The following is a 116,024-nucleotide window of genomic DNA, read 5'->3' as shown; positions in this document are numbered from 1 at the left end:
AGGACGCAGGTAGCCTATGGCATAAGTTATCGAATAACACTTTAGTGCCTACTTGGTTATCAGGATTTTGGCTCTAATGTGTGTTAAGTGATATTCATCCCTCCACATCTTGCCCCAGTCCAGGTTGTGCTGGGAAAAGACAGATGCAGCAGACACCAACCAGGAAGCCCTAGGGGGGACCTGTAGCTTTTGGCTGAAATTCTGTTTGTCTGTATATTCTGGTGAAGCAAGGAAAAATAAAAGAACAAAGGTCATTGTTTAAGATAATCCATTGTAGATGGGAATGAAAGAAAGGATACTTCTAAGCTCTTTTCAAATCAGATTAGGTTACACACTGTCACTGTGCACACCCTGCTTCTTTCCTTCTTGCCCAATACCCACCAGGCTCATCTCTGCACCCAGGTCACTGATGGTCACCTGCCTGGAATGCCCTTTCTGTTCCCTTCTTTCTAGGAAAAACTAGTTTATTAAGTTCTGGCTCAAAAATCCTTCTTGTTTTTGGAGGCTTCCCTGACTGTTCCTTCTGCATAGGTCTCTCCTGACCATCCTTATAAATGGTATGCTGGGAGGCAGATAACCCTGTACATAAAAAAGACTGGGAGTCTGGGAGCGGAGCTGGAAGACCTGAGCATGCATGTCTGATTTATAAGACTCATGTCGTTGGGCAAATCGCTCATTTTCTCTGAGCCTCATTCCTTCATCTGTAAAGCCCATCTCACAGGGCAGTTATGAGGAAGGAAGGAAGTGGTACCAGCAAAAGGTGCTTTGTACATGTTGTTGATGATGTCACTGCTTTTGATTACAGTGTTAAACTTTAGTAGTTTTTACCTATGGAATGTGTAGTTTTTATTTGATAAAAAACTTGATATTCACCTTGAAAACATTATGCTAAGTGAAATAGCCAGACAAGAAAGGACAGCTATTATATGATTTATTTACTTGGAGTACCTAGACTAGTCAAATTCATAGAAAGTAGAAGGGTGATTACCCAGGACTGGGGGAGAGGGAGGAATGGGGAGCTGTTACTTAATGGGTACAGAATTTCTGTTTGGGATGATGAAATTGTTCTGGAGACTGACAGTGGTGATGCTTACATAACACTGTGTATGTACTTAATGCACTGAATTGTACCCTTGAAAGTAGTTACAGTGGAAAATTTTGTGTTATGTATATTGTACCACAATAAAAAAAAATTAAAAATTTGATGTTTATAGGAACACTATTCACAATAGCCAAATGATGGAAACAGCCCACATGTCCATCAACAGATAAATGAATAAACAAGTTGTGGTACATACATACAATGAAATATTACTCAGCCATAAAAAGATATGAAGTACTGATGCATGCTGTCACATAGATGAACCTTCCGAACATTATGCTTCTCCATGGCTACCAGAGACATCAAAGGACTGGAATAAGAAGAGGAACAGCAAACAAACAAATAAACAAACAAAAAAACTATTATGCTGGGCTTCCCTGGTGGTGCAGTGGTTGAGAATCTGCCTGCCAGTGCAGGGGACACGGGTTCGAGCCCTGGTCTGGGAAGATCCCACATGCCGCGGAGCAACTGGGCCCGTGAGTCACAACTACTGAGCCTGCGCATCTGGAGCCTGTGCTCCGCAACAAGAGAGGCCGCGACAGTGAGAGGCCCGTGCACTGTGATGAAAAGTGGCCCCTGCTCGCCGCAACTAGAGAAAGCCCTCGCACAGAAACGAAGACCCAACACAGCCAAAAAAAAAAAAAAAAAATAATAATAATAATAAAACTATTATGCTAAGTGAATCAGACGCAAAATGTCACATATTATGATTATATGAAATATCCAGAATAGGTAAATGCATAGCGACAGCAGAGTGGTGGTTGCCAGGGCCTTGAGGGGAGGGAGTGGAGGAGGGAATGGGGAGTAATTGCATAATGGGCATAAGATTTTATTTTGGGATGCTGACAATATTTTGTTGATAGATAGAGGTGGTGGTTGTACAACATTGTGAATATAAGAAATGCCATTTTAAAAGGATTATTTTATGTGAATTTCACCTCAGTAAAACAAGTATTTATCTGATTACTACTCTTGGATTATGCCTTTGGGTGGAAAGATCTGGGAGGTTTGCTTGCCCTAAAATTGGTATCAGCTTAATTTCTTATTTCGTTATCAAATAAGTTAATGTCATTTTATATAATGCCTGGTCATATAACTCTGGTTTAGAGGAGAGACAGTTCCTAGAACATATCTTTATTTTTTTCTTTCTTTATTTTTTTCCAGTGGTTTTTCATGGATTTTATTAATTTTTTAAATTTATTTATTTTAATTTATTTTATTTTTTACCAAAAACCTTAAGTAGTGATTTTTTTCCCCAATTTTTATTTTATTTTTTTAAATAAATCTTTATTGGAGTATAATTGCTTCACAATACTGTGTTAGTTTCTGTTGTATAACAAAGTGAATCAGCCATATGCATACATATATCTCCATATCCCCTCCCTCTTGAGCCTCCCTCCCATCCTCCCTATCTTGTCCCTCTAGGTCGTTGCAAAGCACCAAGCTGATCTCCCTGTGATATCTTTAGAAGTATATCTTCTTCATATATCTTATAAACACATGAAAGAAATTGTATTGTACTCTGGGTTTCTTGTAAGAACATAAACAATTTTTGGTTCCCAATCAGGTACTCAGACATGGTAATCAAGCTCTGCGGATAAGAATTTCCTGAACCCATACATTCTAAATATGTGAGTTCCACTGCTAGTAATGGCTAAGATCCTGCCAAATAGACTCTCCTTCAGAAAACTAGAGTAAACTTCAAAAAGCAGCTATCTGAAAGCCCCAGAGAGTGACGAGAAGCAGGAAGATTTGGATGAGGTGTCCACACTCAGAGGAGGAAAATTGTTTGGAGTTCCCTGTTTTCATTGTTTTTAGTTTCAGGACAGTTGAAGTCAACTGTGTATGTGGTGTTGGGTGGCAGGGGAACTGCAGTGTTTGTGGCATAGAAATCCAGAGGACTGATGGCTGGTCAACTGCAGCTATGAGAGAGTGGGGTGAAGGGAGGGGAGTTCCTTTCTTGGAAAGGAAAACACTAGAGAGGGCATCCCAAATCCTGTTTGCCCATACCTCTGATTGATCCCTGAATATGTTCACATGCATAACGCAGGTGCAAAGCAGCTAGACCAAACAAAAAAAGTTGACTTGAGATTGGAGCTGGAACACAAGAAACAGAGTTTGCAGTCCAACCCAGTTATTTGCCTGCTAAAACAAAAGAGGCCATATTCATTGGTGAAAAATAAGAGAATCCAGTATTTTATTTTATGATGTACCGACAGCAATCCAAAATTACCTGACATAAAAAGAACCAAGAAACTCTGGCCCATTCTCCAAAGCAAGGGTTAGCTAACTTTTCCTTTAAGGGGACTGATAGAAAATATTTCAGGTTTTGTGGACCACATATGGTCTCTGTAGCATAAGCATTTTTTAAAACAGACCTTCAAAAAATGTGAGAAATCATTTTTAGCTTGTGGGCCATACAAAAACAAGATGTGGGATGACTTTGGCCTCTGGGCCATAGTTTGTTAACCCTTGCTCTAAAGAAAGAACAATCAATGGAGACCAACCTTTTTGAGATTTCTCACCTGATTAGATTGAGGAGATAAGAATTTTAAAGCATGTATTATTATTATTCTCAACTATATAAAAAGAAATTTACTTGCTATAAATAAAAATACATAGAAATAGAAACAATACAAAAGGACCATATGGAAATTGGAAAGCTGCAAAAATACAGTATTTGAAAGAGTTCAGGAGAGAATTAATATCAGAATGGAGATGACAGGAAAAAGAGCCAATGAACTTGGAGATAAATCAATTATCTAATGTTTGAACAGAATAAGGAAAAAATTTTGGGAAAGAATTGAACAGAATCTCAAGACCTGTTAAATGGTAGCATCTTTAGGTATTATCTCAGAAAGAGAGGAGAACTTGAGTTAATAATGACTGGAAACTCCCCAAATTTGCTAAAAGACCTAACTTTACTGATTCATGATGCAGGAAAACAATTCAAGCAAGAAAATATGAACAATCATGCTTATACAAATCATTGTCAAAGTCTTGAAAGCAAAAAATACAGAGCAAATCTTGAAAGGAGAAGGAAAAAAATTAAGCATTCCAAACAGGGGAACGATGATTTTGTTAACATTTTACTTCCCATAAGAATCTATGGAGGCCAGACAAGGTGAAATAACGTCCAAAAGAGGAAAAAAAGTCAATAAGAATTATACTTGTGGAAAAAATGTCCTTCAAGAATGAGGACAAAAATGAAGACAATCTGCATCGAAGGACATCTAAGAGACTTTGTTGCACTACAAGAGGCAAAAGGAAGTTCTTCAGGCTGAAGAGAAATGATAGTTGGATCCCAGGGAAAGAATAAAGAACACTCAAAATGGTAAATAATTGGTAAATAAAAAAACCTCCTTGGTTTTTTACAACTTAAATTCTTTATAATAAATATGTCTGTTCAAAGCAAAAAAGAGTCTACATTGTTTTGTGGGGTTTGTAATGTATGCAGATGTAATACATATAACAAGTTAGCATAAAGGATGTCAAGAGATTATAGACTTGCATAGTTGAAAGACATCTGCATTTTATATAACGTTATACAATGTTAGTTCTAAGTGAAAAGTTCTAATATGAAGAATTAAAAATGTATATTGTAATTCCTACAGAAAACAAAAAACAAGATATATATATATAAAGCCAGTAGAAAAAATAACATGAAATCTTAAAATTATTTAAGTAATTTAATTAAAAAGGCAAGAAAAGGAAAATAAAGGAGCAAGAAAACAGAGGGGATAAAGAGAGAACAAATAATAAAATAGGCCAAAACTCAGCCATATTAACGATTATATTAAACATTAGTAGACTAAATACTCCAATTAAAAGGCAGAGAATGTCAGATGGATAAAAAAGTAAAACCCATGACATGATTTAAATGTAAAGGGGCAAGGACTTCCCTGGTGGCGCAGTGGTTAAGAATCCGCCTACCAATGCAGGGAACACGGGTTTGATCCCTGGTCTGGGATGATCCCACATGCCACGGAGCAACTAAGCCCGTGTGCCACAACTACTGAGCCTGCACTCTAGAGCCCTTAAGCCACAACTACTGAAGCCCGCGCGCCTAGGGCCCGTGCTCCGCAACAAGAGAAGCCACCGCAATGAGAAGCCTGTGCACTGCAACGGAGAGTAGCCCTCGCTCGCCGCAACTAGAGAAAGCCCATGTGCAGCAACAAAGACCCAACGCAGCCAAAAATAAATAAATTTAAAAAAGAGAGAATACATTGCAGTGATAAATATGAATGTGCCTAATAACAGACTCCAAAAGACATGAAGAAAAAGTTGACAGAATTAAAGAGAGGCACCCATTCATGGTAAAGATACTCAAAAAATGTGGAAAAGAAGGGGATTTCCTCAACCTGATAAAGACATGTAGGAAAAGCTGATAGCTATCATCATATTTAATGGTAAATGAGTGAACACTTTCACCTTAAGATCGGAAACAAGAGTGTCATCACCACTTTGCATCAACATTGTATTAGAGGTTTTAGCAAGGGCAGTTAAGCAAGAAAAAGAAATAAAAGACAACCAGATTGTAAAGAAAGAAATAAAACCATCACTTTTCATAGATGACATAATCTTATACATAGAAAACCCTAAGGAATCCAGTAAACAACTACTAGAAGAAATAAACAAGTTCAGCAAGGTTATAGGATACAAAATCAATATACAAAAAAATCAATTGCATTTCTAAACACTAGCAAAAACAATCTGAAAGTGAAGTTAAGAAAACAATTCCATTCACAACCATCAAACAGAATAAAAGAGGAATAAATTTAAGGAGATGTAAGACTTGTACATGAAAAATACAACGCATTATTGAAAGAAACTAAAAGATCTGATGAAATGGAAAGTCATCTCGTGTTCAAAACATTTATGGGTGTATGTCAAAGGTGCATAGGAACAAACTGAAAGTGCTTGCAGTGGCCAAAGCTGGAGCTATTTGAGCAACAAATTGTGTTGGATTATAACTCAAGTGTAGTGTAAACACCCATGAGTCTACACTGATTTAAATTAATGATTGAATAAATAAACAAATGGGGAAGAATAGACAAATCTCCTGTGCAGAAGAATTTGAAATAATTGATGTAGATACTCTATCCTCAAGGAGAGTGAGACTAACTCCCTACTCCTTAAGTATGGGCGGTGCATAGTGAGTTCCTGCCAAAGCATACAGCAAAAAAGAATAATTTTACAGTGAAGTAATCTGACTAAACTATATCAGCCAGGTTATCAAGGTCAACGTTAACGGTACGTACTTTCATGTTGAAAGTATGTACCCTTGATATGATGTGATGAAAATGGCAATTTAACTCTTTTGTCTTCCTTTCCCAAACTTATGACCTCAGTCTAATCATGAAAGAAACACCAGACAATTTGCAATAGAGGGACATCTTACACAATACCTGGCCAGTAATTTTCAAAACTGTCAAGCTTGTCAAAAACAAGGAAAGTCTGAAAAGCAGTCACAGCCAAGTGGAGCCTAAGAAGACATGACAACTAAAAGTAATGTGGTTTTCTGTATGGGATCCTGGAACTGAAAAAAGGACATTAGGTAAAAACTAAGGAAATCTGAATAAACTATAAGACCTTAATTCATAATAATGTATCACTATTGGTTCATTAATTATAACAAATGTACCATACTAATGTCAGATGTTAATAATAGGGGAAACTGGGTGTGGAGTATAGGGGAACTTTGTATTATCTTTTGGACTTTTCTCTGAATCTAAAACTGTTCTTTAATGTTGAATATAGTTAGCTGTGGGTAGCATAACTCGGGAGTGTGTGTCTCCTCATTTGGGGGAGAAGGTGAGATCTTTTTTAAAGGATAGCTGCATCTTATTAGATGGAAACAGTTGTTTTTTAGTTGCTTGAATGGTCAACATTATGTAGAAAGATAAACACGGAAGTTGGGTAGAAAAACGAGTGGATAGTGCCAGTTTAATGCTTCATCTTTATCTTCATCATTTAATGCTTCATCTCCAAATCCACCCTTCTTTGCCCTGCTTTGTGATGTAAACATTTCTTCTTTGCCAGGTGAAGCAATGTTAGCCTTTGCCAGTAGAGGGTACTGGAGGGATGCTGCATGGCAACAGCAGCAAGAAGGCACCTCACTTCCGTTTTCCAGCTTTCCTTCCTTTTTACTGAGCACAGGAGCCAGTGGATTGGTGTGTGGATGGTCCAGACTCACCTCAGCAGCCCTGACTGAACGGCTCCAGCTTTGCACTCAGACCCCATTCTGCCCACCTGGCAGCCAATTCTGCAGCAGCGCCCGCTTTACCCCCAGGCAAAAGACCAGTTCCCACTTCCCATACCTTCTGGCCATGCTGGGCCACTTCTGCATACAAGCCCTGGTCCATGCCTCATGATCTGCCAGACAGATTCAGGCTTACGTTGCTTGAACCCAACTGGTGTTACACAGCCTCCCCTTGCAGACTACATCTTTCCCCTTCTGAACCACTTATTCATTCATTTGCTTATTGATCACTTACTAGGTGCCAGGCAGTGTTCTAATAAACTTTTGTGTACAAAAACCAAAACCCAAACCCAGTGATTTAATCACAAGGATGGCAGAGCTACAAAAGAATGTGCAGATTTGACAAGTCACTTATGCTAAAGTCAGAAGCATGAAAAGGAAGGAATGGGACCCTTGGACCTGGGATAGGGGTGTTTGTATTAAAGTGCTTCTGAAATTTGACCTTCCAGATTTCCCGGAACATTCCAGGCCAGCAGAGGAGCTCTTTCCTCCTAGAGAACAACTGCCCCTTGCAGACAACTCATCTGAGGCTGATGCTCTCCAGGTAATGCTTGCCCTCATCAGGATCCGCTTCTTTTACTTCTCATTGCCTCCACACTAGTAGCTAAGATAATTTCATCATGGTCTCACCAGGGCAATTCAGTGTTTTCCCAAGAGAAAACAGACCATTCACTGAAAGACTTGGCAGGACCTGGGTAATTAGCACTGGCACGATCCAGGGGAAGATATATTTGAGTGGATTTTGAGGGTGTTGGATGGAGGGCAGTATAACAAGGTAAGGCAGGAAATAATTGGTATGGGAGTATTCTCCTTCAAATCATGATTTAACATCCTGGCAAGAATACTTAGGAATGAAATGTTGTACACTTTCTTATTATGTTTTAATATTAGTATTCTAACTTGTTTACAAGAATTGGTCAAACATTAGATCAGATTTGTGTTGAGAATTTGGGAAGTCCTCCATCCAACAGTCTTGGGTCATAATCAGTCATTGTACCCTGGAGTTCACATTGAACTGAATGAAAGAAAAGATGATATTTCAAGAAAACTGAACATATTGGTTATCAACTGTAAAGTCATGTATGCTATCAAGATAATCCAAATCCAGTCCCCAAATATGAGGATAATTATTGCATGCACCTTTAAAATGTATGCAAAGAGTTTTAAGTCTCAATTGAATTGGTCCTTAGCAGGAGGATATAGTTGTCTTAGAGCCTTGTTGACTTGGGATGGCATGTTTACTTCTCAGAGTTGAAGATGAATATTTCTGTGATGAGGTGCAGTGGCTTCCTACGATCTTTCAATCTTTGTGTCAGCAAAATTACAAGGTCAGTTAATAAAATATAGTCGGGCTATTTTAAATAACTTTATTCTTAAATTTAACAAGCTCTTATTAGAAATGCTTTGGTATCAATACAATAAAAATATGTTGGTTTTCCCCCCCACTGAATCATGTCAAGTAACTGGAAAAGTTAAGAGTTTGTTCTCCCCAGCTTTTTTGGAATTTGTTTCAAATAATGACTACTGCTTATCCACATGGCTTAATATGGGTATAATCATAATTTTTTGTATCTCAGGAAAAAGAAACAAAATATCCAGAAGAGAAATTTGCAAATGTTTCTTAGTTTCTTCTTCAAAGGGTGTTTACGTAGATGGTACACCTCTCAGATAACTTTTTTCCCCAGCTTTGCCATTCTCATCCTTAAGGCTGCAAAATAAAGAAAAAATAGAGAGAGAGTTATGGAAAAAAAAGCTTTACTTTTCACTCTAAATGACCATTACATAGATTGCAGGAAAGTTTGAAACATACCTCAGATGATTTTATCCAACAATGTGAGCATTGTTTTAGTAGCATAAAAAGATAGTAGAAATAATAAGCTATGGTTAACTTAGGGAAGAAGCAGGTTCAGAACTAGAAGGAACCTATTTCTATAAAAATTAAAAGAGCAAACACAGCATAAATTGAGTAAATACAGGATTAGTGCAGAGTATCACTATTAGCCATAGATAAACAGCTATGGGTCAATGACTATTTTGTGCATATTTCTGAGCTATGCACTACTAAAGAGAAAAAAGCATTGACATAAACCCTAATTCATGATGGTTGGGTTATCTTTTAACTCATCAAACTTGGTTATCCCAAGGGGCTTCATCCTTAGATATAGAATGGCAAGAACAAATTTTTTAAATAATGAAACAATATGAACCAGTATTTAGGAGTTGAAGTCATGATAAAATGTCTTTGTCAAGATATGTTATAAGTACTTTCAAAGGGCAAACTTATCTTTTTGAGAATATTTCACCGCTAATGGTATATTGGATGTAGAAACCATTTAAAAAATGTAGATTTAAAATTCATAACATTCCTCTGATGTTCTGGTATCATGCCATTAATATTTAAGAACAGAGTATAGTTGTCTCAGTCATGTTCCAAAAGTTGAGAGATGCTTTCAAGGCACTGATCATTACAATCATGTGTAATATGGCCCAAGAACCAGCTATTTAACTGTTTGCAAAATTTTGTTTAATTAAAAAAAATCAAAAAGGGAAATCATGTTTTCTTATTTCACAGCCATATATTAGTTGTCTGTCAACAAATGAAATGACCCTATTTCTAAGAAGCTCTTTTTCACAAATACGAGAAGGTTGGGGATCTAATATTGTAAGAAGGCCATGGTCATTTTTATTTTCACTCTACTTATATGAAATGTTTTCATTTAAATGAAGTCAAGGAGCTTTATTTCCCTTGGAATTTTAAGGGAAATGATTATTTCCAGTGGCAGGATCAAGAATATTCCCTTGAACTTAGGACCAGCTGAGAGAATTTCCTTTGCTCTGTAGCCAGGAGGATGGTGTCGATTGCTGGGAGATGTCGGGTGGTGAAACTGAAGGACAGGACTGTGCTTCCACAGCAAGAAGGCAGAAGGCAGAAGGCAAGTCTTTATAGGTTTTACTTTGAGATTTTTGGACCTCTATCTTGCCCATACCAAAAATGAAAGCAGAGGAAAAGTTCATCTTAAGGGACTTTTGAAGGTCTCTTTTAAGGCTGGGGCAAAATCCTCCTCCCTACAGTTACTCATCAACTTAGATTCAGTAAATCAGGCATAGCCAGCGTGCTGTGCATTTTCAATGAAGTTCTTAAAGGACATCCTGGATGTCTGCATCCTCAGGAGTGGGGTAATCCAGTAACTCACTGTCCCGTTTCTTAAGGGGGAAAAAAGAATTCTAGATTGTTAGAGTCTGCTATTCTTTTCTTTAGGCCTACGGTAAGTAGATGGTGTGAGCTCCAAGTAGATGTGTGGGGACACAGCTTTTGACAATGGGAAGGCCCCTTGGTGTAGCAGCTAAAAGACCTGAGTCATCAGCTTTCCTTTTTACTTCTCCTTTCTGTTCTTCTCTGTTCTCTATCTCCTCTCCCCATAGCAATTCAGACGCATAGTTTTGGCTGGTTTTAACTTGAGGGAAGAGAGCTTGCCTCCTTACTCTCAGTATCCCTTGGCTCCTAATGGTTGCCACAGGTTGGCAATTTTGGCACCAATAGCTTTTGAATCCTCTGGAGCTGAGTTTCCCTACCTCTTCATCCTGAAATGCCATTGACATCTGTAAGAGGGGAGAACAGAGCTAAAAGAAGTACAAAAGTAGGTTGGTGAGGATTACCAAAGGGAGTCAACTGTCTGGCTGGTGGGGATAGTAGGGGAGTCCCACTAAAAGCTTACAGGGGCCACTCGTTGGATGCAGCTGGCATTGAGCCAGATACTTTGAACATGATCCTGTTATATTTATTGATACATAAATAAATGGACATAAATTTGCCTAAATTTTCTTGTTGTGTCTTATCCTTTTCAAAGTTTTGGCTAAAAAATCTGATCTTTAGGGTCTCCAGGCTCCACCTTTTCCCATCTTTCTTCCTCCTTCATGTTCTTTTCCAAGTTAAAAATTGCTCTTAGGTCAGGCTTTGATAACAGCATTTACACTAAGAGAAAAGAGACTTACACTTATTAACTATTATGCCTACTAGGAATATTTATATTTAGTAGGGCACCTATACCATAAATAAAGGAATGGACTGAAATGGTGGATTTTCAAGTATCAATATGTATTTTTTGGGGGGGAGGCGTTTAGAGGGAGAAGCTCAACCTAGTTGGTGCTAGTGAAATTGAAGTGCATAGGTGGCTATATATTCTATGAATATGGACATACCCTGAAGGCATATGTCAATATGATATACTTATTTTAAAAAACCCATTAAAAATATCAGTTCTGTAATCCACGTGGTGAATTGGAAAATGGGAATGTAAAATGATATCATAACAGAAGGCAAGGAATTTGGAGCATTCTGTTTATAAGATGATTTGATTGATAGTACAACATTTGTATTGTTACTTTGTCTGGAAAAGGTCTTCCTGTTTTCACTATTTTAGTTCAGTGGCATGATTAGTGTTGTCTGGAAACATTAGTCACTTCCTGTCTTTTTCTCTGGGATATATGTGTTGACATGGGTAGGGGAGAAGGAATAAGGGTGTTCGGGAGGAGCTGGCTAACATCCAAGTTAAAAAATAGGTTTTATAGTGCGTAACGTCACTGCTCTGGACCGTAAACAGCATGCTCCTCTTTTCTAAGTCTTCTGTGTTGTTGTTTAAAAAGTGAATTTAAGCTGCAAAGTTTGATCATTCTCATAACAGAAAGGAGCTTTTAGTTTTATCAGGTTTCCGTTGTGGGGACACACCATTCAACTCTGATTTAGGAAGATAATATAAGTGCTCACTTACCAAGAGCTTAGAAATTCTTCAGATAATTAAATTTACAATATGTCTAAATTTACAAAAGGTATGTCTTTTAGACATACAAAAGTTATGTCTAATTTAACTACTTAAAAAATGGAAGAGGTCCATTTTATTGTATTATTGGCAACCTAAGACTGGGTTTCTCGGTTGCAGAGGAAGAATCCTTCCTGAATGGTGCGGGTACTACCAACAGTTCTGTAGAATTATCAGGTTTTTTGATTGCTGGATTAGCTGGGACTCAATAGTTATTGCTTTTTAATGAAAATTCTTCTATTAGAACATTTAAAATTACTGTTCCTTTCACAGATCTAGTACGTATGTCTGGGTAATTTGATTTATGTCTTTAGCTATTACAATTAATTTTATCAGCTATTATAATTAATTTTATCATATTCTTATTTATTGTTTATAAATAAGTAGAATACAATATTCAAGTGATAATAAAGAATCTAAAATTGATGAGCTATCAGTTTTGTAGAAAAGTGTTATTTTCTATTCAATGCTAAAAAAGCTAGATTGCTCTAAAACTTTACAGAGAATGAGAATATGTGGAATGCAAATATTTAGAAAATAAAAAAATAAAATTTCTAAGTTAGGGAAGATTATGTGACATTAAATGTTATAGATAATGTAGAATAAACTGATATTCTTTTTTAAAATGTAGAAAAGTTAAGGAAATAAAATTAATAAAATTATAAAAGTATAGAGAAACAAGATATAACAAAGTAATAAAATATCACATTGAAAATAAAATTTGTTTCTTGTTTTCTCTTGCAAAATTAAGGCAATTTGTTAACTTATGTAGGAAGTTTAAATCACAGAGACACAAAAAAAGAGCTGGCTTCGATTCTCATGGGAAAAGGTCTAATATTGATGATCCAACATGATAGTAATTCAAATACATTCACATCCATACCATGCCAGAAGATGAATTTCAAGTTACTAAGGTCAATCAATGCAGTACCCAAATAAGGCAACAAATTTTTGTTTCACTTTCTTTATCTTTTGAAGTGACTTAATCACTTTGCTTATGATGATAACAGTTCATATCAGCATTAATAAAAAAATCTTAGCATGTATTAGTTTATGAAGTGGTCAAAAAAAGCTGAAAGCACGAGGGTTTGGTGACAACACAAAGAGAAGATTATCACAGGACTAGACAGCAGTGACAAGCCTTGTCATTTTTGTTACCTGTTAAGGAGGGATCCTCAGTCCCATCTCCTGCTATCTGAACGTCAAGTGGAGAATGGTGGACAGGGCTGCCTAAGCTTTCTTCTTGCTCCTTCAGGGATATGGAATTTTTGTGGGGAGATTTATGGTTTGTGTTTTCATGGGGATTAACTTCTGATCTCTTTCTTGGAAGTGGTGTTGGTTTGGCAGGCTGGAAAACCTGACTGTAGGGAGCTATGGGATGGTAGGATAGTTTCTCAGCTTCTCCTTCACCCTCCTCCTCCTCATCATCAATCACAACCAGCTCAGCATGGATGACCCCATCATATCCCGTCAGAAGATTCTTTTCTTCCTCATTGTCTTCTGCCTGCTGATAACCCATGAAAATCATCGTCACGGGTTCTTTCTCATCCATGTCAGAAGGCAGGGAATGAACAATATTATATCTAATGTCTACCTCATCCTCCTGGCAAGTAGGTGAAGAACCCTGGCGTTCTGACTTCCCAACTAGTGCTTCGCTGGGACTCAGTCCCGCCTTTGGAGAGGGAGCATACCTGTCCTGCATTACATCTGATTCTTCCCAAGGAGTCATCAGCCTCTTCTGCTGGGTGTGGGGTGTCTTCTCTGCTTGTTGAGTCATTGACCGGGGTTGAGGTATTGGCCGAACGGGACTGATGTGATTGAAGCTGTTGCCGCTCTCCTCTGAAAGTCCATTGTCCATGTTGCGTGTGGATCTAGTCACATCATTACCCAGTCCATTAGCTTTAATCTTTATCCTTTCTTGAAAGTTTGGTCCAGGAGTTACCTTCTCTCTCTGTGGAGTTGTAGGTCTGCAAAATGGATTGGCATATACAGGCTCATGATACTCTGTTGGGGATTTAGAATTCCTCTCTGAAGCTTGTCTTAAAAGTTCCTCTACTTCAACTGGTGCCAGGCCGTCGGTGCCGTTGTATGCTGCACTGTGATTAGAGCTTACTGCATACACTGACTTTTGCCCGTCGTCATAAACTTTTATCCCTGTACCTTTAAAGTCATCTGATGGGAGAGGTATTGAAGACAGGACTGTACTTTCTCCGGTCTTCAAGTCTTTTTCAACTTTGATTTCCATGGCATACAAAGCTGTTGAGAGACAAGTTTGATCCCTGATTTAGTTAACTTTTTCTCTTGTAAACTAGCTAGCTTTCACAGTGTTTATTTTTATATTAAGTATACCCTTTGTGTTCTTTTATGAGATGTCTTTTTAAAATTTCTGATTTTATTCATTAATTATATAATGACTAATAGTTTAATGACATGGGTTTTTATGTAAGGATGTATGAAATTACTGAAAAAATGGAAAGGATTGAAGAAGAGAAGCTGATTGGAGAAGAGAAACTGATGTTTCCTAACGGTAAGGCTTTACATTGGGGAACCAGAAGATATCCCCTTTCTAATGAATAAATCCAACACAACAGATTTACATTCTTTACATTGCTCAGGAATCAGATCTTTGTTTTAGTGAGGAAGAATAAGTCACTCTGTGCATTACTGTAGATAAAAGGCCAAGCACTGTATATTTTATTGTTACAGCCTTGTTGCACAGGCCAGCAGCCTGTTGAAATTAGAGAGGAGTGTTCTAAAATTTTCCCAACTGGGAGGTTGTTAAATGTAGAACTGGTATAGAAGAGGGAGGGAGTAGGCTAGAATGACATGCTTCTCATTTTGCCTTATGTTTCTTTTCATTTTCACTCCCATTTTTAAGAAGGGCTAAAAATAGAGCAATATCAGCTATACTAAAACAACTGAACTGGGGAGAACTGGTTGATTTTGGGGAAGTTGAAATCTGCTTCATGTCCCTGGCAAGATCCTGAGGGCTGTGATTTTAACTGGCAGAGTAAAGCTAATGGGATCCTGGGCAAAATGACAACGTTGTACTGCCTGCTTTATTTTGTGTTCCCGCCTTCCTCTTTGAATGCATCTTGCATGTCATCTCTCCTCCATAGCCCAGTGGTTCTTGGTCTTCCCTGGCTACCCAAATAAAACTGCAGCACCTTCACCCACACTTGCCCTATCCCCCTTCTCTGTTTTATTCTTCTCTTTAGCATTTTCACTTCCTAATATATTTTATTTGTTTACCTAATTTTTAATCCATTTCCTCCCTTAGAATGTCAGCTCTATGAGGGCAGAGATTTTTTGTGTTTTATTCATTACTGTATTCTTTGTGTGAGAACTGAGCTTGGCATAGAGTAGGGGGTTCACTGAATATTTGTTGAATGAATGAATGAATGGATGAATGAATGACTACTTCCTGCAGATAGAATGTAGCTTCTCTTTTCACTCTAAAATTCAAAGGTTCCCTCTCTGCCCCAATACAAGCCTTCATTTTCCCTGGGGCTTTGAAGTATTAGTGTCATGCAAATCATTCCCACATGGGGGTAAATAATGCCGAGCCTTCTCAAGGGGAATATTTTCACTTCATTCATTTCATTTCATTTTATTCTTGTGTCTACTACATGGAATATGTTGGGAGAGATATTTTTGAGCAGGGGAGCTTTGCTTTAAGAGCTTTTGTCTCCCTCAGGCCTTTATCTTCCCTGTTCTTACCTAGTTTGCTGGGGAATGAAATGTGTGGAATAAATATTGTAACCCCATTATCCCTACTTTTGTAAGTGACTCACATACCTCATGGAACTTTGTAAAATGGACCATTGCTTAACCTGGAAGGATAGAATGTCACAGCAAGTTGCTAATATTTGATGTTGTAAAATCTGAATTTGAGAACCTACCATTGAAGACAGATTTTTCGTATACCTTTTCTATTTTGTTCATCATCTTCTATTCCTTCATTTCTTTCCTTCCTTAATCTGGAAGGTATGTAGGATTTTGGAAGGTCAGGGATATTAGCATAGATGTCTTCAATTGACTCTGTAAAATTAATATTAATTTAAAATATATTTAGAATATATTTACAATAAAGGGAAAAATTTCAGTGGGCTTATCAAAAAATATTTTAGTTAGACATAGCATAGGCTGCTCAAAAACATACCTCCTGATGTTTCTTCCTTTTCCACCTTCACAGACTATAAGAAAAAAGAATTCTCCATGATTAATACAGTTTAAAAAATAAATTCTAAATGTGGATATACTTTGAAGAATTATATACTGTTTGTGGAATCACTTTGGGAGGGATTCAGTTTTAAAATTAGCTAATGCCTACCCGTATTATGTCTTCTGTTGTCCTCTCAACTGATTTTAGTTTCTTTAAAATTGCCTCTTCATTGGTTGAGATTTGCAGTTCAGCTTTTTCAAGATCTTGGATCTCTTTCTCAAGTCTGAACAAAAAGATATACTTTATATTACTTAAGACAGTACAAATACAGAGCTCTCAAATATATATTCCCCATATACAAACTTTACTTGGAATATTGAATGAAAGTATCCAGATACCTTCTAAGAACTTAGCATCACACCAAACATCACATTAAGTACATAGAAGATACCCAATACCTGACTTTGGCTTAACAATTTTCAATTAAAGTATTTTATTTTTTATTTTTGACAAAGGGGATTCTTAGGTAAAATATTTGACCCTTGGTCCCATTTTCTTCATTGCAACTACTAATGTTACTTCCACATGAAACAGAGATTCCTTTTACAAAGAGACTTAAGTTTAAAGTTGGACCAAAAGGAATGGTCCATCTGTCATTATCCTGTAGATTGCTAATTTTTCTTACACAAGTTTTCATATAAATTGTTTGGAGAAAACATTATAATTTTATTTTCTAGCCAAGCAACACTTTGTAACATTATAATTATTAAATTTGATTTAAAGTCATAGCTATTTAACACTTAAAAACCCTGCATATCCTAACATTGAAAATGACACTTCATTTTAATTTCACAGTTCTCTAAAAGTTGTACCATATTATAGTGAGTAGAGTGAAGAGGTGAGAAATGGACAAAATCTAGTACAGTGGCCTCAGCTGCTGCTGTTTATAGAGACTACGTTTCCTAGAAAAAAAAAATGTTATCACATGGCCTGACAAAGTATAAGGGAACTGGTAGGGACAGAAACAGACATTTGAAATTAGATTGTTGCTTTCTGAGCTGGTATCTAGACTAGTTTAGAGCTGCATGTCAGATTCAAGTTAATTCCAGGGTATGGCATCGTGACCTCTATCCTGGATAAAAACACACAACCACCAGCATTCACAAAGTTAGTAAAGCTGGCCCTGGGCAGCCATGAAACACATGTAGTTTCTCAGCCAAATACTCTGAGCTCTCAAATCAGCTGCCTCAAAGGATGGCTGCTTAGATATAGCAGCTAGTTCAGGAGATGACAGCTGTGGGTATTAGTGTCAGCTAAGATAATTGTCAGTTTTTTTGACTTCCTTCTTTAAGATGGTCATGCATCTGGCAGCTAAAAATTCCTGTGCTACTGTCACACCAGTAAAAGTCCAAGCTATGGTCAAGCAGATCATTCTCCTACTTATTGCTTTCATTTCAAAATTCTGACTCTCCTGCTGCCTCTGACTGTTGGTAGTTGGCTGTTTATAGCTGAGGAGGTTTTCTTGCATATCACAGAACTCCAAGTAAAATGCAGTACCTCCGGTTTCTTAGAAGTTACTGAGATGTGATGCCATTCTATTAAATTCCCTCCATGTCCATGGAGCACATTTGCCCATTAGTAGAGTTGTGGGGATATATGTTGGTTGGTACAGTAGAAAGTGCTATACTGAAAGTGATCTATCTGGATTATTCTGTTTCTGCTACTCACTACTTGTGAGAGCCAATTCTTTTAAATTGCCTGAAACTCAGTTTTGTAACATGTACAATGAGAATATAGCACCTGCCTTACTTTATACAGAAACACGGTAAAGCTAAGAAGCAGTGATGTATTTGAAAGCACATTACATATAATTGATATCAGATGTAAATGTTATTATGGTATAATTATCAAAGGTTTTCTGCAATACACCATGTCTACTCCATGTCCTGTTCTGCAGGGTCCTTTACCTGACAGCATGTTAGAGACAGTCTAATGAGGGGCTGGCTTTTGGGTAGAAAACAAGAAGCTTCAAGTCATTGCTGTATAAAGCTCTGGGACCTCAGGCTCCAGCTGTGGAACCAGGCGGACCTGGGTTTGAATTCTGGTTCATCTGTCAAGTTCCTGGGTGACCCTAGACAAGCCACCAGACCTTGCTAAGTCTCATTGTCTTCATTCATTCATTCAAAATGTTTGTTTAGCATCTACTTTATACCAGGCACTCTCCTATTTGCTGGGTTATAACAGTGAACAAAACAGAGTTCCTGCCCTCAAGGAGTTTACATTCTAGTGGACAACACACTAACACAGAGGCCGGCAAATAGTAAATACTTTAGGCTTTGCAGGCCACATTTGGTTTCTGTTGCATATTCATCTTTCATATTTTCCCTTTTATAACCTTTTAATAATATAAAAACCATTTCTAGCTCATGGCTATATAAAAAGTAGGCCAGGGCTAGATTTGCCAACTCCTCTAAATGTTGTGTGTGTATGACCCAGGATCAAATCTAGCCCTGGACTTTATATATATACATATAAGTATATATATATACATATACGCACATATACATATATATACATATACACATCTCATATATATACTTATAAACACACATATATGCAAATATATATACATAATAAACAAATATGTGTATATGCACACATATATACATTTATTTATGAAGAAAAATGTTTCCATGAAAAAAGTAGCATAAGGACTATAAACAGAAGAATAAGGGAGACGGAGAGTGCCTGGGGAAGGGGCTCTATTTTACAGACTGTGGTGATGGGGAGTCTTTCTGACAAAGTGTCATTTGAGTAGAGATTGAAGGAAATGAGGGAGGGACACACAAGGGTGTCGGGGGAGTGTGCTTCATAGAGAGGGAAGAGTAATTTCAAAACTTGAAATGAGAGGCAAGGGAATAAGGAGGTGAGTGGTGAGAAATAAAGTCAGAGAGGGGGTAGCCGCCAGATCATAGGGTGCCTTCTGCATGGTAAGGCCTTTGGGAAGCCTTTGGGAATTCTGAGCAGAGGAGAAACATGCCAAGACATAAAATTTAAACAATTACATTGGCCGCGGTGTTGAAAATAGACTGGAGGGGGGCAAACATGGAGGTCTCAGTTGTTGAAATAATTCAGAAGATGGCTTAATCCAGGGTCCTTGCTGGTAGAAGAGTGAGAAGTGATTGGATTCTGGAAATATTTCAAAGGAAGAGCTGCCAGGCTATGTTGATAGATTACATATGAGAAGTGAGAGAAAGAGAGATGTCAAGGGTGGTTCCAATTTTTGTAATCTGAATAATTGAAAAAATGTGAATGCAATTGACCAAACTAACCTGGGAAGGAGAAGGAAGGAGCTTGGTGGGGACATGTTAAATGTGAGACGGTCAAATGGTGATATGGAGAGGACAGATATAAAAGTTGGGAGCTCAGTGAAGTCTGGGTTTGAAGATATAAATTTGGGAGTTGGTATTTATAGCCATAGGAGTGGATAAGATTTCCTAGAAAGTTAGGGATTCCAAGGACTGAATCCTGGGGCAATTAAGCATTTAGAGGTCTGGGCAATGTTATCTACTTCGTAGGGTTTAATAAGGAATAAAATAAAAGAAATAGCGAGCACTTGGCAAATGCTAGTTTCCTCCTGTCTCTGCCCTTTTCTATTCCTGGGGCACAGAGATAGAGCTCTTGGTCTGCCTGGGCAATTACATCTCAGGGAAGTATGAAATGCACTGGTATTGGTAGTTGTTTTCCTCTGTAGAGAGGCCCATGCCTAACATAATGTCATGTAGTTCTCATGAATATCTTTAGACTAACATGGTAAGAATATGAGGTTGAAAGCCTGCTAACCTCGTCAGAGTATCTGCTAATGAATGTTTTCGAAGGTTTTCAAGTCCTCAGTGAAAGCTGAATTAATATGAGGTTGTCGTCAAATGACACATCATGATATGTTTGTGAAAACAAAATAGAAACAAACACACACCCCTTTTCTCTTCTTTATGACTTAGTTACAACCAACTCTCTATTAAATAGGTTAATAAGGAAGTATCTTGGTGCTAATTACTTAGAATTGCAAAATTCTGCCAGGAGATGCTTACTCATATAGAGCATTTCTTAAAATTCTCACTTCAGTATGCTATTTTTTATGTTGATTTGATACTTCTGTATATTATTTGTGGATAACATAAATATTATTAAGAGAAAAACGTTAGACTTTTTTGTCTGACAAAGCTTTCTAAAAGATTAGAATGTCAGTGGAAGTAATGGGAGACCTAGGAAATAGTAATTGAAGATAAGGAACCGGCTCCTCTCTAGTCTACCCCCTCAAAAGACCAGAACTCAGAGGGGCAGGCACTGTGGTAGCCCAGCAGTAGAAGAAGAGGTCTCACAACCTCTACACCAGATGATGCACCAAGTTCTTGAGGAATGAGGATTCTTAAGGAACATAAAACAAAAATTACAACTGGTAGGTAGGTGCTATCTTTGTATAGTTAGCACAGTGGGTCTCAACTGATGGCAGTTTCCTCTCTGAGGTCATTTGGCAATGTCTGGACACATTTTTGGTTGTCACAGCTTGAGAAGTGCTACTGGCATCTAGTGGGTAGAGGCTGGGGATGCTGCTAAACGTTCTAAATGCACGGCACAGTCCCCCACAACAAAGACTTATATGGTTCAAATAGTCAATAGTGCTGAAGTGGAGAAACGCTGGGCACCTAATACAGTGCCTGGTGTAGTATAGGTGCTTGATACATGCTTTACAAGGGATTTTGAAATATCTACCTCTGGTATATTTTTACTTTTTCCTCATTATTTTTCTCTTCCATTTAGCTGTAATATAGAATCCAAACTTATTATTTTTTGAATAGAATTTGATCATCCTATTTTTATTTAAAATTATCGTTTGGGTTCACTTGATTTTCAAATCTCTCTCTCTCTATATATAAATATATATTTATTTCCTGGCTCAGTGACCATTCATAATTGAGAGTATACTTAACCCTGATTTGAAGCTCCAAAAATGCAGGGAATTCCCTGGCGGTCCAGTGGTTAAGACTCCATGCTCTCACTGCTGAGGGCCCAGGTTCAATACCTGGTTGGGGAACTAAGATCCCACAAGCCGTGTGGTGCAGCCCAAAACAAAACAAAACCAAAAACTTGCAGGGCTTAAATTAGGGCCTCATATCCAATCCTTTTCCAAAGGTTTCGAGTGGAGAGAAAATTTAGCAAGTATAAGTGAAGAACTGGGGAAATATATATCTATATATCTGTATGTGTGTGTAGGTACATTCATGTATACACATATATGTATATATGTATGTCTGTATTTTTGTGTGTGCATATATACAATTTTAGTTTTACATATAAAAATATAAATTTATGTGTATATACATGCATATATAAAACTAAATTCTTTTTACTTGGAAAGTTTTGGGTAGGTCGCTGGGGGATAACTCTCTTTCACCTGCTTATCTCTCAGCTGATGGGTTAGAATTTCCATAAGTGCTACCACCCCCATCTCTAGAAGGTATTACCTTCCCAAATGGGAATTAAGCTCCTAGAAATGCTGATTCAGTTTGGCGAGAAACAGGCAGCAGAGAAAGAGAAATATCCTTCCTGGTGCCTCCTGGGCTGTTAGGCGGGGTCTGATGGATGAGTTAGTACCTCTGTCAGTTTCTGAGAGATGGTGAGCAGGCATCACGTGCCAATTTAGATAAGCAAAGTACATGAAAAAGGATTTGTAATGCTATCCATTATTGGAATCTTTCTTCTCCTTGCTTATTTGCTGGAGAAAAAGAGGGTTATTTTCAAGAGCTCCCTAGGTGAAAGCAGGTAGCTTTCATTTCATGCACTGTTCTAGTAATAATTTTCCTTAATCATCATGAGATAATATCCCCAATCCAATTCCAACACGCAAGTTATTGTCTTAGAAAAAGGACAGCACATTAACGCTGCATGCGCCAAGAAAGGGTTATTTCAGAAGGCAATTTTTCTGCTGCTAAGGGTCCATTTATCTCTTTCAGTTTTTGGTGGTGTTAACAAGGACTAACAACCTGACGGAGTTTGCTATTAGGCGCTAAACAAACGAGAAATCAAGAGAAAAAAATTCAAAAGTTTATGCCCTACCTTACAGTATTTCAGTTGTTAGCAATTATAACAACATTTAACATGTACTGCGTATTTACACCGTACCAGGCACTGGCCTAATTAGTCCTCACAACAACCCCCATGAGTACTGTTATTAGTTCCTTTCAACAGGTGAGCAAACTGGGCACCTAGAAAGACAACTGGTCCAGAGGCTTACAGGTAGCCTGTGACAGGATGGAATTTGAAATCAAGTCTCCGCCTATAGAGCCTGAGCTCTGAACTCCTTGCTGATTAGCCACCATGGGAACAAAACTTTAAAAAATGGATTCTTATGAACTTACAAACAGCATTCATTTGCTCAACAGTATAAAAGGATTTTTTAAAATTTCTATGATAATAAAGTGAAGATTGAAATGCTAGCTGGGGTCTATCACAATGTAACGGTGCTGACTCATTACCTGTAAAGCTAATATTTCTCTCCTGATCTTCATTAGAGTGATTTTGTTGTGCAGAGAATTTCTCTGCTTAGTGGTCTAGTCAGTATGACCAGGATTAAAGTCCAGGCTTTGTCATTTTTCTCTTTGGCTGCTTGAGTTTGGTTTTTGGTAGGAGTTCTTAGAATAGTCTTTTTCAAGAGTCTGAGGTTTTCTAACCTAGTGCTACTTTATAGAGAGATTTTCTTTGCTTGGACACAAGATTATTGTTCAAAATAATGGAAGCTTTAGGTCTTAAATATAAAGCTGGTTATACAATTTGATTACAACTTCACAATTTGAATGTAATCACCAATGCTATGTTTGAAATTAAATTTATGACTGGCTTTAGATACATACTTTGAAAGTACTGATGAATTAATACTTATGTCTCGGTAACACAAGCTCTCTTATTAAAAGCCAGGACTACATAAAGAGAGTGCCAAATGGCCACTTCTCTGGGATGGCCTGAGTCAGCAGGTCTTAGACCCAGGCTGTGCCACTATTGATGTACCTCTGAACCCAGTCGATGGAAGTGCTAGGACCACCTCTCCAACCCCACCCCAGGCTAGACAAAGAAGGGCCCAGTTTCTTTTTGGGACTTAAAGGCTCTCAGATATGTTTGCCTCCAACAGGGTGTTGAATTCAACATAGAGTTGTAAGTAGTTGTAATCCCTGACTCTTCCCTTGGGCCAGAGATTCTTTCTTTTCTTCTGCACTGAATCTTGGGAGAACAGGATGTGGCTGGTGGTTTACCTATGTTTTGTGAGGTTTTTTTTGGTGGGAGGAGGTCCACTTTTTTCCCCCAGCTCTACCCATGGAAACAGAAAGTAAGCTCATATCAAAGCTAACTCACTTGGCATAATTATTGACCCCCTCCAAGCTTCAGTTTTCTCATTTGAGGAACAATATTCACAAAGGGTTGTTTTAAGGAGGTAAATGAGATAATGTTTGTAAGTCTCTAGCACAGGGCTTGACATAGAGGAATTCCTAAATAATGATTAGTTACTCCTTTCTCTTCCTCAGTTTTCTAGGGAGAGGAGGGCCCTCTCTGACAACTCCAGTGAAAGAGAAAACCTACCAGGTCCATTTTTGGATTTGATCTTCAACCTTGATATCAATGATTTTAGAGCAAGCATGGTGTTAATATAGCATCAGAAACACACCTGTCACCTAGAGAGGTGGGATGGGGAGGATGGGAGGGAGACTCAGGAGGGAGGAGATGTGGGGATATATGTGTATGTATGGCTGTTTCACTTTGTTATAAAGCAGAAACTGGCACACCGTTGTGGAGCAATTATACTCCAATAAAGAGGTTAAAAAAAAAGATAATAAACATGTATAACAGCCCCCCAAAAAATAAAATAAAATAAATGTGCTCCACTCCAAAAAAAAAACAAAACAAAAAACCTGTCCTTGAAAATACTGTTCTAGACAGAACACAAAAAGCAGTGCTCCAGCATTATTAGAATTTTCATAACATTTATGGGGATAGTGTCTATTTAATAAATGCAGTTTAGTAAACAATGTCTATTTAATTAAAGAAAGAACATGCTAGTTTGCTTTGACAACACACTGATTTCTCCCCAAATCCATTCCTCCTGTTCTTTTTAGTAATAGAACTCCCTGAGTTCTATGTGTCTCCCTGCTGCCCTGCTACAGACTATGTTTCCCAGTCTTATTTGCATTGAAATGATGTCATGTGACTAAATTCTGGCCAATAGGATATTAGCAAGCGTGACCTATGCAATTTTCAGGTCATAGCCTTAAACTAGAGCTGTTTGCCCTCCATTTATCTTCCCCTTCCTAAGCTGAAATGCAGATGTGGTGATGGTCAGCTGCCTTTAACCTTACAACCAAGGGCATCCCTTAGCGGGTAGCAAAGCAATAACACAGAAAGAAACAGGGTCTCTTGATCATCTCATGTAATGTCGCTGCTCCCCTCCCGTGAATTTCTCCCAGCTAGGATTGTTATGTGTAGGAGGAAAATGAACCTTTCTAATCTTGTTTAAGCCACTGTTCTTCTGGAGGCTTTTAAAGAAAAAAACCAGTATGTTAATTATTGCATAACCTTATGGAGGATGAATCTTGGTGTGACAAATTTTATGAAATATTTTCATAATTTTTTTTGTTGATTTGCAGAATTAATCATTAGTATCTTGCATTTCAGGCAGTTCACCAGTAACAATAGAATAATAAATCAGTGTTTGCTCCTAGTGGTTAAAGAATTTACATGTTTCTAAATGATATATCAAATCTGACATGGTTTGTGTTGACATTAGCTAGTTAATATTGAATGGCTAAGGTTTGCAATGAAAAAAGGGAGTCATTTTATTTTTCAATCATAACTCATCTAAAAAATTTGCTCTGAAATCGCAATGGATACTATTGAATACACATAGTTGATGACTTTAATCAGGTATCCTTGACTGTTGTGTGTTGATCACATGTAATGGGCAGATACATTATTACTAATGGGTCAGAGGTTATAGATATTTTATCTTTACAGATAATGTGGCCAATGGGAATGTCAAACTATATTTTACAAATAAAATTGGGAGTATGTAATCGGTAGTAGGTAGGCTGTTTTGTTTTATTTTTAAAGTTGGGGTCCAATAACTTTCATCAAACATTTAACAAACTTTTATTAAGCACCTACTACATGTCAGGCACATTTTTTCACCAAACTGAAAAAAAAGTATATCAAAAAAGATGAAGAATGCTCCTATGAGTGGACATGGGACAAGAATTGCCTTTCAATCGGCCCTTGCCGAAGAGCATGTATAATAAGAAAGCTCTAACCCACCAGTGCAAACAATCAAATGCCATGGGTAAGCCTGCCAGAGAATTAAAGGGCATTTGGCATACAGCAAACACTAAGTTTGCCCCCGAGTCAGATCTACTGCCTCTAACCCTGAGCACTGAAGAACAGGACAAGCAATACAGCACAGTAGCTTCAAGATAACTAGAAGCAGAGAGCTGGCCCAACAGTGACATTGAAACAAGTGTCAGTTTGCTCTGATAATTTGGAACAGAGCAGATGTTTAGAAAAGCTGAATAATTTATAGTTACATGTGAGCAGATTTTACAGGGGTGAATCTCATCTCCTAATATAATTGTAAATATTAACAATTATCTTATGGGCAGACAATACTATCATGATTTGAAACTGCCTGGTAGGCATTCAAGAGATTGATTTAGTAGAAAACCAAACCCTCTCATTCAGAATAATATTTTGTAAATTAAGGTATGCATTTGCCATGAAAAACAAGAATCCAAACCGGTTTTCAGAGAATAAGCTATTTTTATGTGCAAGTTACAAATGTAATTTTCAAATGAACACAAATAAACGTACACCTGGGAGGTTGGTGTGATATGGCAAATTGGTTAGTTATGGGCTTCTCAGATGTTCTGCCAGTGACCTTCAAATACTGTCATAGCCAGGTCATGGCAAGTTAACTGCAGATATGCTTATCCATGATTTTGGAAAGCTTTTTTTTCTTAAAAGAAAATAAGTTGTAGGGGAAAACTATTTTTAGTGAATATACTACTTGTAACCATATTATGAAATGACAAAACATATTCAGTGATGTATACAGCCAGTGACTCTCTCCATTCAGAAATAATTACTGGCTTAGTGTCTTGTAACTGTTAACATTTATCTCTAACAGTATTATAGAGCAGCCACTATATTTTCTGCTTTCTATCCACTTCATTTTGACTTTGCGCCTAGTGTTAATTGTTCATATTTGATGCCAAGAACAGGACTCTTATTATTTGAACACCAAAAATATAAATTCCTACCTCAGTATAACACAGAATAACCAACAAAGACCAGTTAGCCTGGGGTGGTCTAAATGAACTAAGTGACAGTTGCTTTATGTCAGACAAAAGATGCATTGCAAGGGGGTGGTGTGGAAGTTTTCTGAGCTATAAATTTAGTCTCTGGGGACTCTCCTGGGGAATGGGGAAGCCTAGGCCCTATGGCAGCACAGACTCTTTCTCTAACACAATGAGTCTCTGCTTTTGAACATGACCGCCACCTGGAAGATGGATCACTGAAACGAACTCTCCTCCCACTTTCTGGATTGTTCAGTTGTTCCTTTTTTCCTTCTTTACTCATGCCAATACAGCCAAAGATCTATGACATCCCTGTTAACGGCCTTAAACTTGTGTTTCAAGTTACCGAATATTGTTTTGAATGAGATATTTAATGTAAAAGTACATTGAAAAGTTAAAGGATGTAAAGAGAGGTTAACAAATAAAAATTTGCTTTGAGGAGTTTATGATTCTTAAATCTCCTCTAGAAGAACAAAGACTTATATGTGGCGGGTTCTTAATAAATGTTCATTGAAATGAATCAAGAATAAGCAGGGTGAAGCATGATGGAAAGGGTCTGGAGTCAGAAAGATCTGTGTGTGACTTATAGGTCAGTTGTTAAAAGGTTCATAGCTTTCTGTGCTTTAGTGTCTGTATGTGTAAAACAAGGCTAATTAGACTCCGCTCAGAGAACTGTCATTCTCAAAATAATGCTTAGTACATAATATGTACTCTGTAAAGGATAGCTGTTGTTACTGAATTGCAGTAGGGTGAGGAGAGGACTCTCAGAGGTTATTCTAATCTACCTTTCAGCTTACCATTGTGGTGGGGGAGTGTTTATTCCAGGTAACCATTTAATCCTTATTTCTACTAACATATAAACAAGATTGGCAGGTATGAGCAAGAGAGAATGCTGGAAGGCAGGGATAAGGAAATAAAAAGAGCATATGAAGAAGGGGGAAAGTGAGAAAGTAAAATGATGAGATGGTAAAACAGGCTATCAACAATTGCCTCAAAAACCAGGGGCACTATAGCCATGTAACTTTGCCCTTGACTCAAGATAGTTGGGTGTTTATTTTTTATTTTTTAAAAAATCTCAAGACATTCCTTTGCAGTTTATTAACATTCAAATCACTGTCTAATCTTCATCTGGTCTCCTTAAATATGTGGTATTTTCAAGTCCATTCATCCATCCATCCATCCATCCATCATTCATTCATTTATTAAGCTATGTAGTCATAGATACTCCTACTATGTGCTAGGAATTGTATTTTTTTGTGGGGGGAGATAGATTTTTTCCCCCTTTTTTTATGCTGAAAATTTGGTTAACTTAGCTCTTTTTGTTAAATTTAAAAAGCTCCTGAATTAAAAATAATCAGAATATCTGGGAAATTAAAAATAACCACAGATGAACTATTACAAATCTGGTAAACGAGTTAGTCAAATATGGGCAGTGAAAAACATGCTTGGAATGATTTTGACTGAGATAATTGCCTCAGAATAATTTCTTGTGTGTTTCTAGGCAACAGCAAATTTAAGAAGAAACAAATGGTGGGGTTTTTTTCTCCCTTTTTGCCTTTTTTCCCTTTATCTTCTCTTATGTTGTCACAGAAGAGCAGCTTGTCTATCTCCATGCAGTGTGATGTTAGATGTGGCTGGTTGGGTCAGAGCAGGAAGACAGAAACATTTAGCCTTTGATATTTTCCATGCAGCATGTGCCACTGTGTTTGATGAGACATTATTTTCACTAAGGTACAATTGGCTTGTACAGGTAGATAAGAACATTAGGTAGCAGTTAAACTTGGATAGAAATATTAATGAGCTAAACTTTGGTAAACCATAACCAGCAACAAAGTCATTTAAGCTTTATATTTCTACATCAGTACTTCGGGTTCCTTTTTGAAATTGAATCTTGCCTGCTATCTTTTGAGTTAACTGAGTAGTTTATTGCTCTACACGCTGTTGAGCAGAGTGTATTTTCTAGTTGTCCATCTCCACTTGTGGAGGGATTTCCCTTAAGTGATGTGAGTTCGCTATAGCTGCTATAACAGCCCACTATCCAGCTTTTCTCATGACATACAATCACATAGAAATCCAAGCTTCACGTGCACCTTCCCATGAGTACGATACGTGGAAGGCAGTTTCTGCCTATTTGGAGATGAATGAAAGTGCATTAAAGAAAGGCAAAAAAAAAAAAAAAAAAAAAAAAAAAAAAAGAAAGGCAGAAGGTCAGAAGGGTACTTTGGAATATTAAAAAAAATTCTTACTAGGGAACATTTAATCAGAAGTAGATAATCCTTCTCAAAGGGAATGCAGTGTATTTGCATCATTCTCCTTGGCAGTTAACCTTTTGCATTTTATGCTTATGACATTTCTTTCAGGCACTCTGTGTGCTCCAATTGAAGTCAGAGGTCTTTGGACACAGTACAAAAAGTAGCAAGTATCTGGAAGGGAGCTTGATGCAAGGCAGTTTGGCAGAGGGAGTCATGGAGAACTGCAGGGTAGCTAGATAGCAAAGAGGAACCTAGCAAGTGAATGACATAGCTCCCTTGGACACTTCTTAGGGTGCTTGGGGTGTCTTTTGGGTGTAGGTATTGGATGGAGGAAAGCAGCAGAAGTGATAGAACAGGATTTCTAATTCAGCCTATAAATCTGTGCACATGGATATTTGGATTGAGAAGTCAGTGCTGGATTTGCCCCTGCGCCTACAATCAGGAAGTAAAGGGTTCACTGGTCACACTAAGAGCAAGGCTCATTTGGGAGGCAAATTGAAACTCTAATTTGAGCAAAATGATTCAGAAGATGTTCAATACAGTTTTCCTCCTGGGAACGTTTTCTCCTAAGGTATTAATCAGGGCACAAGTCAAAGTGCTCACTAATATTGTTCCAGAGCTAACGTGTGACTCAGAAACAAGAACTATGGAAACCCACTTAGTTTCTGAAATGTTGCCTCTCTTTGAAAGGAAAAATGAGAGGATAAATATGAAGGCATACTTTACTTAAAGGTTATGTGTGAGTCAGGGGACCTCTGAGTGTTTTTAATATGATAAAGAGTCATATGAATGTCTCTATAAAATGATGCATATAAGAGTGAAACGATAGCATGGATTGGAAATTAAAAATCTGTAGAGGATAGCTTTTATAGGATTTAACTTTTGTAAAATTTTGCTATGGATCCAAGACACAATTTACTTTTATGATTAGGACTTTTAATTCGATTTTAAATTCTGGCTCTTAATTTTTTAGCTGTATGACATAGGGCAAATTAGCCTCTATAAATGTCAGTTTTCTCACCTGTTAAATGTTATCTCCCTCATAAGATGGTTGTGAGAATTCACGAAATAATATATATGAAGTGCTTAGTACAGTGCCTGGTCTACCACAAATGCTCTGTAAAAATTAACTGATATTATTAACATTTTAGTCTTCAAACCATAAAGAAAATCCATCAATTATTTTCCATATGGAAAGAATCTTAGTTGGGGGATAACCTCAGATTACTCAAAGAAAAAGATTCTTTGTACTAGCATAAAGGAATGAGAGATCTTAGCCAAAAGATGAAAATCTCCAGATAAAGCTCTAGGCAGTGTCCTTCTTTTAATTATTTTTGATTCCTTATAAGAAATAGTATCTAATGTTTTTTGAACACCTACCATGTGTCAGGCACTCGTGAAGTTGTTTCACTCATCCCAGTCCCGTGAAGTGGCTTATGATGGTCCACTATTACAGACAAGGAAATTGAGGCCCAAAGAGATGAAAGAACATGGCCAGGCTTATGAACTATGGTCGGCAGAACAGGAATTTGAATGCCAAAGACCACGCTCTCTCAGTTCATCGCGTGAAACCGTGGAAGTAAAAGGAATGCAAACTTCATGGGCAGTCTGGCCTTGCTACAGACTCTGAGGTAATAGCAACATTTCTATTTTGATGTGCCTATTAAAATCTTATCCTGTAGCTGAGAGGCCTGGCAGATGGCAAATGTTACCCTTGAGCAGGCACCGAAGTCGGGTGATAAATCACATTCAGGGATTGGGATACTTTCTCTGCTTAGGGAAGGAGGATGGCTCTGCCTACTTCAACCTCATCAGTTGGCTTGGTTGCCATTCAGAGCTTACAGGAAAATGCACTGTATTTAGCTGGTAATAAAAGCCTCTTAAGCACTGTGGGTAGTTGTTTCTGAAAAAGAATGAATTTAAAAACATGTACCTGATTATTTAGCAGCTTTAGAAATACCTGAGGAAAAAATGTTCAGTTATCAGGTAAAGCTGCTTTGGCAACGTGATTTCTATAATGCTAGGCAGCAGTGGAGGCTGCTGAATACTGACAATGCACAGTTATTTTTTGTCTCCATAGGTTGCTTTAGAATGTTCTGTTCCCTGCACATTTTAAAGGAGATAAACATGCCTTTATGGGTCGTGATGGTGCAAATTCTTTACTAGCTCTTTGCAAATACATCTTTTTAGGACTACTCCTTAAACAATGCAGTTTGCTGTTAGGTGTCAGGTATTGTACTACTTCCAGAGAGTTTACATCTATAGCTCTCTATTAATTTTACAGCTGGAGAGCACTGAATTTGACTCACTTTGAGACCCAAATCTATCCTTTACTGGCTCTGTGATCTTAATGAAGTCCCTTATCCTCTTTGAGCATATTTCTTCATCTATGAAATGGAGGTGTTGATGCTTTCTTTCTAGGATTGCTGTGAGTAATAAATGACTTAATGGAAGTGCAAGTGCTTTGTAAATTGCACAAGGCCATTTAAAAATGAACCATTACTGTTATTATTATTTATATTTGGGGATTAAAATCGTTTGGTGTTAATAAAGGAGCACTGATGGGTTAATGACATCCTAAAGATCTAAACTAAAGTCGCAGTGAGATGCCAGATATTGGGTAATGAATAGACATTTAATTGGTAGTTTAACAAAGACATTAATTGGACGTGGAAGAAGATCCTGATTGTGGTAAAGGCTGTTTGGAGAAAGCAGAACCAAGGGACAGAACATGCTTCAAAGACTTCTTACAAGATAATGACTTTTTAGTCTACAGAGGTTGCTGTGTGCCATTATTTTATAGGCAGCATTGGATAGTCAAATTAAGTAGTCTCTGATCTGCCACTTCCTAACAGTGTGAATTCTTTAATCTCTGCAAAAAGTGAAGATCATAACACCTGCCTTATAGGGTTATGAAGATTAAATGGGATGATATATGCAAAGCGCCTGGTACCTAATATGGCTCAGCAAATAGGTTTCCTCCTCTTCCTCCTACTTCTCCTCTTCTTTCTCTCCCTTGTTTTTGTTCTTCTTTCTTCCTCCCTTCATCCCTTCCTTCCTTCCTCCCTCCCTTCCTTCCTCCCTCCCTCCCTCTTTTTCTCTCTCTTTCGTCACAGAGGAGCTCTAACTAGGCAAGCCACTACCAAAACTACTAGAAGCTTATGTGATTCTCAGAGCATTCAGGCAAGGCCTGAAAGCAATCAGTAGAGTCCTAGTAAATTCTCTTGGATTACTCAGAAAGCAGCCCAGACTCGTTAATGGACTTTGAGTATATGTAGCTACTTCATTTATCATCAGATGCAGAGAAAGTCGTAGGTGTTCAGTATGTGGAAAGACTCCAAAGAAGGTGCTCTGAGGGGAAGAAAGGAGGTGTCTGTGCAGGGCAAGGGTTTACAGGGATTAAATTCAGAGCTCCTTGAGAGATAAGGATTGTGTGTGGAAGGGTGAGGAAAGCAATCATCAACTAAACCAGACTTTGTTAGGAAGCTTTTGCTAAGGGATGCCTTACGAATAATCAAGTTTTCCAAACTGTAGAGTTGATTTATTGAGTTATTTTAAAAGTATTTACTATCTGCCATTCAGCAGCAGTTCATATCTTTGAACAAACAACTGAGGAGTTTATAAATATAAACATTTCAATTATAAAATATAACTTTAAAAGAATTGTTAATTTAAAAACATCTAGATAAGAATGAGCAGTCAATGATTTTAGCTATTAAATATACAAGTGTATGAAATTAAGCTAGTAAAATAAAAATCAGTTGAAAAAAGAAAGTTTGTTTGTTTTTTTTCCATGTTGTCAATTTAAGGCCTAATGCAATCTGTTTACATAGTGTGGTGAGTATGGACAAAATGTGGTCATAGCACAGCTACTGGATATTTTTATCTTCCCGGTCTTTCCTATGGTCCTCACAAAAGATAACAAATTTGCAGTGAGTGAGGCTTTGAAAGTTACCTAAGTTTCAAAGATGTGTAGGCTTTAAATTATTGTCATTATTATACCACAAAAAATTCCATCTTTTTTCCATGTGTGGGCTAGAAAATGATTCTGACATTTCTCACATCTTTTTCTTCTGTGCTATCTATACTTTGTGATAATATTAATAATCCCATCTTATATTTGAGCTTTCCAATTTTTTTTCAGGTCCAACACCTCATTTTAAGCCAAGGCAATTAAAAAACTTTACTTGCTATATCCAAAGTTGCTGAGTCTGTACTAATTGTGTATGACGCTCAGGAAAGGACACTGAGAAGTGAAGTCAACCCCTGTGACCAATCAGAGAAGTAGAAGAGAGAAAATGTTAGTGAAGTAGTCCTATAGTGTCTTCTCTTCCAAAATATCATGGCTGAGGCTAGGGAGGGCCTGGGAAGAGGTGTGATGGGGGGAGAGTCCGCACACACCCTTATAACTGTCACCTGTCCTAAGATGAGAGAGTGGGTTGAGGCAGTGAAGAACTGCTTTTGATCTCTTGCCAAATGCCACGTAGGTGCTAGTAGTTTAGCACATGGATTTATTAATCTGTTCAACAACTCTGAAAGATAGATAATGTTACTACCATTTTGTAGATGAGGAAATGGGCTCAGAGAGCTATGGGTAAGTCACCCATACGTATTTTAAAAATGAGTCTCGTGTTGTTATGTTTTGGGGACCTTTACAGCAAAATTTCTGTTTTTGTTTCCTGGTGTGTTTTCTTAGTCTTAGAAATCCAAATGGAAGATCTGATTGTGCCCCTAAAAAGGAGAATGGCTTTTATACACTCAACATGGGACAAAGTCAAAATAAAGGTAGTTGTGGAGTATCTCAGAGAGGGCCATACCTGAGGATACTTTGTTCTAGAACCTGGATCTGGTGCTGGTCTTGTTGATTTTGTTTCTTCATCTCTTCCTGTTCTTTTCCACTGCTGATTCCATCTAGAAGCCATTTCTCCCTCAAGGCCTTTTTCTGATATCAGGAAACATAAATATATGTTCTTATATCAATCAAAAATTCCAAAATCTGAATGCTTTCAAATCTTATTAATTTCAATAGTGGAAATATTAAAGAGAAATTGTTTTCTCTCACTGTCTTGCCTGAATAAATCTGATAGTTTCCTACTTTGCACCCTTCTTGACCCCCTTCTAAAGCCAGGGTTTATGTATCTGAATCCTATGTATTTCCTAAGGTCTAGTTCAGGTCCTCTTTCTCTATGAAGATCTCTGTCGTACCTCTGCATCTTCCCCCACCCCCCCCCCCAGCCTTACTTCACCCCCAGGGAACTCTCCTTCTTCAGAATCACACAGCAGTGTATGTTTACCTATACTGTATGTTTACTGTATTTTTAACAGTCATGTAGGGACCTCATCATGATGATGTCTTACTATGATTTGTTGGGTTGATGGGTGTATATCTTGTGTCAAAGTAGCAAGCTCCTTGAAGCCATTTGCTATTCATCCCAGTGACAGTACGTAGTGACCCCTCCCAAAAAAAAAAATCTTTTGTGGGATTAATTGGAATGGTGGGCAAAACAAGAGATTGCTATTGTATCTTAAAGTAATTCAATGACAGTCTTAGGCTCTGTGGTTGACATTTATTGTTTTGCCTACCCAGTACCCCTTCTTTCTTCTGAGAGCCTCCTTGGTTCTAGATATCCTTTACGTTCAGCTCCCTACTCGTCCCAATCATATGATAAAGTTCACCGATCTGTCTAAATATTTGTGAGTTGAATTTTTGTCAACTTTAATAAAACAAAAAAGATTTATGTTTCATCAGGTGGAAAAAAAATCCCCTCGAATTTGCATGAAAGAATTACATTCCTGGACTTGAGCCTAAGAAGACAAAGCAAATGAAGAAGACCTGTAAATTTCAGGGGGCTTTAGCTAGCATCCTGTCTGTATCTCAAGGGAAAACTGTTAGATATTATTTTCAAAGTGTTTGAGTTTCTTCTTTTCTTCCTGAAGAAAAGTACTGTCACTATATATCTATCTACCTTTGTAAATTATTTGTTCAATAATTATTCCCTGGGAACTTACTGTTTCTAAAATGGTGAGGAGAGAAGAATGGGAATTTTCCTGATTTTTTTGACACTTCTCTCTCAAACACCATGATTAGAATGAAAGCAAGTAAGAGGAATATTTGTCTTTTTTTAAAAACATGCTTTTTTTTTAAAAAACAGAATTAAAGCAACTGGAATGTAAATACCTCTGAATTTAAAATAAATTTAAATAAGGTTGATTGGGGTAGATAATTACCAAAGGAAGTTTATTTTAACTAAGGCAATTTTTCTTCAAATCATTAAAAATATTACACTAATTCCAAATAAATGTTATTTGGAATTATAACTTGTAGAATAGATGAAATGTGGCCTGCTCTCGTTGAAGCAATTAGGGGGCCTGGAAGCCTACAGATGCACAGGACACAGTTTGAAAACCACTAGATTAAGTCAGTAATGATCTCAACCCAGATCATCATATTTGTGTTGGTTTTTTTCAGAGTTTCAAGGAATTGCATGTGGACAACACACCCCATAAAAGCAGTTTGTATTATTCCAGTTTGTAGCCAGATTCCTTCCCACAATGGTATCTTTTCCCTTAATTATAGCTGTTTAGTTGTTTGTAAAAATGTGTTCCCACAGACACAGTAAATATTATTAATAAAGGTCAAGATTTATTTCCTGATAATATGCCAAGAAAATCTCAATATATCAGCATTTAAGAATTTACCTTGATTTTAGTTTATTTTTATTTGATGGAATATGATGATATCTAATGCACAGTAAAGAATATAGATGACATCCATCAAAGTAAATTACAGTTCTTACAAACCACCTACAAGGATAGTTTCAGTCAATTACATCCATATCACTGTAAGAAACACTCAGATGGGATGGTCTTATGATGCTGAGTTGTAGAGGGTGGAGAATGGCTCCTGTGACATAATTAAGTTATGTTGGGGCTTCATTCTTGGTTCTTAGTCTGGTTAGGACTAAGAATAATTTTAATTTTAGCCTTATAAGCTTTGTTCATAGTTCAGGAATTGTCATTTAACTCTGGCAGAGAACTTTTTGCCTCTAAATATAAAATATATAATTTGGATGTGCAATCAGAATGATATGGTATAATCACATATTGTGGTAACCACAAAGTTATTTTGCCTTTATGTCACAGTTTAGACTTATGCTTTAGTCTATGAGATTGAGGAATAGAATAAAATCTATTTCACAACAATGACATTCAGAATCAAAAACCATAGTAACTAAATAAAAATATAAGTGACATGCAGGTAGTAGATCTTCTGGCAGTTTTTTAGGGAAAGGTTTTCCTGAAGCACTTCTATATTCTGCACAGCAGTTACAGGAGACATTAAGAATAAATTAGTTTTTCATACCATGATTTAAATGGACTTCCAGAAATGTTTTCTAGGTTGAATACTAGGCAAGAAGATCAAGAGTGGACAAGTCTCAGAATGTTTGAATGTGAGAATGCTGTTAATGGCCGTGGAAACTCCCTTTCCAGGATGTCATTGGTATGAATGTCAGGTTCCAGAGCTAAAGGATATTAGAGTGAGTTACCACAACTATTTTGAAGTGTGTGTACTGCTCATACAGAAGGAGCACTTTGTAAATATTTACATTTGTGTTGTTTAAAGTGAGTCATTGACATGTAATGAAATAATTTGCAATCGGGAAAGTGGTGAGGATAGTCACTGGAATGGAGACAAATGGATGAAGAAGAAAATAAAAAAAGAAAGGCTGGTAATTGCAGAAGCCAACAGAGATTTTTTGACTTGGTGAAGATATTTTGGAATCAATTTTTAGAACACTTCTGCACATTTTTGAACCCTATTTTGGAATTGTGCCTAGTTGCTGTTGGAATAGCCAACCATTTTCTGCAGAACTTGGAAGAATGTACTTACTGAAACAGCCATTCTCTCCTCTATGTTCCCTTTGCAGTTGATGCCTTGAATACAGTGTTCATCACAGTATAAATGTCATTATAAGTTTATGTGTCAGTTACCATTTAAGGGCACAGATCAAACTTATTTTATATTCTTAATGTCCAGCTTAGTACCTTGCACGTAATAGGTGCTTAATAAATGTTTATTGACTGAAGGCTTTCTACTTATCAGTTAAGACTCAGGTTAAATCCCACACCTTTAACAGAACCTTTTTTGACCACCCCAGATTAAAGAATTATTAATGCTTACACTTATGCTTAAATTTAAAAAAATCATCCTTTAACTTGTGCTAATTATTTACTTAACCTTGAATTTCCCACTAGGTTGCAAGCAGAAGGGCTACAACTCTCAAGGCCACTGCTAGTCTCTAAGGCATTAATATGCAAATTAGGAAAAGGTACAGTTCCCCACTCCTACTCCTTCAGGTCAGTGCACAGCTTGGGAAGGTGGACAGCACTTTTGTGCAGAGAGAAAGAAACTTTGTCCTCCAGACAGAAGCAGCCCTGTGCCAGAGCGCACGGTTCCAAGGGAGTATGGGCAGGATTTCAGCACCCCGCTCTCTCAGGTAACTTTACGCAGTAAACCATCTGCACAACTGTGTGCTGCAGTCCAAAGCATGATACCTGCTTTGATTGGATTGGATTAGAAGAGGTCTTCTGGGTTCCAGAAAGCAAACCTCTAGGGAACAGTATATATTACTTTTCGGACTGTTTTTGTTGAGTACTGAAATGAGGTGTCACCTCAGAAATGGACCTCTCAGTGTGTTAGAATTTTCCTGTGTGAAACTTACTTCCTAGAATGAACAGAGAGGATATATAAAACTTTTCTCCTACTGTGAACTCTAATGTTGTTTGGCTACTCATTCTGCAAGGATAGCAATTACTCAGAAGCAGTCATTAGTTCACTGTGAGATCCAAATTGCGTGTGTGTGTGTGTGTATGTTTGTGTGTGAGAGAGAGAGAGAGAGAGAGAGAGAGAGAATGATTTTGGAGTTAGAAATTGCCTATCTCAAAAATTGCTGTAGACTTGCTTTTGACTTCGTTTGACTTGTATCAAAATGACTTGGTAAAATTTGTTATTTCATTGATTATTCTGGGAGTACACACTGCATTTCTTGGCTATGTCTCCTACTCATGTAAATTCAATGTGACAAACTGTAATGATAGCAGACTGACTACACATTGAAATTATTCATCAAACATTGGAAATGTCAATTTGTATAGGAGCAAAGAAGCAAACAGAATCCAGAGAACTGAGGCTAATTGGAATCCTAAACTGTGTCTTTTTTCTCTCAAGAGGTGGTTACTTGATCCAACAGAAAGATGGATTTAGCTGAATTCCGCAAGTTTACCAAAAGATTGTAGACCCCACGAGTGTGCGGCATTGTTTCACTGAGGGATTTATTACATCTATGGATAGAAGCCCTGCCAGGTAAGTAGTTTCCTGCTTGGGCCTGTTCACAAGGAGCTCCTGTTTGTCATTTGGTTGCACCCTATGACTAAGCTACATAATAAAATGTGAGACTCAATGTGCTTAAATTACAAAATGACCACACCCATGAAAGATGTAAAGTCTGATTTTAAAAATGGAGGTTTATTTTTGGTTATGATCTCATGTTCTGTCAAAACAAAATAAAACAGAACCTTGAACCACACTCAAACAGCATTGAATTCATTGCACTGAGCTTTTAAATACGAGCAATCCTTGAGCAGGCCAGACACTGTCTGCTTTGCACGCCCTGGGTAAGGGCTGGCTTTTCATTGATTTCAAAAGAGACTTCCCAGCTGGATCCACTCCCGAGGGATGTTAAGCAAGACTGTATTCAGGGCCAAACTATCGAGACTGAATTCTCAAGGTTACCCAAGAAAGTGAGGAAATTCAGTAATAAAGGGTAAAAGTAATAAAACCATGTTTTCAATTTTCCACATGTTTGCCAGGAGGTATTAGTCTCATATGCAAATATTACTAGCTTATTGGCTTCCCTTATGGTTATTAGGGTGTTAGTATAACTGTTGGAATTTTTTTCCTTCCTAAAGCATCTTTACTACTGAAATTTGAGTGCAATTAGAATATTTGAATGCAAAATCATTGAAATGAAATTAAAGTCATAAGTTACCTTCAAATGCTGGTGCTTTAGTTTTTCTTCCTCTATTTTCAAACGCTTCTGTGAGATTTCTTCCTGTATTTTTCTTTTATCCTGAAATAAAAAGTGTTCCAACATAATCTATTTTTTTTCAATTTGCTTAAGTATGTTTCCTTGGGGATGCTGTCATTATCGAATGGCTGGCCAGTGGTATGCTCTTGGCATTGGTATGAAGCTGCTTTGGAAACTCCTATTTCAAGGCAAAGGAGAGCAAAGTGAGACATTCAAAGCATTTTACTGATGGAAAATGATATAAAGTGCTTTTTCAAAGAGAATTTAAAAATATTTTAATGTCTTTCCTTCCCCCCTCATCTTTTCTATCTTCCCCATTAAGTCTAACAAGATTGAGCTACTTAGAGATGCAATGGAAAATGTGAATTTTGAAATAGGAGGGAGTTTTGAAATAGGCATGAGGGAACATTGTGAGGAGAGAGACTGTTCCTGGCATAAGGCTGAAGAAACTACTGGGTAAAAGATCTGCTTATGTGGGAAAACAGGATAGCCTACAGAGCATTAGAACGCGAGGAAACTAGAAAGTGAGACTGTTTCCTTCTGTAAACCTTGCTATGGGAAGAGAGAGAGAGAGAAAAAAAAAGGGATCAGATAATGCATGTTAACACTAAGAGGGCTTCTAGCAGAGGTTAAAAAAGTTCATGGAGAGGTATAGTATCTTTCACCAAGTTTAAATTGCAATACCTTAAAATCCCAGATAGCATAACTATTGATACACAGAAGCTGTACTTTTTAGAAAATAGAGCCTGTATACTATATAGAAAGCCTGGTTTCAATTTCTGGCTCTGCCATTAACTAGCTGTGTGTCCTGGGACCAAATCCTTAACTTGATGCCTCATTACCTCATCTGTAAAATGGAAGTAATAAGGGTATCTACCTCATAAGATGAGCATTAAATTAGCTAATATATGCAAAGGCTCCTAGAACAGTGCTTGATGCATAGTGCTCTACAAGTATTTGTTTAATACAATTAAGTAAATAAACACATAATCTGTTAATCACACAGAAAGCAACACACTAATTCTGATAATGGTTCCATTGGTCTGAAATGTTTTAGAGATTCCCTGTCTGGAGTTGTTTGAGACGTTTTGCAAGCCATGCAAAAAGGCCCTTATTTCCTTATTTTTTGACCAGAGGTGACATTGTCCTCCATCTTATTTATGAGTTGTTTTAAAATCTGCTTTCAAAATTGAAAACTCCCAAAGGTAAACATTTGTTTCCAATGAAGACATCTAAAAGAATTTGAAGCAGGCTCAGGAGGTAATTTAGAAGGGGGAATTCCAAAAATATTTGGCAGCATTATTGAAACAAGTGCATGGCTTCCTGATGTGACTCCTTTGAAGGTAAATCTCCTTTTTGATGTATAAGTTCAGGTATATTTGTTGAATGTAACAGCATTCATTTGAACATACATTGTTGTCCAAATTTATGTCATGTTTCTCTTTGTGTGTAAGAAGTGTATATGACCTCATCTGTATTGTTTTTTAAATTTCATAAACAGCTCTTTTGAAAAAAAAAGAGCTAGGCAACAAGCATGGATATTCAGATTCACTTGTTTGTTTGGATGAAATCTGGTCATTAGGAATAAAAACTATGAAGACCTCTGTGAGTCAGTTCTCCATTATATCTCAAAACTGTTACCAAGCAAATATTGGTAATATTTTAACTTATTGTGCCAAACATTTTGGTAAGTATTTTTCAGGCACTATTTAACTTAATAGTCATAATAACACAGATATAATAATATTACACTTAATAGTCATGATAACAAAGAGATATTGTAGTATTTTCATTTTATAGAAGAGGAAATGGAAGTTTCCGGAGATTAACTAACCAATCCAGGTTCTCACAACTAGTAAGTGGCAGAGCCAGGATTTGAAGCCAGGCAATCTGAGTTCAGCCTCTTAGCCAATTCACTCTACCATTTCCCTGAGTGGGAAATTAGTCCAGCTTCTCACATCTTCCCCATTGCCCTGTCTATCGGGAAGTACTGAGGTCTGGAGACCAGCACAACCAGCGCCGGAGGAGGGCCCCTCATTAGAAAGGAGCACATTTTTAGTTCCCTGCGTGCTGGTGTGCAAACCGCCCACCTCTCTCCGTGGACAGCCCATAGAAAAGAGCACGTTATGTACGTGTGACCGTGACTGCTGAACCCAGCAACGCTTCCCCACCACTGCCGGTAATCAGTTTGGGTTGTTTGTTTCATCCTGAGGTTAGTAATAAGTTAATGAAAGCTGTGGGTAGAGGCAGGGCGTCTAAGTGTTTTGGCAACACGATGCTTATCGAAGGGTTGCTAAGGAATACCAATGTTTTGTCACTCAGAGGTAATGTGATGCCTCTCTCATATCAGTCTAGGTAGTTAAGAAGGTAATTTTATAATGTTATGGGCATGACTCTATTTTAAGATAGGAGTACTTTTCCTCATAAGATATTCATCAGCAGCAAGTTATTATCCTTTTGACAAATTTCATAAAGATCTATAAGCATTACTGAAAAATATATGGCAACAATTTAGTTTCGTTATGGCAGAATAAATTATGTTTTACATGTAGTTCTATTGCTAGTATACCGAAAGTTATCATAGCCAGCTACTTCCTTCCCAATTATCATGGAATAAATGGATGTGAAATGCCATCTGCTTCCCAGAATTTCCCCAGAAGCTTGAGCATCTCTATATACACCTGTCATAATCCAGCACATCAGATATTTATTAATGTTAACCATTATGAATAACATATATTTCTTTTTTTTTAAACATCTTTATTGGAGTATAATTGCTCTACAGTGGTGTGTTAGTTTCTGCTTTATAACAAAGTGAATCAGTTATACATATACATAGGTTCCCATATCTCTTCCCTTTTGCGTCTCCCTCCCTCCCACCCTCCCTATCCCACTCCTCTAGGTGGTCACAAAGCACCGAGCTGATCTCCCTGTGCTATGTGGCTGCTTCCCACTAGCTATCTATTTTACATTTGGTAGTGTATATATGTCCATGCCACTCTCTCAGTTCGTAATAACATATTTCTGTATACATTTTAAAAAAAATAAATTTATTTATTTTTGACTGCATTGGGTCTTCATCGCTGCGCGCAGGCTTTCTCTACTTGCGGCGAGCAGGGGCTACTCTTGGTTGTGGTGCGCGGGCTTCTCTTGTTGCGGAGCACAGGCTCTAGGCGCGCGGGCTTCAGTAGTTGTGGCTCGCGGGCTCTAGAGTGCAGGCTCAGTAGTTGTGGCGCACGGGCTTAGTTGCTCCGCGGCATGTGGGATCTTCCCCGACCAGGGCTCAAGCCCGTGTCCCCTGCATTGGCAGGCGGATTCTTAACCACTGCGCCATCAGAGAAGTCCTGTTTACTTCTTCAGTGTTCAACTAGTAAAGACGTTTTGTTCAATGAGCAATTGCCTAGATTTTCAGCTGTCTGACTTGGAATATTTTAGCAGCGGACACCCACAAATTCCAATTCTGTAAAAGCCTAGCTCTTAATTGTTTTGAAAATTAATTTAGTAACCTTGTACAACTATAAAGCTATTGTGACCATCTATGATTCATTGATATTACTACAATCACATACTTGATAAAAGTAAGCACAGTACTTAGGAGTGTGAGTATTTTAGAGATATTATTGATTAATGATTAGCTAATATTCTAAAATGCTTGACTCTATCAAGAAGGCAGGATTGATCCTGAGTTATTTAATTTTTAATTTATTCAGCACTTAGGGACTTCTGTATAAATGCTATGCTAAGGTGATGTTAAGAGTTGTGCTATGTTTGAAAATTATTCAGAAGTAGATACTTTCACCAAGGAGGTTACATTGTCTTTAAGACGGAAAATCAGGGGCTTCCCTGGTGGCGCAGTGGTTGAGAAGCTGCCTGCCAATGCAGGGGACACGGGTGCGAGCCCTGGTCGGGGAAGATCCCACATGCCGCGGATCAACTAGGCCCGTGAGCCACAACTACTGAGGCTGCGCGTCTGGAGCCTGTGCTCTGCAACAAGAGAGGCCGCGATAGTGAGAGGCCCGCGCATCGTGATGAAGAGTGGCCCCCACTTGCCGCATCTAGAGAAAGCCCTCGCACAGAAACGAAGACCCAACACAGCGAAAAATAAATAATAAAAATAAATAATAAATAAAAATTAAAAAAAAAAGAAGGAAAATCATTTGTGCAAGGAACTATAGTCTAAGAAATAAAGTGATAAATGTCATTACTAAGGCACAAGTGAGGTCTTGTGAGAGTTGAGGGGCAAAAGGGAGTGGTTGTTTCTAGATGATCTGGTTAGGAGAGGCTTTCAAGTAGCATCCAAATAGAGTATGTTGGGTAGTTGCTGGAGGGCTGGGGGTGGAGAGGAAGGGCATTCAACTCTAGAGCTCATTGTGAGCAAAGGCCTGTTTTAGAAAATTGGGACATTATTTGGAATAGCAAGTCTGGAATCCAAGTTGTCGTACAGAGAGTAGTGGGAAATGAAATAAGAAAATGAGATGAGGATAAATCCTTAATAGAGAATACTAAAAGGCAGGGAAAGGAGTTTAGAATTTATTTACATATTGAGATAGGGAGCAATGAAAGGTTTTCAGAGGGAGAGGAATAATAGAGTTAAAACCATGTTTTAAGAAGTTTAAAATAGCCTGATTTATAGATACTGAAGGAGGACAACTTGAAGGGGATAATCAGTTAGACTACAACTCATACATAAGATCAAGAGAGCTTGAACAAGAGGTAACAGAGGGTGTGGATGTCAGAGATACCAAGGAGTTAAAATTAGCAGGACTTGGCAACTGATGACATATGGATGCAGGAGAGGAAGAGGTCAAATGGGGTATAAGGCTTTTATATCCAGGTAAACTGAGAGGAGAACAGAATCACTAATAGAAATAGGAAATTCAGGAGAAGAAAGAGAGTTTGGGAGGGAAGATGGTGATTCACACCAAGGTTGAGGTGTCTTTGGGACAACCTGGTGGAGTAATCTGGCAGGTAGTTGAAATGTTGGATGGAGCTAGATCAGAAGGGAAGTCAGAGCTAGAGATAAAGATGCCAGAGTTTTGGAAGGGATAGCTGAGGCCAGGAGACTACATCAGAGCATGACAGGAGACATATTTATGTAAAGGAGAGCTAAAGACAGAGCCTTCGTGAAACACCTACATTTAAGAGGTATTGGAGGAAGGGAACCCATATGGAAATTTATTTTGGGATTAATTAGACATTATTGATAATAGAACTTGGTGAATTCAATTAGGCAAATGGTTTCAGATTCATTCTGATAGAAGTATCTTGTAACTTCTTGACTACCTCTGCTGATATTTTCACCGTTTAAGGGCTCAAAAGAACAATAATAGAAGCTACTATTTGGACTTAAATACTACCAACAACGCAAAACTTCCTGGTGAAATGCAATCCTAGAATTGAATCCTGAGCATAGTTAGAGGTTTACTACATTTCAATGAAAGTAGATTTTTTAAATTCTTGAAAAAAATTCTTGAAAAATTATTTTAAAAATTTCTTGAAAAGAGGCAAACATTTTAAGATGGAAGATAGATCATGAAGTATGGGCAATTTACGAATGGAAATATTGATACACAATTAAAAGATTATCTCAAGTAAAAAGAAAAGAGAACTAAACAAAACCAAACTAAATAGCTTAATATCACTGGGAGCTTCCCCAAAGCTCGTGAAACCAAGAATACAGATAAACAGGTGGTACCCATTTGTAATAGGTACAAATATGTACAAATATGTAAATAAGGTACAAATTCAGGGTGACAAGACGTGAAGCATGTGAAGAACACTGAGGACACAAAAAGCATGTGTGTATAAGTAAATATATATATATATATTCAATATTTAAGTTACGTTGAGAGCAAAAAGACTACTGCTGAGATGCAGAGTGTAATATCAACATGTCAGAGATAAACTAGAACTACTACACTCCTATTTTACTTCCATTTTTTTTGATTAAGGAGAATAATCTTGATCCTGGAAAGGGTAGAACAAATATGCTTAAAGGGAAATCAAAGCCCAAGAGGATATAAAGCACCGAAGACAGAACTGCTCAGACTCTGATGGGTTTCATATCAGGGAGCAGAAAAATTTATAGGCATGACAGGAAAATATTATCAAGTAGCCTTGGAATCTTGGGTGAAGTGAAGAGGCATCAGAAGGCTGCAAGTGGCAAATGACCCAGTTTTTTGAAGAGAGAAAAAGGTGAATTATGAATATTTAATGACTGGTGAATGTATTGGTTAATACCTGGCAAAGTTGTAGAATGAATTATTAAATAGTCTTGTATTTAGACAAGGAATGTCTAAGAGATAGCATTCAGTTATTAAAAACAAAGCATTTAAGACTATTTCTTTTGCTTAATTTTTTAAGATCTGCTGATGATGACGATTATGATGGTTGTAACAATAGCTAACATTTATTGAGAGCTTTTTATGTGTCAGGAACTACTTAGAGCACTTAAATGTATCAATTTATTTAATTTTCCCCAAGTCTCTAGGAAGTAGGGACCACGTTTATCCCCCTTATGCAGGTAAAGAAACTGAGGAGCACAGGAACCTAGATCATGGGAATTCAGTATATCTTGGTTTTAGTATGACTTTTGACAAAATTTCTTATTTTTTTTCTTCTGGAAATTTGTGTAAATGTGAACAGAGAGGAATATTTATTTGAAAGTGATTGTCTTAACATTTTTTTAAAAAAACCAATGCCCTATAAGGGATAGAAAAATAAAACTAAGCCCCTACCAGAAGGCAGACAGCAGAAGAAAGAAGAACTACAATCCTGCAGCCTGTGGAACAAAAGCCACATTCACAGAAAGATAGACAAGATGAAAGGGCAGAGGGCTATGTACCAGATGAAGGAACAAACAAAAACCCAGAAAAACAACTAAATGAAGGGGAGATAGGCAACCTTTCAGAAAAAGAATTCAGAATAATGATAGTGAAGATGATCCAGGACCTCGGAAAAAGAATGGAGGCAAAGATCGAGAAGATGCAAGAAATGTTTAACAAAGACCTAGAAGAATTAAAGAAAAAACAAACAGAGATGAACAATACAATTAACTGAAATGAAAACTACACTAGAAGGAATCAATAGCAGAATAACTGAGGCAGAAGAACGGATAAGTGACCTGGAAGACAGAATGGTGGAATTCACTGCTGTGGAACAGAATAAAGAAAAAAGAATGAAAAGAAATGAAGACAGCCTAAGAGACCTCTGGGACAACATTAAATGCAACAACATTCGCATTATAGGGGTCCCAGAAGGAGAAGAGAGTGAGAAAGGACCAGAGAAAATATTTGAAGAAATTATAGTCAAAAACTTCCCTAACATGGGAAAGGAAATAGCCACCCAAGTCCAGGAAGCGCAGAGAGTCCAATACAGGATAAACCCAAGGAGAAACACACTGAGACATATAGTAATCAAATTGGCAAAAATTAAAGACAAAGAAAAATTATTGAAAGCAGCAAGGGGAAAATGACAAATAACATACAAGGGAACTCCCATAAGGTTAACAGCTGATTTCTCAGCAGAAACTCTACAAGCCAGAAGGGAGTGGCATGATATACTTAAAGTGATGAAAGGGAAGAAGCTACAACCAAGATTACTCTACCTGACAAGGATCTTATTCATTCGATGGAGAAATCAAAAGATTTACAGACAAGCAAAAGCTAAGAGAATTCAGCACCACCAAACCACCTCTACAACAAATGCTAAAGGAACCTCTCTAAGTGGAAAACAAAAGAGAAGAAAAGGACCTACAAAAACAAACCCAAAACAATTAAGAAAACGGTAATAGGAACATACATATCAATAATTACCTTAACCATGAATAGATTAAAATAAACAACCTAACCTTACACCTAAAGCAATTAGAGAAAGAAGAACAACAAAACCCCAAAGTTAGCAGAAGGAAAGAAATCATGAAGTTCAGATCAGAAATAAATGAAAAAGAAATGAAGGAAACGATAGCAAAGATCAATAAAACTTAAAGCTGGTTTTTTGAGAAGATAAACAAAATTGATAAACCATTAACCAGACTCATCAAGAAAAAGAGGGAGAGGACTCAAATCAATACAATTAGAAATGAAAAAGGAGAAGTTACAACAGACACTGCAGAATACAAAGCATCCTAAGAGACTACTACAAGCAACTCTATGCCAATAAAATGGACAACCTGGAAAAAATGGACGAATTCTTAGAAAGGTGTAACCTTCCAAAACTGAACCAGGAAGAAATAGAAAATATGAACAGACCAATCACAAGTAATGAAATTGAAACTGTGATTATAAATCTTCCAACAAACAAAATGATGGCTTCACAGGTGAATTCTATCAAACATTTAGAGAAGAGCTAACACCCATCCTTCTCAAACTCTTCCAAAAAATTGCAGAGGAAGGAACACTCCCAAACTCATTCTATGAGGCCACCATCACCCTGATACCAAAACCAGACAAAGATACTACAAAAAAAGAAAATTACAGACCAATATCACTGATGAATATAGATGCAAAAATCCTCAACAAAATATTAGCAAACAGAATCCAACAACACAATAAAAGGATCATACACCATGATCAAGTGGGATTTATCCCAGGGATGCAAGGATTCTTCAATATACGCAAATCAATCAATGTGATATGCCATATTAACAAATTGAAGAATAAAAACCATATGATCATCTCAATAGATGCAGAAAAAGCTTTTGACAAAATTCAACACCCATTTATGATAAAAACTCTCCAGAAAGTTGGCATAGAGGGAACCTACCTCAACATAATAAAGGCAATATATGACAAACCCACAGCAAACATCATTCTCAATGGTGGAAAAACTGAAAGCATCTCCTCTAAGATCAGGAACAAGACAAGGATGTCCACTCTCACCACTATTATTCAACATAGTTTTGGAAGTCCTAGCCACGGCAATCAGAGAAGAAAGAGAAATAAAAGGAATACAAATTGGAAAAGAAGAAGTAAAACTGTCACTCTTTGCAGATGACATGATACTATACATAGAGAATCTTAAAAATGCCACCAGAAAACTACTAGAGCTAATCAATGAATTTGGTAAAGTTACAGGATACAAAATTAATGCACAGAAATCTCTTGCATTCCTATACACTAATGATGAAAAATCTGAAAGAGAAATTAAGGAAACACTCCCCTTTACCACTGCAACAAAAAGAATAAAATACCTAGGAATAAACCTACCTAGGGAGACAAAAGACCTGTATGCAGAAAACTATAAGACAGTGATGAAAGAAATTAAAGATGATACCAACAGATGGAGAGATATACCATGTTCTTGGATTGGAAGAATCAATATTGTGAAAATGACTATACTACCCAAAGCAATCTAAAGATTCAATGCAATCCCTATCAAATTACCAATGGCATTTTTTACAGAACTAGAACAAATCATCTTAAAATTTGTATGGAGACACAAAAGACCCCGAATAGCCAAAGCAGTCTTGAGGGAAAAAAAACGGAGCTGGAGGAATCAGACTCCCTGACTTCAGACTATACTACAAAGCTACAGTAATCAAGACAATATGGTACTGGCACAAAAACAGAATCATATATCAATGGAACAAGATAGAAAGCCCAGAGATAAACCCATGCACCTATGGTCAACTAATCTATGACAAAGGAGGCAAAGATATATAATGGAGAAAAGACAGTCTCTTCAATAAGTGGTGCTGGGAAAACTGGACAGGTACATGTAAAAGAATGAAATTAGAACACTCCCTAACACCATACACAAAAATAAACTCAGAATGGATTCGAGACCTAAATGTAAGACCAGACACTGTAAAACTCTTAGAGGAAAACATAGGAAGAACACTCTTTGACATAAATCACAGCAAGATCTTTTTTGATCCACGTCCTAGAGTACTGGAAATAAAAACAAAAATAAACAAATGGGACCTAATGAAATTTCAAAGCTTTTGCACAGCAAAGGAAACCATAAACAAAACGAAGAGACAACCCTCAGAATGGGAGAAAATATTTGCAAATGAATCAACGGACAAAGGATTAATCTCCAAAATATATAAACAGCTCATGCAGCTCAATATGAAAGAAGCAAACACCCCAATCCAAAAATGGGCAGAAGACCTAAATAGACATTTTTCCAAAGAAAACATACAGATGGCCAAGAAGCACATGAAAAGCTGTTCAACATCACTAATTATTAGAGAAATGCAAATCAAAACTACAATGAGGTATCACCTCACACCAGTTAGAATGGGCATCATCAGAAATTCTACAAACAACAAATGCTGGAGAGGGTGTGGAGAAAAGGGAACCCTCTTGCACTGTTGGTGGGAATGTAAATTGATACAGCCACTATGGAGAACAGTATGGAGGTTCTTTAAAAAGCTAAAAATAGAATTACCATATGATCCAGCAATCCCACTGCTGGGCATATAGCCAGAGAAAACCATAATTCAAAAAGACACATGCACCCCAATATTCATTGCAGCACTTTTTACAATAGCCAGGTCATGGAAGCAACCTAAATGCCCATCGACAGATGAATGGATAAAGAAGATGTGGTACATATATACAATGGAATATTACTCAGCCATAAAAAGGAATGAAATTGAGTCATTTGTTGAGTCGTGGATGGATGTAGAGACTGTCATACAGAGTGAAGTAAGTCAGAAAGAGAAAAACAAATATCGTATATTAACACATGTATGTGGAACCCAGAAAAATGGTACAGATGAACCGGTTTGCAGGGCAGAATTTGACACACAGATGTAGAGAACAAACGTATGGACACCAAGGGGGGAAGACCACGGGGGGTTGGGGATGGTGGTGTGCTGAATTGAGCAATTGGGATTGACATGTATACACTGATGTGTATAAAATTGATGACTTATAAGAACCTGCTGTATAAAAAAAAAACAAAAACAAAAACTAAGCTCAATAAAAAAGTAAACATAAACATACTGAGCTAACTTTCTGAACCGGAATTTCAAGGGTGAAGTGGGTGTGCACTGGAAGACTTATTGGTAGAAGCTGCTCCAGGCAACTTTAATGAACAGCCAGGTTTGGGAACCAATGAAATAGAAGATGACCAAGCCAAGATTTCAAACATCTTGTCTGGTAGGAAAAATGGGCCCAAATTAATGATTAATTTTGTTATTAATAAATGTAAACTATGAAACTTATAGGATATGTTAATTGCAGAACAGTTGAAAAATCTAGACAACTTTAAAGAAAAATATAAAAATCTCCTATACTCCCACTACTTTAGAAATAACTACTATGTACATTTTGGTGCATTTTATTCCAATATTTTTTTCAGTATACCCAAAACACAGATATGCAAATTTATACAAACACACATGTGCAAACCACGCAAGGAGGCCCATACACATAGTTTTGTGTTCCACCTTTTGCACTTAATATTGTGTCGTGAGCATTTCTCATTTAATTGAATTTTATTAATAAAAATATTGAATTTTATTCAGAGTATTGTAATTTGCTTAATCAGTCTCCCTTTTTCTGCCTTTTAGGTTGTTTTGAATCTTTTGCTGTTATAAGTGGTTGTATGATGAAGTTTCTTGTTTGTAAAATTTTGACCACTTTTGTCTGATTATTTCCTCAGGATTGGTCCCTAGAATTTAGTTAGCTCGTCAAGGGGTAGGGATGTTTTAAAAATTCTTGATGCAGATTGGTAAAAGGACTTCAATGAAAAGTTATTTTAACTTATATTTCTGCAAAACAGTGTCCATTACCTCACTCTAATTAGGAATATTATAAGTAAAAGATCCTTTAGCAATATAAGTAGAGCAAAAATAGTGTCTTATTTTGATGTCTTAATCAGATTTCTGATATTAGTGTGGTCAAATATTTTTCATAATTTTCTTGGCTATTTGTATTATTTATTTTTTAAAATTGCCTGTTTGTGATGGCTACCTATTTTTGGGTAAAGCCTATTAATTAGTTGATCAACAATTTGTAAGAACTCTTTGAATTAGGAATAGTAACCTTTTGTTTGCCATACTAGTTGTAAATAATTTTTCCTATTTGCCTTTAAATTTTATTTATGGTGTTCCTAGAAGTACTGAAAGTTTTTTCCTATTGCTTTTATGTTTTTAATATCTTTTACTATCTGAGATACAGTAATTATTCATCCATATTTTCTTCCAGTTTCCTAAAGAATTTTTAAAAAACTCTTAAATCCAGCCTAATTAATTTTGATTTATGGTAAACGCTGAGGGTCTAATATTTTTTTCCCAAATTTTAAACTAAATCTGAATTTTTATCAAAGAATTCTTTCCTATTGGTTTACTTTTTTTGTTTACTAATTTTATCATTTACTAACTTTTATCATTTACACTAAAAAAAATGTACATTAGGGCCTGGCTCTAGGTTATCTGTATAGTGTCTTTAGTTATAGATTTTGGTACTATGTAGCACCAATGAGATAAATTAACATTTTATTGGGCAAGTTTTCCTTTGTTGCTTTTCTCTAAAATGCCTTGATTAGTAGCAGTAGTTTATTTTTCCAGTTGGACTTTGGAATCATTTTGTTACATTCCAATAGAAACTAAATTGAAAACTCAACCAATTCCTCATCACTCCCTACCAAACCAAAAAAAAAAAATCAACCAACCAATCAACCAAACAAGCAAACAAACAAAAAAACCACACACCCTGATGGAATTTAAAAGTTACTCTTAATAGTAATTATCTTTATCCAGAGATAATCAGAGATCGATACTGTTATATATGATTTATATCTGCATGATATATTATAGCTCATATAAAATTTGAATTGTTTGTTACACACTTAGTAATCTTATTTTTTTAATATATCATGAACATAATGATATACCATGTCATTAAATAGTTTTCTAAATTATTTTTAATGGATGCACATTATTCTATTTCACATACATGCATACATATACACACACATTTATATGTGCACTGTGTTTATTCAGCTAATCCCTATTTTTGGACGTTGAATTTGCTTCAACTTTTGTACTATATACTATAGAAATGATTCTGTTATGCTATGAACATCTTAGGAATCCATCTTGTATGCATCTCTTATTTTTCTTTAGTATAAATTTCCTTGTTAATGAAATTCTTGGTCAAAGGGTAAAACAGTTTTTGAGTTTTCTTTTACCAATTGCCAAATTATCCTGTTTTAGCAATTTCATGGTGCCATCAGAAGTGAACAAGAATGCCTCGTTAGAGATTTTGATTGGAATTGCATTAAACTTAAAATAAATTTGAAAATATATGACAGCTTTTTTTGTATTCAAACATTACCTCAAGGAATGGTGTGCTTCTCTAGACATATATATTATATCACTTAGTAAAGTTTCACTATATATATCCTGCACAGTTCCTTAGTAGGTATAAAAACATAAAGGTTTCTTCATATAAATTCTGCACATTTTCTTAATAGGATTATTTTTAGGTTTCAACAGTTTTTAAAAAAATGTAGCTATCAGGAATGGGATGTTTTCACATTACAATTTCTGACTAATTATTGTTTTTCAGAAAGCTATTGATTTTTGTATATTCATTGTGTATCTGAATACTGAGCTTTCAAGTTAATTCATTATTAATTTTAGAGACACTGAAGTGAGGACCAGAGAGTTTATCAGCTTTCCCAAGTCATAAAGTTGGTCTCGTGTTGGAATTGGTATTGAGCCTAATTTTCTATAATTCCAAAGATAATGCTCCTTATACCACTCCTTATCACTTCCCAAATATATCTGTAGAAATACGATTAGCCAAACAAGGGAAATTATAGCAGTAAGCTCTCTGTACTGGTCAGAGTGTTCTGTTCAACTCTCAGCACCAAATTTTAAGGGTGACACTGACATTTAAAAGAGTGTCTAGAATGAGCCTGTGATATGAGGAATGATTGAAATCAAGAAAATAAAGCTGTACAGCTTCAATGGCTAGAGTCATGATTGGGAAGCAGTTAAAGGACACTAGATTCTGGCACATTATGTCAGAACTCTTAACACAGTGAGTTGTTCTCAGATGGAATAGGGTATTTTGGGAGGTATTAATCCACCTGATATTGGAAGTGCTCAAGGAGAGGCTGGGTGAGCATCTCTTGAGCATGGTGTAACGGGGATGGGAATGTGGATGAAGAAATCCCTAAGTTTTCTCCTGGTCCTTTGATTATTTCTGAATTTAGCTTTGAAAAACCCTAATTCTTATGTTAGCCATAGGAATTGGATGTAGTTAACACTACTACTTACGGGGTGAATTAAAAAGCACAAATTTTCTAAACCTTATTTTATTTAGTAAATTTAGTCTTCTTTCCCAGCTTTACAACAAATTCTGACAGATCTCTAAATAGAATCTGGTTTATGTTCTACTCTTTTATTCCTTTGTCTACCCTTTCCTGTTTGTTCTAATGAATTGTGACAAAACAAAACAAAACAAGGATAAACAACAAACACAAAACAAACTCCTGAATAATCAAAGGGTGATGATAAACTTGGCCATGTCTTCAGTAAAAAAAAAAACAACTGTTAGCTGGGCAGACAATCATTAGCTGTCTCCCTCCTTTCAGCTTGATGATATTCACTCATTCACTTATTCATGATGGGTTTTTTGGGCTCCAGCTAGTGTGGAGCTCAGTGTTGGGGGGCTGTGAGAGATGCAACAATGTCTTTGCCTTAAGAAATCCTGGCTGGAAGGGAAGAGACTATGTAATGGAAGTGGGATGGGGAGAAGGTAACCGAGGCTTAGAATATGGGATGCTCCGAAAAATGATTCTGTCCCATTCCTGTTAAAGCCATAACAAATGCTTCTGCAATGGCATCACATTCTTTCCTTTCCCACTTTTACTCCTATCAGCCTGGGGAAGAGGAGAGGAGACCGCAGGGTGTGAAGGACTGGTTTGGGTTAAGAAAGGGGATTACGTGAAGCAGAACCTCCATAGATTCTTCTCTTTGGTCCACTTCAAACTTTATTAAGAGTGAACAACAGAGGAAGTTCTGAACAAGGGTGAGGTTTATGGGTTTGAAGTTTACTAGAATTTATTGTGATGTCATGAGCAGAGACTCTGCCATTTTCTACTATTTAACTAATCCCTTAGCTTTCCTTGGTCTTAGGTTTTTCACCTATAAAATGGGGATAGCAACATCTGCTTTTGAAAATACTCATAGGACTGTTTGGACAAATGAGATAATGAATGTGAAAGTTTTTATTTTTATTTTTATAGTCTAAATGCTACTCAAGAATAGGTTAATTATTATTATTTTATTTTTTTAAATTGAAGTATAATTTACAATGTGTTCATTTCAAGTGTACAGCAAAGTGATTCAGTTATATATATATATATATATTCTTTTTCAGATTCTTTTCCATTATAGGCTACTACAAGATACTGAGGATAGTTCCCTGTGCTACACAGTAGGTCCTTGTTGGTTATCTATTTTATATATAGTAATGTATATATGTTAACCCCAAACTGTTATTATTTTTTCCATCTTTTTTTTAAAAATTGAAGTACAGTTGATTTATAATGTTGTGTTAATTTCTGCTGTACAGCAAAGTGATTCAGTTTATATATATATATTCTTTTTAATATTCTTCTCCATTATGGTTTATCTCAGGATGTTGAATATAGTTCCCTGTGCTATACAGTAGGACCTTGTTGTTTATCCATTCTATATGTAATAGTTTGCATCTACTAACCCCAAACTCCTAAAACTATAATTCAAAGAGATGCATGCACCCCTATGTTCATAGCAGCACTATTCACAATAGCCAAGACATGGAAACAACCTAAATGTCCATCAACAGATGAATGGATAAAGAAGATGTGGTACATATATACCTCGGAGTATTACTCAGCCATAAAAAAGAATGAAATAATGCCATTTGCAGCAGCATGGATGGACCTAGAGATTATCATACTAAATGAAGTAAGTCAGAAAGAGAAAGACAAATACCATAGGATATCACTTATCTGCGGAATCTAAAATGTGACACAAATGAACTTATTTACAAAACAGAAACAGACTCATGGACATAGAGAACAGACTTATGGTTACCAAGGGAGAGGGGGGTGGGGGAGGGATGGACTGGGAGTTTGGTGTTATTATTATTTTTAATCGCAGAATTCTTGTGCTTAGGATATGTCTTTATATCTATATTTGTTAGCATAGATTGATTTTGAGTAGCTCTTGTAGCTCCTTTTAACATGTTGTATCACCCCATATCAATCATCGATGCAGTTACACATTGAAAACTTGATGCTTAAGACAGAAGCCAGAGGTTCAGAAAATAACCTGGCTCTATGTCTGAAATGGTTAGAGTGAATCCAGTCACTGGGGTTTTACATAAAAGCCGTAAGTTCAGATCTCACTCAAACTGCTCCTATGGTGTTTTAGAAAAATAGACATGTCACAGGGTTGCTGGTGAGGAAACTTCTTGAACTTCCCAGAATGACACCACTGCCATTTAAATAAATTAAATAAATTAATAAATTAAAATATTCTTATTTTATTTCAAGAGAAGCTAGGTAGTTTGAAACTTTAGATTAGGAAGTGGAAGCTCTGTTTTGGTTTTAGCCTGAACTATGCTGTACTTGTTTAGACTTGTTAGACTTACTCTCTGGTTTGTTTTAATAACAGTTTTCTAAAGAAGCAGCTTTTCCTTTTCACCATCTAGTAATGTTGAGAAAGTTCATGGGGATCCTTGTCAGTAGAGGGCTTTGCAAAGTAGCATTATCACTCTGTAGCACACTGGAAAAACCACTCCTGGTTATCAAAAGGCAGTTTCCTTAATAAGCTATCAAAATTATTATACCTCATCACATGGTCTCCTTTGTGGGTGGGCTATTATGTTTGGCAAAGAAATGTGGCATAGTACTTTTGTTTGAAGAAACCTTTCCCTCTCTGGAAGAAACATGTAATCTCAGTATAGCACTGTGGAAAATTGTGCGGAGGCTTTATTGTTTGAATATAGTGGCACAGGACATCTTTACTTAGGAGATTCCTGTATCTCCACATACCATCTTTATGTGAATGTCTTGGGATGCTCATGACAAATTGGGAACTCTTCCCGTAACTTTGTCTTAATGACGAGGTACAGTGGAACAATGGTTCATTATGCTTCCTTTTAGTCATTATTACTTTAAGGAGTCCTTAGAGCTCTAAATAACACAGCAATCCAAACACATGTTAAGGTCTAACTTCTGTCAAGATCCAGGCTGGCTTGCACTTGTTTTCACGCTCTCATTTGTACAGGAAGAATGAACAGGGAAAAAAATGTACCTGGCCAGCCTGGGCTTCTTGGACATGTGACCTGTGAAGTCATACGTGAGGGCACCATGCTCAGAGGGGTCCAGTGCTTAGTCTGAATGCTTTTAAACTTCTGCTGTTACCACCTTGAAATTCTGAACACTTTTTGAACAGGGATCCCCACATGTTCATTGTGTACGAGGCCTCACAAATTATGTAGCAGGTCCTGCTTTGAGGTCATTAACTGTTTTATTAACTGTTAGAAAATCCCAGATATTGAAAAAAAAGAGAACGAGATGAGGTGGGGTGTCTAGTGAGAGGAAACATGTGCTAAGGAAGTTAACTATTAATAGAACCTGTGTGTATTTATGTTATTGTTTTAATAGTGGTCTCTGTATTGGGTAGATTTCTGTCGTATATAAAGAGCTTTCTACCTCCTACATTCCTATGTTTACAAGTCTAGAAAAAATTCCTTGGGAGTGGAACAAAATAGGGAGTGGATCCGGGGAAATGTGAGAGCTCTTGATAATTCTGCGTCATGAGCATATTTGGCCGGCAAATCTGTTGCTCAGATTCCAGCATCAGGCCTTTAAATGGCTCATTACCAAATGGATCCTAGGCAGGTGCTTGTTCTTGTGATTATTGCTGTTGTCTAACTTTTGACCAAGCGCACCTCCTTCATCTATGATCAAATGTCACCCTCTCCATGAGGCCCTTCCTGACCATGCTACTGCAAATTGCAACCCATCCCATACCATTCCTGACACTCCTGATTCCCTTTTCTTCACTTATTTTAATGTGAATGCATGAGGTTTGGCACACAGTAAGTGCTCAATAACCATGAATTGAATAAAGGGAATGAGAGAATGAGTGGATAACATGCATTTCTAACATTAAAGGTTAAGCTTTGATAAGAGTAAAAATATCAGCTTTATTCTTACCCCATTTTCTCCTCAGCTGTTTTTCTCTCTGTACATTGATTCTAGTTCTCAGAATTCTGAGCTCAACCCCCCCACCCCAAACAGTACTGTTTTTGTGAATCTATGATCTCTAGCCAGTTTAAGATCTAGGAGTTTTCCAGTCTGAGTCTCCGCATGTTATTTAGTAACAGTATTTTCTAATGTCACCATCGGAGTGGAGATAAGAAAACGTGTTCCTTGTAGAGGAGGATGTGAGCAGTATAGGATATTGCTGGTCATAAGGGGATCTTGCTATTTCTGAGGGAAATTTACCTGCGCCTTTTCATCATTCTTTGGTGTGGACCATGTTTACTTCCAGAGAGGAACTCTGTAGGGATATCTCTTTCAGTCCTTCATCTCACTCTTCCCGAGAACGCTGGAGACATTGGTATTGTCAGTTCCGGTGATACTCAAAGCGCGTTTCAAATCGCTAGCCTACTTCGGGTAGCTCTCCTTTTGTATCAAAATCAGCTATTTGTTAAAACACTATGTACTAACTTAAGCCTCAAGAGACTTTTTAATCAATGTAATATTTAATTAGTTTGAAGTACCCTGTTTTCCACTTAGAGTTGAAAACTAAACTCTTTGGCTAAGATATACTTTGACCATTAACTTAGTAAGTGAAGAGTTGGTACAGGTGTACCTCATTTTATTGTGCTTCACTTTTATTTCGCTCCATAGATACTGCTTTTTTCTTTTTTTTTTTACAGTTTGAAGGTTTGTGACAACCGGGTGTGGAGCAAGTCTATTGGCGCCGTTTTTTCAACAGCCTTTGATCACTTTTACATTTTGCTGATTGTTGCAATACTTCAAACTTTTTCATTATTATTATATTTGTTATGGTGATCTGTGATCAGTGATCTTTTGTTTTTTTTTTTCATTGTGATCAGTCCTTTTTTTTTATTGAAGTATAGTTGACTTACAATATTATATTAGTTTCAGGTGCACAACCTAGCAATTCAATATTTTTATAGATTGCATTCCATACAAATTTATTGTAAAATACTGACTGTATTCCCTGTGCTGTATATTACCTCCTTGTAACTTATTTATTTTATACCTAATAGTTTGTACCTTTAATCCCCTTTGCCTATTTTGCCCCTCCCCCCTCCCCCTACTCTGGTAACCACTAGTTTTTTCTCTGTGTCTGTGAGTCTGCTTCTGTTTTGTTATAATTGTTTGTTTGTTTTATTTTTTAGATTTCACATATAAGTGAAAACATACAGTATTTCTTTGTCTGTGATCAGTGATCTTAGATGTTACTATGGCAAAAAAATTACAACTTGCTGAAGACTCATGATGGTTAGCAGTTTTTAGCAATAAAGTCTTTTTTAATTAAGGTAGGTACATTATTTTTTAGACATAATACTATTGCATTATGTTATACAGTCCAAACATAAGTTTTATCTCTACTGGGAAACCAAAAAATTTGTGTGACTCACTTTTTTGTGATATTTGCTTTATTGCAGTGGTCTAGAACCAAACCTGCAATATCTCTGAGGTACGCCTGTACATGGATAAAGTAATGAAGGAGAAACATGAGAGTAAGTGTACAAAATATAACCCATGTTTGGTATACCCAAATGAGGTGCCTTCTTTTAAACAATCATTTCTGTGTACTTTCATAATTTTGTCTTTATTCTCTTTAAGTCTTTCTTTTTTTTTTTTTTTTTTTTTGGCCTCGCCCTGTGGCTTGCGGGATCTTAGTTCCCCAGCCAGGGATCGAATCCACCCCCTCGGCAGTGAAAAGCAGAGTCCTAACCACTGGACCGCCAGGGAATTCCCCCTCTTAAAGTCTTTGAGAAGGACTTCTGACTAATCTAAAATTCAACTTACTGAAATGAGAAATGAATGGCACCATCACAGTAATTTAGTTTTCAGTTTGAGAGGCTGGTGTCACATTCCATCTACTTACTACGCTTAATCTGATTTTTTAAAAAGAGGAACAATAAGACTGGCACTTGATTCTGTCAAGTTATAGGCATATACATTTGTTTTTTAAATTCCTTGCAGTGGAAATAATGACTTTTTGGGCGCTCAAAGTCATGTGCAATAAATATAACAGTGAAGATTATTTCATTTCACAGCCAGGAATTGGAGGGATAAATTTTAGTATAAAAATCAAATAGATCTTTCTTAGACTGTCAAAAGTTTTTTTATTTTTTCTAACAAAGTGCCTATGAGTTGCTGTGTTGGGTTACTTTGGGCAATTGTCTTATGATTTTGTTCTTAAAGTATGTAAAAATTATTTCAGTGTAGGAAAATAAGAGGAAAACAGTTAAAATGAGGATATTGTCTCTGAGTTTTAGTCTAGGTCAGAGATTTTGAAGATTTTAAGTACTTCCAAAAGTGAAACAATCCCTGCAAACTCGCTGGACACTGTATGTTTTCATTTCCCCAGGGGGAAGGGGAATAGCTGAGGTGGCTTCCTGCGTAAGGCAAGGGTGGAGAAAGCTGGCATTTCCCAGGGTGTCCAGGAGGGAGATGAGTGGATGTGTTGTTTCCATGGACACACCACTGATCCATTTTTTCCTTTTAGGTGGTGACCAATGTGACTGGACTTAGTCTGGTGAGGTGTACGCTATTGGAGATTTGCTCCCATAAACTCTTCTCAATTTTTTCTCTACAATCTTTATACAAGTATCTTACTTCCAAAATAGAATTACTTTGTGATTTTACTTTGGAGATTTGCTTAATTCTTTCTAATGGGATATGGTTAAGCTAATGAAATATTCCCAAAAGTAGTTGTTATTTTATTTTATTTTTTAAATGATCATAAAAGCGCACACCAGTATATTCAGGAACCTATTTATTCTCTTGTCTGCTTGTAAGGCATTTAAGGCATTATGACTTTTGTTCTAGCTCTATTTGCATTTGGAACCCTCAGTGAAAATTCCTAGTTTTCCTGAATAACTGTATGCAGTCATACCTTTAGAACACATGCTGCTTTAGTACGAGTTGTAAGGTGCACCGGGTGTAAAAAGGGTGGAAGCAAGGGTGGGCTGTGATTCAAAAAAGGAAAATGCGGAACAAGGGGCTACTTGTGGATTTCATTGGATACATGATTCAATTTAGTTAATTAGGAGATAGAAGCATCAGGAAAAGCGGAGCTTGTGCCCACACAACTCACACAGTCTAATACAGTAACCTTTAGACAACAGCTGTAACCTAAAAGGCCCACGCCAAAAACAACAGAGCAGGGCCCAGTGCCTGTCCCTAAAAGCAGGACAGCTGAAATGGTGGCTGAGTTTAACAACAAAAAAGAACAAAGCAAAACAAACAATAATCCAAACCAAGGTTTTCTGAAAGCAAAATGTACTAATTAGAAGTTGGACATTTCGAGAGCACTGTCTTATGGAAAAGTGCCAATTTTATCTGTGGATTTTTGGTTCCTACCCACTGGCTGAGAAAATATTTCAAGTTATTGCATCTTTCTGGGTGGAACTGAAACATTGTATCCTTCTAATAAAAATTCTAAATTGGGCTTAGCATAGTAATAATTTATGCTATGGGACTTTGAAGAACAAAGAGTAATATCTTTCTACCCACCCTGATTTTGCATCAGTTTTCTTTTCACAAGGCAATGAAGAGTTATTTTTATAGATAGTAATGTCCAATATACATTAAAATGAATAAATCCACATCTGTGATATTATGCATCAGTTTTTAAAAAGTACTCCTGACGGTTAATTTCAGTGGCAGAAAATGCTGCAAAACTAGGATGTTGATTTCCAAAGTGTTTTTTTCTTTAAAAAAATTATAAGTTGTAGCTAATGATAAGTGATTGTGCCAGAGATTTCCAGGTTACTTCCAAATAGAGGATTTTGGAAAATTAAAAAAAAAAAAAAGCTGGATCATTTAAGGAAAGTAATTCATTTCACACTTTGACTCTTTCCCAGAACAAACATAAAAAATGCACTATTCTCCTTCCCGGTATTAACGAAATATTTTCCAAATCCATTGCTTTGCATGCATTGCATTCCTTTATCAGGATCTTATTCAGTTTGTGACTCTGCTGGAAACTGATATGTTAGAATTAATCTGATACATGCTTTTACCTACTTTTCTCTTGTTTAATGCTTAGCTTAAGTACGAGGACATTCATTTTAATTTTGTTAGGCTTTCTGGGCACACTTCCACAACCACAAATAAAAAGTTTCAAGTCATTTGTTTTATTTCTTTTTCTCTCCTCCTTTTAAAAGATTTTAACTTTTTGGTGAATTAATTGTTTAAAAAAGTTTCCAAGTTAGGGATCTGTTTTTTGATCTATTGCTTGTTGAATATAAATTTAAGGAAAATCTGCATTTTTTTAAGGTACATAGAAGGTTAATCAAACTGCCTTAAAAACTTCTGACTGCTATTGAAAACATAGGCACAGTTTCTGTGGAAATCAAGAACATTTGCCCTGTACTCAGGTTCGGAAAACCAAGGGTTACAGCGGGTCACCAGGGTTAAGAGAGTGGCAGAGACTTGTCGTCCATGAAAGGTGACAGTTCTGTTTTTCCACTTACGGGGCTCAGCGGCAGGGGCAGCTAGCAACGCGTCTGTCGTTCGTATAAGCACCCTCCTCCGTGAGTTATAACTGCATGCAAGACTTACTGTGATGGCCTGGAGTCTCTCCTTCACCAGCTCAGCTTCTTCCATTCTAGAAGTCAAGGACAGGCAGCCAGTGAGGGAAGTCCCAAACTACCATCAAGCAGGAGCCTCCTGGGGGAGAGGAGTGGAGGTGACAGAGAAGCAGGGAGAAATCCGCTTTGGCAGCGGTGGAGAAAAGCAGAAATCCCCGACCCGGCAGGAGCGTCTCTGAGCAGATGTACAGATCAGGCCAGACACATGTAACGAGCGTATGCTGGGGAAGCAGCCGCTGAGGCTGCCGGCACGGGCTGACTGACAAGTTTGAACGGCAGCCGTACAAGCCCTTTTCCTTCAGGAGCTGCCAGCTCTTTGTTGTCATGTGCACAGTTAGCGAGGCACATTTTCTTATTAACTGTTCCTTACCCAATTCATTTTTTGCTAGGAGTAGCACTAGAAGCCCATGCACTGAGCGCTTGATCAGCCTCTGCTCTAGCCACGCACAACCAGATCTCTGCGTGTGTGGGTCTGTGTGTATTTGTACAAAGTTGTTTACCTGTACTGTTCTCCAGAGATGCAAAGACAAAGCCTTACCTTGACTGGGCCAAGTCACTTGCTTGCCTTTCTTCCTTTAATTGCATTTAGATAAGAATACAAAATTCTAGAGTAACTTTAGAATTTAATATAGTGGTAAATTTACATCAGGCTGCCCTTCCCCTCCTACTTCAGCAGTTTGTTTCAAATTTTGGAATCTATAGGTCATGGAGAAATCAAAGGCATTAACGTGACTCTGTTAAGAACTTGGTCCACCGGCTGTGTTTTCAGTGTGGTTTAAATGTCAGGTACCACCCTCCCTTATTTCTTGTCTTGGATTTCTACGGAATGCAGTTCTTTCTTGGATCCTATTCAGCAATGACACTCAGGAAGTTGCCCATCTTGACCTCACCAGTTATGCAAGAGAAAGGAGTGAGACTTTGAAAGTGTGATGAGACATTCTGTAACTCATGTAGTCCGACACCATGTGAGTATTCCCTGGCCCTTTAGAAAGGGGAAGTCAAGCCCAGCGAAACTCTTAGATCAAAGCAGAGGCTGGGAAGCTTTATGACTGACTTTGTTTTCTTTCCCCTACCATTTCTTTAATTATATTTTGATGTAATAAATCCTAATTACCATCTACCTCATTGTTACATGTTTAGACGCTATCAAGCACCTTCATATCAACATTCAGCTGAAGAGGTTAAAAGGACACCCCACACATTGAACAGATGTTCTAATTTCCTTTGCATTATTGATATTAGTAATAATAATGGCTAACATTTGTTGAGTACTCACTATAGGCAAATGCTTTACGTTGGATTTATCTTACAAGGTGCTGGCAGATATCAGCCCTATTTTAAAAATGAGGGAACTGAGGCTCAGAGAGGTAATTTGTCACACAGGTAATAAGTAGCAATGCCAGGATTGGAACCTGGATTTTCTAATAGCCATTCATCAGTTCTGCCCAAGAAACAGGGCAAGGTGAAACACAGGCTGAAGGTTACATCAGTCGTTATGAGAAAGAGTTGGGCCCCCAGCCTCCTCCTCCATCTAGCTCCCAGAACACTTAGAGCTGGGTATAAACTCCTTAGTTAGAACTCTGTGGGGATCTCCTCTGGGTAACCTTTGTGGCCCTAGTGAGAAAAGATTTCCCTATATTGTCATTTAAAGTCACCCTACCATAGAACCCTAAGGTGAACCCCACCAGTTTCCACAGTCTGAAGTCATACATGAGTGTAGTTTGTCTTTACTCATACATCCTCAAGGGACATTTAGGGAGACTAGAGAATGGGAGAACTGACCAGGTGTGGGCCAAGCTTGATTGCTATTGGATGAATATTTAAGCTTAAAAGATCAAACCTTTAAAATTTTTGATTTTGTTTATCTGCAGATCCTGGCTGAAATTAAAGACAAGAGAGCGGTAGTGATAAATATCTCAGTCAGAATTGCATGTTTGCTGCTCAGAACAGATGGCAGCCATCCAATTATTAGTCTGGATCTTTTCCTAAAACCAATTTACCTCTTAAATCTCATTTCTGTAATGGGAGAACCCAAGTGTTTTCTAGTGTAAGGGGAGGACTAGATTAAATAAGAGAATCAGGGAATTTAGGAGGGAGCAAAACTGTAATAACTGATTCGGATCATCATGTGTTTATTCATTTATTTAGTTGATAATACTAATAATTGCTAATTTTCAGCATTTGTTATCCATTTATTCTGCACATATTTGTTGAGCACCTATGATGTGTCAGGTACTGTGCTCGATGTTTGAGATACATGGATAAACAAAATTCCTGCTCTGCTGGAACTTATATTCTAGTAGGCAGTAAAAGATAAATATAATAAACAAGCAAAATATAGGGGGTGAGAAGATGACTATGTTGGTCTGAGTCCTTTTGAAAAACAAATGCCAAGATGGGTTAAATGTGTTTGATTTTATTAGGAGAATGACAGTATGAGAGAAAATGGGGAGGTAGGCAGCAAAAGCTGGAGCTGGGAAGGTCTGGGAGAGTGGTCAGACCATGGTGCAAATTTGACCAGACTGAAGGCGAGAGGGAGAGAAAGTTGGGTGAAAACAGCCCAACCTGCAGTGCAGTGTAAGGAGGATCGGCAAGGCCATCAGAGAGTGCTGGAGCACTCCAGAGAGGTCCTGTGTCTCCGAGGAATGAGCCTGTTTTCGCATTCCTGCCAGACTCAATCAGTGGCTGGGAGTAACCCCTGAGAGGCACGGTCTTGATGCAAATACAGGGATGGATTTCAGAGTACAACAGCTGGGATCCCTGGTCGATTATATTCCCATAGTTGGATGTCTGAGAGGCACATTCTCATGACAGCCACAGTGATAAACGCTGTGGAAAGAAAATAGAGCAAGGGAGGAGAATAAAGATCTCTAATGGGTGGCAAGTTGCAGTTTAGAATTGGGCTCTTAAGGTAGCCTCAATGAGAGAGGAGCATTTGAACAAGGCCTTGAAGGAGGGGTGGGACTTAGCCATGAGGATAGCAGTGGGAAGAGCCGATCAGGAAAAGCCTGTGCAAAGGGCCTTGGGTGGACTCTTATCTAGCATGTTTTAGGAGCAAGGCCAGTATGGTTAGACAGCTGGGACTGAAGGGAAGCATAACAGGAGATGTGATTGGAATTGTAACTAGTCTCGGTCCATGAACGGGTCTTGTTAGGCCATTGTAAGGACTTTGGCTTTTACTCTGTGTGGGGTAAGAAGCCATTGAGGTGTTCTGAGCAGAGAAGTAACATAACCTAGCATGCTTTGCAAGGATGGAAGCGGGGAGACTAGGTAGGATGCTACAGCAGTAATTCAGCTGAGAAATGATGGTAGCTTGAGCCAAGGTGGTACAATGAGGGTAGTGGGAACTGGTTGAACTGTGGATATATTTTAAAGTAGAACCCATAGTATTTCCTGAGACTGGATATGGGGTTTGAGAGAAAGAGAGGGTTCATGATAACTCTAAGATGCTTGGACTGAGCAAATGGAAGTTGCCATCAATTGAGATACAGAGGTTGTGAAATAATTTTTTTTTTGAGGAAGAGGGTAGATACCAAGTGCTCAGTTTTGGACAAGTGGATTAGTTATCATGTGGAAATGTTGAATAGACAATTGGATATATGAGTTTAGAGTTCAGGAAAGATGGCTCATCTGGATTTATAAAATTTATTTTATCTCTGGTAATAAGTAGGACCACAAAATATCTAGAACTATGGTCCACAAAGCAGCATAATCTAGTGAACTAGTATTTATTCAATGTTAAATATATTATCTATGACCAAATTCAGTCATTGTAAAATAGATACACAATAGAGCTCTATCTGCTCTCAATTATCTTATTAAAGTAATTTTACTAACTATTTTGTTGTTTGCCAACCAATGTAAGTGAGGATGGCAAGAGTTAAAAGTTACAGTCCATTACCTGAGCTTATATTAGGAGTTAAGAGACATAAGAGCTTCTGAGACAGTGCGTTTTCTTAAAATGAATTTGCTTTCTGGTTGGAGAGGTAAGACATAGGCTTGAAACAATTAGAGGACAAAAGAATAGTAAACAAACTGTCACTGTATTCTGATAAAACGTAGTGCTGACTATTGCACTAATTGAGACCAGGATAGTATAGCGTGGTTAGTAATAGTGGTGTATGGCACAAAAAGTAAGTGCAAAATAAGTTGAAGAAGATAAAAATTAATGTGAGTTGCAGGAAAGCTACTACAGGGAGAAAGCAGAACTTAAAAGCAGAGAAGTCATTTCTAAGTGTCAGAGGGAGGGAAATACAATGTATTCAAAGACCAGAAAAGAAATTGTCCTTACCTGGGGCAGAGAGGAGAATTAGATAGAAACACTGATAGAAATATATATCCATACATAGAATTTGATGTTCAGGGAAAGTGAATTAGGGGAGTGGGTGAAGAAAGATCAATTTCGTATTTCAGAAGAATAAAACTGTCAACTCTTTTCAGAACATATAGGAAGAGGGAAAGATTAGGTAGGAAGATCTTTTAGGAAGGTAGGAAGTATGAAATATGAGTGCTTGTGGATAGAGCCTAAAAAATTGCCAATGTTCTGTAAAAGGAAGGGTGCCCAGGCCTTTTTCTAACCTTCAGGTGTGAGCCTGGAGGCCAAGGAGTAAATGAATAAGTAGGACAAAGTAAGTGGAGTAGTACTTAAGGTGCTAATACAAATATTTAAAAACCCAAGGGTGATGGCAATGGGAATGATTTATAAGGGAGAAATCCAAAAGAAATTTCAGTAAGAGGGTTAAATTAGACAGAAGCATGAGAATTTGATAGGTTCCAAATTATGGACAAAACAGAGCCTTAGATTAGAGATTTTGGATTGCAAACCACAGAGAAATAAAATCCAAATAAAATAATGGCAGGAAGAACATTGAAGGAAACCAAGGGTAGGAAGTAAATAATTCTAAGATGTATATGTGAAAAGATTTTCTAGAGCCTTTCTGAAGCCAGATCCCATTAGAAAAGTGGGTGCTCTCTCTCTGACCCTTCTCTCTCTTGTTCTCTCTTTCTTCCCTTCTTTCTTTATGACTTCTCAGACTTCTGGAGGTCAGAAATGGTGTCTGCCTAAGGAGAGAGTTTCCTTCTCATAGTCAGTAGATGTTTAACCAACGTGTGAAGTATGGATAGATGAATGAACAAATGATCAGAACTCAGGTACTCGGGCTCCCATGTAGTAGTGACACCCCTTTACAATTTCATATCCAGTTCCATAATTGTATCCCTATGATCACCAAACTGTTCTTTGAAACCTCTGTATCTCTGAAAGAATCATTAAAAACATCCTGATTCTCAGATTTGTTACGTGATAACCAGTCTGTCTCTATTCTTGTTGCCCTTGACTCTTACTTTCACATCCTTTCCTTCTCTAGTATGGGATGGTATTTAATTGCTATAAGCAAGTAACAAACAGGTATGTAAATGGGGTGATCACATAAATTCCAAGAGATTCCTGATACTGGTTTATATTTATGCTGGGGTTCTCTATATAGCTGGGTTGACAATATGCCTATTTCTTTGTTAGGTAATTTGAGCTTTATGGTTTAGAGGCTAAATGAGGAAAATGCAATAGGCTTCAAGACCGTCTATGGTGCATGTGCTCATCTTACTTGAACTGTTCACAGCACTGGGCAGAGTTGATTCCTCTTTCCTTCTTTCTTCACTTGGCCGCCATGATATGCACTCTTGATTTTATTCCCACCTCACTAGTCTCTCCTTCTTAGCGTTCTTTGCTGATTCCTTCTCTTTTCCCCAACCTGAACACGAGGGTTCAGTTACTGGTGCCCATTTCTTCTCTATTATTCTCTACTCACTCCCTAGAGATCTCATTTCATCTCATTCTAATGCCATTTATATGCCAAGACTGCATTTATTTTTACCTACAGCTTAGACTCCCCTTCTGCCCTAGGATCTTAAGAACTCACTTACCCCAAATACCTGCATGGCTCATTCCCTCACCTTTTTTTGGTCTTTGCCAAGATGTCACCTTCTCAGTGAGGCCTCCCCCTGACCACACTATAGAAAACCACAGACCTCTCTGATTCTAGCAATCCCCCTCACCTGGATCTATTTTTTGCCATAACCCTTATCATCTTCTACAATACTATATAATGCACCCTTTTTGTTTGTTGGTTGCTTGGATTATTGTCTTTCTTCTTTCACTATGGGGGCAACTTCCACATAGTGAAGGGTTTTGTCTGTATTTGGAAATCAACGCTTGAAAAGATTCAGTAACCTATCAAGGGGTTACATATCCAGTAAGCAATGAGACCAGGATTTTAAATCTGGGATTGTCTTGTCCCAAAGCTCCGCCACAGTCCACTATATCATCCTACCTCTATTTTTCCTCAGTTGGAATGAGACACCATAGCACCAGGTTTAACTACATATATTATTACATGCCTAGAATAACACATTATGCATGAGGAGCCAACTTGGTCACTTTGGTAATTTGTGGAATTGATTTTTTAAGACTGCACACAATCTATAACCATTTTTCTTTAGGGATTTGTTTAAAAATTAAACTACAGCTTTTCTGTAAGTGAAGTATTCCAGAGGTATACCAGTACCAAAAAAAAAAAAAAAAAAAAATTCTACTAGCAGATATTTAAAGTGTGTGTGTGGATAAGCGGATAAGCATGCTGCTTTCTCTTTGAACAACTTACAGTTCTTTCAGGCTGAGTTTCCTAGAATTCAAACAACTGCTTAATTTAGTGGAAAAGAATATTTAACTAAACCAATTGTTGGACTTTTTGGAGATGAAGGAAGCAGCTGTTTTCTGAACTCAGCCTCAGTTATATAATAGCCTATCAAAAATAGCCACAGACAAAAAATTACCTATTAACAAATGAAACATACATAGCAAAAAAATCCCCCCAAACACCCATCAAACAAAATGCAAGTGTTCCATAATTTATTTCTTTTCTCATGTGCACATAAAATGAGAAGTTAATGTTTAACATATTTAGGATCTTATATTTTAGTTTCCTCTGACTCAGTTTACAAATGGACATGAAGATAATCAGCATCGTAAAAATGTTAGCATTGATGTCAACATCACCAGGGATAAGTCATCTTGAGAGTACATACCCTTGATATGATGTGATGGGAATGGCACTTTACCTTTGTGATCTTCCTCACCAAAAACTCTGAAAAACTTCAGAGTCTAAAGAGTCTACAATTATCATTCTAGCAAGATCAAGGACTATAGGTGCCTCAGTACAATGAATTCTCCTCTATCAAATCACCACCCACACATCCAAACCTAGTGGCTTTCATACCCGTGTATAGTGTACACCATAGAGGGGATGAAAGTACCATCTAAGCTGAACTTTAAGTGTACTTTTTTTGAGTCAGAGCATTTGGTGAGGACTGTTTGCCTTATGCATTTTCCTGCCTTTGTTAGCAGTGTAAGGAAGCTGCCTTTCCCTTGGCATTGTTTTCGGGTTTGGGTGTTTTCAAAAATGCTGTTCCACTGTGATACCTTCACTTGATGCTTTCGTTTTCAGTCAGTCAATTCAATATTTAAAATATTTGGATCAAGAATGTTCCTGAAGTCAAAAGTATTTTGAATGGTGTCCACAATATGTGATACTACACGTACTCAACTGGATATTTAAATTGTCCAGTTTGCCTCTGTGTGTACTCAGCTGCTTTTTAAACTTGAAAAGTTTGAACTTTCTTTGTTTCTTGTTTTGAAAAATTATTTTTTATTTTTCTCCTCAAATTTGTGATTTTAGTTGAAAGAGTAACTGTAAGTTTTAACATTTGAGTAGTTGGATTTTTTTGCCCTAGGTTTGCACAAAGAAATATTGAGTGGGGCCCCTTGTATTTACTAAAATTTTCACATTCCCTTTTTACTTTCTCCTTAAGTTTGAATCTCAGGTTTTGTTGGTATAGCAAAATAAATAACCTTCTATATGTATTGGGATCATATATGCAAATAGAGAAGTTGAAACCGATCATTGAGGAGCTATCCTCCCCATAAAGGAGTCACTGATTCCCTAATTCTGCTAGACTCTTGAATTTAGACTCGGGGATTCCTGGTTCTCATATTTAAATCTCAAACACCTGTATTCCCGGAGAAGTTTCAGAGAACAGTTTGGCCATCACAGGAATGCAATTATGGAATTGGGTGTGGAATTGTAAAGGGGTGTCAGTACTACATGGGAGCCCGAGTACCCTGAGTTCTGATCATTTGTTCACTCATCTATCCATACTTCACACATTGGTCAAACATCTGACTGTGCAACTGACATTGTGCTATGTGCTAGAGACAGAAATGAATAAGACAATGAGCTCTTTTCAGTGGAGGAGACAGGAGATAGAAGACAAGTAAACGCTGTGTGAAAAGTGCTGGTCACTAAAGTCAGACTCAGGGCAGAGGGAAAGCCAGAGTTCACCTAAGTCATCCTAGCAGAGATGACAGCTGAGCCGAGTGTCTGAATCTTTTAGATTTGGACAATTAGGAGTTAATTAATCAAGAGAATGAGTCAGGTTGGAGGGTGGGGAAGCAAAGGGGAAATAGCACAGCCACAGTCCTGATTTTCTAGATCATCCTAGACAAACGGAATATTCTCCCTGGATACAGATTCCTTAGCAGATGATAGAATGACTGACTTACCAAGTTGTCCACATGCAGACTTATAAGTCCCGAGTTTATTATGTAAGGTATGTGGTATTCAAAGACTATTTGTGTGTATGACCCAGCAATCCCACTACTGGGCATATACCCGGAGAAAACCATCATTCAAAAAGAGTCATGTATCACAATGTTCACTGCAGCTCTATTTACAATAGCCAGGACATGGCAGCAACCTAAGTGTCCATCGACAGATGAATGGATAAAGAAGATGTGGCACATATGTGCAAAGGAATATTACTCAGCCATAAAAAGAAATGAAATTGAGTTATTTGTAGTGAGGTGGATGGACCTAGAGTCTGTCATACAGAGTGAAGTAAGTCAGAAAGAGAAAAACAAATAACGTATGCTAACACATATATATGGAATCTAAAAAAAAAAAAAAAAAAAGGTTCTGGAGAACCTAGGAGCAGGACAGGAATAAAGACACAGACATAGAGAATGGACTTGAGGACATGGGGAGGGGGAAGGGTAAGCTGGGATGAAGTGAGAGAGTGGCATGGACATATATACACTACCAAATGTAAAATAGATAGCTAGTGGGAAGCAGCCACATAGCACAGGGAGATCAGCTCGGTGCTTTGTGACCACCTAGAGGGGTGGGATAGGGAGGGTGGAGGGAGATGCAAGAGGGAGGGGATATGGGGATATATGTATATGTACGGCTGATTCACTTTGTTATAAAGTAGAAACTAACACACCATTTTAAAGCAATTATACTCCAATAAAGATGTTAAAAAAAACCCGCAAAACCAAAGACTATATGTATGTATACATATATACACACATATAAATATGTTTGTCTACATATATATTTATTAATGTTCCTTAACTAATTCACATATATCAAAATCTTGATTTCTTAATTAGAAAGTTAATAAATATAGGTAGTTTTGAATCAGAGAGACATGGGCTTATTTTCCAACTTTTCCACTTACTAGGTGAGTGAACTTGGAAAAATCAGTCTCAGAGAGTCTGTTTCTTCAGGTGTAAACTGATCGTAATTATAGTTCTCATAAAAATTTTTGACCAAAGTCAAAGGAATATTTAGGTAAAGGTGATAATGGAACATAATAGTTGCTTAATAAATGGCAACTGTTATTATTAGTTAACTTCTTATTGTACAAGTCAATTTCTTAGACAGGTCTATTAAATCTTGCAGGGACATTATTATTTTTTTCAGTGCTTTCACATTTGCTGAATGCATCTTTCTACACATATAACCTAATATTGTGATTGACTTGTTCAGGAGAAAGACCAGAGTCTCATCCTTCTGTGTGAACCAAGAAGCTATCAGATGGGTTCATTTCCAACATGGGGAAACTGAGGCTTAGATGGACTGATAGATTGGGGCAGGGAGCCAGTTCATTAAATGTTAGCATTCTCTGTCCAGCAGTCCTTCCATTTGACTGTCTGTGGAAATCTTGGAAGTCTTGGTCTGATTCTTTGTTATTATGGAAATATGCTAGAAGCTTATCCAATTAGATTGGCTCCTAGTAGAGTCATCACTCTGAAAGCTAGGGTGCAAGCCAGTTATGTTAAAGAAGATTTACATGGCAAAGCAAGAAATGAGCCAGCTGTCAGTGTGTCTACCCTTCAGTCCATTTTACTTTTGAGAGTGAAGGCTCTGAGGTTTAACCTACTGACAGATTGGATTCCAGACAATAGCAATTCTAGCCTGAAGATTTTTAGAAATAAGTGTTTTGAAAGATGCCAACTGAAAGTTTACTTCTAAAATATTTAATGGGTCTCCCTTTGGAGAGTTGGATGTTTTGTAAGGGCCAGTGATTATTGCATGCCTTAGGCCTTTAAAAAAGAACCTAAACAAAACAAAACCAAAAAAACCCCAAACATTTTCATTTAGAAGTTTTACTCTATTTTAGCATAGTATGAAAAATCGTTATTTTGTGATTAGATCTGTCATCATTAGATCCTTTCCTCTCCTCCCCCCCCTCCCTTCTCTCCTCTCTCCTTTCCCCTCTTTTCTTCTCTCTGGTGAGATTCTAACTGTAGGAGTTAGATTGCTTAATGCCCGTCCAGGGCAAAGATCGAAAGAATTGCAGTATGCAGTTACGCAGTGGTGTGGGTGGGGTGAGAATTTAAGAGAACACTAAGTTCCAAGAAATATAGTTGCCACAAACAGATTTGTAAGACCTCCCTTAGAGCTGAAGGTTAATTAGAGTCCTTATTTCCTGTGAAATGTGAAGTTCTAGGGTATAGTCCAAATAGTGTCAAAGATAGCTGCCGCTTTATACCCACATCGGTTGTCCAACACCCACTGTTTAAAAAAAAAAAAATCTCAGCAACAAAAATATTCCTTTGTATACAGCTAATTTTATTTTAAAATTTATTTTATTGAAGTATGTTGATTTACAATGTATTTATATCTAATTTTAATCTTATAATATAAAAATATTTTTGGAAGAGACATTTAACAATTTAGCTAAAAATTTCCTTCTAAGTGAAATTCCAAACAGCAGTCCACTCTGTTCCTGATAGACATTGGAATTGTTAAAAATGAAATCCTAAGCTAATATGGTACCACAATAGTAACCAGCCCTCTAAAGCCAGCCCCTGAATAGGGAAAGAACAGTAATTCAGTTGGGAAAGAAAGGTCAAGCCAGATGACTATCTCTGGTTAGTTTTGTCTAAGGCTTTATTAACTTACTATGGTTTGCCCATTTGACATTTGATTTTTATCAAGCTGTATTCTTTTTTATAAATTTATTTATTTATTTATTTATTTTTGGCTGTGTTGGCTCTTCGTTTCTGTGCGAGGGCTTTCTCTAGCTGCGGCGAGCGGGGGCCACGCTTCATCGCGGTGCGCGGGCCTCTCACTATCGCGGCCTCTCTTGTTGCGGAGCACAGGCTCCAGACGCGCAGGCTCAGTAGTTGTGGCTCACGGGCCTAGTTGCTCCGCGGCATGTGGGATCTTCCCAGACCAGGGCTCGAACCCGTGTCCCCTGCGTTGGCAGGCAGATTCTCAACCACTGCGCCACCAGGGAAGGCCTCAAGCTGTATTCTTATGTCCCTCTTTTATTTACATATCCCTTTCGGAAATGGGTATGAATGAAATAAAAATCACATCATTTTGGGGTGTGGGCATATCCATTTTCCTTTGTTTGAATTTACCAAATCTGTGTGTGTGTGAAGAAGCCAGAAATGCAGTTTATGATGGCCTAATGAAGTAAGTATTACGTTTCCTGGAGCTATTGAAAGTAGTCAGCTCACTTCCAACAGTGCAGTGTAAACACTTTCAATTTTGTGTCAAGCTTTGTGTGATTGCTGGGTCTTCTCCCTCTTTCCACAAATCTACCAAGTACAAATGCATATGCTGACAAATGGAATGCAAACAAATGGTATGCCATGGGTACACAATGGGTGAAATGTACAGAGAGGCTCTTATCCACCAGTACAAATGGTAGTCCCCAAATGCCACGTTATTTATAACGAGGAGAAGAGACTTCCTAACATAGGGCTCAAAATAAAGAGGGTTTGTCTACAAAAAGAATCTGATGATTCAGTTCTGTGCATTTGTTTATTGATGATCACTTTTTCCCCTTATGTCTTGACAGTCCACCAAAGCAAACTGCATGATCTTCCCCTTGAGAACCAATCCAGAGCTTAGCTTTATTTACAAGTTTCATTATACTAAAGAGCAAAATGTTCTAACTGATTGAATAGATATCACATGGCAGCCCACTGACTGGGAGAAATATTTGACTCCTACAGAGAAGTCCTAAATGTTAGCTGATTCACGGTTAGTTTTGTTTTTGTTTTATATTTACCGTAGCCTGAACCACTGCCTATGGTTCCTTCCTCCCTCCCTCCCTCCCTTCCTTCTTTTTTTCATTATGGTGTTTCTCTACTTCAGGGATCCAAGGGGACGGGAAAGACCTAGACTTTTAGGAGTGGAGTGCCCTCATGGGCTGGGGTCTCCAGCATCAAAGATAATTGCAATGACTACTATATCCTTGATGGTCTCCCCAGCTCTCTAGGATGGGTGTGGCCTGGGGAAGATCTTTTAGTACATAGTGGTTATTCCAATATCAAAATGTAAATTCAACACTCTACAGAAATAACATTTTTGAAAAGAGACTAGATTTTTCTAAAGTCACTTTGGTAAGGTATTAGAATAATAGTTGAGAGTCCTTGCTTCTCACAGCAATATTACTGCAGCTTTTATTCCTGTCTCTGCCAATAGCCCTTGGTTCTTTCCACCAAACCAACGAGTGCTAACACATTATTTGAAGCTTATAGCCAACATTGTGATTCAGGCAGCATGCGTAATTAATCCCATATCATGGCCAGTATTACTTTCTCTCTCTCATCCAAAAGTGCACAGAGCTCTTGATTATTACCTGTATCCTCACTACCTAAATAAAGTTCATCTGTCCCTTTCCCTTTCTCCTTCCTCCCTTTAACCTCCCTAAGAATTGTTATTCTTAGGTGGAACACGACCAAATGGGTCTAGGTATATTTATTAATTTACCACACCTCAAAGTGTTTAGGTCAATCTGAATGATATATTTAGGGATGAAAACACTTCCCATAGTCTAAATGGAACGTAAGCTTGAGCATTAAAGTTTTACTGAGTGGTCAACTCGTGTACGAAAAGAAGTAACCCTTCACTTGAGGCACTAGCTTGAAATAAGTAAGACTTTTGTGGGAATTACAGTCTGCATATCACCTGTGTGTCAGCTGGTGTTGTGTTGGTGCCTCTGTGGTTGGTTGGAAAGATAAATCACTTGGAATGACAAAATCTTGGTTCAAACATGTTGATGAGAATCAAATGATTACTGAAGGTCTTTTGAGATTTAAAACTCTGTTCACGGTGTGAAACTTTTCAATGCTATACACCTTAGAGAGATGACTGTTGTGGCATGGTTGTATTCATGCACTCAGCCAGTATTCATTGTGTATTTGCCATGACTTGGGCACCGTACATGAGGCTGGCGACAGGGTTCTGAGCAGATAGACACTGTCTCTGCTCTCTTGAGCCTTAGATTTCAGTGGTGAAAATAGACATGAGAAAAGCAAACACATAACCACAGTTTTACATAGTGTTAACTGCCATAGAGAAAACAAAGCAGGGATTTCAGTAAAGTTACTGGTTATGGGTAGTGGCAGTGGTAGGGCATTTAGCTAATTTAGACTGAGCAGTCAAGGAAGGTCTCCCTGAGGAGATAATATTTAAATTGTTCCAAGTTGAAAACTTAGGGATCTTTTTGAATTAGATTCCTCTTTTCATAGTTCTGGATTTATGAGATTTAACTGAATATTTATTTGATTTTTATTTGCTCTTTCTCAGCTAGCCAAACCTTTTTGCTGTTGTCATAGAAACATTTAATAAGCTTGCAAATTGACTATAGGGGAGTTTGTTTCCTTTTAAGAATTACCATAAATATCTCACAACTAGGGAAAAACGGCCTCCAGGTAACAGGTGTTACTTGTTGAAAAAATAGCCTCATGACTTTAATAGCCAGACTTCAGCTATGAGCATATTTTTTTGAGCAATAATAGATTTTTTTCCCCAATGAAAAGCCACTTTTCTTTTAGTAATTCTATATAGTTAAACCCATCCCAACATTGTTGGCATGAGAGGTATGTCTTTTTGATGGCTTCTCAATCAAAGAAGTGACAAAAGACGTTACCTCAGTCCTTTCAGAATTTAGCTATGTGAAAAGAGAAGTAATTTAGTAATTCCAGCTATGGTAGAGCCACCAGCCTCAGAAAATGTAACCCACCCAATATCTTCATTGTCAAATCAGCTTGCTTGACCTTTGTTCTTTATGCATTTTAACTAGGTGCATCGGTAATTGGATCCTGGGGTGGATGTTTCAAGATGGATAGCTCCCAGTAGATAGATATTGAGATATTGAAGTACTGGTCAATTACGCTTTACCTTGCTGGTGGGTATCAGTCAATTGCTGTCCTCAAGGCCCCTCCTTTAATGCTTCAGAAGACATCCATTAGGGATGAGAGCTATGAGTTTCTTTCCACTAGAGGCTTGCCCTGGAGGTCACCCAGTCCTGGTCTTTCTCTCTTAAGGAATTAAGTAAAAATATAGGTCCAAAACAGAAAAACTTTAGAGACCCTTTAAAAAGTTTATGAAAGATTGTATTTGAATGAGACACAGGTGGTTAACTGTATGGCTCATTTATGACTCATTCATTCACAGATATTTAGAGAGGGAGCATGGCAGGGAGACTTCAGGCTGTGGTGCAGGTCTGCCACCTGTGAAAGGAGAGCGGCAAGGAAAGAGGATTGTATAGAAGGAGCTTCAGAGCTCAGTGCAATTTTGAAAGCATCTTAGGTAGGCTGATGGGGGGTTCCTGGGTCAAGGTTGTTTGTTGGAGGAGTCCCACATCAAAACAGCCTAGCTCTAGTTCTCCTACTTCATTTAGTCATTCTGGGAACAGCCAAGAGGAAGCATTGCCTCAGAGTGAACTTTGAGACAGATCTGAAAGAGTGCCCTGTGAGACAGTTTTTCTTGAAGGGAGGTCTGAATGGTGCACCCATGGCCACCATAGACAACATCCAGAATTTTACCTTGAGTGACTCCTGGTGAGAGAGAATGAGTGAGAGAGAAACAGGTATGTTTTTGTTTTGTTTTGTGTATAAATTAAGAGTGTGGTTTTAAATTTGATAAATATGAAGTATCTAAGACATCCACATGGAGGTAGATACACCAGGATTTACTAGATAGGACCTCAGAGAAGAGGTTGGGCTGGAGAATCAGTTTTGGAGTCATCATATTTTATAGATAGTATTTAAAGCCATGGGAATAGATGAGATCATTTTGGGGAGAGATTGTAGAGAAAGGAGAAAATGTCCAAGACTGAGCTCTATGGAAATCCAATACTGAGAGGCCAGGAACAGGAGGAGAAGCAAGCAGGGGAGACTGAGTAGGAACAGCCCAAAAGGTAGGAGGAAAGGCAGGAAAGTGTGCAAGATGAGTGTTAAAGGGGGAGGAAGTGAGACAACTACATGAAATGCTGCTTTTTGGGCTAAAGTAGAAGATGATACAGTTGGCAATATGGAAGTCTCCGGTAGCTTTCTTTCTTCTGAGTATCATGAGTTCAGAAGACAGTTCAGAATAGGCTAAAGAAAGAATGGAAAATGAGGAATTGGAGTAAATATGTATCTAAAACTCAATAAATTTGGTGATTTATGGGAGCAGGGAAATAGGGCAGTGGCTGGAAGTGGGTATGGAGAGAAGAAAGTTCTTGTTTTTCATGACTGTAGATATTGGAAGATATTTGTAAGCCAATGGGAATGATCCTATGGAGGGTAAGCAATTAATTTTGTAAGAGAAAGAAAGGATAGCTAAAGAAGAAAAGTTGCTGGAAAGATGAGTCTGGGATCCCGAGTGCAGATAGAAGGCCTGGCCTTTGCTCGGAGGAGGGAGATGGCATATGTATGAGATATCATTCTTCCCCAGGGGTCTGCAGTGCCTCTCCGCTCAACTTTCTGTTTGTCCAGGGAAGGCTGGAAGGCAGCCTTCATTCTGTTTGGCCATGTGCTCAGCTAGAGATACTATTACCAGGGAAGAAAGAAAAATGGATACGGGAGGACAACTAGGAAAAATCTTTTATTAGATTTATTCCTAGGCACCGTATATTTTTGTTGCTATTGTAAAGGATGTATCTTTTTTTTTTAAGTTACATTCCACAGTTCTCTTTCAAAGCATAGATCTTATCATATCATACCACTTCCCTGGCCTCCTTTAACTGCACAATAAAGTCTGAACCTCAGCCTGGCAGTCAAAGCCCTTTGCAGTCTGTCCTCATTTACCTGCTCCCATACTTCCCATTTTACTTACTAGTCCCTGCATATGAAATGTACCTGTGAAGTCACTCTGTCCTTCCTTTCTTCCCCAGCTTTGAAACTTCTCACCCTTCCAAGGCCTGCTGAAAGGACTCTTCCTCTCTGAAGCCTACCTGGATTTGTAGAACTAATTATTCACTCACATGTACCTCCATAGCCCATGATACATGCTTTTATTATACCACTCAATAAATTGCAGTTTCAAATGTATTTGGAAATCTGTCTGCCCATGAAAACATGAGATCTGCAAGTTCCGAAAGTGTTTTAATCATCTGGCAGTAAATTTTTATTTAATTCTTTTTCTTCCTTCCTTCCTTCCTTCCTTTCTTTCTTTCTGTCTTTCTTTCTTTCTTTCTTTTTCTTATGTTTTAAACTGAAGTATAGTTGATTTACAATGTTGTTTTAATTTTTGTTGTACAGCAAAGTGATTCAGTTATACATACATATATATATATATTCTTTTTTATATTTTTTTCCATTATGGTTTATCTCATAAACCATAATGGGAAAGAATATTATTTAATTCTTAATGTCAAGCTCATAAGATATATTTTTGGAGAATTTTTCTTACAGGCTTATGAAAGCCATTTGATGACATTGGGCCTGATTTTTTCATAAAAGGTGATGATAAAGCAATTCTTTTGCATTGGGCCTGAGTATTTGGGTGTAAATATAGCTGCCCCTGCAACATTACCATGTCTTCTTTTTTTTTTTTTTACCATGTATTCTTGACAACAAGGACAGAGTTCACCCAGAGACAGGAATATATGCCAAAGGGGAAGTACTGGAAGGGGGAAAACATACTTCTCTTGGACACATGTCCATCCTTTCCAATTTGCCTGGCCTGGAAGTGTGTAAATGCGGTGCTGGAGCACACACCTTCAAACCTGTTGGAATCTCTAGCCACCTCTCTTTATATTCCTTAAGTTTTAGAATTATTATGATTAAGCTGTGGTTGTGTGCCAGCTACTTCAGTAAGTGCTATGCGGTTCTTATCTCATTGACTTCTTACGACGATACTAGAAGAAAGGTAGTTTTATGATTTCCATTGGAAATTGAGACCAAGAGTGATGAGGAGACTTGCCCAAAGTCATACACACACAACCTGCAGCAGAATGAGGATTTCAGTCCTTTTCTGCTTGAATTTAGAGACTGAACTTTAAACACTGTGCTCTGAAAACCCTCCTAGGTGTTTGGTCAGTCCATGTCTCTGCTGGGAAGGCCCAAGTTGGAGACAGAGCTGATTTAAGAGAGCCCCATGGTGTATGACAGCACTCTAGGTCAAATCCCAGGAAAGATAAAGCTCCTTTTAATGTTTTCCAAATTCTTCTTCCCTGTAGTCTATTATAATGCTGTCCTCCAGCTGTCCAAAGCCCACCCAAACTCACTCGAAATTTCCTTTTTTTCAAAAACAGCTTTATGGAGATATAATTCGCATACCATATAATTTACCCATTAAAGTGGATTTTTAGTATATTCAGTGTTGTTCATCCATCACCACAATCAATTTTAGGACATTTTTATTACTTCAAAAAGAAACCCATACCCCTTTGCCATCACCCCCAATCTTCTTGTACCCATAGCTCTAGGCAACCACTAATATACTTTCTGTCTCTATAGATTTGCCTATTCTGAACATTTCCTATAAATGGAAATGTACAATATATGGCCTTTTGTTTCTGACTTTTATTTAGCAAAATGTTTTTAAGGTTCATTCATGTTGTATCATATATCGGGACTTTTCTGTGGCCAAATAATATTCCATTGTCTGAACACACCATATCTTATTTATCTATTCATCAGTCGAAGGATATTTCAGTTGTTTTCACTTTTTGGCTATTAAACATAATGTTGATGTGAATATCATTCAAAGTTTCTAGTCCATCTTTTCATTTTTCTACTCAGAACTTCCACTTCCCCATATCTAAGTCCAGAGCTAGGAGAGCATTAGAACAGTCTAATGATCGTAATTCATACTGAGGGGTAGGTGACTGAGGTACTAAATGCATTTTAAAAGAGGAGCATTATGACATGGAAGCAACCTAAGTGTCCATCATCGGATGAATGGATAAAGAATATGTGGTACATATATACAATGGAATATTACTCAGCCATAAAAAGAAACGAAATGGAGGTATTTGTAGTGAGGGGGATGGACCTAGAGACTGTCATACAGAGTGAAGTAAGTCAGAAAGAGAAAAGCAAATACAGTATGCTAACACATATATATGGAATCTAAGGAAAAAAAAATGTCATGAAGAACCTAGTGGCAAGACGGGAATAAAGACACAGACCTACTAGAGAATGGACTTGAGGATATGGGGAGGGGGAAGGGTAAGCTGGGACAAAGTGAGAGAGTGGCATGGACATATATACACTACCAAATGTAAAATAGATAGCTAGTGGGAAGCAGCCGCATAGCACAGGGAGATCAGCTCGGTGCTTTGTGACCACCTAGAGGGGTGGGATGGGGAGGGTGGGAGGGAGGGAGATGCAAGAGGGAAGAGATATGGGAACATATGTATATGTATAACTGATTCACTTTGTTATAGAGCAGAAACTAACGCACCATTGTAGAGCAATTATACTCCAATAAAGATGTTTAAAAAAAAAAAAAGAGGAGCGTTATGACTCAAGTAAGCTTCAAATTAGTGAGATGGTTGCAGATAGTTCTTTTTGAGAAATGAAGTCTTCCCAGTGCCTTTTTCTTATACTGGCTGCCACCTGTCACTTTTCTCTCCACACCCACAAAATTCCCAAAGAAGCAGTTTAGCAGTCATTTCTGAAAAGCTGCAGATCCTTTCAACAGTTCTGGGTTTAATCCTTTCTCATTTTCTTCCTGTCACATTCTATTTTTCTTCTCTATTATAATTTTTTTTCTGGGTAAAGATTATTATTCTGAATCTTGTCATTACCCATAATTGCAATATCTCCATAATCTCTTCCCCCTCTATGACCATTACTTCCTATCTTCTAGCTCCCTCCTTCTAGAACCATGACTCCAACAATTTGATTCCACTTAGATCTGCAACCCACTGATCTTACCACCTTTTCGCCGTCACCCTCTCGATGTCCTCTCTTCACTCTTGACCAAGCTTGAATTCCATTTGCAATCAGTATAGTCACTCTCGTGCATATACCCTCAATTCCCTTGCCTGTTGTGGCTTCAGTGTTCTTCCTCGCAAAAGCCACTAAATCCATCTGTCTGTCTACTACACGCCTACACCAATCCATCAGAACATGACAAGAGAAACACAAAAAACCTTGCCTCACTATATAATTTGCACAGATTTAACCCACTGTAAATTGATGACTGTCTACTTCAGGTGGGCCTCTGTCGCTTTATACTTCATCCTTAATGCTGCCTGGAGATGGTTTCCCTAGTCTGTTGGCTTTCCCAGTTTTCTAGCTAATTTTTTTCACATCTCTCCTCAAACCTCAAATACCTCCTCCATCATCCTCAATCACAACTGGAAGAAAATTCTCGAGCCTCCAACCCCCATTTTTACCCATCTGCAGCATCTGCTTCCTTTAGCTCCACCCTCTGCACTTGTTTCCATTGTTTCTCCTTAGAGTGAAAGCTAATCTTCCTACTTGTGTGCTAGATCCTGCCTTTTACCAGCCAAAGATCATTGCCCCAACAATTCTCCCCTCTCTCTCCTGCTTCCTCAATTTTTCACTTTCTTGGAACATTATTACCAAAATACAAATAGGTTATTTATTATATTTTCTATCTTGAAACAAATAATGAAAACCAAAGCTTTCTACTGACTCCACTATCCTTGCCAGTTACCACTCTACTTCTTTGCTTTCCTTTGCAGCAAAACTCTTTGAAATAGTTGCCTCTATCCACCACCTTCTTGAAATCTCCACTAAAAGGGCTAATCAATATCACAAAAAATATATCCAAAATGGAGTGTCTGATCCTCACGCCTGCAATACTTCTTCTCCATTTGTCTCCATCTCAGTTGATGCCAACGCCACCCTTTTCATTGCTCAGAGCCAAGTTCCTAGAGGTACCTCTGATCTTCTCTTTCTCTCTTGCCCCACAGCCAGTCAGAAAATCTCATTTGCCCTACTTTTAAACTCTGTGCTTTATCTGATCAATTCTTATCATCTCTATCATTAGCACCCTGGTAAAGGCCCACTATTGTCTCTCACCCCCTAATTGGTCTCCCTGCTTCCATCTTTGCTTCTTATCATTTGTTTCAACAAGGATTGATCCTTGTGAAGCCTAAGTCAGATCATGTCACTTTTCTACATATAACCCTCAGGGTAAAGGCCAAAATACTATCAACAGCCTACACAACCCTGCAGGAAGGACCCCTATTAATCCCTGACCTTGTCTTCTATTGCTTTTCCCTTCCTACTCACAAAGCTGATGTGCTCTACCTCAGGACCTTTGCATGGGCCTCTGCCTGGAATCATCTTCCCCTAGAAACCCACGTGGCCAGCTCTTTCAATTGCTGAAACCTTTCAAACATCACCTTCTCAATTATGTACACCTGAGTCACCCTATTTAAAATTGTATACAAAAATAAATAAATAAAATTGTATAGCATCTCCGCCCTGGTTGTCTCACCCTGTTCTATTTTTGTATAGTGTTTGCCACCTTCTAATATACAATATATATATAATTTTGCTGTTTTTTAATGTTTATTTTTTACTGTCTGTCTCTTTCCACTACAATGTGAGCTCCATGAAGTCTGGGATTTTTGTCTGTTTTATTCATAAGCATTTAGGTGCTCAATTAATATTTGATCAATGAATTAATCTGAGAAGTAGAGAAATGCATCCAGTATAGCCTATTAAATTTAACAATCAACTTGCTCTACTGTGTGAAATATCAATTTTCTTTGAAAGTTTGGTACTTGAATCATATATTAAATCTGAAACTTATTTTTAAAAGATATATATATATATATATATATATATATATATAAAAGTATACATACTTATATTTATCACCCCCATTGCCACTCCTGTCATAAGCTTTCATTGAAATGGTTGCTATTTTGAGTTTGCTATAGAAAAATATTTGTTTTAGCCTATATTATATTTAAAAGCAACATTCTTTTGATAACTAAAACCTAAAATCATTCGTTTTAAAAAGAGAAGTTTGAAGCCATGGTATTAGCTTTGTGTTCTGGAATTTGGCGTTGAGGACTCCCCGGAATTCTCCAACTGCTGAGACCTAGCTGAGAGCTAAGAATAGTGCAGAACATAAACTTCTATAGAGGCAACTGTGAAAGGAATTTTTAGAAGCAGTGTGAGACTACAGCATTGTCAAAGAGTTTGGGAAATGGCAGTCTTTAATTGTCAAACAGTACAGAGTTTTAGTTATATATTTTATTATCCTAAATTTGTAAGGAAATCTGTGGAAAGCTCGTAGGACTCTGCCTCACAGTTTCATTAATTCTCTATTCATTCACATCTTATTTAACATTATGAGGGAACATAGGGTAAGGTCTATATTTGGCAAAAGGCATGTTGTTATTGCCACTTCTTAAAATTTATTTATTTATTATTTTTAAAATTTATTTTTTGCTGTGTTGGGTCTTAGTTCCGGCACACAGAATCTTCATTGAGACATGCGGAATCTATCATTGCAGCGTGGGCTTCTCTCTAGTTGTGGCGCACAGGCTTTCTCTTCTCTAGTTGTGACGTGCAGGCTCTAGAGTGCATGGGCTCTGTAGTTTGCAGCATGCGGGCTCTCTAGTTGAGGTGCGCGAGCTCAGTAGTTGTGGCGCGTGGGCTTAGCTGTCCTGCAGCATGTGGGATCTTAGTTCCCTGACCAGGGATCAAACCCACGTCCCCTGCATTGTAAGGTGGATTCTTTACCACTGGACCACCAGGGAAGTCCCTATTGCCACGTTTTATGGAGTACCTTCAAGGCACCCCAGAAATGCATGTGGCAATTTTATTTGACATTAGATTATAATTTGTTGAATTCACTTTAGACCTGGGATCCTCATTTTTGTTTGTAACCTTCCAGGGTAGATTCAAGGACAGTCTAGTAGAATCTGGGAAACGAAATGATGTTGGTTTTGGTTTTCCTGTATTTGCCCTTCCAGCATTCTTATTTCCCCTTTCAGCATCTTAATCCTCATGGCCAGTTTGGTCATGGGGAATACCACAGAGCTCTGCCCTCCTCAGGAAATTCTTATTTCCTGTCCCTACCTGGCTCCTTCCCCTTCAGTGGAAACCTGTTCTTAACCGACTGATTGCTGGGGGAAAAAAAATCTAGTCTACAGTTTTGTTTTGGTAAAATAAGGAAATTGGTCTAGATGATATCCAAGATCTCTTCCTGCTCTAAAATCTTGTGATTCTATGAGCCTCTCTTTTCTGGGCACAATGAAAACTACTGATTATAAACTTTCTTGAGAAAACTTCCATTTTCACCATGTTTGTGGAATTATCCTTTTTGTTTTGTTATCTCTCTCTCTAAGGAATATTATTTGGACCTAAACTAGTATTCTGCCCATAGCACATTTCATAGAAGACAGGTCTGTCTCAGGCCCAGTTTCTAGGTGCTTGGATTTCAAGCTCCTAACTGGGACTGCTGGGCAGTTTGGTGGAAAGATGCTGGTGTGTTTCCCACTCTTGGTAAAGGCATTGTTTCACAGCCGCTCTGCATGTGCTTCTCCACTTCTGGACTCAGCATGGACCACTGAGTCCTCGATAGAATCATTTAGTAAAAGGTGTAATATTGCTAGTACTATGATCGTTTTCCAGTCTCAGTGCTTGCAAGCAGTCCCCGTGAGAGCACACTATGGACGAGAAAGAAGTAAGTGAGAATTATTGTCCATCCCGAAACCCACTGGCCTCTGCTGAGATTAATTGTTGGCAAACTCTCTCTAAGATCCCTGACTCTAAAGCACTCTGGGGAATGCAAAAGATTACAGTCATTACCCTGATGAAAAGCCGAGCTAATTTTGCCTGGATCTGACCCTCTGGTTCCAGGGGGTCTCACTATTCCAATCTTGTCGCTTAGATGACACACCATAATGACGACATCGAAAGCGTGATCAGCTGCTTATCAGGTGCTGGCCCGCCAGCATTTCCTTTCCAGCTCACAGATATTCCCCTGGAATTTAAACACCTTCTGCAACAGGGGGCCTTCCATCTCTTGTCAGTCACCCCTGCTTTGTCAGTCACTGTCCCCAGAGGGTGGGAGGACAGACAGCCTCAGACACATGAATCCACAGTGAGCCCTGTGGAGCCACGGCGGAGAGGAAACAGCAACAGGTGCTGGCACCCGGGGCACCGGCAGGAAAATACGCTCCGAGCGAGGGCTTAGGGGGATTAAGCACACTACCTGCAGAGCAAACTCATTACGTTTCATGTGCTTTTCCAGAGCTTTCTTCTTTATTTCTGTATGACTGGCAGACAACCACAGTCACGCTTGATTATAATACTGTCTTCTTCGTTACTAAGGAAGCTTTATTACTGAAACCCGGTGAAATATTATAAAGAAAATAGTCGTGATGTGTCACTAAAGAGCCCCAATGAAGGCAAATGAAGTCTTAATAAAAGAGAAGTGATGATCTAGATCAAGGTTTCTCAACACTAGATAGTGCTGTCTCTGTGATACAGAATGAAATTGGAAGGCAGCGGGGAAAGAATTTGGAATGTAGATTTTTAGTTAAACTATGGTTTCAGCCCAAGGGTAAAAGTGGGGAGTTGATGTTAATTAGAACTGAAATGACTTTGGCAGTATCCACTTAGGTAATAGCTGTTAAAGGGCCTGGCATTTCCTGAGGAGGAGGAGAAGGTAGTTCCTAAAATAGTTCCTAAAATCCTCCCCGCCCCCAAATGGTTAATCCTCAGGAAGTAGGCTTCTTGAATCATTACTGCTAGGGATGAGACGGCACTTTACAAATAAAGGAGGCCTGTTTGAAAGGCAGCGTGTACAGCACAGCATTGTAGCCCTGCATGCTCACCCATCAAGATGTCTTTGAGGAAACTTTCTCCATCCGAGTCCCGTTTATGGTTCTTAACGGCAGAGATACTTGGCACACTCTTTTAGGAGTTTAGAGTTTCACTGATATACACTAACAGACAGAACTTGAGCGAAGTTTAGAAGACAGGGTAAGAAAAGGGATTTGTATGTTAAAGTGTCAGCACAGAAAATACACATAGTATATTAGTTGTATTTTATCCTTTGTGATTCCATCCCTCATTCTACAACACTAGAACTTCTTTAAAAAACACAATTCTTTTCTTTTTCTTGACAAAAGTTGCCTTGCCCTGACTTGCTCACTGCATCAGAAAAGGCCTATTTATAACACATGTAGCTTAGTGTGGATTGGAAATCCTGACTCATCCATTCTCACTTTTAATAACTGCCTAGACTGAATATTTGCCTCTTGACAGTGCTCAGTCTTTGCTATGGGAAAGAGATAGTGACCAAATTTTGGTTCTACGGCGCTAGCAAGAGCTAGAAATCATTTTGAAAACAATAATATGCTTAGCCTGTATCTCCAAGAAGTTTTCCACCCCTTGAGATGTTTTCGTGAATGTAAAATAATAGTGGTAATAACATTTAGTGAGAACTTGCTTTCCCCCGGATGGTGTGAATTCTTCACACTTAATTTTCAGAACAACCCAGTGAGCTAAGTCCTACTAGCAACACCTCAATGGAAGGGTTGAATGGCTGGTGCTCTGGGTTTAATACATGGACCAAGAGTTAAAGGAGGGGAGGTTGATTCTGAACATCATGTGGTGGATGACCCTTTGGATCTAGTTGCCCTGGCACAAGGTTCTGTTCTGGGGACAATGGCTAAGCATGTGAGGATTAAAAATGTATAAGTTTGAGATGTAAGGGTGGGGAAGCACTATGGCCATGACTGAGATCTGGTCCAGTAAAGATGTCACCTTGGCAGCGGGTAGTGTCTTTTAGATAGTGCAGGGACTCTGGCAGTGAACCAAGCTATGGTGCTATGGACTAATGGGCTTTTCCATTCTCTTCTTCTCTTAGCATTTAGAAGAACAAATGATCCCTGAATTGAATTGTGAAAGCCCTTAGAATTCTTGGACAATTCAGGGTTAGGATGGGTTGCCATTTTTAGGAGAGAGATGCTAGACTTCCTGCTAGGGCACATACAGTTTCTAGCAACAAGTTGGAAAGGTAAAGGAAGTGTGACTATATTTATGCCAGAAGCTGGAAGAGGGTCTTATCTCTATGAATATCCATTTCTGTGGGTCACTGCCTTGTCCAGAAATCTCCAGTGACTTCCCATTACATATGGCATCAAACTTAAATTCCTCACACTAGCCACCAATGTACTTCACCTCTAGTTGTTCTTTTGGGATCCAACATGGATCTTCTGTTGAATACAAGTACAGATCTTCCTCAATTTATGATGGGGTTATGTACTGATAAACGCATCGTCAACTGAAAATACTGTAAGTTGAAAATGGATTTAGTACACCTAACCTACCAAACATCATAGCTTAACCTAGCTTACCTTAAATGTACTCAGAACATTCATATTAGTCTACCCTTAGATAAAATCATCTAACACAAAGCCTATTTTATAGTAAAATGTTAATATATCATGAAATTTATTGAATAAGGTACTGAAAGTGAGAAACAGAATGGTTGTATGGGTACAGAATGGTGGTTAAGTGTGTTGGTTGTTTATTCTCGTGATCGTGGGCTGACCAGCAACTGTGGCTCGATGACTTTGCCGAGCACCAGGAGGGAGTATCTACTGCATATGGCTAGCGTGGGAAAAGATCAAGATTTCACAATTTGAAATATGGCTTCTACTGAATGTGTATCGCTTTTGCGCCATCATGAAGTTGAAAAATTGTTAAGTAAAACCGTTGTAAGTCATGTAATCTCATTTCTGTTTCCGAAATATGCTGTGCTTCCCGACTTGAAGCTTTGCTCAGGATTTCTTCTGTACCTTCAAAAGGAATAACTTCTCCCCTCTCACTATCCATATTAAACTCCTCCACTAAAAGCCCCTGCTCTTTGTGAAGTTTTTCTCTAGTGCCAGCAAATCTCTTCCCTCTCTAAATTCCTGTTGCCTTTGCTATCCACATTGTTCCTTTGTTTCCATGAGAATAAAGTGCTAGTTATCATTAATTACCTACTTTGCATATTTATATCTTTTCTTTTTAACAAAGCTTTAAATTCTGAGAGGATAGGACTACAGGACTAACATTTCTTTTGTATTCTCCATGTGGCAACTTTGATCAAAGGGAGGAAAGCTATGCATTGAATCAGAAGACCTGGATTTCAGTCCTGGCTCTGTCATTTTCTAATTGTGACCTTAGGTGACTTTTTCAAGCCTCAGCTTCTTCATCTGTAAAATGGAGTTAAGGGTCACTATCTGACAGGGTTACTGTGAAAATGAAACATGATAGGGTATGTGAAAGTAAGTGTGCAAACACCAAACACATGTAAATTATTAAGAATATTTGCTCATAAAATCTTTTTAAAATGAGTAACTGTTATGCAACCATACTTTTCTAACGCAGGAATTTATGCCATCCAGTACCTTTATTAGGGATGGCAGAATATCTTAGCATACTTAGTCTTCGTTTTAAACTTCTCGGTGAAAACCATGACCTTCCTTCTAAGCAACATTTGTTTTCTTATGCAGGCTGGCCCCTGTTGTAAACATCACACCAGAGGTGTGCTATCAATCATCTTCAAGTCTTTCCCCTGCTGATCTCCTTCGTTTCCAGTTTTTCTGGAAATGTTTTCTCTATTTTTCTCTATTGCTGCATAACAAATCACTCCAAAATGTAATGCCATGAAATAATCAATTATTATTTCTCATTGTTTTGTGGAATTTAGGAGCATCTCATAACATTGCAATCAGATGTCAGGTGTGGCTCCCATCATGTGAGGGTTTAACAGGGGCTGGAAGATGGTTTAGTCACATAGCTGTTGCCCATGCACCTCGGTTCCTCTCCACGTGGGCCTCCCCGTGGGGCTGCTTGAGTTTCCTCATGGTATTGTAGAGGACGAAAATCTCTTTTCCTTCTAAGTTCTAAACCATATCAGAGATGTGCTATCTATCAGCTTCTAAGTTCTAGGCTGGGTCCCCTGTAACAAAAGACGGATTAACAAGAGAAAAACAAACAGAAGTTTATTAACATGTATATTGTTGGGGAGAAAAATTTTTTTTCTCCTACCTGTCTAGGTTCTTTGGCTGTTCTAAAAATCAAATTGACATAAGAGATTAATAGGAGAAAAACAAATTTAATTACATATATACAGGGGCCCCCAAAGACAGTGAGACCTAAGGGCAGGTCTGGCCGTTGAGGATAATATGTCCTCTTGAGATAAGGAACAGGCTAGGGGCCTGGGGCTTCAAAGGGGAGGAGGCCAGATTCACAGAACAATAAGAAAAGCAGATGTTTGGTAATTAGATGTTTGTCTTGCCATCCAGATAGGTCATTCAGATAAGAAGTTCTCCCTGGTAATAACTCTCTTTCTGGATTAGGCCCCCATCTAAATTCTTTTAGGTGGTTAAGGAGAGGTAAATTTTTTTCTTGAATCTTCTGGGTCTTGATTCCTTTCAGCTCAAAATAGTCTACATGCCAAAGTGGCACATTTTGGGAAGGCTCATTCTGAACTCATTCAGTATCTCATATATCCATGGGAGAAATTTAAGGGTGAGTAATTCAAAGAGGTGGTAAGGATTGGGGCTTACATACCATCTTCAGCTAAAACAAAGAAAAAGGGTGTTGGGCAGGCAAGTTATGGGAGGGAAGGAAAAGCACAGTAAGCAAGGGTAAGGTTTTTAGGCAGATGTTAAGTGTCTTCTCCATTGACAAGTCTTTTGCCATTTAGAGTATCCTTTTCTTCCTGGTACAAATAGGGAGATGTCTTTACAAATTGTGATTTTCTTTAAAAATATAAACTTCCCTTAAAAAAGGGTAACTTCTATTCTGTTTTTAGAGCTTCTCCTGTGTCTACTGTTTACCAAAATAATTCTTATGCCGAAGAGGCATATTTTGGGGAGGCATATTCTTGTCTCCTACATTGTGACAGTTGGCTTCCCCCAGTGCAAATGAATGAAGAGACCACCACAGAAGCTGAAATGCTTTATATGACCTAGTCTTAGAAGTCACACACTGTTTCTTCTGCCATACTGTAGTGGTTACACAGGGGCAGACCTTATTCTTTCTAAGGGGGGTGGCTATACAAGGCCTGAATATGTGGAGGTGAGCGTCATCAGAGGCCATCTTTGAGACTGGTCACCATAGTTCACTTTCTGGTCCCCAGTGGAAATATACTGAGGGCTAGTGGGAAGCAGCTGCATAGCACAGGGAGATCAACTCGATGCTTTGTGACGACCTAGAGGGGTGGGATAGGGAGGGTGGGAGGAAGGCTCAAGACGGAGGAGATATGGGGATGTATGTATACATATAGCTGATTCACTTTGTCGTACAGCAGAAACTAACACACCATTGTAAAGCAATTATACTCCAATAAAGATGTTAAAAAAAAAAGAGAAATATACTGATCACATGCCACAAGACCCCCAAAACTCATGCCATCGCAATATCAGCTCAAAGACCAAAACTGCAACATCTAAGTCATATCTGGGCACACCTTGAACATTGTTCCTCTCGATCTGGAAACCTGTGAACAAGTTTCTGTCCCCTACAGTGTCCAGTACCCAACAGTCATTAAGAAAACACAGGATAATAGCATCCAAACTCTTCAAAAAGGGAGAAAACAGGAAACACACAGAGCCGGTGGTCTATGGCACTTTTGCAGATAGCCAGGCACACATTGCCAATTCCTTGATGAGTGCTCAACTCTACTGCCTGGGAAGGATTCTCCAAGACTCTTGGCTCTGCCCTCTGGGCTCTTGATTCTACCGTCTGAGTCTTCCTTCCTTTTTTATAAGAAATGACCAGTATTTGCACCCGAGTGGTTTTCTCAACCTGCTTCTTGCCCATAGTGGTTCAGGGATCCAAAGCCCTCTCATTTTGTACTGGGTCAGTCCTTTAAATCCAAGAAGACATAATTCTTTTTAAAATTTTGTGGGTTTTTAGTGAATCAATTTATAATCCACTCTGTTAGGCAAAAGGCACACGTACATATCTTTTCAAGACAGGCCTCTCTTCACCCGGATCTTCCTGTGAGGCTACTGAGAGACATCACCTTTAAGGGTCTTAGAGGGATTTTTGTTTAAGGGAGTGAATTTGTGAGATTTAGACCTTAGAAAGTCTAAGTCTGACTGAATAGTTTTCCCAGGTACTGCCTTAGATCTTTCTAAGGTCTTAAGAAAGGATCTTATAATTCTTCACTGTATTTGATCTCTGTTCTGAAGTCATTTCTTAATTTGGGAAGCTTGGAAGGGCTGAGAATGAGAAGGTTTCATTTTTGAACTCAGCAAGTCTTGGCTTCTTTATATACTTAACTGTTGTTCGTCAGCTCATCTCTCCTTTTACATTTTACTATGAGGAGCAAAAAGAAGCCAGGTGGCACTTTTAGCACCCTGCCTGGAAATCTCCTTAGCTAGATCATCTAGTTCATCAGGTACGTCTTCTACTTTGCCCATCACTGCGGGCAGCAGACTACTAAATTTCCTGCCACTCCATAACAAAGACACTCTTTTCTCCAGCTTTCAGTAACATTTTCCACCTTTCCTTTTTTTTTTTTTCTTCTTTTTAAACTGGACTTGATTTTTTAAACAACTTTAGTATCACAGAAAAGTTGTACAGAAAGTACAGAGAGTTCCCATGTCCCCACTGTCCCCACAGAGGCACGGCTTCCCCACTATCAGCATCCTCCACCACGTGATACGTTTGTTACAATTGATGAACCTACACTGACACGTTATCACTCAAAGTGCATAGTGTACATTAGGATTCACTCTTGGTGTTGTATATCCTATGGGTTTTGACAAGTGTATAATAACATTTATCCACCACTATAGTATCAGGCAGCGGAGTTTCACTGCCCCAAAGTCCTCTGTGCTTAGTCTATGTGTCCCTCCTTTCCCTCTAACTTCTGGCAACCACTGATCTTTTTTACCTTCTCCATAGTTTTGCCTTTTCCAGAATGTTATACACGTGGAATCATACCATACGTAGCTTTTTTGGATTTAGCTTCTTTTACTTCGTAATATGCATTTAAGATTCCTCCATGTCTTTCTATGGCTTGATAGCTCATTTTTTAAAACTGTGGGATAATATTCCCTTGTCTGGATGAACCACAGTTTATTTATCCATTTACTCACTTTCTTTGAAACCCTCATTGAAAGCCTCCTTGAAGCACATCAGGCTTTCATTTAGCGGTCTCTTCCAAGTCCCTTAGGCTCTCATTAGCATTCTTCTTCAAGATCCTTCCAGTTTCTACATGTCACCTCATCTCAAGCCACTCTCCCATGTTTTACATGTTTGTTGCAGTAGCATCCCATTTCCAGGTACTTAAATCTGTATCACTTAGGGTTTGATCAGAGAACCATTCTCTCTCTCTCTGTCTCTCTCTCGTCTATATAATCTATATCTATCTCTATATCCCTTAGTATTTAAAAATCAGCACACACACACTATAAAGGGATTTATTTTAGAAATTTGACCTTATGCAATTGTGGGAGTTGATGACACAATTTATATGAGTTTTCTGTTTCTTTGTCTGGTAATGGAACCCAAAGTTTGCAGGACAGGCAGTTGGGAAGGGTTGAAAGCATGAAATGGTTCTAAAGACAGATCCTCACTGACTTCCTGACGCTAAGCCTTTAACCTTGGTGATGGGCATATCCTGCAAGAGAAGCTGGCACCTTTTGTCACAGAGCTAAACATGCACCTGGCCCAGGATTTGGAGAAGCTGAAGAAGGAGATCTAGCAGGAGCTGGAGAAGTGTGCTTGGCTTCTGCCAATCAGGGGAGCAGCACAGAAGGACAATGCCCAGGAGCTGCAGCAGTGCCCTGAGCCGGACACTGACCTTCGCAGCACAAAAGGAAGATGACTGCTCTTTCTTTTTCACCTTTCAAATGTCATGCAAATGTCTTCTGTGCTCCAAACTCTTCTGTGCTGTGTAGGGAAGGGAATTCTTGGAAATTTACTTAAATTGACATGATACAAATCCGCTACATTTACCTGTTCTCTACCTTGTCTTTTCCCTGCCCTGTACATTCTTTACTTCTTCTCAACTGCAGGGACCAGAAAAAGAGATACAAAAGTTTTGCACATTGGATTAACTAAATTCAATTGAATCTTCGTTATTACAGGATGGTTTTTTTTTTCACTTGTTCAACTCGTATTTAGTTCTCAGTAAACGTATTGCAGCAGCTGTTTTAGACTTTTTCTAAATCCTTATTGTATGTATTTCAAACCCTTATTATTGCCTCATGCTTCTCTCTCCTATTACCAATGACAATTAAAGTGAAGGGATATAGGCTAGACTGGTGGTTCCCAAACCTTACTGTGACTGAGACTCAGCTGGAGGCCTTATTAAGACAGAGATTGCTGGGCCCCACCCCGAGTGTTTCTGATTCAGTAGGTCTAGGTGGAGCCTAAGAATGTACTTCCAACAAGTTCCCATGTAATGCTAGGCTCCAAAGATCTTTAGTGATGAGCTAGGGATGGGGGATAGAGATTGAACCAGAGCGGGCTAAGCATGGTAATATGGTAATAATGAGACTTGGGGGAAATAGCAATGTGTTTTACACATTTGGATGGCTCCCTTGGGCCTGGTGTCATACATCCTGCTACAGCCCAGGATTAGCTTTATGGGTTTCTAAGAGGATCTCAAGACTGTTCCATGTGTATTTTGGTTTTGGCAAAAAAACCAAGACATTCGTGAATGAATGCATATCCACACCTTGATGAAATGGTGAAGACACGAGGAAAAGAAGTTCACATCTTGCCAACTGGGTGTAGCAATCTGGAAAATACTTTGCTGTGGAGTATTCCATATTTGTGGCAGCTGATATCAGCACCCCTGGCCTTGCAATCTGTTGGTGTTGAGACATGTGGTGTCCTAAAAGTGCTGCAAATACCTGGGGGAGATTTTCATACTTTAAATAAATACTATTTTCCTAATCTTTTCCCAAATGTGGGGAAGAATATTTATTCTTTTTTTTTTAACATCTTTATTGGAGTATAATTGTTTTACAATGTTGTGTTAGTTTCTGCTGTATAACAAAGTGAATCAGCTATATGTATACATATATCCCCAAATCCCCTCCCTCTTGCATCTCCCTCCCACCCTCCCTATCCCACCCCTCTAGGTGGTCACAGAGCACCAAGCTGATCTCCTTGAGCAATGCAGCTGCTTCTGACTACTTACCTATTTTACATTTGGTAGTGTATATATGTCCATGCCACTCTCGCACTTCGTCCCAGCTTACGCTTCTCCCTCCCCATGTCCTTAAGTGCATTCTCTATGTCTGCTTCTTTATTCCTATCCTACCCATAGGTTCATCAGAACCACTTTTTTTTTTTTTAGATTCCATATATATGTGTTAGCATACGGTATTTGTTTTTCTATTTCTGACTTGCTTCACTCTGTATGACAGACTCTAGGTCCATCCACCTTACTACAAATAACTCAATTTCATTTCTTTTTATGGCTGAGTAATATTCCATTGTATATACGTGCCACATCTTCTTTATCCATTCAACTGTCAATGGAGACATAGGTTGCTTCCGTGTCCTGGCTATTGTAAGTAGAGCTGCAATGAACATTGTGGTACATGACTCTTTTTGAATTATGGTTTTCTCAGGGTATATGCCCAGTAGTGGGATTGCTGGGTCGTATGATAGTTCTATTTTTAGTTTTTTAAGAAGCCACCATACTGTTCTCCATAGTGGCTGTAACAATTTACATTCCCACCAACAGGGCAAGAGGGTTCCCTTTTCTCCACACCCTCTCCAGCATTTATTGTTTGTAGATTTTTTGATGATGGCCATTCTGACTGGTGTGAGGTGTTACATCATTGTAGTTTTTTTTTTTTTTTAAACATCTTTATTGAAGTATAATTGCCTTACAATGGTGTGTTAGCTTCTGCTTTATAACAAAGTGAATCAGTTATACATATACAATATGTTCCCATATCTCTTCCCTCTTGCATCTCCCTCCCTCCCACACTCCCCATCCCACCCCTCTAGGTGGTCACAAAGCACCGAGCTGATCTCCCTGTGCTATGCGGCTGCTTCCCACTAGCTATCTATTTTACATTTGGTAGTGTATATGTCCATGACACTCTCTCACCCTGTCACATCTCACCCCACCCCCTCCCCATATCCTCAAGTCCATTCTCTAGTAGGTCTGTGTCTTTATTCCCGTCTTGCCCCTAGGTTCTTCATGGCTTTTTTTTTTTCCTTAGATTCCGTATATATGTGTTAGCATACTGTATTTGTTTTTCTCTTTCTGACTTCACTCTGTATAACAGACTCTAACTCCATCCACCTCATTACAAATACCTCCATTTCATTTCTTTTTATGGCTGAGTAATATTCCATTGTATATATGTGCCACATCTTCTTTATCCATTCATCTGTCGATGGACATTTAGGTTGCTTCCATGTCCTGGCTATTGTAAATAGAGCTGCAATGAACATTTTGGTACATGACTCTTTTTGAACTATGGTTTTCTCAGGGTATATGCCCAGTAGTGGGATTGCTGGATCGTATGGTAGTTCTATTTGTAGTTTTTTAAGGAACCTCCATACTGTTCTCCATAGTGGCTGTATCAATTTACATTCCCACCAACAGTGCAAGAGAGTTCCCTTTCCTCCACACCCTCTCCAGCATTTATTGTTTCTAGATTTTTTGATGATGGCCATTCTGACCGGTGTGAGATGATATCTCATTGTAGTTTTGATTTGCATTTCTCTAATGATTAATGATGTTGAGCATTCTTTCATGTGTCTGTAGGCCATCTGTATATCTTCTTTGGAGAAATGTCTATTTAGGTCTTCTGCCCATTTTTGGATTGGGTTGTTCGTTTTTTTGTTATTGAGCTGCATGAGCTGCTTGTAAATCTTGGAGATTAATCCTTTGTCAGTTGCTTCATTTGCAAATATTTTCTCCCATTCTGAGGGTTGTCTTTTGGTCTTGTTTATGGTTTCCTTTGCTGTGCAAAAGCTTTTAAGTTTCATTAGGTCCCATTTGTTTATTTGTGTTCTTATTTCCATTTCTCTGGGAGCTGGGTCAAAAAGAATCTTGCTGTGATGTATGTCATAGAGTGTTCTGCCTATGTTTTCCTCTAAGAGTTTGATAGTGTCTGGTCTTACACTTAGGTCTTTAATCCATTTTGAGTTTATTTTTGTGCATGGTGTCAGGGAGTGTTCTAATTTCATACTTTTACATGTATCTGTCCAATTTTCCCAGCACCACTTATTGAAGAGGCTGTCTTTTCTCCACTGTATATGCTTGCCTCCTTTATCAAAGATAAGGTGACCATATGTGTGTGGGTTTATCTCAGGGCTTTCTATCCTGTTCTATTGATCAATATTTCTGTTTTTGTGCCAGTACCAAACTGTCTTGATTACTGTAGCTTTGTAATATAGTCTGAAGTCAGGGAGCCTGATTCCCCCAGCTCCATTTTTCGTTCTCAAGATTGCTTTGGCTATTCGGGGTCTTTTGTGTTTCCATACAAATTGTGAAATTTTTTGTTCTAGTTCTGTGAAAAATGCCAGTGGTAGTTTGATAGGGATTGCATTGAATCTGTAGATTGCTTTGGGTAGTAGAGTCATTTTCACAATGTTGATTCTTCCAATCCAGGAACATGGTATATCTTTCCATCTATTTGTATCATCTTTAATTTCTTTCATCAGTGTCTTATAATTTTCTGCATACAGGTCTTTTGTCTCCTTAGGTAGGTTTATTCCTAGATATTTTATTCTTTTTGTTGCAATGGTAAACGGGAGTGTTTTCTTAATTTCACTTTCAGATTTTTCGTCATTAGTGTATAGAAATGCAAGAGATTTCTGTGCATTAATTTTGTATCCTGCTACTTTACCAAATTCATTGATTAGCTCTAGGAGTTTTCTGGTAGCATCTTTAGGATTCTCTATGTATAGTATCATGTCATCTGCAAACAGTGACAGCTTTACTTCTTCTTTTCCGATTTGGATTCCTTTTATTTCTTTGTCTTCTCTGATTGCTGTGGCTAACACTTCCAAAACTATGTTGAATAATAGTGGTGAGAGTGGGCAACCTTGTCTTGTTCCTGATCTTAGTGGAAATGGTTTCAGTTTTTCACCATTGAGGACAATGTTGGCTGTGGGTTTGTCATATATGGCCTTTATTATGTTGAGGAAAGTTCCCTCTATGCCTACTTTCTGCAGGGCTTTTATCATAAATGGGTGTTGAATTTTGTCGAAAGCTTTCTCTGCATCTATTGAGATGATCATATGGTTTTTCTCCTTCAATTTGTTAATATGGTGTATCACATTGATTGATTTACGTATATTGAAGAATCCTTGCATTCCTGGGATAAACCCCACTTGATCATGGTGTATGATCCTTTTAATGTGCTGTTGGATTCTGTTTGCGAGTATTTTGTTGAGGATTTTTGCATCTATGTTCATCAGTGATATTGGCCTGTAGTTTTCTTTCTTTGTGACATCTTTGTCTGGTTTTGGTATCAGGGTGATAGTGGCCTCGTAGAATGAGTTTGGGAGTGTTCCTTCCTCTGCAATATTTTGGAAGAGTTTGAGAAGGATAGGTATTAGCTCTTCCCTAAATGTTTGATAGAATTCACCTGTGAAGCCATCTGGTCCTGGGCTTTTGTTTCTTGGAAGGTTTTTAATCACAGTTTCAATTTCAGTGCTTGTGATTGGTCTGTTCATATTTTCTATTTCTTCCTGGTTCAGTCTCGGCAGTTTGTGCATTTCTAAGAATCTGTCCATTTCTTCCAGGTTGTCCATTTTATTGGTGTAGAGTTGCTTGTAGTAATCTCTCATGATCTTTTGTATTTCTGCAGTGTCAGTGGTTACTTCTCCTTTTTCATTTCTAATTCTATTGATTTGAGTCTTCTCCCTTTTTCTCTTGATGAGTCTGGCTAATGGTTTATCAATTTTGTTTATCTTCTCAAAGAACCAGCTTTTAGTTTTATTGATTTTTGCTATTGTTTCCTTCATTTCTTTTTCATTTATTTCTGACCTGATCTTTATGATTTCTTTCCTTCTGCTAGCTTTGGGTTTTTTTTGTTCTTCTTTCTCTAATTGCTTTAGGTGCAAGGTTAGGTTGTTTATTCGAGATGTTTCCTGTTTCTTGAGGTAGGCTTGTATTGCTATAAACTTCCCTCTTAGCACTGCTTTTGCTGCGTCCCATAGGTTTTGGGTCGTCGTATCTCCATTGTCATTTGTTTCTAGGTATTTTTTGATTTCCCCTTTGATTTCTTCAGTGATCACTTCGTTATTAAGTAGTGTATTGTGTAGCCTCCATGTGTTTGTATTTTTTACACATCTTTTTCTGTAATTGATATCTAGTCTCATAGTGTTGTGGTCGGAAAAGATACTTGATACGATTTCAATTTTCTTAAATTTACCAAGGCTTGATTTGTGACCCAAGATATGATCTATCCTGGAGAATGTTCCATGCGCACTTGAGAAAAATGTATATTCTGTTGTTTTTGGGTGGAATGTCCTATAAATATCAATTAAGTCCATCTTGTTTAATGTATCATTTAAAGCTTGTGTTTCCTTATTTATTTTCATTTTGGATGATCTGTCCATTGGTGAAAGTGGGGTGTTAAAGTCCCCTACTATGATTGTGTTGCTGTCAATTTCCCCTTCTATGGCTGTTAGTATTTGCCTTATGTATTGAGGTGCTCCTATGTTGGGTGCATAAATATTTACAATTGTTATACCTTCCTCTTGGATCGATCCCTTGATCATTATATAGTGTCCTTCTTTGTCTCTTGTAATAGTCTTTATTTTAAAGTCTATTTTGTCTGATATGAGAATTGCTACTCCAGCTTTCTTTTGATTTCCATTTGCATGGAATATCTTTTTCCATCCCCTCACTTTCAGTCTGTATGTGTCTCTAGGTCTGAAGTGGGTCTCTTGTAGACAGCATATATACGGGTCTTGTTTTTGTATCCATTCAGCCAGTCTGTGTCTTTTGGTGGGAGCATTTAATCCATTTACATTCAAGGTAATTATCGATATGTATGTTCCTATTCCCATTTTCTTAAATGTTTTGGGTTTGTTATTGTAGGTGTTTTCCTTCTCTTGTGTTTCTTGCCTAGAGAAGTTCCTTTAGCATTTGTTGTAAAGCTGGTTTGGTGGTGCTGAACTCTCTCAGCTTTTGCTTGTCTGTAAAGGTTTTAATTTCTCCATCACATCTGAATGAGATCCTTGCTGGGTAGAGTAATCTTGGTTGTAGGTTTTTCTCCTTCATCACTTTAAGTATATCCTGCCACTCCCTTCTGGCTTGCAGAGTTTCTGCTGAAAGATCAGATGTTAACCTTATGGGGATTCCCTTGTGTGTTATTTGTTGTTTTTCCCTTGCTGCTTTTAATATGTTTTCCTTATATTTAATTTTTGACAGTTTGATTAATATGTGTCTTGGCATGTTTCTCCTTGGGTTTATCCTGTATGGGACTCTCTGTGCTTCCAGGACTTGATTAACTATTTCCTTTCCCATATTAGGGAAGTTTTCAACTATAATCTCTTCAAATATTTTCTCAGTCCCTTTCTTTTTCTCTTCTTCTTCTGGGACCCCTATAATTCGAATGTTGGTGCGTTTAATGTTGTCCCAGAGGTCTCTGAGACTGTCCTCAGTTCTTTTCATTCTTTTTTCTTTATCCTGCTCTGCAGTAGTTATTTCCACCATTTTATCTTCCAGGTCTCTTATCCTTTCTTCTGCCTCAGTTATTCTGCTATTGATCCCATCTAGAGTATTTTTAATTTCATTTATTGTGTTTTTCATCGTTGCTTGGTTCCTCTTTAGTTCTTCTACGTCCTTGTTAAATGTTTCTTGCATCTTGTCTATTCTATTTCCAAGATTTTGGATCATCCTTACTATCATTATTCTGAATTCTTTTTCAGGTAGACTACCTATTTCCTCTTCATTTGTTAGGTCTGGTGTGTTTTGACCCTGCTCCTTCATCTGCTGTGTGTTTTTCTGTCGTCTCATTTTGCTTATCTTACTGTGTTTGGGGTCTCTTTTTCACAGGCTGCAGGTTCGTAGTTCCCGTTGTTTTTGGTATCTGTCCCCAGTGGGTAAGGTTGGTTCAGTGGGTTGTGTAGGCTTCCTGGTGGAGGGGACTATTGCCTGTGTTCTGGTGGATGAGGTTGAATCTTGTCTTTCTGGTGGGCACGTCCACGTCTGGTGGTGTGTTTTGGGGTGTCTGTGGCCTTATGATTTTAGGCAGCCTCCCTGCTAATGGATGGGGCTGTGTTCCTGTTTTGCTAGTTGTTTGGTGTAGGGTGTCCAGCACTGTAGCTTGCTGGTTGTTGAGTGAAGCTGGGTCTTGATGTTGGGATGGAGATCTTTGAGAGATTTTTGCCGTTTGGTATTACGTGGAGCTGGTAGGTCTCTTGTGGACCAGTGTCCTGAAGTTGGCTCTCCCACCTCAGAGGCACAGCCCTGATGCCTGGCTGGAGCACCAAGAGCCTTTCATCCACACAGCTCAGAATATAAGGGAGAAAAAAATAGAAAGAAAAAAAGAGGATAAAATAAAATAAAATAAAGCTATTATAATAAAAAATAAGAAAAAAAATTATTGAGTAAATGTATTCAGAAAAAAATTTTTTTTAATTTTTAAAAATAGATTTATTAATTTTTTATAGGAAAAAATAAGAAAAAAATTTTTAAGAAAAAAATTTATTAAGAAAAAAAATTTTAATTTTTTAAAATAAAAAATATGAATAAACTTATTAAAAATTGTTTTAATTTCTAAAAATAGAAAATACGGAAAAAATTATTAAGAAAACATATATTAGGAAAAAAAAATTTTTTTTAAGTAAAAAAAAAAAAAAAAAAATGGACGGACCTAACCCTAGGACTGATGGTGAAAGCAAAGCTATACAGACAAAATCTCACCCAGAAGCATACACATATACACTCACAAAAAAAGGAAAAGGGGAAATTAATATATCCTGCTCCTAAAGTCCACCTTTTGAATTTGGGATGATTCGTTGTCTATTCAGGTATTCAACGGATGCAGGCACATCAAGTTGTTTGTGGAGCTTTAATCCGCTGCTTCTGAGGCTGCTGGGGGAGATTTCCCTTTCTCTTCTTTGTTCGTACAGCTCCCAGCGTTCAGCTTTGGATTTGGACCCGCCTCTGCATGTACATCGCCTGAGGGCGTCCGTTCCCCGCCCAGACAGAACGGGGTTAAAGGAGCAGCTGCTTCGGGGGCTCTGGGTCACTCAAGCCGGGGGAGGGAGGGGTACGGAGGAGGCGGGGCGAGCCTGCGGCATCAGAGGCGTCGTGACGTTGCAGCAGCCTGAGGTGCGCCGTGTGTTCTCCCGGGGAAGTTGTCCCCGGATCACGGGAGCCTGGCAGTGGCGAGCTGCACTGGCTCCCGGGAGGGGCAGTGTGGAGAGTGACCTGTGCTCGCACACAGGCTTCTTGGTGGCGGCAGCAGCAGCCTTAGCGTTTCCTACCAGTCTCTGGGGTCCACGCTGATGGCCGCGGCTCGCGCCCGTCTCTGGGGTCCGCGCTGTTAGCCGCGGCTTGCGCCCGCCTCTGGAGTTCATCTAGGCGGCGCTCTGAATCCCCTCTCCTTGCGCGCCGTGAAACAAAGAGGCAAGAAAAAGTCTCTTGCCTCTTCGGCGGCTGCAGACCTCCTCTCTGGCTCCCTCCCGGCTCGCCAACCCCTTCAGGCTGTGTTCACGCCGCCAACCCCAGTCCTCTCCCTGCGATCCGACCGAAGCCCGCGCCTCAGCTCCCAGCCCCGCCTTCCCCAGCGGGTGAGCAGACAAGCCTCTCGGGCTGGTGAGCGCTGCTCGGCGCTGAGCCTCTGTGCGGGAATCTCTCCGTTTTTCCCTCTGCGCCCCTGTTGCTGTGGGATCCGCGCTGATAGCCGCGGCTCGCACCCGTCTCTGGATTTCGTTTAGGCAGCACTCTGAATCCCCTCTCCTTGCACGCCGTGAAACAAAGAGGCAAGAAAAAGTCTCTTGCCTCTTCGGCAGCTGCAGACTTTTTCCCGGACTCCCTCCCGGCTAGCACCAAAGCCCGAGCCTCAGCTCCCAGCCCCCGCCCGCCCCGGCGGGTGAGCAGACAAGCCTCTCGGGCTGGTGAGTGCTGGTTGGCGCCGAGCCTCTGTGCGGGAGTCTCTCCGCTTTGCCCTCCGCACCCCTGTGGCTGCGCTCTCCTCCGCGGCTCTGAAGCTTCCCCCCTCTGCCACCCACAGTCTCTGCCTGCAAAGGGGCTTCCTAGTGCCTGGAAACCTTTCCTCCTTCACGGCTCCCTCCCACTGGCGCAGGTCCCGTCCCTATTCTTTTGTCTCTGTTATTTCTTTTTTCTTTTACCCTACCCAAGTACGTGGGGATTTTCTTGCCTTTTGGGAGGTCTGGCGTCTTCTGCCAGCGTTCAGTGGGTGTTCTGTAGGAGCAGTTCCACGTGTAGATGTATTTCTACTGTATCTGTGGGAAGGAAGGTGATCTCCGCGTCTTACTCTTCCGCCATCTTGCCCCTACTCGCCCTCATTGTAGTTTTGATTTGCATTTCTCTAATGATTAGTGATGTTGAGCATTCTTTCATGTGTTTGTTGGCTATCTGTATATCTTCTTTGGAGAAATGTCTATTTAGGTCTTCTGCCCATTTTTGGATATTGAACTGCATGAGCTGCTTGTATATTTTGGAGATTAATCCTTTGTTAGTTGCTTCATTTGCAAATATTTTCTCCCATTCTAAGGGTTTTCTTTTCATCTTGTTTATGGTTTCCTTTGCTGTGTAAAAGCTTTTAAGTTTCATTATGTCTTATTTGTTTATTTTTGTTTTTATTTCCATTTCTCTAGAAGGTGGGTCAAAAAGGATATTGCTGTGATTTATTTCAAAGAGTGTCTGCCTATGTTTTCCTCTAAGAGTTTTAAATTGTCTGGTCTTACATTTAGGTCTTTAATCCATTTTGAGTTTATTTTTGTGTGTGGTGTTAAGGAGTGTTCTAATTTCATTCCTTTACATGTAGCTGTCCAGTTTTCCCAGCACCACTTATTGAAGAGGCTGTCTCTTCTGCATTGTATATTATTGCCTCCTTTATCAAAGATAAGGTGACCATATGTGCATGGGTTTAGCTCTGGGCTTTCTATCCTGTTCCGTTGATCTATATTTCTGTTTTTGTGCCAGCACCATACTGTTTTGATTACTGTAGTTTTGTAGTATAGTCTGAAGTCAGGGAGCCTGATTCCTCCAGCTCCGTTTTTGTTTCTCAAGATTGGTTTGGCTATTCAGGGTCTTTTGGGTTTCCATACAAATTGTGAAATATTTTGTTCTAGTTCTGTGAAAAATGCCATTGGTAGTTTGATAGTGGTTGCATTGAATCTGTAGGTTGCTTTGGGTAGTATAGTCATTTCACAATGTTGATTCTTCCAATCCAAGAACATGGTATATCTCTCCATTTGTTTGTGTCATCTTGAATTTCTTTCACCAGTGTTTTATAGTTTTCTGCATACAGGTCTTTTGTCTCCTTAGGTAGGTTTATTCCTAGGTATTTTATTCTTTTTGTTGCAGTGGTAAGTGGGAGTGATTCCTTAATTTCTCTTTCAGATTTTTCATCATTAGTGTATAGGGATTCAAGAGATTTCTGTGCATTAATTTTGTATCCTGCTACTTTACCGAATTCATTGATTAGCTCTAGTAGTTTTCTGGTAGTGTCTTTAGGATTCTCTATGTATAGTACCATGTCATCTGCAAACAGTGACAGCTTTACTTCTTCTTTTCTGATTTGCATTCTTTTTATTTCTTTTTCTTCTCTGATTGCTATGGCTAAACCTTCCAAAACTGTGTTGAATAATAGTGGTGAGAGTGTACAACCTTGTCTTGGTCCTGATCTTAGAGGAAATGGTTTCAGTTTTTCACCATTGAGAATGATGTTGGCTGTGGGTTTGTCATATATGGCCTTTATTATGTTGAGGTAAGTTCCCTCTATGCCTACTTTCTGTAGGGTTTTTTATCATAAATAGGTGTTGAGTTTTGTCAAAAGCTTTTTCTGCATCTATTGAGAACATATGGTTTTTATGCTTCAGTTTGTTATTATGGTGTATCACCTTGATTGATTTGCATATATTGAAGAATCCCTGCATTCCTGGGATAAACCCCACTTGATCATGGTGTATGATCCTTTTAATGTGCCATTGGACTCTGTTTGCTAGTATTTCGTTGAGGATTTTTGCATCTATGTTCATCAGTGATATTGGTCTGTAGTTTTCTTTTTTTTGTGGTATTTTGTCTGGTTTTAGTATCAGGGTGATGGTGGCCTCGTAGAATGAGTTGGGGAGTGTTCCTCCCTCTGCTGTACTTTGGAAGAATTTGAGAAGGATAGGTGTTAGCTCTTTTCTAAATGTTTGATAGAATTCGCCTGTGAAGCCATCTGGGCCTGGGGTTTTGTTTGTTGGAAGATTTTTAATCACAGTTTCAATTTCAGTGCTTGTGATTGGTCTGTTCATATTTTCTATTTCTTCCTGGTTACATCTTGGAAGGTTGTATCTTTCTAAGAATTTGTCCATTTTTTCCAGGTTGTCCAGTTTATTGGCATAGAGTTGCTTGTAGTAATCTCTCCTAATCCTTTGTATTTCTGTAGTGTCAGTTGTTACTTCCCCTTTTTCATTTCTAATTCTGTTGATTTGAGTTTTCTCCCTTTTTTTTCTTGATGAGTCTGGCTACTGGTTTATCAATTTTGTTTATCTTCTCAAAGAACCAGCTTTTAGTTTTATTGATCTTTGCTTTCATTTCCTTCATTTCTTTTTCATTTATTTCTGATCTGATCTTTATGATTTCTTTCCTTCTGCTAACTTTGAGGGTTTTTTTTTTTTTTGTTCTTCTTTCTCTAATTGCTTTAGGTGTAAGGTTAGGTTTTTTATTTGAGATTTTTCTTGTTTCTTGAGATAGGATTGTATTGCTATAAATTTCCATCTTAGAACTGCTTTTGCTGCATCCCATAGGTTTTGGGTCATCATGTTTTCATTATCATTTGTTTCTAGGTATTTCTTGATTTTCTCTATGATTTCTTCAGTGATTTCTTGGTTATTTAGTAGCATATTTTTTAGCCTCCATGTGTTTGTATTTTTTACAGTTGTTTTCCTGTAATTCATATCTAGTCTCATAGTGTTGTGGTCAGAAAAGATACTTGATATGATTTGAATTTTCTTAAATTTACCAAGGCCTGATTTGTAACCCAAGATATGATCTATCCTGGAGAATGTTCCATGAGCAGTTGAAAAGAAAGTGTATTATGCTGTTTTTGGATGGAATGTCCTGTAAATATCAATTAATTCCATCTTGTTTTATACATCATTTAAAGCTTGTGTTTCCTTTTTTATTTTCATTTTGGATGTCCATTGGTGAAAGTGGGGTGTTAAAGTCCCCTACTATTATTGTGTTCCTGTCAATTTCCCCTTTTATGGCTGTTAACATTTGCCTTATGTATTGAGGTGCTCCTATGTTGGGTGCATAAATATTTACAATTGTTATATCTTCTTCTTGGATTGATCCCTTGATCATTATGTAGTATCCTTCTTTGTCTCTTGTAATAGTCTTTATTTTAAAGTCTATTTTGTCTTATATGAAAATTGCTACTCCAGCTTTCTTTCGATTTCCATTTGCATGGAATATCTTTTTCCATCCCCTCACTTTCAGTCTGTATGTGTCCCTAGGTCCTAAGTGGGTCTCTTGTAGACAGCATATATACAGGTCTTGTTTTTGTATCCATTCAGTAAGTCTATGTCTTTTGGTTGGAGTATTTAATCCATTTGCATTTAAGGTAATTATTTATATATATGTTCCTATTACCATTGTCTTAATTGTTTTGGGTTTGTTTTTGTTGGTCTTTTCCTTTTCTTGTGTTTCCCACCTAGAGAAGTTCCTTTAGCATATGTTGTAAAGCTGGTTTGCTAGTGCTGAATTCTCTTAACTTTTGCTTGTCTGTAAAGGTTTTAATTTCTCCATCGAATCTGAATGAGATCTTTGCTGGGTAGAGTAATCTTGGTTGTAGGTTTTTCCCTTTCATCACTTTAAATATGTCCTGCCACTCCCTCCTGGCTTGCAGAGTTTCTGCTGAAAGATCAGTTGTTAACCTTATGGGGATTCCCTTGTATGTTATTTGTTGTTTTTCCCTTGCTGCTTTTAATATTTTTTCTTTGTATTTAATTTTTGATAGTTTGATTAATATGTGTCTTGGTGTGTTTCTCCTTGGATTTATCCTATATGGGACTCTCTGTACTTCCTGGACTTGATTTAATGTTTCCTTTCCCATGTTAGGGAAGTTTTCAACTATAATCTCTTCAAATATTTTCTCAGTCCCTTTGTTTTTCTCATCTTCTTCTGGGACCCCTATAATTCGAGTGTTGGTGCATTTAATGTTGTCCCAGAGGTCTCTGAGACTGTCCTCATTTCTTTTCATTCTTTTTTCTTTATTCTGCTCTGCAGTAGTTATTTCCACTATTTTATCTTCCAGGTCCCTTTTCCATTCTTTTGCCTCAGTTATTCTGCTATTGATCCCTTCTAGAGAATTTTTAATTTCATTTATTGTGTTGTTCATCACTGTTTGTTTGCTCTTTAGTTCTTCTAGGTCCTTGTTAAACGTTTCTTGTATTTTCTCCATTCTATTTCCAGGATTTTGGATCATCTTTACTATCATTACTCTGAATTCTTTTTCAGGTAGACCGCCTATTTCCTCTTCATTTGTTTGGTTTTGGTGGGTTTTTACTTGCTCCTTCATCTGCTGCATATTTCTCTGTCTTCCCATTTTGCTTAACTTACTGTGTTTGGGGTCTCCTTTTTGCAGCCTGCAGGTTTGTAGTTCCTGTTGTTTTTGGTGTCTGCCCCCAGTGGGTGAGGTTGGTTCAGTGGCTTGTGTAGGCTTCCTGGTGGAGGGGATTGGTGCCTGTGTTCTGGGGTGTAGTGCTGAATCTTGTCTTTCTGGTGGGCAGGGCTGTGTCTGGTGGTGTGTTTTGGAGTATCTGTGAACTTAGTATGATTTTAGGCAGCCTCTTTGCTAATGGGTGGGGTTGTGTTCCTGTCTTGCTAGTTGTTTGGCATGGGGAATCCAGCACTGGAGCTTGCTGGCCATTGGGTGGAGCTGGGTCTTAGTGTTGAGATTGAGATTTCTGGGAGAGCTCTTGCAATTGATATTACATGGGGCCAGGAGGTCTCTGGTGGTCCAGTGTCCTGAACTAGGCTCTCCAACTTCAGAGGCTCAGGCCTGACACCAGGCTGGAGCACCAATACCCTTCTGGGAAGTCTGAGCTCTTCTGCCAAAATTCTGTAGGTGTTCTGTAGAAGTTGTTCCACATGTAGTTGTATTTTTGATGTATTTGTGGGGAGGAACGTGATCTCCACATCTTACTCCTCCGCCATCTTGAAGGTCCTGTCTGGGGAAGAATGTTTATTCTTATTGTATCTGAGATTGTCATCTATATTTGAGGCTCTTGCTTCATGAGTAGATTCTGATGCAAATGAGCAAGAGGCAGTTTTTTAGCAAAGAACACAGGCAGGTATATTAAACTTTAGAGTGGCTTCACTTCCTAATGAAAAGAACACTAGTCCCAGGAATCAGGAGACAAGTTCTAGCTCCAAATCTGCAATTGACATGTTGCAAGATTTGAGCAAGTCACTTAAATTTTCTGGTCTTAGTTTTCTGGACTGTAAAATAAAAGGGATAGATGAGATAATTCCAGAGGTACTAAGTCTAAAATTCAATGACAATTCTAATGGAAAACAGGTTCATTAAGTAACAGGATTGATGTGTTTTTTCTGGGAAGTAATACACGGTCATATTAGAAATGAACAAATTTGCAAAGTAGATTGAAACAACCCATTGTAGCTTCAGAATCTTGATCAGAGTCTTACAGGACAAACATCTTCTAACTGGTTTTAAGTGAATTGAACTTTTTGAGGTAGGGTGAGAGGGTTGGCTCTAAGGCTGTGCCCCTTGGCACACCAGTCCCTTGTTTAATATATTTTCCTCTCAAGGGCCAATGTCAACAATCAGGCACACACAATGAAAGCCATTGAGTCAAAGTTTCAATGCTTAAGCAACTGTGGCAGGGTAAGTTTTGATGGTGGAATTTGATAAAGCATCTAGATTATTTACTTATGAACTTCATCAACTGAAACTTAATTATAAATAATAGCTCTGGACACTTTTGACATTGAATGTCTCTGTGAAGACACCTTTTTGGAATTTAGTTACATCATTTGGTGATGATAATAGCATGAAACATTTTTTAACCTGATTTCTTCAGTATACAGACATTGAAAATTTATATTTTTTAAATGGAGTAAACCATGTTATTTAGTATTCCCAGGAATGATGATGAGTTCAAATATAGTTATTTTTTTCCCAAGGAGAAGTAAAGATTTATAAGCAAAACTTAGATTTAAAAAACCTCTATTTCTACTATCTTAAATAGTGAGCAGAAGGAGAAACTCAGAGCAATCAGTCCAAGCGGGAGAGGCGTAGATTTATAGGGCTTTGGTGAGGCAGCTAGGTCAATTCTTGAAAAATTGTGAATAAAGGTGGTGTTTGATTCACTTCCCTATCTCTTTTTATTCATTTCCAAGCAATTTAATAAAGCGTCTGCCAAGTGTAAAGAACCTCTGTGCTGGAACCTATTCTCAATGCCTTTGTGTTTTTCAGCTAGGATATAAATACATGTGATGAATTTTGATGGCAACAAGACAAAGTAGAAAAGAGCCCAGAAGTGAGAATGGTCTAAAAAAAGAAGACTTAAGGAGTCTTTAAAGTCTTAATCACCCAAGGGTGTGTATTTTTATAGACAGGATAGTTCCACAATAATATTGAGTATAAACCATGTTTTTTTTCTAACTTTACAAAAATTCGCAAAGAGTTATCATTATCTCTACTATTAAAAAAACAGAACAAAACCAACTGAGCCTTAGTGTTTAAATAACTTCTGGTGAGCGGTGAATATGAGATTCACACCCAAGTCTACTAATGCCAAATCTCGTCCATCGCACCACAGATTGCCAGATGTAGCTCCTTCAATCAGAAGCCTCTCCATTAATCTGGACCATTAGAAAGGTCCAGTCTAAATATAAACACTGCAAAGAAGCTTTTTGACTATAACACCCCTCCCCACTTTTCCCCTACCCTACCCTCATCCCTGACGACTAAGGAGAGAGGAATTTACAGAACTGTAGTCTTTGCAGAACCAAGTTGGCTGATTCAGGAGACTACTAACCTAAAAATAGATTCTGGTAGAAGGAAAAAGTATGTACAATTCTGAAGAATGCCCTTGCAGTGTCTTGATTAGTGATTAAAATATGATTTTGACAGGACTGGTTACATAATTTTCAGGGTTCAGTGCAAAATGAAAATGAGGGGCCTCTTAATAATTCAAAAATCATTAAGAATTTCAAGACAGAGAAAGCAGAGCATTAAACCAGACGTGGGGCCTCTGTAAGTGTGGAGCCTTTGTGATTGCACAAGGTTGCACGCCTCTGAAATTGGTCCTGGATCTTGAACTCAGAGAAGGAATGACCTCTCTCAGTTGTTTTTATTGATCTACATTGAAGATAGCTTGATATAAAGATAGAAAGATTATTCCCATTAATAAGGTTGTGGGGTGAAAAGCAAAGTTCCATTAAAATTTTAAAAGTTTTAGTCTGCATAAAATGTATAGGCACAGACAAGTTCTAGAGTGGTTAAGTCTACAATTTTGTCATTTTCTTGGTGGGAGAAGACAAGAGTGGGAGAAATGTATTTTAATAAATACATTTAGAATTGGAGTCCATAATTAGCTCAGCTGTTCAGAAACTGCATGTTGACTTCATGGACAAAGGAGGTAATAGGAACATGACAATATGTTTTATTTATATTGATAATCTACTATTTTTTTCATCTCCTCTCTTTGAGGTAGAGGATAAAAGGTAGGCTGCATGTAAATTACACAACTGAGTATTTGAAAATGCCTGCTTACTTGTCTTTGGACTTTCTGGATCTGTAGGTTAAAGTAAGTAAACGAAAGAAACAGTCTTGCCTTTCGAAGAAGTGACAACTTAGCTTATATTTCAGCAAACAGATTTAGAAAAATACTTAAAGTGTGTGGTTGGGCTTAAAGACGATTGAGGATAATATAAGAATAACTTCCAAATATTTTAGGAATAATTTATGTAAATCAGGAGGTCAATGGAAAAGTGCCATGTAAGATATATGATCTACAAAAGAAGGGCTTCACTGATAATTCTGAGAGATCATCTTTTAGTTTTTCTTAAAACTAATAGTCTAGTGCTTTTATCTTTGAGAGGTATGATGCTTTAAAGTAGAACAATCAAGCTGCTCATTAATATTTATAGAAGTTTAATAAGCTTTCTAGAGAATTACCACATTCTTCATCTGAAATTAGTTTGTCTTTATGAATTAGCTACATTGGCTCCAAACATCCTCAAGACAAAGACCGTTTAACCTGATAGTTTTTGTATTTAAGTGATACAACACTATTTACAGATGATGTTAGCTGCACATAATTGGCCTGAGGTCCTCCAGTCACCAGTAGTTGTAGACATTTTTAGATGAGCTTTTACCTAGAATGGTTTTTAAAATTATGGCAATAAACTATTTTTCCACTTTTATTAAGCTATAATGGTGTACAGCATAGCGATTTGATTTATATACATCATGAAATGACTATCACAGTAAGTTTAGTGAACATCCATCATCTTCTATAGACACCAAAGTAAAGAAATAGAAAAAATATTTTTTCCCTATGATGAGAACTCAGGATTTGCTCTCTTAACAACTTTCATATATAACATACAGCTGTGGTAATTATATTTATCACATTGAACATTACATCCCTAGTATAATTATTTATCTTATAACTGGAAGTTTGTACCTGTTGACCACCTTCATCCAGTTCCCCCTTCCCCACCCCCAACTTCTGGTACCACAAATCTGATCTCTTTCTATGAGTTTGTCTGTGTTTGTGAAGTATAATTGACCCACAACACTATGTTAGTTCCTGGTGCACATCTTAGTGAATCAGTATTTCCATGCATTTCAAAATGATCACCACGATAAGTCTAGTTACCATCTGTCACCATACAAAGATATTACATCGATATTGACTGTATTCCCCACACTGTCCATTTCATGCCCATGACTCATTTATTTTCTAACTGGAAGTTTTTACCTCTTAATCTCCTTCACCTATTTCTTTCTTCCCCCCACCCTTCTCCACTCTGGCAACTACCTGTTTGTTTTCTGTAACTGTGACTCTGTTTCTGTTTTGTTATGTTAGTTCGTTTTGTTTTTTAGATCTTACATATTAGTGAAATCATATGGTATTTTTCTGTCTCAGTCTGACTTATTTCATTTAACATAATACCCCCTAGGTCCACATGTTGTCACAAATGGCAAGATTTCATTCTTTTTGATGTCTGAATAATATTCCATAGGTATATATATATGTGTATGTGTATATATATATATATATACCATATCTCTCTGATGTGGGGCTGGGACCAGGGAGGTTCTGAGGCTGCTTCTTCCAGCTGGTGAGTGAGGCCAGGTCTGGGGATAGGGCTGGCCTGCTGGTGGGTGGGGCTTTGTCCCCATGTGACTGACTGCTTGACTTTGGGGTGGGGTCCCAGGACAAGCGCTGACTGGCTGGTGGGTGGGGTGGCCACATCCCAGTGCTAATAAGTTAGAGGGAGGACCCCAAAGTGGCGCTTGCCAGCACCAGAGTCCTTATGGTACAGTGAGCTCCCCCAAGTGGCTGTCATCATCATCCAAGTCCCCGGGTGAATCCCAGTTGCTTCCTGCCTCTCTGGGAGGCTCTTTAAGATTAGCAAGTGGGTCTGAGCCAGACTCCTTTCAAACTACTGTTTCTGTCCTGGGTCTTGGAGTGTGTGAGATTTTGTGTGCACTCTTTCAGAGTGGAGTCTCTGTTTCCTACAGCCCTCTGGGTCTCCTGAAAGCAAGCCCAGCTGGCCTTCAAAGCCAGACGTTCTTCCAGTGCAAGACTCCTCGGGCTGAGGAGCCCAATGTGGGGCTTGGACCCCTTCCTCCATGGGGAGGACTTCTGTGATTGTGATACTCCTTCCCTTTGTGTGTTGCCTACCTGGGATTGCAGGTCTTGATTATACCATGTCTCTGCCCCTCCTATCTGTCTCATTGTAGTTTCTTCTTTATAGCTTAGTTGTAAAAGATCTTTTCTGCTAATCTTCAGGTTGCTCTCATTGATAGTTGCTCTGTAAATAGTTGTAATTTTGGTGTGCGCATGGGAGGAGGTGAGCTCAGGGTTTTCCTACTCTACCATCTTGGCCACTTTCCCAATAATAAACTATTAATGCTACAATCTAATTTTATAGCTGAACTGGTTTAAAAATTATTTTTATTCTGCAGTCTGTATTATACTATTTTAAAAGGTCCCTATAAGACAGTTTGGCAGTTTCTCATAAAGTGAAACAGATTTACAATATGACTCTGTATTCACACTCCTAGGTATTTCCCAACTGAATTGAAACCTCTATTCAAACACAAACCTGTACATAAATGTTTATAGAGGCTTTATTTATATTCACTAGAGATTGGATTTAACCAAGATGTCTTTCATCAGAAAAATGAATCTTCTTCTACTAAGTGAAAGAAGCCAGATCACAAAGGCTTTGTATTGTATCATTCCATTCATATGACATTCTGGAAGAGTAAAACTACAGAGACAAAACAGATCAGGGGTTGCCAGGCATTGGTCTAGTAGTGGTTGACCACAAAGGGGATGCACAGGAAAAATTTAGGGTAATAGAATTATTCCGTATGGCACTGGGATGGTGGATACATAACTCTATGCATTTGTCACAATCTATAGAAGTGCATATCACATATAGTGAACCTTAATGTATGCAAACTAAAAAAGTCAGTGAAGATATTAGATATCCCAAGGTGGAATGCAGACTTTGGCCTGTGATTCTAACTATGGGATAAATGTACAACATAACTGCACTAAAGGGTGTGGGAGGAAAAAGAGCTAAGTTGAAAAACAGTGTTTTGACTGAAAACTGTAAGGGTGAAGACAAAAAGAACTATATATGAACACTGTATTCGAGTTGGTAAATTTGTTTCTCATGTAGGTATGAGTTAATAATTATGAAACCGCTTTACATTTACACTGGGAATGCACAAGTAAGTAAATGGACGGTGGATGGTGGGTACCATGTTTCTCACTGTTGCAGTGGAAGGTTACAGGCAAGCAAGAGGGGAAAGCTAGAATGAGCCCTGTCGTACTGGATTAGAGTTGAAGACATCAGTATGAACTCACATGTGGCTTAATATATACACACAGATGGATTAATACCAAAAAATTTTAGATGTGTGTATGTTTAGGTTAATATACATATATCACCTAGGTTCATATACACATATCACCTAGCTCTGTCTCAGTGGATTCTGAGACAGAGTCCACTGAGAGTCTAGAAGCAATGACATCTCAGGAGAAACAAGCACACTCAGTGCACAGATCTTGATTGCTAAATATCTTTTTGCTATAAAAACATCTAGGGGTCCTTGGAAAAATGGTTGACTCTAGGGCTGGTTAGGGAAAATACAAGATGAGCCTGGAGCATCTTGTAGTACTAAAGAGTAAGGAAATGTTATCAAAATTAAAGGATGGAGCATGTCAAAGGAACTAAACTGAAGGAATGCCCATAGTCCAAACAAGAATAATTTGAGTAGCAAAATAAATCATAATATAGGATTATAATATGAAATATAAAAATATACATACATTTATAGTGATATACATAAATGATTGAATAAAAAAGTAAATAGGGGAGAAGAGATAAATCTTCCTAACAGAAGAATTCCAAATAATTTATGTAGTACTTCCCCGCTCCACTTTCTGAGTGTGGTTGGACTTACTGACTTACTTCCAAAGGGCACAGTAGGGAATGGGAAGAATAGTAACTTTATTGTGGAGAAGTCTGGCAAACACTATCTCAACTGCATGACCAAGGTTAACATCACCAGTGTTGTCACGTGCATATCATGTATCCTTGATATGATATAATGAGAAAGGTGCTTCACCTCTGCAGTTTTCTTTCCCAAAACCCATAACCTCCAACTAATCATGAGAAAAACATTGGACAAAACTAATTCTAAGGACACTCTACAAAATACATAACCAGTACTCCTTACAACTCTCAAGGTCACGAAAAATAAGGAAAGACTGAGAAACTGTCACACTAAGGTGGCATGCAGACTACATAAAATGTGGTACCCTGTATCAGGTTCTGGAATAGAAAAAGAACACTAGTGGGAAAATTTATTGAAATCTGAAAAAAGTCTGGAGTTTATTTCATAGTAATGCACGGATTCTAGGCTTCTTAGTTTTGAGAAATGTACCACGGTCAGAGGATAACATCAGGGCAAACTGAAATTGGATAAGGACATACTGGAATTCTCTGTACTATCTTTGCAATTTTCCTGTGAACCTAAAATTATTAAAAAAAAAAAAAGGTTTACTTAAAAAATAACCCTGATGTTAAAAATCTTAATTGATTAATTGGTTGTTTAATTCATTTATTCAACAAGGAGCTACTGAAAGCTCTAATCTCTGGTAAGTGAAATAATAATGATGAACAAGTCAGACGTTGTCCCTGTTCTCCCCAAGCTTACAGTTTAGTGAAGGATAAAGACAATAGGCGAGTTCAAATATAATTTTTTTAAAAAAAATTATTTATTTATTTATTTTGGCCACATGGTATGTGGGATCTTAGTTCCCCGACCAGGGATCGAACATATACCCCCTGCATTGGAAGTGTGGAGTCTCAACCACTGGATCACCAGGGAAATCTATGTTCAAATATAATTTGATAAGCACTTTGACAAAGTGCCAGAGGTTTAAAAAATATTTTTAACTCCTGTATTGAAGTGAATAAGTATGGCATGCTAACTGGATGCTGTAACATAGAAAACATATTAGTCCAAGAATAATACTCCTATTGAATATTTTTCATATGGGATAATCCCTAAACTCTGAATGATTTGCCAGGTATTTTAAAAGATTTTTTATCAGATAAATTTGGGGATATTCTTTAGTTTAGTATACTTTGTTCACCAAGGAATTATGCCCTTACCAAGTGGAGAGCTGTTTCCCTTTTTCATATACAAAATGAAGAGTTAGCGGATACATTCTTAAAAATATCTTTCAATTTAAAAAATCAGGGCTTCCCTGGTGGCGCAGTGGTTAAGAATCTGCCTGCCAATGCAGGGAACGTGTGTTCGAGCCCTGGTCTAGGAAGATCCCACATGCTGGGGAGCAACTAAGCCCCTGCACCACAACTACTGAGCCTGCGCTCTAGAGCCCGTGAGCCACAACTACTGAGCCTGTGTGCCACAACTACTGAACAGTAGTAGCTCCGCAACAAGAGAAGACACTGTGATAAGAAGCCCGTGCACCGCAATGTAGAGTAGCCCCTGCTCGCCGCAACTAGAGAAAGCCACGCGCAACAATGAAGACTCAACGCAGCCAAAAAAAAAAAAAAAAAAAAAGTCAGCGAGCTTTGTCAAATATGTGGCATTTTCTTGGCTTTTA

General features: G+C 38.1%; 1 protein-coding gene across 1 annotated transcript; it reads right to left on the bottom strand.

The window, feature by feature from the left end:
* Positions 1 to 8,717: 8,717 nt before the first annotated feature.
* On the bottom strand, positions 8,718 to 62,355 carry PALMD (palmdelphin). Its single transcript, XM_036859188.1, has 8 exons — positions 61,872 to 62,355; positions 39,039 to 39,119; positions 33,807 to 33,931; positions 16,515 to 16,629; positions 16,344 to 16,377; positions 16,109 to 16,222; positions 13,340 to 14,437; positions 8,718 to 9,072 (listed from the first exon to the last, which is right to left on the bottom strand). The coding sequence occupies exons 1-8, from the start codon at positions 61,914 to 61,916 to the stop codon at positions 9,029 to 9,031; spliced, it is 1,656 nt and encodes a 551-aa protein (XP_036715083.1). The 5' UTR covers positions 61,917 to 62,355; the 3' UTR covers positions 8,718 to 9,028.
* Positions 62,356 to 116,024: the final 53,669 nt, after the last annotated feature.

This window comes from Balaenoptera musculus, chromosome 1 (assembly GCF_009873245.2).
Source record: "Balaenoptera musculus isolate JJ_BM4_2016_0621 chromosome 1, mBalMus1.pri.v3, whole genome shotgun sequence".
NCBI lineage: Eukaryota > Metazoa > Chordata > Mammalia > Artiodactyla > Balaenopteridae > Balaenoptera > Balaenoptera musculus.
Note: the sequence above shows the minus strand (reverse complement) of the source record. Positions and strands in the feature narration are given on the sequence as shown.

Bases quoted from the DNA above. Each gene is read 5' to 3' on its own strand.
- PALMD (XM_036859188.1), bottom strand. From the start codon at position 61,916: ATGGAAGAAGCTGAGCTGGTGAAGGAGAGACTCCAGGCCATCACA. The intron at 16,630-33,806 runs GTATGGCCCTCT...CTTTTTGTTCAG, and splicing joins CTAGAACAAAGTATCCTCAG to ACTTGAGAAAGAGATCCAAG. The intron at 9,073-13,339 runs GTAACAAAAATG...TTTATTTTGCAG, and splicing joins TGAGGATCCCTCCTTAACAG to CCTTAAGGATGAGAATGGCA.